The 119310-nt window shown below is 36.2% G+C and overlaps 2 protein-coding genes across 2 annotated transcripts; one reads left to right on the plus strand and one right to left on the minus strand.

The window, feature by feature from the left end:
* Window positions 1–32662: 32662 nt before the first annotated feature.
* Window positions 32663–93327, minus strand: LOC132267260 (protein ACTIVITY OF BC1 COMPLEX KINASE 8, chloroplastic). The gene is made up of 21 exons (XM_059768379.1): window positions 92701–93327; window positions 91348–91483; window positions 86377–86543; window positions 85021–85141; window positions 84780–84880; window positions 84353–84451; window positions 82255–82365; window positions 82083–82162; window positions 81874–81943; window positions 65591–65664; window positions 65410–65479; window positions 65127–65215; window positions 58911–59035; window positions 58339–58419; window positions 58195–58255; window positions 58028–58082; window positions 57837–57935; window positions 57635–57724; window positions 56899–56958; window positions 56677–56800; window positions 32663–33188 (listed from the first exon to the last, which is right to left on the minus strand). Exons 1-20 carry the CDS (start codon window positions 93166–93168, stop codon window positions 56684–56686), a joined length of 2274 nt encoding a protein of 757 aa, XP_059624362.1. The 5' UTR covers window positions 93169–93327; the 3' UTR covers window positions 32663–33188; window positions 56677–56683.
* On the plus strand, window positions 45428–46950 carry LOC132266262 (uncharacterized). Its single transcript, XM_059767117.1, has 3 exons — window positions 45428–45886; window positions 45952–46000; window positions 46433–46950. The coding sequence occupies exons 1-3, from the start codon at window positions 45428–45430 to the stop codon at window positions 46948–46950; spliced, it is 1026 nt and encodes a 341-aa protein (XP_059623100.1).
* Window positions 93328–119310: the final 25983 nt, after the last annotated feature.

A 119310-nucleotide genomic window follows, 5' to 3' on the forward strand; every position in this document is an offset into this window, starting at 1 on the left:
TATTTTTTTTTTTGTTTCATTGTAAAATTACTGTATTCTCCTACATCATATTTTATTTTATCCTCGTTAATTTCAAATTTGATTGGACAAATAAAAACTTTCTATTTTGTCCATCAAAATTCGACACCCTTACATTTGACATGTTATCTTATTTATATGCGTATATATTATGGACTGGTTGAACAACTTCGTTAATATGATTAAATTTTTTTATTAACCTAAAATTATCCATATTAAATTAATTATTACCGATCAATTAAATACAATAAGGGCATATAGTTGATAATATTTATGACAATAGTTTAGATGCAAATAACTTGATTGCCTTGAAGTACACTTAAGTATTTAAAATATGCGAAGAACAATAATGTTTAGTCATTTAAGGTGCTTATTTTAAAAAAATGTCTGTAAATGCTCATTTTAAACAAATAAAATTAGCCTTAATTATATCAATGAAAAATATTGGTCGGTACTCAAAAATTTAAGTTATTAAATAGTGTTCTGTACCCATCCATTTTACTTTCCATTCTAATTCGATGTGAGATAAGTTTCTCGTAACGCCCTCGTTGCGATCTGGTCACTCGAGATTAAGGATTGGGTTTGACTTTGATTCTAATTATAATGAGTGGATGGTGGTTCATTTACCTAAAAGATTAAACTATTAGGTGTGCTGCATATCCATTCATTTATACCCATTTCACTTTTCATCCGAATTTAATGTAGGATAAGTCTCCTATTGTAACAACTATCCACTAAATTATAAATGATAAATTACAAATATTGTCAATTTTGTTATAATTATATTAATAATACCTTTCTGTATGCAAAATCTCTTTTTTAAAAAATAAAAACAAAAAATAAAAAAATTAAGCAAATTGTATTAATAAAAAAGGATTACAAGAAAGGGCTTTTGCCCAAATAAAGCCTTGCTATTGATAACTGCCACACAATCGCAATGTGATCAAAATGGTGTACACGTTTAATTAATTCTATATTCATATTATAAGCAAATAAGTAACAATATTAACCAAAGATAAGTTGCCTAATTACACTAATGAAATTCATTAAACATGGGCACTCTCAAAGTTGTACTCTTGTGCATTGAGTACAATCACATGCCAATTTCTATTTCTAATTTGGTCTGATCAATTTGTTATATTTAAATATAGAAATAGGTGGATTGAAAAATTAAAGGGACAAAAAATAATATTGAATTATTAAATTAAAAACGAATATGATTTTAATTTTATTAATGGGTGTTCGCATTACAATTTTCTTCATTGCCACTCCGCGGTATCTGAATGGGTTTAGTAACAATAAAATGACCTGATGGAAAGCTTAGAAAGTCATATGTCAATGGCACATGATGATGGTTCTCATAGATACCCGTGACAAGCAATGAAAGGCAAAAGGGGCATGTTATGGACACGTGTCAGCCGAATAAAAATTAGGAGAAAACACCGAAATGTCAAGGACCTGCAATCAGTTGGTTTGTTTATAACATTGCTAGTAGTATCATTTTTTTATTTTATTTTTAACACAGTACTAGTATCAATTTATCTGTACAAAATATTACCCATTTTTAATCAATTCGAAAATAATTGATAATTCGTTGCTGATCAATTTTCAATAATTGATATTTCCTACTTGGTTCATTAAATATTTTTTTTAATATTTAAATAATAGATTATTTTGTTAAAAATCAGCTGAATCTTATTACGTATAAGCCTAATCTTATTACACACTACATTAGTATAACATGTTTTACGTATTAGCCTAATCTTATTACATACTAAATATAGTAATAATATCATTATTTTTTTTAACAAATGCCAAGTTTCATAAATATCTAAAATATACTGGTAAATCTATTTAAGAAAAAATTTTACTATTAAAAATATTTTTAAATATAAAAGTATATATCAAATTCGTAACTATAATGTAATAGATTCACTTTTAATTATACCAAAATACAATTAAAAAGAAGGATTAACAAACAACAGAGTATATGATAGTAATACATAGCCAAATCAGTAGCATTCAAACGCCTAATCATGTCGGGGGAAAATAGAAATTGAGATAATACAACTTTTTACTTCATGTTTTTTCACTAAAACTCAACTACACATACTCAAAATTGTCCTACATAAATATAGATCTTGTCCTTTGTTCATTCTTAAATTCAGTGGAATGCATTTTTGTGTAACTATTAGAGAATTTATAAGGATTAAATAAAGATATAACTTACGAGTTGTAACAATCTTCAATAATAATAAAAGCATATATAAAAATAAATAAATAGAGATGGAAAAATGAAGAGTTGTAACTCTTAAAATAAATAAATGTGTATATAAAAATAAAAAAATGTTAAGAAATAGTAAAATGGTCATACATTGTTATAATAGTACATAGATATAGATATGGATTTTATTGAATCATTAAAACATAGTATTATTTATGAATCATTATATGCTTTAACTCTATTTTTTTTATGTGAAAAAAAATAATAAAAAATGTTAAGAGATAAGTTACACTTTTATACTAGTAACATACATACATATATATACATTTCATTAATTAATAAGTGTTGTGGAAGGATATATATATATATATATATATATATATATATATATATAATTTAATTAACTAATGATTAATTATGAAAGGTATATATGATTTAATTAACTAATGATTAATTATGAAAGGCATACATATATATATATATATATATAATAGAATATAATATATGTTTATATATATATATATATATATATATATATATTATTTAAAGATGATTATTAGTTTATTATTTTATTTGGTAGTCATACTAGGAACATGATTATGATTTAATGCGTATAAATATACACATAAGACTTTAGGGTTAAAAGGTTTTCACGTTAGGAAATAAGAGAGAAAAGAAGAGAAGACTGACAAAGAAGAAGCCAGATTAGAAAAAGAGGACGCCAGAATTGAAAAAGATAATCAAAGCTCAAGACATCGGTTTCCGTTTCAAAACCTTCAGATGAGTTATTATCTACTTCTCCTCTCAGAACTCATAAGCCCATCACCTTGATTATCAAACTTACAGTTCATTTTTATTTTGTTGATTAAAATAATTTATTAATCAGATTATATGAGCAAGTTTATTCCTTGCAAAATTATAGATTTAAACATATGAATATATATATGTATTGTTATGATAATTTAATTTTTGTATGTGAAGTTATCTTGTAATTTTTAAAGGTTGATTCAATTATGTTTAGCATGATTAATCATTATAAATGGATTAAAATCAACTGATATACTTAATCTATAACCCAAGAGAGTTATTTAAGGTTTTTAGAATTTTTGGGAATTTTCTGGATTGTTTTATATTTTTTCTGGAATTATTAGAATATTCTTTATATTATTCTGGGCATTATTCTTTAAAAACTGTAAATATATATATATATATATATATATATATATATATATATATATATATATTGGCGTATCAACAATGGTGTATGATCTAGTGTGGCGCGGCACATTTTATTACTGTGCACACTCGGATCCAGCGACTAAGATGTGATGATGAAGGATGGATGATCTAGTGCATCGTGGCGTTGGATAGCTGGTGTGCTTGTGCATCTGGACCATTGACCTGGTCTGGTCAACAGATGAAGTGATCTAGTGCTTCATGGCTCACAATAATAGAGAGAAACATCCAATTAGAAGCTGCTAGCACACGCAGAGGCCCAATTAGGCGCGTGGACCCACCTGCCAAATAGTGGAAGAGCGTGCAGTAGATCTAGGAGCATGTTGGTGCGTGTGGGGTCCCAAAAAGGTCCTGTGAAGTCCGGTGATGTCCAAGAATTGATTTTAAGCTTGTTAGGGTTGAAATCAACCATTAGAGGATGTGCTCTTAGTGTTTTGAGAGCCACAGAGTATCACTACGGTATTTAATGTGCGTATATATAATTAATTAATAAATGGTGATGGAAGGAAGAGTGTGTGTGTGTGTGCACATATATATATATATATATATATTAAATAATATATGTGTGTATGCATAAATTATTTAAGATAATTAATATTATTATTCTTATTTGATATATCTTGATAGGCCGATTATTAAATTAATGATATGCATATAATATGCATGAGATGTCTATGTATGAATTAGCTTCTTGTTAAGTTTAAAATTGGTACATGGTTGAATTGTAGGTATGGATAAGTTGCCAAATGTTTAAATATATTGCCTACATATTTGATTGAATAAAATACATACATAGGAAGTATGGATGAATAACTAATTTAAAAGTATAAATATATATACTTGAGAATGCTTGGTTAAATTGTCAATATATAAATAAATATATTTATAATGACATGGTTGAATTGTCAATGTATAATTAAATTGTTATGTATTAGATGATTAAAATTTTATTTATGATTATTGTATATATAGGTTGGATTATGATTAGATATTCTTAAATTAGAATAATCTAGTACTTACAGGTTGGTGTATTATTTTATATATATTAATAAAATAATATTGGTGGAGACATAAACGATATGTTGAAGCCTAGATATTGACTGTGCGATTTAAATAATTAAAATTATTATTGGGTTTTGGATTAAATGTAATATTCCTTTAATATTAATTTATTGTTTAAACAATTAAATAATTGTTTAGGAAGGAATTAAGGGACTTCTTTTAAAAAGAAAATAAATTATGGATTGGTCTAGGTATGATTACTATTTAATCATTGTTTAATGGTTTTAAAAATTTAATAAATCTATTAATGAGTGAGATTGTTGTTTTATATATAATTATTTATATATATGTGTATCATCGTATATTAAAGTTTTTTGACCCTACGGATTTCTCCTAAGGGCAATTCGGTACTTCTAATGATAACAAACCATTAATGATGTTCAATGAACTAATGTTTTCAATGAAGTTCAATTCCAGATCAAAAGGAACATTATAAGGACAGGAAGGAAGTATCTAACTCACTGAAGCTAAAATAACACTGGAACATTCATCAAGATACAACCGGCTCAAGGAAGTGTATGTAACTTCAAAGATCATAAAAGCCTATCTATGGGGTAGACAGGTTGGTGAGTGACTTAGGAACTAAATGTAAAGAATCTATGAGATCATCTGAAGCTCCTTGTAAGATCATTCATCTCTCACACACTTCAGATTATCACACTTATGCTTATCAAAGTTCCAATCATTAACACTAAGTATCTAAACCTTGAGGCATCACACAGCAGCAATTAAATAGGTTAAGATTGAACTCAGCCGACTCAGTCAGCAATCCAGCCGACTGGATTAGGCCGAGACTCAACAAATTCAGGAAGGTAACTCAGTCGGCTCAATTAACAAATCAGCTGGCTCAGTTCACAACTGAGCCGACTCAGTTTGAAAATTCAATCGACTTAGTTAGGCCGAGGCTATGCATTTTGAACCCAGCCGACTCAATTCACAATTGAGTCGACTTAGTTGATGGTCAACTAGATTTGCATTGAAATCCTTTATATTTCAAACCGTGCTTTTCTTTATGCTTTTATAGTTTGACTCACATGGGTTCACTGACATATTGTGTGTCTTCTAGCTCTTGTCTTGATGTCAACAGCCATTTTATCTATTAAAGGATCATACACATGATTTCAAATCTTATCTTCCCTATGCACTGAACACTTCTGTCAAACAAGGAATCTCTGTCATGGGAAGCTTCTCTACCAAATGTGCCATGACAAGTCTTAATCAAGAAAAGGACTTTCAATGGCTAAGTCAATGGCTTACAATGGTTATGGTCTATGAAAGAGCTCTATAAATGTTATGAGAAGCAAGCTGCAAAAGACCAGTCTCTGAGCCTCATTTCCAACAAGTGATTCATATCATTTTACTGAGAAAGAAAGTTTGGCTACCCTCCACTCCTTAATCCTCAAAGCTAAACTTCAAATTCTTCTTTCACACATACTTCATTTAGAGAGAGTGAGCTTCATTTGTATCATTGGATTCTCTAGAAAGAGTGAACTGTAAACTGTGAGAGAAAGATTGTTGTAACACACTTATTCATTTCATTGTAAGATTAGGAGAATAAATTCTTTTAGTCTAATTACTGTAAGGGCTGGTTTGGCCCCTAAGACTTTGAGAGAGAGTCTCTCAGCAGGAAGAAACTGTTTCTTTCAAGGTTTGCTCTCCACCCGTAAGGAGGAGCCATATTGGATTTGGAAGTTTCAAGAGGGGTCTTGAGCCGAGGAGTAGGAGCTTCCAAACCTCGCTAAAATCGTTGTGTCTATGTTTGCAATATCTCTATCTCTCCCCTTTACATTACTGCTTACATTTATATGCTAATTTATCTGACTTGATTATGTTATCTCACTATTGCATATCAGCTTAAGTAGTTATTCTAAGAATACTTTTTCAAATCTTTAAACTTGCTTTAGTTAGACAAGGACTCTATTCACCCCCCCTCTAGAATCCATTCTTGGGCAACAAGTGGTATCAGAGCCTAAATTCTATCAATTCGACTTTACCGTCTTAGAATACGATCATGTCCAACATTGTATCATTGTCTTCCTTAGAAGGACAGTCCAACAATCGACCTCCCTTGTTTGATGGTAACGACTTTAATTATTGGAAAAATAGAATGAGAGTCTTTCTTGAAAATGTTGACATTGAAGTATGGAATGTCGTTGAATTCAGAAATAATGTTCCCACTAAAACAGTAGAAGGGAATGAAGTTCCCAAACCAAAATCCGAATGGGATGCAAATGACCATAGACTAGTTCAATGCAATTCCAAGACCAAAAACAATCTCTATTGCGCATTAAGTAAAGATGAGTATAACAAAATTTGTGATTGTGACACGGCCAAAGAAATTTGGGACAAACTCATTGTCACATATGAAGGAACTAGTCAAGTTAAGAATACCAAAATTCATAGACTTGTGCATCAATATGAACGCTTTAGCATGAATGAACATGAATCAATTAGTGAAATGTTTTCTCGTTTTACTAACATTATTAACCCCTTGAAGAGTCTTGGTAGGGTATATCCTTCTTTCGATCATGTTAGAAAGATCTTATGGGCACTTCCAAAAGGATGGAACTCGAAGGTTACCGCTATTCAAGAAGCCAAAGACATTGAGAAGCTACCTCTAGATGAGCTTTTTGGGTCTTTCCTTTCATATGAAATCACCATGAAAGACCAATCAGCAAAGGAAGCCATTCAGTCTAAAAATACTGCTCTCCAAGCCTCAACAAATGAAGAAATGACTAAAGATGCCGTTGAAGATGATGAAGAAATTGCCCTTGCCACTTTATCTTATAAAAGATATCTTCAAAGAAAGAAATACAATAAAAGAGGCAATCTCAGAAAGAATTCGTCATCATCATCATGTGACTCCTCTCAAAAAGAGCAATCCACATGCTTCCATTGTGGTAAACAAGGGCACTTCAAAGCTAACTGCTTTCTCTATAAAAAGGAGAAGGAAGAAAAATCTAAGAAAAAATCTATGAAAGCCTCGTGGGAAGATGATGATTCGCTCACTTCCGGAAGTGATGATGACCTTGGCACAAACAACCTAGCTAATCTTTGTCTTATGGCAAATGACGATGAGGTAAGCTCCACCACCAACTCTTCCTTTGATCAAGACATTTCCTTTAATGACTTACTTGATGAATATAATGGGCTACAAGATGCTTTTCAAGAACTCCATAAAAAACTAGGAAAAATGTTTTTGAAATGTGCTTCTTTCAAAAGAGAAAACTTTATGCTTTCAAATAATCTTAAAAAGGCTAGAAAAGAAAATGATTTTCTCAAAAAGGAAATTGAATCTATCTCTCTTAAGACACTAGTAAACTCATATTTGAAAATGATGCACTAAACTTAGTTATTGAAGACCAATTGAACATCATTACTAAATTCACTCAAGGCAAAGAAAATTTGAAAAAGATGCTTGGAAATCAACAAAGTGCATTTTTAAAAAATGGCTTAGGATACAACCCTCACTCCAAGGATGCTTGTCTACTAAAAAGAAGAAAGCCCTTGTTTGAGCATTTTGTCAAGAGTAGTACTCAAACATCACCTCACTATCATCATAAAAATGATAGATATCCAAAAAGGATGTGGAAGCCTTTTAGAACCAAACTTATTTGGGTTCCAAAAGGATCTTATGTTCGTCAAACTAACTCATATGGACCCAAGAACATTTGGGTACCAAAGGAAGATCACATTAATTTATTTTGTAGGTGGGGATAAAGTCTTTTCCTTTCTTCAAGGACAAATGGTTCCTCGATAGTCGTTGCTCTCATTACATGACCGATGATCGGTCCAAATTTTCAGCTCTTAGACCTCACAACGGGGGAAATGTTACATTTGGTGACAACTCCAAAGGAAAGGTAATCGGCATTGGAACCATATGTATATCTTCAACCTTATCCATTGATAATGTGCTCTTTGTTAAAGGTCTTAAACACAACTTGTTTAGCATTAGTCAACTATGTGACAAAGGCTTTAATGCGATATTTAAATCGGATAAATGCAATGTTGAAAAAGATAGAATTCAAATTTTTAATGCTCTTAGAAATGGAAACTTATACACTTTGCTTTTATGTGAATTGTATGATCAAAATGTTAAATGCTTTGTATCATCTAGTGATAATAATTGGCTTTGGCATAGAAGGCTTGGTCATACTAGCATGGACTCTATTTCAAAATTATCTAAGCTTGAGTTAGTCAAAGGCCTCCCAAAGACTAACTTTGTCAAAGATAAAACTTGTGGTGCTTGCCAAATAGGCAAACAAAACAAGTCTTCTTTCAAAAGAAAAAAGGATGTAACAACCTCTAGATCACTTGACTTAATTCATATGGACTTATTTGGTCTGGAAAGAACTGCTAGTCTTGGTGGAAAACGATATGCTTATGTCATTGTCGATGATTTCTCTAGATTCACTTGGGTATTTTTTCTTACACACGAAAATGAAACCTTCTCAATCTTTTCTAGATTTTGTAGAAGAGTGGAAAATAAAAAGGAATGTAAGATCAAATGCATTAGAAGTGATAGAGGAAGAGAATTTGATAATCAAGATGTTGAAAGGTTTTGTGATGAAAATGGATATGATCATAACCTTTCGGCACCTAGAACTCCTCAACAAAATGGTGTTGTTGAAAGAAAGAATAGGTCTCTTCAAGAAATGGCTAGGACTGTGCTTAATGAGCATTTGTCTCCTAGATCTCTTTGGGCCGAAGCCGTTAACACTTCATACTTTGTCATCAATAGGGTCATTGTTAGAAAAATTCTCAAAAAAACTCCCTATGAGCTTTGGAATAATAAGAAGCCCAACATTGCCTATTTTAAAGTCTTTGGATGTAAATGCTTTGTGCTTAACGATAAAGATAATTTAGGAAAGTTTGAACCAAAATTGGATGAAGGCATTTTTCTTGGTTACTCATCCAAAAGTCGAGCTTATAGAGTGTTCAACAAAAGAACACAAGTTGTGGTGGAGTCAATTCATGTAGTGTTTGATGAATCTGATTTTCCACGACCAATTATCCTATTGGATGATGATGATGAGAAGAATGACATAAACAAAAATGTTGACTACATTAATATTGAAAATCTCAAACTTGATGACCCTAAAAAGGGTGATGCAAGTGATAATCTCTCTATTGATGACTCTCCTAAGGAATGGAAGTTTGTCAATAATCATCCCATTAATCAAATAATTGGTGATCCATTAAAAGGGGTTGGCACAAGGTCACAACTTAAAAATCTTTGCAATTATGTAGCATTTGTTTCTCATCTTGAACCTAAGAACATTCATGAAGCTGAAAATGATGAGTCTTGGATTTTGGCTATGCAAGAAGAGCTTAATCAATTTGAAAGAAATAAAGTTTAGGTATTAGTGCCTAGACCTAAAGAAAAGACCGTCATAGGTACTAAATGGATCTTTAGGAACAAGAAAGATGAGTCGGGAAACATTGTAAGGAACAAGGCTAGACTTATTGCATAAGGATATAATTAAGAAGAAGGCATTGATTATGAAGAAACTTTCGCTCCCGTTGCTAGGCTTGAAGCTATTGGAATGCTCCTTGCTTTTGCATCGTTCAAGAATTTTAAGTTATTTCAAATGGATGTAAAGAGTACATTCTTAAATGGTTTTATAGATGAAGAAGTTTATGTAGAACAACCACCGGGCTTTGAAAGCTTTGGTTGGCCTGATCATGTGTTTAAATTGTCCAAAGCTCTTTATGGTTTAAAGCAAGCTCCAAGAGCTTGGTATGAAAGACTTAGCGATTTTCTTCTTTAAAATGGTTTTGATAGAGGAAAGATTGACAATACATTATTCACCAAAACCATTAAAAATAACTTGTTGATTGTTCAAATTTGTGTCGATGATATTATCTTTGGTTAAACTAATAGCGTTCTTTATGAAGAGTTTGCTTCAATCATGCAAAAAGTTTGAAATGAGCATGATGGGTGAACTCAACTTCTTCTTAGGGTTACAAATCAAACAAACACTTGATGGCATTTTCATTTGCCAATCCAAGTACGTTAAAGATTTGCTAAAGAAATTTGGCTTGGAGGACGCCAAACATGCCAAAACTCCAATGAGTTCTTCCTTAAAGATTGATAAGGATGAAAAAGGCATTGAAGTAGATATTAAAAGGTATAGAGGAATGATTGGCAGCCTCTTATACTTAATGGCAAGTAAGCCGGACATTGTGTTTTGTGTATGCTTATGTGCTAGATTTCAATATTGTCCTAAAGAATCTCATTTAAGTGCTATAAAACGTATTTTTAAATATTTGTGTGGTACTATTAATCTTGGTTTATGGTATCCTAGACACACTTCATTTGAGCTAGTTGGTTACTCGGATGCGGATTTTGCTGGATGCAAAATTGATAGGAAGAGTACCAGTGGAACCTGTCATCTTCTTAGTCAATCTCTTGTTTCTTGGTAAAGTAAAAAGCAAAATTTAGTAGCCTTATCAACAACAGAGGCTGAATAAGTAGCTGTAGGAAATTGTTGTGCTCAAACCCTCTACATTAAGCAATAACTTGAGGACTTTGGGCTTGTGTATGATCATGTTCCCATTAAGTGTGACAACACAAGTGCTATATGCATCTCCAAAAACCCTATTCAGCATTCAAAAACCAAACACATAGAAATTCGATACCATTTCCTTAGAGATCATGTATCTAAAGGCTATATCAAGCTCGAATTCATTCCTACCGATAGACAATTGGCTGATATATTCACAAAACCTCTCCATGAAGATAGGTTTTGCTCCCTTCGAAGAGAAATTGGGTTAACCAATGAGGATTCAGTAATCAAGACTTTGCCTTCTCTCAAATCAGTGCCCAAATCCAACTCAGTCGACTTAGTTATTAACTAAGCCGACTAAGTTTCAAACTAAGCCGACTCAGTTGAAAACTGAGTCGACTAAGTCTGGTTTTCAATTTGACCTGTCTTGGTCTAACTCAGCCGACTCGATTTTTAATTAAGCCAACTCAGCCGACTTTGTTTTGACGGGTCAAAACCCTTACTTGGAACAACTCTCTTCATTCATCTTTTTCATTCTCATCGTCCAAAGGGGGTTGTCACAAGAAGCGAATCCTCTCCTCTTCTCTCCATCACTTGGTAAGATTCCTTTCATTCTCATTCACTCTCATCGATCAATTGTTATTTCTGTTTTGTACAAGTTGTTTTAATTTCAATCATTTTCACACTCCCAAACCCTAGCCGTACCCATGTCTACCGGCAATACTCCTCGCCGAAACCTTAAACCATCTAAGCGTACCCATGACAATGAATCTGGTCTTCACAATCCTGTCCCGCAACAAACTATTGACGAGGAACCTCGTGGCATGCCCATTCCTTACAGTCATCTCTTCAGAGGGCCAAACTATAAGATCTCATTCGAAACTAATTTTGAAAATAGGAAGGTGGCCAAGGGCAAATGTCTAACGGAAGAAGTATGCGATGAATTCAATCTCAATATCTACAAATTATTCAAAGATATTGGGTTAGAGCAATTTGTGAGATTAGACATCCCCTATTATCCGCGTATTATGAAGGTGTTCCACACTCATCTGGAACAAGTTGGAAGAACAAAGAATGTTCGCACCTTTATGGGATTTGCCACACATACTTTTGTTGCAGAAGAACTTGGTGCTGCATTGGAAATTTTTCGAGGAGGGATTCAACATTACTACTGTCACAAATGGTATGAGGGGCCTGACTTTGACAAGCATGAGGCTGTGCGTCAAATTAGTTTTAACAAGACTCTCACCAACATCTTTTGCATCAAAGCCAACTAGCTCACTCTTGAAGCACGAGTGCTTCACAATATCATTACAAACAACTTTCTTCCTAAGTCCGGGAGTCACTCAACTGTCTCTCGAATGGAGGTGTTTCTCATGTGGTGTGTCCTAAACGGCAAGGTGTTCGACTTTGCTTATGGTATGCTCCATCACATGCTCAAATGCAAGGATAAACAATCCGGATTTCTCTATTATGCTATGCCGTTATCTCTTTTATTCACAAGATGGAATTATCCTTTCGAATTTGAAGAATCCGAATCGTTTGGGCCTAAAGACAAATTTAGTCCCACTCAACTGCGACTCATGGGGCTTGAACAGGATGAGCAGGGTACTTGGTTCTACCCTAGGCAGAAAGGTAGGAAGATGCCATTGCCAGGGGAGAAGAACTAATTGATGAGGACAGTGACGCTGACGAGCCTCGAGGTACTGATAATGAGGATAATCCTGCCCTTGTTACTGCTGCTACCCTATCTGATGCGCATTCCACACGAGATATCTTATTGGAGCAGGTCGACATCTCGTGTCACATGGAAACTAAGATGGATGCCCTCACCCACCGTGTGGACACATTGGCTCTTCGCTATGATGACATGCAAGCCAACCTTGCTGAGATTCGTAGCGCTTTGGACCTCCCTCCTTTTTGATGCTGCCAAAGGGGGAGAAATGAGTAGTTGATGTGTTAATCATGTAGAGGAAGTTTTATTGAAGTATCATGTCAGTCTTATGCTAGATCTAGCTTAGGATATTTTGAGGTTCCACAACTCCATAAAAGCTAGCTGTTTTGTCTCAATGTCAATCATGCACTAACTTCTACATTAAATATATTGACATTTCTTTTGGATATATATGTTACAATGTGCGTCACTTCAATTTGTCATGTTATGTGCCTTCTTTCAATATAGTCTATGTCTGTATAATGACAGGGGGAGATTGAAAATCTCTATAAATCTTATACTCAATATAATTTTCAGTCTACTTATTGAAAGCATATATTACAAAATTTAAATTAATGCATACTGATAGGGGGAACACCCTTTCTATGATTATAAAGAACACATCAATGATTTGTCATCATCAAAAAGGGGGAGATTGTTGACACTACGGATTTCTCCTAAGGGCAATTCGGTACTTTTGATGATAACAAACCATTAATGATGTTCAATGAACTAATGTTTTCATTGAAGTTCAATTCCAGATCAAAAGGAACATTATAAGGACATGAAGGAAGTATCCAACTCACTGAAGCTAAAATCACACTGGAACATTCATCAAGATACAACCGATTCAAGGAAGTATATGTAACTTCAAAGATCATAAAAGTCTATCTATGGGGTAGACAGGTTGGTGAGTGACTTAGGAACTAAATGTAAAGAATCTATGAGATCATCTGAAGCTCCTTGTAAGATCATTCATCTCTCACACACTTCAGATCATCACACTCATGCTTATCAAAGTTCCAATCATTAACACTAAGTATCTAAACCTTGAGGCATCACATAGCAGTAATTAAATAGGTTAAGATTGAACTCAGCTGACTCAGTCAGCAATCCAGCCGACTGGATTAGGCCGAGACTCAACAAATTCAGGAAGGTAACTCAGTCGACTCAATTAACAAATCAGCCGGCTCAGTTCACAACTGAGCCGACTCAGTTTGAAAATTCAATCGACTTAGTTAGGCCGAGGCTATGCATTTTAAAAATCTTAAATCTATCCAACTTAGCCGACTTGATTATTGACCAAGTCGACTTGTTCTTGAACCCAGCCGACTCAATTCACAATTGAGTCGACTTAGTTGATGGTCAACCAGATCTGCATTGAAATCCTTTATATTTCAACCCGTGTTTCTCTTTATGCTTTTATAGTTTAACTCACATGGGTTCACTGACATATTGTGTGTCTTCTAGCTCTTGTTTTGATGTCAACAACCATTTTATCTATTAAAGGATCATACACATGATTTCAAATCTTATCTGCCCTATGCACTGAACACTTCTGTCGAACAAGGAATCTCTGTCATGGGAAGCTTCTCTACCAAATGTGCCATGACAAGTCTTAATCAAGAAAAGGACTTTCAACGGCTAAGTCAAGGGCCTATAACGGTTATGGTCTATGAAAGAGCTCTATAAATGTTATGAGAAGCAAGCTGCAAAAGACAAGTCTCTGAGCCTCATTTTCAACAAGTGATTCATATCATCTTACTGAGAAAGAAAGTTTGGCTACCCTCCACTCTTTAACCCTCAAAGGTAAACTTCAGATTCTTCTTTCACACATACTTCATTTAGAGAGAGTGAGCTTCATTTGTATCATTGGATTCTCTAGAAAGAGTGAACTGTAAACTGTGAGAGAAAGATTGTTGTAACACACTTATTCATTTCATTGTAAGATTAGGAGAATAAATTCTCTTAGTTCAATTATTGTAAGGGCTGGTTTGGCCCCTAAGACTTTGAGAGAGAGTCTCTCAGCAGGAAGAAACTTTTTCTTTCAAGGTTTGCTCTCCACCCGTAAGGAGGAGCCATATTGGATTGGGAAGTCTCAAGAGGGGTCTTGAGTCGAGGAGTAGGAGCTTTCGAACCTCGCTAAAATCGCTGTGTCTATGTTTGCAATATCTCTATCTCTCCCCTTTACATTACTGCTTACATTTATATGCTGATTTATCTGACTTGATTCTGTTATCTCACTATTGCATATCAGCTTAAGTAGTTATTCTAAGAATACTTTTTCAAATCTTTAAACTTGCTTTAGTTGGACAAGGACTTTATTCACCCCCCCTCTAGAGTCCATTCTTGGGCAACAAAGTTAAAACTTTATTAAGATTGGTTTTGGTTAGAGATGATCCGTTTATTGGTTTTCAGAAGCTTGGTAAAGAGAGTTTGCTCGTGGGTTTGATCCATTTTATTTTTATTTTTCATGTTATAGAGGTTCAAGTTTCAGGGTTGAGGATCCGCAACTTGAGCACGCCACCAATCAAAAAACTAATATAGTAATGTACTAATATAGGTTGGATATGTTTGTAGTGTCTATATATTGGGGTCTAACTTGGTAATATTCAACCTCAAGCACCAATAACTCTACTCTAACTTGGATCTTCTAACTTCTAAGATATTTGTAATTTTAAAAGTAATAGTAGTTTGTGTGTGTGTGTATATATATATATATATATATATATATATATATATATATATATTTACATTCAACTTATATTTGTAATTTTAAAAGCAAACTTCTAGGATGACCTCTTTCTGTAACGCCCCATGCGTGCACACACACATGCTATGAAGATTAATTAGTTCGTTTTACCAAGAATTTGCATTTTTCACTGTCCTCATCTTTACTTTTGCCATTGGGCATTCTCTCAGTATATACAAGTGTTTGTACACATGATAAATCTGATTAGGATGAAATACATGTAGATTTTGTAATCAACTTCCATTTAAATCTAATTGATTATTTAAATCGAATCTAGGGCTTTGAAAGGTTAATTTTAATTAACTACAGACAATCTAGACTCTTTTGAAATTCCATGCATAATTGGGTGTTGAATCAATATTTACATTATATGAAATACCATGCATTATCATGTAAATCAACATAATAAATTATTGTCTGTAATACATAGGAATAGTGTTTCTTACTTTATTTTTACAAAATCCAATTTTAGTTTTTTTTTTTTCCTTTCTTTAAATATAAAATCCATGCCTTAATTTAATAGCTACTATTAAATTCCAAAATCATCTATACATGTGTGTTAAGGTTCATCGTTACAGCGGCTCGAGCCAGCCACCGGACTGAGTCTAAGGCTCATCAGTCATCACATGCCAGCTTTCTCTCACTCGTGTGTGTAGGGGGTGTGTGTATATATACATACATTCAGGTCTTATCTAATTGATTTTGTGGACATCCGATGAGTTCCGTACCACATCACTCCGTCTTTTTGTGCCTTGCCCCACCTGTACAGAGGGAGAAACTTTTAGGTCTACAACACTGTACAGGGTAGAAGAGAGAAACTTTTTGGGTTACAGCTGCTGTGCACGCGTCGCATTACCTTTGAAAATTTACCATTTTGCCCATCCTTTTCTTCTATTTTTTTAAACATTCAATTCGCTTCTGTACTTTTCTTTTTTCATAGTAAAATTAATGTATTATCCTACAATTAATATATTTTATTTGATCCTGTATTGTTTCTTTAATTTCAAATTTGATTACACAAATACATATTATATTAATGTATTATCCATATTAGATTAATTATTACTAATCAATTAAATACAATAAGGGCATACAGTCGATAATGCCAATAATTCAGATGCAAATAAATTGATTGCCTTGAAGTAAACTTAAGTATTTAAAATATGAGAAGAACAATAATGTTTAGTCATTTAAGGTGTTAAATGCTCATTTTAAACAAATAAAATTAGCCTTAATTATATCAATGAAAAATATTGGTCAATACTTAACCACTATACTAAAATATTATTAGTCTATTATAATAGGTGTGCACTTGCTAATTTATTAAAAAATTTAAGCTATTGAATAGTGTTATACCCATTTCAGTTTCCATTCGAATTCGATGTAGACAAGTCTCCCATTCTAACATTTTCCTTATTTCTCTCTCATCAGAGCTTGCAATACCTTCGTTGCGATCGGGTTATCCCGGATTAAGGATTTGGTCTGACTTTAATACCAATTGTAACGAGTGGATGCTTGCCAATTTACATAAAATTTTAAGTAGTGCTGCATACCCACTCATTTATACCTATTTTACTTTGCATCCGACTTCGATGTGGGACAAATCTCCCCTTGTAACAACTATCCACTAAATTATAAATGATAGATTACAAATATTGTCAATTTTGTTATAATTATACTAATAATACCTTTCTTTATGCGAAATCAATTTAGCAGCCAAAAAAAAGGTATTGTCCTAGACATTGATCATCTTTTCATGTGATGATATATATTTAATTTATTCATTGTACTCATAAATTGCATGCATTCAATTCTCAAATGATTTACACTATCAAATAATAAACCAACCTTATTTTTTGAGGAGTAGGTGTACATAAATTATTTTGTGCTCCTATTTCATTAACAATTTATAAACCCTTATAATCATGCAATTGTCATGATTATTGGTTGATTTAAACTCTCATAATCATGAAATAATAAGTTTTGATAACATGGTTTATAATTTCTTTCATTATCATTTATTTTCAAGACAACAATGTTAGATTAGAAGTTAAAGGTGGGAAGATTCGAAACCAAAATTTTAAAAATAACGATAAACAACCCAATCGCTGGGTTATGGAAGTTTTCACAATTTCTTTCATTCCAATTGATGACAATTGTGTAATCTAAACAAATAACTACTCATGCTATTTGATAACTGCCACACAATTGCAATGTGATAAAAATGGTGTATACGTTTAATTAATTTTAGATTTAAATTATAAGCAAATAAGTAAAAATAATAAAAATATTAATTTTGGTCAACAAATTGTGTTCTTGACCAAAAATAAGTTGCCTATTTACAGTATTGAAATTTATTAAACATGGGCACTCTTGGAGTTGTACTCTTGGAATTGTGTGATCAATTTGTTATTGTTAAATATAGAAATAGGTGGATTGAAAGTATTTGACATCTAAAAAAATTAAAGGAACAAAAAATAAAATTGAATTATTAAATTAAGAATTCATCAAATTGAAACGTGATAAATAACGAATATGATATTAATACAGTATTGGAGTTTTATTAATGGGTGTTTACATTGCAATTTTATTTATCTGAGTGGGTTTAGTAACAATAAAATGATTGGGATGGAATTTTAGAAAGTTGAATATCAATGGCACATGATGATGGCTCTCATGGACACACGTGGCAAGCAATGAAAGGAAAAAAGGGCATTATTATGGACACGTGTCCGCTGAATAAGAAGGAGAGAACACCGTAACTGTCAAGCGACCCGTTATCAGTTGGTTTGTTTATAACATTGGTAGTTGTATCAATTTATCTGTACAAAATATAAGTCTAATTTGAATCAATTTGAAAATAATTGATTATTTGCTGCTAATCAATTTGCAATAATTGATATTTCCTACTTGATTAAATAATAAATTTTATCCAAAGGAAGTTTATTCTTTTATATCTAACAGTTAAGATTTAATTCGTACATAAATTTCTTACACACCAATAAACAAATGAACAGTCCTACATATATATATTAGAAAAAAAAACATGTGCTTTGCACGTAGGTAAAAATATATGATTAGTATTTATAGCATAAAAAATATAGTAATATTATTATTTTTTGGTTACAAATGCCAAGTTTATGTAATTAATGGTTGTTGCTTTCTGATCATATCTTTAACAAGTTCAAGTATTTATATTAATTTATTAACGACGAGATCTATTATTGCTTTTTGCAAGTTTCATAAGCATAATGTACTGATAAATCTATTTAAGAATAAATTTTACTATTAAAAAAATCTTTAACTATAAAAGTATATATCAAATTCGTAACTATAATGTATTAGATTCACTTTTAACAATACCAAAATACAAACAGAAACAACCGCCAGCAAACAAGAAGAAGCAAATGAATCTCGGTCAGCAGCTGAACAAACAGTAGCTTCCAGTTCAACTAAAAGATGAAAAAGAAGCTAATCATTCATGGTAGAGTGACCTTGGAGACAAGAACCTGGAAGATTCCACTCAAGTGTGATTGGTGTATACATGCAAAATATGTCAAAATTCCTGACCAAAAAAACACTGTCCAATTTGTCATTTTCATACAAATAAGAGGGTTGAAACTTGAAAGTAAACCAGTTTCCTTGAGTTTATCACTGACAACACAAGAAAGCAAAGCTTAGTCCTTTAATATAATATAATAATACATAATATAATATATATTGACGTGACGCCGGCTTTGGCATCAAAAATTTCACCACCAAATGGGTAGTCCGACAAAAACTGCAATTTCATTTTTGTGAAACAAATATATATTACTTGGTCCTAATTTCTAAGGAAGAACAAAAATGCCTCGACACACCGATGAAGATGAATTTTGTCCTCGGGAGTGATGTAGCACACTAATAAAATGTGACATATATGATGTTAGGTATTCTTTTTTCTTTTTTCTTTTTTTTTTTTTTCTTTTTTTTTTTTTTTTGACTAAAATATAAAAAAAAATTAAAACTTCTTATTTTTTAAGAGGTGTGACCTTTATAACTAGTTGTGTCTATTGGTTAAAAGTGTAAAAATAGTTTATAAATATATGGTTATTATAATATATTATATACGTTTTTTACTTCTCTCATTCACATTTCTTTCTGTTTAAAACCTCTATTCATTCAACCAAAATATCATATATATATCTGAGTTTATGGGCAACATGACAACGGACTTGGTGATCATCACTCTAAACGTGCACATGGAGGGCATTAGAATTGTATCTTGGAACTCTTCATAATAGTCACAACCTGCACGCAGGAAGATTGTAAAGGCTTTAGGACAGCGCAATATTACGTGTCTCTCCATTAAACACGTTAGGAGTTTCTTACTCTTAACTACTTTAATATATGTTTGTTATTATTTTACTGACCTATTACTTTAATATATTATTTTATTGGGTAAAGTACACTGACACCTCCTGAGGTTTGGGGTTAGGCCATCCAGATGAAAGTTTGTCTATTTTTAGACAACGACACCCCTGGGGAAATTTATCATTCAAACAGAGCTTTAAAACATGTAAAAAGTTCACTTTACCCTTCGCTGTTTTATTAATTTTAATTATAAAATATCAAAATACTTAAATAACCAACTTACCCTTTTCATCTCTCTCTCTCTCTCTCTATATATATATATATATATATATATATATATATATATATATATATATATATATACAAACAACCATAATCACCACTACCCCCAACCCCCAACCTCCATAATCACCACCCACTAAAGAAGACACCGAAGAGGAGCTCTGCCACCGCCACCTCCTCAACCTCGCCAGAGTTTGGCCTCGGTTCGGGCGAACTCAACCTCTATGAATCCCTACTGTAACGGGAGAGATTGGTGATTTCAATGCCGGCTAGAGATTCCGACGCCAGCAAAGTTGTGTCCGATGGGTCAACGAACATACGGTTTCGGTGTAGTGGGATCGCCGACGTGAAGGTTGTTGGGATCACCTTCAGAATTTTTAACAGTGTTCTCGATGTTGAATCGTCGGTATAGAGATTCCGTTTAGCTCCCAAGATGACAGAACTGGGCACTTGCATGGAGATTGCTCTGGCTCGCCTCTTCCAAGATCTCCCACTGGTGAACCATTTTATGACTCAGGAGTAGAACTCAAATTTAGGGATTTTGTTTCACCCAACAAATTGGGGGGGATCATAGCCTCTAACGCTGGGGATATGTTGCTGGGCTGAGGTTACAGTGAAATTGACATCTTGTAGATAGTATTGTGTAAGTTCGTGAGATATATATATATATATATATATATATATATATATATGTATGTATGTATCTGTATATACATATGTGTGTGTGTGTGTGTAAAAAGAAAAATGGAAGGAGAAAGAAGTGGTTGGGTGGAATTAGTGCCGACTCAGTTGGTGTTGGGGCGGCGAGGAGGAAGAGAGAATGGAGACAAAAATGGGTGCGAGTCTAAGGATAGAAAAGTCATTTCAATAGTCAAATTAGTCAATATATAAGTCAAAGGGCAAAAATGTCAATTCATTACCATTGGGGTGTCTTTGATAGTTGTATCAAACTTAAGAGGGTATCTTTGTCCCAAAAAAGGGTAAGTTACATCTGTGTATCATTTTGGCAAACCTGAGGGGGTGTTTGTGTACTTTACCCTATTTTATTTATACTATATATTGTGTTAGGTTTACATTGTGATATGAATATAGAAGTGTTTTAGTTAAAATGCATTTTGATATAATTTTGTGGATAAACTTAGAATTGAGATTATATAAAAATATCCAAAATCCCTAACATATGAATCTTTCACTAGGAACAAGGGGTAACTTTGAATCCACAAAATTGAAAAAAATTTGCAAAATAATGTGAAATGTTATTAATCAAATGCTCAAATTTACTCTTGTTGTACATGTTTATTTATAATAGAAAAACCCTAATACTAATACTGTAATAAAATATAGGGTTAATTTAATTTTAAAAAAATCTTAAGAAACTTTAATTACTATAATGTAAACACTCAAAAATAACCACACCAAAAAATAGTTTAGGCAAAAGTAATTACAAATATGTCAATTTTCACTGTTCATGAATATATGGAGACCAAATTACCCCTAAGTACATTTTAAAATTTACAAAATAACCCTTGCTTTTATTTCCATCTCATATATTTACTTTACCGGCCAATCTAACAACCATTACTAAGGTTATTTCACGCCGGCGACAAAGATCAAATCGGTGAAGTTATGGAGACCCAATAATAACCTTCACACCGACAAAGATAGACCCAACAACGAGCTTTATTAATTACGGTGAGCTCCAACTGGTAAAGCTCCATTGATTTCAAAGAGCTATGAGTAAACAACAACAAAACTTTAGTGACGAAATTGAACGGTTTCAACATCCCAACCCGTGGAGTTACAACGAACAAACCAGCGAAGAGATACAACCATCCAACCAAATAGCTCCATTGAAGACCCATTTTGAGAATTGTTTGTTGTATATTTTACATTATTCAGTAAACGTTTTACATTACTGTAGTTACCGTTTTAGTTTGTTTAAGTACAAGTTTTACATTATTCAGTAAAGATTTTGCATTATTCGGTAAAAGTTTCACATGTAGTGAACGTTTAGTGAATGAGCTCTATTAATTTCGATGAGTTCCAAGCAAACAACGACCAAGAAGCAACAACTACCAAATTGGTGAAGCTACAGAGACTTAGCAGTGACCTTCACATTGGTGAAGACAAACCCAACAATGAGCTCTATTAATTCTGGTGAGCTCCAACCAACAAAGCTCTATTAATTCCGACAAGCTCTGATCAAACAATGACCAAACTTTAGTGATCAAATTGAACAGTTTCAACATCCCAACCTGTGGAGTTACAATGAGCAAACCAACGAAGAGGTATAGCCATCCAACCGCATAGCTCATTGAAGTCCTATTTTGAGAGTTACTTGCTGTATATTTTATATTATTTAGTAAAGGTTTTATGTTACTGCAATTACCATTTTATTTTATTTTCAAGTACAAGTTTTACATTATTTAGTAAAGGTTTTACATGCAGTGGACATTTTGTATGAGTACAGTGAATGGGCTCCATTGATTTCGACGAGTTCCAAGCAAACAACGACCAATAAGCGATAAAGACCAAATCAGTGAAGTTACAAAGACCCAGCAGTGACCTTCACGCCAGCAAAGACATACCCAACAGTGAGCTCCATTAATTTCGTTGAGCTCTGACTAGCAAAGCTCCATTGATTCCGACGCTCTGAGCAAATAACAACCAAACTTTAGTGATCAAATGGTTTCAACATTCCAACCCGTGGAGTTACAATGAACAAACTGGCGAAGAGGTGCAACCATCCAACCGGATAGCTCTATTGAAGACCCATTTTAAGAGTTGCTTGTTATATATTTTACATTATCATATACTCTAGTCCTAGTACCAATTGAATCCATTGACCTATCTCATTAATAACAAGATGACTCACTCGAGCCTTGGAATAACTAGATGTTGGAATATCTAAAGGTGGTGTGGGAATTCCAATAGGTTCATGAATGTTCTCTCCTAATTCTTCAACAACACCCTCAATAATATTTTCACCAACGTTCGCAACTATTCTCTCTTCCTCTTTGTTTTTAAGTTCATGATCAATTTTTCCTCCATCATCAACACTCGTTTCCTCCTCATCAAGTTAAATAAAAATTACCTTAAGCCTTGCATCATCAAGCACAATATTAATCGACTCCTTAACATATTTTGTGCATAGATTAAAAACTCGATAAGCCTGACTGTCTTGTGGTACTCTAAAAAATATCCTTCATCACTTTTAGAGTCAAATTTTCTCAAATTCTCCTTATCTCTAAGGAAATACCATTTACTTCCAAAGACTCTAAACTATTTGACATTGAACTTTTTGTTATATCACAATTCATACAAGTCTTTTTAGTACCAAGTCTAAGATAAACCCTAATTAGGACATGACACGCAATACATACAACTTTAAAGCAAAATAGGTAGAGAGAGAGAGAGAAAGATGTATGAATATATAAACTTATTTTGTGTGTGTGTGTGTGTTGGGGGGGCGGATTATGTGAGAGAGGGAAACGTCGTTCCTTCCTTATGATTGGGAATGTAAAATCGGGTGTCTACTATTTTTTTCATATATGTAAAAATAATTAAAGGAGTGTCGCGCCACATCCCTTCAATTGGTCTACAGTGTCATTGCAGAGAATTCCTGTCTTGTTTTCCACATCGTTATTTCTATTTCCTCCTTGGTTTCAACGAGAATTCGGATTTATTGGCAAAGAGGCGAAGAAATAGATTCATCATTCCACTCCAATTGATTCAGGAACGCAAGAAAAAACGAATACCCCGTTTATTTAACATCCGATCCAAATACATCTGTAAATGCACTACATAGGTTTATTGATTCATAATTCTAGTCCGGGGAGACGGGGGTGAGAGAGGGAAACGCCGTTCCTTCCTTATGATTGGGAATGTAAAAAGGGAAGGTAAAAATGGGGTGTCTACTATTTTTTCATATATTTAAAAATAATTAAAGGAGTGACGACATCCGGTCCAAATACCTCTGTAAATGTGCCACATAGGTTTATTGATTCATAATTCTAGTCCCTTAAAAAAAATGAAATTGCTTCATAGGTTGATTGATTTACAATTTTTGCCGTAACAATATTTCATTTGTAGGGAAATCAACCCACCCCACCATTGTTTCATATTTCTTTCCTACTTTAAATATTTCATTTGCAGGGCAATCACTTTCAACATTGCATGACATTGCATTGCATATCATATGAATAAATGTTTAACGGGTAGTAACTTTTGATTCATTTACTTCATTTTATGGAAATTCAAGATGCAGTAAATGGATCTCAATGTTGTTTTGCAGCACAATTAAAGAGCTTTTTGTTTGTCAATAGCAAGTCAGCAACACATGAAATTATAAGAGGGGTTGAGTGCAAAAAACTCCCTCATTATATACAAAAGATGCAAATACCTTCTTGTTGGATAAACCTCCTTATATTTTTCAATTTGTGCAAATAAAGACAAATTTACAATTGGAGAGTAATTGAGTAATGAAATGACTAAGTTATCCTTAGTTTATTAAAAAATAAAATAAAAGAAAGAGGCCAAATGCAAAATGACAAAACTACCCTAAGCTAACACAAGAAGATTATTACACCAAAAACGAAACACTCACAATGGAATCTTTGTTGTTCCAATGATGGCTGCCAGAATACAACCCGAATCTCTACGGCGTGTCACGGCTTCTCCTTCTCCATGCCCTCTTACTCCTCCGCCAACCAGTTCATGTGTGCTCGGGCTTCCACCGACGATTTCTCTTCTCCAGCTCGTGTCACATCGGGACGATCTCTCTTCAGCTCCGGAGTCACTCCCGCTATTATGGCGTCATCGAGTTCTTCATTTAAAAAAAAAAAAAAAACCCAAGTTTTGTTCTTTTTTTGTCTTTCTATTTTGGATCAAAAAGATCAGACCTGTTTTTTTTGGGAAGGTTGTCAGATGTGCGTATTGTAGTATATCAAGATTAACATACCAACATATACAATTGGTATGCTATTTTTTTTTCAGAACAAAAAAGGTAACTTGGGTTATGAATATATGTTAATTTTATTTGATTGACTTTTCTTTTATGATATTCTTCCACTTGTTTATTTAGTGGATAATTCTGATGGATTTGTAGTTGCAAAACCTTGGAAATCTTCAATACCCATCCGTCTGTTTAGTCACTTACGAGATCAATTAAGATTGTAACATCCAAACCCACAGTTGTAATATCAATTTTTCATTATGTTGGGTAGGAATTAGTTGTTGCAAATGTGATTTATTTTTTAAAAAAATTCTATACATGGGTATTTCTGCTACTATAAGGTTCGAATGTGGTTGCTCTGATTTAATTATTCATGAAGGATTAAAATAGAGCTCAAGATGAGAGAACGGAAGCCTCTCTTTTTAGAGAACAAGATGAGAGAGTGGGGAGGTAGTGGTGGTGGATGTGAGAACGGAAGCCTCTGTTTAGTTGTTGCAGGTGTGATTATTCTCCTATAATATATGCGGACTGCTATTCAGATATAAATGGATCTATTTGGGTGTGAGAGAAAGAGAGGGGTAGTGGTGGTGGATTGACTGTTGCGGCTGTGGCAGGCCAGCCCTGAGATTGAAAAAATCTTGAGAGGCTTTCGGCGAACTTTAAATGTGAGGGCCTCTATACATAAGTTTCACACGCGCAAAATATATATATATATATATATATATATATATATATAAGAGTACGAAATTTCCATTAAAGTAAATGTGATCGTCTTACATTTTGAGCTGCAAAATTTTCAATTAAAGTGCTCAAATCAACTTTCTCCAACACATCTTTTTCAATAGACAAGATAGCCAATCCATTCAATATCTCTTGTGTCATTGTCAATCGCAAGTAAGAATTGATTAACTTCAACTTTGAAAAGTTTCTTTCAGCAGATGCAACTGTAACTTAGATAGTCAATACTACTCTATATGCAATCCAAACATTTGGAAAACAATAACCTAGCTTTTTTATAAAATCAAATATTTCAATTGCCTTTTTTGTTTCTTTTAGAAAAGCTTCTCTTAAGACTTGTAGCTCTAAAAATAATTTAGTCCCATTAATATCAGAAACCATGTCATGTTTTAGAATATTTTCAAGGTTATGACATGAACACTTCAAACTATCAGTATTTAGAGACTTCAACCTCTGCAAATTAAACAAAAATCCAAAAGAGTCATCATATTGTTAAAATTGTTCAAATCTACTCTTTAGTGAAGAATGAGCTTGATCAACTATATATATAAAGTAATTAACTTTAAACGATTCTTCGGCCGATTGTGTCATCTCTTCATTAGTACTCTCGTCAAATTGTTTCTTTCTACAAATGACACGTCTTTCACGGAATAATGGTTCAACTTCCATTTCAATTGCAATCTCTTTAGCCTCAATCATAGCAGATTTAAATCCATTTTCTCTATAAGTTTCAAAAAAAGAAAAGAGTCCTTTTAAGAGATCTATAGCAACATCAATTTGCAAGTCCTCTATTTGCATGATTTTGCTTACTTTGTTAACAGCGTTCAATATATCAAACCAAATAACAATGCCAAGTAAGAACTCAAAATTCTCAATTTCATATATAGCTAAGCACTCAGCATCACTCTTTGTCTTGGGATCTTCATTAGTACTTGCTAAGAAAATTAAAGCATTTCTTATATCTGGAGCTTGAAATCTTATTGCTTTAACACTTTCTAGTTGACCTTCCCAACGTGTTTGTGATGGTGGCTTAAATGTAAAACCTTTAAAATTATCTGTGAGAACTTTCCATCGCTTTGTGGAAGATTAAAACAATGAATACATGTGTTGCACAACTCTAAAAAAAGATGATGCTATAAAATAAGAGTTTGCCATATCACAAAGTGCAAGATTTTGACTATGACAACCACACAGCATGTAGAATGCTTTAGGATTTATATCTACTAATCTTTTTTGTATACCTTTGTATTTTGTTAGGCGCTGAATGTTATACATTTTAGCCCCTTTATTTGCATGTTTTATTATCTTAATAATAATTTATTTGTGATTTTACATTGTTTTATTGTTTTTATTTATTTCAGGGCTTTATTTTAAAATCAATCAAGATCAGTGATTCTGAGCTTTAACAGATGACATTTCGTGGGACCGAGTAATGTTGAAGATCCAAGTCTAATTATACTTAGAAATAGTCCAAAAGAAGCCATAAGTTGATAAGAATGGAAAGAAGAAGAAAATGAAAAATCCTTCTCCAAGAAGGAAACTTTCGCCAAAGTTGGTAACTTGAACCCGTTTTGGTAATCTGGCTGTATCTCTCTCCTCGAGTGTCAAAACGGCTAAATTCTTGCTTATGTTGAAAGGAAATTCGAAGAGCTACAATTTTGTATTTCACGAGGATTCCCTAAAATAGTTATTTACCTTGTCAAAATTGGCCTAGAAGTCTGGACGAATTTTGGAGTCCTTATTTGACAGAATTTCTATGTATGTCTCCTATATGAAAAAAGGGAACTTTAGGGCTGCTCTTTTATTATTTAAAGGGGGTCCTCTACAACATTGAATCATCATACAGAGGAGCTTGAGACTGAGATTAGAGGAGAAGTATCCAGAAGAAAGAAGAGATCGATCCATGGTAGTGAAGATGTCTTCCTCAACCATAAAGAATTCCACTCCAGTCATGCTTGGCTAAACGCTTTGCTAGGGTTGTGATGTAGCGCTAACTTAGCCCACTGGTTTGATTGTATTTAATTATTGGAGAATAATTTTTATCATGCATGATTGTGTAATCTATAGGATTTTTAATTGACTTTTCAATAAGAATCGGTTTTAGAGTTTTAATTCAATTGCAAATATTTTAGACCTCGGATTGCTGTGGTTTTTGCAATCATTATGCATAACAAGAACTTGTCCTTTGTTAATCTTCAGAGGCGGGTATTTCAGGGTCCATAAGTTTGTCACAATTGCTTCAACGCAGAAGACACCAATAACCATTTATTTTGCACTTGTGAGTATGCTAAGCAAGTTTGGCAACAGGTTGTTCTTCGGTTCAATATTACTGATAGGAGTTTTCAGGAGCTCAATTTGTTTGTGGAATGGATAATTCAGAATACTCGGGGTAAGGGAATCAGATCTGAGTTGCTAAAGGGACTGTTTGTGGTTTATGTTTGGAAGATTTGGATGGAGAGGAACTCAGCTTTACATCGTGATATCAAAGTCTCATCTGCTGCTGCTGCAAATGACATTGTTTGGGAAGTTTTACAATTTTTTTCTCTTGGCCTTGCTGATTTTCTAGCCATTTTTAATGTGGTGTAATTTTCATTGTTGTTTATCAGTTTGTTTTTGTATTGGATTGGTTTCCAATTCATTCTCATTGTAAAGAGGGGTATGCCTCTCTATTGTACTTGTATTCTTATTTTCTTTTCTTTTTATAAAATCAACCCATTCAGGAAGAAAATATATATATATATATATATATATTTTTTTTTTTTTTCTATCTTGTCTTAGATATTTTAATCTTGTGATTGAACACAACTCATTCACTTTTTGTAGTTGTGAATGAGATGATTACACAATGGTATTTCTCTGAATATAATGTTAGAGATTTGATGGATTATGCCTAGAAAAGATAGACCATGCTACACCCTAGAGTAAAGTAGTTAGGTAGATGGTTTATACCAATCGAAGATAGTCCATGCTTAACTTTAAATTATATTATTTTCTAGCTGAATTAATATGTGCTTGTAGCCATGATTAATTTCCTATGCGTGTTATATGATATATCTCCAATAAATTGCTGCAATTGACTAGTGGTGCGACGTTAGTGGTGAAATCATACCTCTAGTTCTCTTTCTCTATTTTCTACATCCTATTTAATTATTGTTCTTTATTTTATTTTCTGCTTAGTTAATGTAGAATAAATCATCACAATTCGATTATCCTACTCTTAAGTTAATTTGGAATTTAATAAATCTGTTGACAAACTTATTTTACACAAGTCCCTTAGGTACGACACCCTTACAAGTAAACCCTATCTGCAAAGATTTGTGCACTTGTGAGTGGTACATATAAATCTGACAACATATTTCCCTTTCATATTAGAACCGTTATCATACCCTTGCCCTTTTAAATCACTAATATCAAGTTCAAGACCTTTCAAAGCATCTATAAGTTCATCAAAAAGCCTTTGCCCTGATGTATCATCCACCTTTAGAAATCCTAAAAAGCACTCTTCTACATTTATCGGACTTGCTGAAACATTAACACATCTTAATATAAGTAACATTTGCTCTTCATGACTTGCATCTGGAGTACAATCGAGAATAACTGAAAAGTATTTTGCTTCTTTAATCCTTTTAATGATTACACATTTGATTTCATTCGATATTTGAAGAATAAATTCATTTTGAATTTTGTGACTAAGATAATGGTAATGAATTTATCTATCTTGAATTCGATGAATGTGCTCTTTCATTATTGGATCAAATTCAGCAATCATTTCAATTATGCTTAAAAAGTTTTCATTATTTTCTTCATAAAGCTTCTTATTGTCCCCACGAAATGTCAAACTATTTTTACTAAGAGTTTTCATAACGGAAATTGTTCTCAATAATACTTGCCTCCAATGTTCTCTATCTTTGTTGATTTTTTCTTCCACAATTTTATAGATTGTTGCATTTTTTTTGTAATCTGATTTTTAATTCAATCCAATTCTGCATGTTAACAATGTGTTCACAACTAGTCTCGTGACTTTTAAGTTTGTCACAAAGATTTTTCCAGTCATTGACTCATTCATTTGCCAAATGAGTTTTTTATTCGTAACATTTAAACAACTTACAACAAAAACAATAGACTCTATTGAAAGAACTCGAATAGATTAGCCATCTCCTATCATGTTTTTCACCGTTTGACAAGCTAGTGTGGAAAGTAATATGTAGAATAAAAATGTCTATTTTTTGAATTTTTAGGAAAATTTTCAAGTTTAGCATATGTTGGAGGACCTCTTTCAACTAATAAATCTCACATTTTTTTTTTTTTTTTTATCAATATCTTTCCAATTTCTTGATTCATTAATGTTCAAAGGAAGATTATCATTCTCATTCATATATTCTTCATTTACTGAATCTTTAAGTTCATTCACATTTTCTTCATTTTGATTCTCATTCCTATCTTCATTCATTAAATCTCCATGTTCATTAAAATTTTCTTCATTCCTATGTTCTTCATTCACCAAATCTTCAACTAAACTCTCAGTTTGTGCATTGTTCCTAAAAAACTTATAAATAACACCTTTTTGAGATTCAATCAATTATTCTTCTATGTTTTTTTTTTTTTTTTTTTTTTTTCATACCCAGATTCAAATTTTCATGTAGACATAATTGTTAAAAATCTTGAAATCTTAGAAATTTAAATAACTGGAAACACAATCAACATAAAACTAAACTTTAAAAAAAAAAAATGTTTTGCTGAAAGAAAATATAGACTACCTTAATGGCTTAATGATATGTCTTCAAGTGAAGGATTGCTCATGAGATGACTAAATGATATGATTTACAAAAAACAAAAATACCTCATGAGATGTCTAAATAATATGTCTTCAAGTGAAGGATTGCTGAATTGGAAGTTTGGAACTCCTGTGTTACAAATTTACAACAAATTCATTGAGTTCACAGTTCACACTGAAGAATAAGATAAATTAAATCAAAATAATTTTTTGGTTTAAGAACTACTTGAATTAGAGTACTGTGAACTGAAGTCTAGAACAAAGGCAAGCCTAACCGCAATGGAGTATGTCACCATCTGAGCTCTTCTCTGACCAAATTTCACTAACAACCTGCGTAACAAAGGGGCCTAATATAACTTTTAGAGGCATCAAATGATCAAAATATGATGATGTTACGGGAGAAATCTGTCATTTTCTTGTTTGTTTCCTTTATATTTCAATGTTTCCTTAGAAATATTTATTTCCCCAAGTTCATTTGAGAGGAAAAATAAAAATAGATAGAGAAAAGGAAAAATCAGTTTATTTCTTTTTTAATTAATCCAATCTGATAATTTTATCAAGGAGAAACAGAGTTATGAGAGAGATGCGAGTGTGGTGGCCAAAAGTTTCCCCATGCTCCCTTTTTATTCTTCAGTAGCTGTTTGAATGCTTGTAAACATTAGAACAGAAAGATTACTTGGTAGTTGGTACCTTACAGCAGGTTGTGCTCGGCCACCATGCGATGCGAAGAATAAGACGATGACAGGGCCGGCCCTGATCCAAGGAGGTCGCCTAGGGCCTCATAATTTAAGGGGTATGGAGGTGCCCAGACTTTTAATATAATCCTTTCACTATTTTAGGAGACTGATATTATTTGAATTAGTAATTAATTACAATTGAGGTAAAATGATAATAGTAATTAGTTTCATAAGAGGAAATAAATCAATTTTATTTGATACAACTTTTTAAGATTTGGTTGATTAACTGTAAATGGAAGAATATCATTTTCATTGAAATCATATATGAAAACATTTTTTTTTAAAAGACAAAAAGTTAAGGAAGAATATAACAAGAAAAATTTTATTTATTTATTTATTATTCTTTTTGATAATCTTAATTTTCCATATCAATTAAATATGTCTTCATATTCTGCCCAAATATATATATATATATATATATATTTCTTGTTATATACTCTTCCTTAACTTGTTATCTCTAAAAAAAAATCATGTGGTAAAAAAAAAAAAAAAAATCTTGTTATATACTCTTCCTTAACTTGTGGTCTAAAAAAAAAAAACCATCATGTGGTAAAAAATTCTTGTTATATAACCATCATGTGGTGCTTTAGGATGTGGACTTGTTTAATTGATAGAAAAATAAGATTACAAAAAACAAAAAACAAAACAAAATAATAATAGTAATAAATTTTTTGTAATACTCTTCCTTTTAACTTTTTTTCTTTCAAAAAAATGTTGTCATGTGGTGCTAATTAAGTAGTAAATTTTTGAAGACGTGTTTAATTGATATATATATATATAAATATATCATATATGATTTCAATGGAACAGATATATTCATATATGATTTCAACGTGATTTCAATGGAACATATATATTCATCGTTGATCAACTAAATCTTAAACGGTTATATCAAACAAAACTGATTTTTTTTTTTCTTTTTATGAAACTGTCTATTATAGTAATTTTACTTCAATTGTAATTAATTACAAATTTAAATAATATCACTTCCCTAAAACAGTGCAAGGATGCAAGGATTATATTAGCCATAAGATTAAATCCTGCGACTACTGTATACACATATACTCTACACATATATAAAAGCAATATAATTTTAACAGCATTTTGGGAATTTTATCAAAAAATTAATCAAAATTGATGATTAGGGGGCAATTTGCTCCAACATTTGAAAATACAAGGATTTATATACACTTATTTTTTAATAGGGATGTTTCTTGCACATTTTATATATAGAGGGGTTTTTAGCACTTAAACCCTTATAAGAACAAGAAAAAAAAAAAAAACTTACGAGGGAAAGATACATTGAAAATAACCTAAATAATCATTTTCATTAAACAAATCCCAAAAAGTCCATCGGGGACAAAAAAAAAAAAAAAAAAGAATTTTTATAACGTTTACTATACACAGTTTATGGGGCCGTCTATCTCACCAAAGCCGGTTGGAACACCTTATATAACTGTAGTATGTTTACTAAAATACATCTTCACTAAGCCTGAAAGCAGTAACTAATGGTCTGCTTACCAAAAGTACAACCTCAAGAGACCAACCCGGTCAGGAACATTCTTGTAGGGAGCTCGAACTTGAACAAACGGTTCTTGACTGACCTAAATACATGTCCAACTTTGTGGATGGATTGCCATGATAAGTCCCTACCTTCTCTACAATAATGTGCCCAGATATTCGGTCTAAATATTCGCCAAAAAACCTGTGCTGGAAAACTCGATTGATATTGACTTCAAAAGAACTTTGCATCAAGCATTTCTCAAGCGTTTCTGCTTTTCCTATGGTTGGAATATTGACTTGCACCAATAACTGGCTGAATCACAACATTCACCCTGAAATGCGCCCAACAAAAGGATTAGTATAGGTATTGCACGTATATGAAGTCAGGAACTAAAAGATAAGCTAGACAATCTTTTAGTTACAGCAACAATCTCAAGCATAAAGCTAACCAAATAAATGCTCCATTATGCAGTTAAAATCATATGTAAATAGCATAATACGGTAAAATGTGCACAGCTGCACTTGTCCACACACCATCTTGAAAAAACTGCTTCCAAAGAGTTCAAACTTCACAAATCCAACACTGTTTATTGTCAGTTCCATTTATTCTTCTTTTATATAGAGCTTAAGGTTGTTCAAAATTAGATAGGTATCTCTTTTTTCATTATTTTACAACCGAATAAAATTTCTGTGGCATACGGGATGGCTGGCTGAAGGTCTAATGTCTACGGAAAGAGCACCTACAGTGTCTTGCTCTTTGCAAGTGACGCTAATGTATTCAATGACATTGAATAGAATCACATTATGTAACAAGGTTATGTGCTTCAGTGCTTTGAGGTTGTCACCTGGTAAGAGTCGGGATCAACTTATACCTGGTGCTAAAGGTAGTACTTAACTTTGTTGTGCCATTGATACCAATTTGATGTGGAAAAGTAGGATGACGCAAAAGCATACAAGTACAAAATGCACAAGATGATTTAATATAGCGGAAGTCATAATTCACTATATACAGTAAAGAAATTATATTAGATAGAGAATACACTACTGCAGCCAACACGAATACCTGAGCCATGAAACAATCCTAGTTTCCCTTCTCTCCCGGTATCATGTGTCCTGAAACAACCCAATTCTCTAATCGCTAGTATACTTCAGACTCTCTACAGAAACCCTCTTAACCCTCACAAATCCATTTACCTCACAAGTTGATTCTCAACTAACTGCCAATTGATTGCATGGACACCAAACAGAGTCATGCACTTGAGTTCCTTTTTTTTTTTGTTTTTCATTATAGAGAATTTCTGTTTCTCCAACAAAGCGTTGTGCAAACCCAACTGAAGCAATGGCGAGGCATCATAATTGGTTAATGTTATTTTACATGGAAAGCACAAATTCCTTACAAGATTCCAGATTTAGATTTTGTTATTTTCTTAAGCGTGCATAAGGTTGTATGAAAGGATGGTGTTGTTTATGGTGAATATTTCAAGTTTCGCAGAGAAAACAACTTGGCAGATTTAGTGTTTGATTGGACAAGGAGATTTTACGAATTTTATCTCAAATTCTTAAATTTAATGGGTTTTATTTTTTGGGTAGAGAAATGAATTATTAATTATGCTTGGAGCTTACAAAAGAATCAGTGATAGGAATTTCAGTAAACCCAAGGGAAAACGGGATCCTCCCCCACATTATGTGTCCCTAGATAATTTGTATAGAGACAAGAAATGCTAGAATTCGGGAATCTTTTTTCTTAATTGATACTCACACACACATTCCTCCACTGAGGCTCAAGCCCCTAACCTCCCTTTGAGAGCAGAGGTCTCGTACCGCTAGGCCACTGGCTTGTTGGTTAGAATCCAGGAATCTTGTTAACTTACTTGCAAGTAAGAGATTTTTTATCTGCCTGGGTTAGGTCCCATGATTGTTCCCCGTTGGGGTTTTCTAAGTAAATGTGTTAATGTGTTATTGCATGGTTTATTTAGTGGGAAAAACCGTAAAATAACAAACCAACCCATCCGCTATCCAGTTTTGGCAAAATACCACCCCCTCCTTTTTTTCCCCTTCAATGAACACCTTATTCTTTTTGAGATTGCTGCAATTACTCCTTCCATCATATAATGATGGACATTACATATAAGAAGCACAATATGACAATTTTTCCCTTGATCAATTTTAACCTATGTGGTAACAATTTAGTTTTTTACTGTTGCGACTAGAGAGAGAGAGAGAGAGAGATATAACACAGTGGATACATAATGTGTATTTCATACATATCAAACCCTAGTACAATGGCTTATATAGAGTACAGGTCTCAGCTAATTACACAATGACCCTACCAACTATACGTAATTACATAATGACCCAAAATATTCTAACACTCCCCCTCAAGCTGGAGAGTATATATCAAATAATCCCAGCTTGGAACAGATAGTCCTTAACCGATTATGACCCAATGCCTTGGTAAACATATCAGCTAACTGATCTTCAGACTTCACAAATGAAGTAAAGATGCTCCCACTTAATATTTTTCCTCGAATGAAGTAACAATCAACTTCAATATGTTTGGTCCTCTCATGAAACATAGGATTTGATGCAATGTGAACAGCTACTTGATTATCACAGAACAATGGAGTAGGAGTTTCAACTGTTAACCCAAGTTCTTTTAGAAAATGTTGTATCCAAGTCAACTCACTAGTTGTATGGGCCATTGCCCTGTACTCAGCTTCAGCACTAGATCGAGCTACCACCGTTTGCTTTTTACTTTTCCATGTAACAAGATTTCCTCCTACAAATGTACAGTAGCCTGTAGTAAATCGCCTGTCTGATGGAGAACCAACCCAGTCAGCATCTGAAAAACCTTCCACCCTGAGATGACCATTTGATTTATATAGTAACCCAAAACCTGGAGCTTGCTTGAGATATCGGATAATCCGAAGAACAGCAACCCAATGTGGCATTCTAGGAGCTCCCATGAACTGACTTACAACACTAACTGCATATGAAATATCAGGTCGAGTGATAGTGAGATAAATTAATTTCCCAACAAGGCGACGAAATCTGCCCAGGTCATTAAATAGATCACCCTCATCAAACACAAGTTTTGTATTTGAATCCATAGGAGCATCAACTGGACGACCACCCAACATTCCTGTTTCTTCTAACAAGTCCAACACATATTTGCGTTGAGATAAACTTATACCCTTCTTGGATCTAACAACTTCAATACCCAAGAAATACATAAGTTTACCCAAGTCTTTAGTATGGAATCGATTTTGCAGAAACAACTTCAACTTAGCAATGCCTTCAGAATCATCACCTGTGATCACAATATCATCTACATACACCACAAGAAAAATGAAGCCAGCTTTAGTGCGCTGGTGAAATACCGAATGATCGGTCTGACATCTGTTAAGACCAAATTCTAATGCCGCCTCAGAGAATTTTAAACCCGTGGAGATTGTTTCAATCCATACAGGGCTTTTTTAAGGCGACAAACAGTGTGACAATACTCCCCCTAAGCAACAAACCCGGGTGGTTGCTCCATATAAACTTCTTCAACTAAGTCACCATGCAAGAAAGCATTCTTGACATCTAATTGAAACAAAGGCCAGTGACAATTGGCAGCAATGGAAATAAGTACCCGAATAGAAGAAATCTTAGCAACAGGAGAAAAGGTCTCATCGTAGTCTATACTATAAGTCTGAGTGTACCTTTTTGCCACCAGACGACCCTTCAACCGCTCTCAATAGACCCATCGTGAAGGTATTTAATAGTATAGACCCACTTACAACCAACCGTTTTGGAGCTCGGAGGTAAGGGAACAAGATTCCAAGTCCGATTACGGTGCAGGGCATCCATTTCATCTACCATGGCATTATGCCAATCCGAATTAGAAAGAGCATCCTGCAAAGTCTTGGGAACAAACGTAGCAGACATTTTGGATAAAAAACAAGATAAAGAGGTGGAAATATTATGGTAGGAGACAAAGTTAGAAATGGGATGTGCAGTAACACACGACCGAATACCTTTATGGAGAGCAATGGGCAAATCATCAGGTAAAGGCGTCGGATCCGAAGACTCTGAAGGAGATGGAGGGAACGAAGTAGGCGGTCGAGGTCGTTAAGTATAAACCTGCAAGGGGACAACAGAGCGAGGAGGTGGGGAGGTAGGAAGCAGAGAGGAAACAGTTGGTATAGGTAGCGCTAGAGTAATATCGAGAGGGGTAGTAGAATCAGAAAAAAAATAGGAGAGACTCAGAAAAGGAGACATCAGCACTAGTGAAATAGCGCTGAAAATGAGGACTGTAGCAACGATAACCCTTCTGAGTGCGAGAATACCCAAGAAAAACACACTTAGTGGCACGGGGGTTGAATTTGTCAAGACCGGGCCCAAGGTTATGGACATAACACACACATCCAAAGACCCGAGGAGTAAGATTAAACGATGCGGAGTCGGGAAATAGAACAGAATGAGGAGACTGCCCTTTTAACACTGACGAAGGCATCCGATTAATAAGATGACAGGCTGTAAGAACAGCATCACTCCAAAAACGTTTGGGAACATGCATATGGAATAAAAGGGCACGACATACTTCGAGGAGATGACAATTTTTACGTTCAGCTACTCTATTTTGTTGAGGAGTATAAGTACAAGATGATTGATGAATGATGCCTTTAGCATGAAAATAAGTCTCAAACGGGTCCGAGAAATATTCTTTGGCATTGTCAGAACGTAAAACTTTAATGGAACATCCAAATTGAGTTTTGATTTCTTTGCGAAATATTTGAAAAATAGAGAATAACTCAGAACGATTTTTCATTAAAAACAACCAAGTCATACGAGAATGATCATCCACAAAAGTCACAAAATAACGAAATCCATTAAGAGAAATATGTTTTATTGGGCCCCATACATCTGAATGAATTAACTGAAAAGGACTAGCAATACGATTGGTAGCTCTCGGTTTGAAAGATACACGACAATGCTTACTAAACTGACATGCTTCACAAGGCATGGACTCAACACGACTAAGACTAAGACTGGGGACTTGACGCTGCAAAACTGATAAGGATGGGTGGCCGAGACGACAGTGCCACTGGAAAGGAGACAAAGATGATTGAAGAGCCATGGGAGTTGGCCCAATATCAAAGTAATACAAGCCACCTGCTTCATGTCCTGTACCAATCTTCTTCATCGTCTTGAGATCTTGAAAAATACAACACGAGGGATAAAATGTAACGGAGCAATTAAGAGATTTAGTAATTTGACTAATGGACATCAAATTAAAAGGGAATTGAGGAATAAATAATACAGAGGAAAGGGACATAGAGGACGTGAGTTGGGTGGTTCCCACACCCAAAACTTTAGTGGAGGAGCCATTAGCAAGAGTAACACTTTGTGATGAAGAAACAGACTGAAAATCAGATAAGAGATGAGAACTACCAGTCATGTGATCAGATGCGCCAGAGTCAAGAATCCAGGGACTCTAACGAGAGGATAAGAGACATGCAGGCACACTACCTGATTGGGCAAAGGAAACCATGGAAGATGATGTGGAAGGCCGTTGTTGAGACATAAACTAAGCATACTCATCGCGGGAAACTGTCATGGTGACCATAGCAGGCTCAACAGCCACTTGTGAAGCATTTGGTGTGGCAGAGAAAGAAGAATCCCCTTCATTAGAGGTTGATGTGCATAGGAAGGTGGTGGTGGTTTCCCATGAAGATCCCAACAGTAATTGACAGTGTGATTAGTAAGACCACAGTGAGTGCAGAGTTTTGAGTCTCTGCCTCTACCTCTGCCACGACCACGACCACGACCACGACCACGAGTAAACCGACCGCCACCGCCACGAGAAGGCTGATAACCACCCTGGTTCACAACTAATGCAGAATGTTCACTGCTAGGAGGAGCAGTGACACCACTTGAAGCACTCCCAGAAGTGCCACTAGATAAAGTAGCACGCTGGAGTCTGGAGAACATATCAGGAAGAGAGGGAAGTGTAAGGCTACCCAAAATCTGTGCACGAACTGATTCATATTCAGGTGACAACCACGTGAGAAACCGAACAGCATTAAAATCCTCACGTTGTTGTTGCATGCTCTTTACATCAGAGGTGATAGGCTGATACAAGTTCATTTCTTCACAAATTCCCATTGACTGGGAAAAGTATTCTGCAAGACTATGAGTACCTTGCCGGAGGTCAAAGAATTGTCTGCACACCTCATAAATTCTGGTGATATTACCAGTACCTGAATATAGCTGTTGGAGGCGATTCCATATCTCCTTGGCAGTATCCAAATACAACAAGTGGGAGCTGATATCTTGTTCAATACAATTCAGCATTAAGGAAATGATCTGAGCATCCCTTTGGTCCCATGAACTGAAATCTGCATCACTTTCTTTAGGCTTATCCGTAACCAAATGAGAGCCAAAGCCTTTGGCTTTCAGAAAAATAGCTACGGACTTGGCCCATAAAATATGGTTTTTGCCATTGAGCTTGACAGAAGTCATGGGAGGATTGAAAGAAGTAGAAGAAAACAGGTCGGAACCGACAGCAGCCATGGAGAAGGACAAACAGAGAAGAAAACCGAACCTGGGGAAAAAAAAACTGAATCCAGATCTGGGTAAACGGGTTGGATCTGGGCAAACGGGTTTGGATCTGGACAACGGGCCAAATCAAAACTAGTTCTCTGCTATTCCGGTTTTAATAATCCAAGGTTGGAATAACTTCACGCCTGCAGCCAAACACCACTCTTCTCCTTCACAATCAGCGCCAACAAGAACTAGATCTATGCCACCGACCATAAACTCCAATCACCCAAGGTTCGCAATGAAGAATCAAGGCTAGTACACACCCTAGCCCTTGCAGCGGTGACGACAGCAACCCAACACAATCGGCGATTTAACAACCAAGCAGAGAGGGTTCGCAATGATGCAACCTCTGCAACTTGTGACAACCAAGGCAGCCTCGGCCTACAAAACGAAGGGCTTCAAATTTGAGAACGATAGACAAAAAGCTTCAAACCTCCAACAACTTTAAACCTCCGATCGCCAAACCAGAACGACGGCCAAACCTGTCGCGAAGAACAGAATCAACTTCGATCTCGATTCTGATTTGTAGAAGAACACCACAGATGCAATCACGACCATAATCTTAGTTTTCCCATTGTTTCGTACCGCTCTGATACCATGTTGCGACTAGAGAGAAAGAGAGAGATAGATAACACAGTGGATACATAATGTGTATTTCATACATATCAAACCCTAGTACAGTGGCTTATATAGAGTACAGGTCTCAGCTAATTACACAATGACCCTACCAACTATATGTAATTACATAATGACCCAAAATATTCTAACACCAAGTAACTAAACTTAATACAACCAAAATATAACCAAGGCTTATATATATGCAACCGTGAAAAACATAAGGTTATAAGTTTCCATTCTCAGAGGGTATTTTGGATCTTCGATTCTAAAAATTAATCAAACATTTTGCATTTTTAACTAATGCGGATATTTTAGTAGTTTTGTGTCTTGAACTATGTTACCTGGACTCGGGCGCGGGTGTCGGACACAGGTGCGTGTCCAGAGGTCGGATCCATCCATCTATCGAATTATAGGACACGGGGACACGGAATAAAAGTGTCCAAAAGTTGGACACGGACACTTGGACACTTGTAGGAAAAGAAAAAAATGTACCCTTTTTTATGTTAGACCTCAGTTTTTTAATGAAAAATTGAATAAATATATAAATGTAAAGATAGCAGCGTGGAGCCTTCCAAGCTCTATTTTTTTGTGATGCAGGTTTTCTTTTTTTGCTCTGTTGTTGCACTTGTACCTGTTCTTACAGTTGTGGATGCAACTGCAATGTGCTCCTGTGTGGGCCTGTTTTAGTTTTGTTTTTCTGGGCTGCCTTTGGGCTAGGCCTTTCCTTGTACAGTTTCTTTTTTTTAATGAATGGATTTACTGTAAAAAAAAAAAAAAAAAAAAAAAAAAAGGTAATATAACTATTATAATAATATTACCTTATTTATAAAGTCAAACTATCAGGTCAAAAAATTTGCTCGAGATTGACCGATAGATATTACTTAAATAAAATAATACAGCTGTCCCAGTACAGTTGTAAATTGTTCATAGCTTAGATAGTGTTTTACAGCTGTAAAACATTATCCTTGTTAAAAGACCAAACTCTCCCATATTTTTACATCCAAATTGACAAGTGGCATGATCGTGACCGTTGAAGGGTATTAAAAGCATTAGTAAGAATGTGAAAACACGCTCGGCTGTTACAAAATTTTGTGCAAACCAAAGCGCGTACACTTCAGCCTTCTCTAACCTTCGAAAGACGCTACTTTTGAAGCAAACCGCCATTATTGTACCAGTAAGTTTTCTGATCTCATTAATGGCAACCTATTTAACAAATAAAGCATGAAGAAAGTTCGCAATCCTTCACAACTACCAACCCAAACATCTTTGTTTGAGTTTTCATCATCTATCAACCGTGTCCGGTAGACGCCATGAAGGATCCGACTCAGATCCAGTGTCCGTGTCCGTGTCGTGTCGTGTCGACATGGACACTTCGGCCTGAACAGGCGAGTCCAGGTAACACAGGTCTTGAACGGCATGTTGACAAATCGGTCTTATTTTCCAATTTGTAATAGATTAGGGGGGATTTGCGGTTTCAGGGGGGCAGGTTACCAAATGGGACAGTTGAGGGGGGTTTTTGCAGTTTTGAAGGCTGCTGTCAAGGAATGGAACAATGCTAAGGGCACAACTTCTGAACACATTCAAGCAGCCAGAGAAGAGTTACATTCAGTCCAAATGGAGATGGTACAAGGGCCAGAAACTCAAGACTGTATAGCTAGAGAGAGATGCTTCTGGTAAGCTGCAGACTGCTCTTGACCTTGAAGAAATTGTTTAGGCTCAGAAGTCAAGGATCAAATGGCTTCAAGAGCGGGGTAAGTGTACTGCATTTTTTCACAATGTGGTCAGCCAAAGGAGATGTTTAAATTCAATTACCCAATTGCAAAATTCCACAGGAGAAGTTCTGCAGATCCTAAAATTATCAGAGAATGGCTGGTCCAGTTTTATGCTGATTTGTATAAGAAACAAGGAGAGGTGAATTCTGAGCTTAGGCCTCCTAGGAAGGTTCTGAGTCAAGAAGATTGTCATAGTTTGGATTGTGTTATAACTGCAGATGAAACAAAAAATGTTGTCATGCACTTCCATCCTGATAAAGCCCGTGGTCCAGATGGATATCCAGCCAGATTTTTTCAGCATTATTGGAGAATTATTGGGCAAGATTTGATTAATTCTGTCTGCCATTTTTTCAATGCTGGTACTCTTCCTGAAGGTAATAATTCCACCTTCCTTACTCGTATTCCTAAGGCTAACAATGGAGACAAAATAGCAAATCATAGGCCTATAGCCCTGTGCAACCTTGTTTATAAAATTATCTCCAAGATTTTGGCAAATAAATTGAGTTGTGTTCTCCCCAATATTATTGGACCTGAGCAATCAACTTTTATCAAAAATAGAAGACTCTATGATAATATATTACTAGTTTCTGATCTAATCAAGGGATTTGGTAAGAAACATGGTGATCCAACTTATAGCCTTGAAGTTAGATTTGAAAAAAGCTTATGATTCAGTTGATTGGGAGTTTATCCAGAGAATGTTACAAGGGTATGGTTTCAGTGACAAATGGATCACTGCATGTATATCTTCTCCAAAATACTCAATCTTGTGTAATGGAGTTCCAGCTGGTTTTTTCTCTGCGTCCAGAGGCATCAGGCAAGGTTGCCCCTTATCTCCTCTCTTATTTTCTTTTGTAACAGAATACTTGAGTAATCTGATGGCTCATGCTATAGAGGAGGGTAAGATCAAGCTGTCCAAGGTTGTGTCCCAGGCAGATATGCAGATATCCCACACCTTTTATGCAGATGACCTTTTAATGGTGGTAAAAGTGTTAAGGACATTGTGTTTGTCCAATTCATGTTCTTGTGTTTGTCCAATTTCGTTGGTCAAGATTTCCCATGGAAGTCTATATGGCGCTCTAAAGCTCCTCTTAGAGTCGCATTCTTTGCTTGGAGTACCACCTGGGGAAAGATTTTGACGTTGGACAATTTGAGAAAGAGAGGCAACACCATTGTTAACTGGTGTTGTCTATGTAAATCAGACGGTGAGTCCGTCGATCACATTCTTATGCATTGTCCTGTGACGTACGATTGTTGGAATCTCATTTTCAGTATTTTTGGCGTTTATTGGGTAATGCCTAAGCACTCCATACAATTGATTAACGCATGGAAAAGATGCCCAGTCAAAGGTCATGCCGGTGATTTTTGGAGGATTGTTCCACACTGTGTTTGGTTATGTATATGGAGAGAGAAATAACAGAAATTTTGAAGGAAAGGAATCGTCTCTAACAAATTTAAAAATTCATATTCTTCGTTCTCTTTTTTGTTATGTAAGAGGAAGCACTTGCTCCTCGATTGATGATTTATTTGATCTATTGGACTCTATTGGTACTTAGATCTTTTTTGTGTTTTGTGTATTAGGGACGCGTTCCCCTTTTGAACGCTTTTCTAATATATTTTACTTACCAAAAAAAAAGTGTTAAGGCCATTGATGATGTGTTCAAAAAATTCAAGGATGCTATTGGTTTGCAGGTCAACAACGATAAGAGCTCAATTATTTTTTCCAAATCAATTAGAGGTAGAAGAAGGGTATCCAATATTTTGCAGTTTCAGACTGAAAATTGTCTTTTAAATATTTTGGGTTGCCTTTGTCTAATAATAATTTGAGAGCTGGTGGATTTAGGATGTTGTTGGGCAAGATTAATGAGAGGCTGGCTCATTGGAATACTATTAATTTGTCTATTGCAGGAAGGATTGAATTGCTAAGATCAATCTTATATTCTGATTTGTATCATTGGGTGTTTGGATTTTGTTGGAAATCATATCCATAAGTTGACTCAATGATTGTGGCAGATTTATTGGGTCTTCAATATAGGCTAATATTTAGGGATTTTATTTTTATTCTGATTTGATTTTATTCTCTTTATTCTGATTTGAATTTATTCTTTTTCCATATTTGTAATATTCCTCTTGTATATAATGATAGTCAGGCTCTCAAATTGAGTACGCCAATTTTACCAAGTTACTTTTTGGTATCAGAGCCTCAAACCTACGCATCCCCCCTCTCTATCTCGTCACAGCCCCTTCCCTTTTTCTTTTTTCCCTTTTCTTCACAGACCCTCTCTCTTTTTCAAGCCGCTGTTGCAACAGTCCTAGGGAGAACCAATCTCCTCTAGGTTTGACCCCTGTAGGGGTATTCCCTTACTTTTTCATGCACTAAGGGTCAGAAGACGTGTTTGTAATTTTTTGAGGCTGCCGGGATATTCGGCAACATTTTTGGATCAGACCGCCGTGTCTCCGGCTTCTTGGTTTGATCAAAATCAGGTTTATTTCTCCTTTATATGAAATTATTGGTAATCTGTTGAATTGTTCTATTTAATATTATGGCTGAATCAAGTAATAATAAAGAAACTCTCTTTTCTGCGCAGCACAAACCGGCTCAACGAGTTACTAGTGTGCTGTTGAATGGCCGTAATTTTGCATCCTGGGCTTGTTCCCTCCGGCTCTATGTTGGTGGAAAAGGCAAATCAAGGTGGATTTTGGATACTGAAAAGATGCCAGATATTAAAGATCCTAAATATGCTCAGTGGGATATGGACAATTGCACCATTTTAGGATGGATGTTTAATTCTATGGAGGAATGCATTTATAATATATTTATATTTTATGACTCTGTTAATGAATTGTGGACTGCTTTGAATCAAATGTATGCTCATTCTAGGAATGACGCTCGTATTTTTGAATTATACCAAGATATTGCTAAGGCCTCGCAGAAAGGCCTGAATTTGTCTATAGCTGATTCTTATGGGTATTTGAGATCTTGCTAGGAGGAACTAGCTCAATATGAGCCTCTCAGTGAATTTCCTTCCGAGGCAGCCTCTCTTCTTGTCAAACGTCTTGATCGTCAGCATACTTATCAGTTTTTGATGGGATTACGCCCAGAATTTGAACCACTAAAGTCTCAGATCTTGAATGCATCACCAATGCCATCCCTGTTGGAAGCTTTTGCTACTGTTGATGGTGAAGCACGCAGGCACCGTTTAATTCAGCCCTCACTTGTTCCTCCACCAGTGTCTGAGCCTGCTGGGGATAGTATGGCTTTTGCAGCCAACTTTGGATCACTAGCTTCTGGAGGTCAGATTATTTGTCACCATTGTGGAGGGGTTGGACATGTTAAGGCTCGTTGCTTCAAACTCATCCTGAACTGAAGCAAAAATTTTCTAGGAACCGTTTATCTGGAACTGGTTCTTCTCGTACTGCGGCTGTTGCAGAAACTCCTGTTACTACTAGTGGATCTACTGTATTTCCTGGACTGAGCCAGCTTCAGTCTCAGATTGGGCAGTGCTGGGACGGGGAATGAGGGGCTAGGGTGGGGATGGAAGTGAAATTTTAAACGGGGATGGGGGAGGGGATGGGGATGAAAAAATTTACCGAGTATGGGGATGGGGAATGAGATCCCCGCCCCGCCCATACTATCATCGCTATCTATGGCACATACTGCACAACAATATGAGACTGCTTCTACTGGTCATGCCTCCTCAGGGCCACCGAGTTCTTTATTCGGGGCTGAACTTAATGCTCTCCGACATCTACTAGCACAACATTCCTCCATTTCCACCTTTAACTTCACTCAAACAAGTTCCTCTCATTTGGCACATCAGGTTTCCACATTCTCTAGTGGGCCACCCTGGATCATTGATTCAGGAGCCGCTGATCACATGACTGGTATGGCATCTGATTTTTCTTCGTACAGTTTATGTTCTGGTAAGGATAAGGTTAGAGTGGTTGATGGCACCTTCACCTCCATTACAGGGGAGGGCACCGTTTCTGCCTTTCCTAATCTTACCTTATCATCTGTTCTTCATGTTCCAAAGTTTACCAATAACCTCCTTTCTGTCAGTCACATTACAAAAGGCTTGAATTGCAGTGTAACTCTCTTCCATCTCATTATGTGTTTCAGGACTTGGACATGGGAATACGATTGGAAGTGAACGTGAGGGCAATGGCTTGTATTTGCAAAACGCGAGGCCAACTTCTTATTATGTTGCAAATCAATCTAGTGTTAGAAATAGTAATGTCAATAAAGATTTGTTAATGCGATGGCATAATAGACTAGGTCATTTACCTCTTCTTGTTTTGAAGCACGTGCTTCCCCAGTTTGCTGTTGTTAAATCTTTTATGTTAAATTGTGAAACATGCGTTCTTGCCGAACAATGTCGTGTTTCTTATCCTACTAGTATTAATAAAAGTATAGCACTAAATCTACTACTTCGTTACTTGGTTTTCGTTACTTTGTTGTGTTTGTTGATGACTTTCGTTGATATACTTGGCTTTATCTTATAAAATCCAAAGATGAAGTTCATTCCATTTTTAAAACCTTCATAGGATGGTATGTACTCAGTTTGGTTATCCCCTCAAAATCCTTCGATCTGGTAATGCAGGCGAGTTTATGTATGGTGGTCTTGGCTCCTTTTTTGCTGATAACGGGATTGTCCATCAAACCTCTTTTGTCGATACACCAAAACAGAACGGTGTAGCTGAAAGAAAATACCATCATATTACGGAGGTGACCCGTTTGCTTCTAATTGGGATGGGAGTGCCTAAAAGTTATTGGGCTGATGCAACCTTAACAACTACATGCCTTATCAATCGCATGCCTTCTAAGGCTCTTGGTTATCAATCCCCCTTCTCTGTTTTACACCATGACATTGCCTTGTTTACTGTCCCTCCGAAAGTGATTGGTTGTGTTTGTTATGTTCACATTCATCATCGTAACGATAAAATGGACCCTAAGGCAATCCGATGTGTCTTTCTTGGACACTCCGCCACCCAGAAAGGGTATGGGTGTTATAACCCTACCACTCGTCATCGCTTTGTCTCTATGGATGTTACATTCTTTGAGTCTGTTCCTTTTTTTTCCACCACTCGGGATTCTGTACAGGGGGATGATAAGTGCTGAAATCTTACACATTTCAGCCCTAAACTCGAGTATTTTAGACCTTGCATCATCTTTATTTTCCCGTTTTAGTTCTAATTTGTGTTTTTGTCGATTTCAGGTCAATAAGGTTCAAATTGGCTAAAAAAGTTCATTAAAGCCTTTTTGGACCAGAGCAAAAGCATCGAGAAAATTCCAAAAAAAAGTTCAAAAAAATGTCCAAATAGGGGCTTACGATCGATCGCAAGTCCACATCATCGTTCGCAGTGGCCATGTCAGTAGATAAGGCAGATAGCTCAGTAGGATCGTTCGCACCACCACTTCATCATCACGATTGATCATAGGTAAGCCACAATCGATCGCAAATCCTAGTCAACACTGAGTCAACATGTGGATAAGCCTTATCATCAATGCTAGCAAGCTTACGATCGATCATAGGGAACTTACAATCGATCGCACCTGGTCACGATCGATCGTGAATTGCCTGGCAGCAGCTATTTTATTCCCGATTTCGCCCGCACTTCACCTACCAAATTGCATCATTTTTGGGCATATTTGTGACCTGTTTTAGGCTCCAAGGGTCTTATATAAAAGAGGGATTGAACCATTTGTAAAGGGACCTTTCATTTTATATTTTATTTTGTTAGGTTTCTCTCTAGAAAAGTTAGAGATTAGGGTTTTGGGAAAAAGAGGAGAGTAGAGGCACAAGAACACATCTCAAGATCTACACACTCTCTCTAGAAATCAACAAAGAAGAAGAGGAAGAAGATGAAGCCATGTTTGGAGATTGCCCTTGAGGGTTCCACACCCACCACTTCAATCGATCGCAAGTCCACATCATCGTTCGCAGTGGCCATGTCAGTAGATAAGGCAGATAGCTCAGTAGGATCGTTCGCACCACCACTTCATCATCACGATTGATCATAGGTAAGCCACAATCGATCGCAAATCCTAGTCAACACTGAGTCAACATGTGGATAAGCCTTATCATCAATGCCAGCAAGCTTACGATCGATCATAGGGAACTTACAATCGATCGCACCTGGTCACGATCGATCGTGAATTGCCTGGCAGCAGCTATTTTATTCCCGATTTCGCCCGCACTTCACCTACCAAATTGCATCATTTTTGGGCATATTTGTGACCTGTTTTAGGCTCCAAGGGTCTTATATAAAAGAGGGATTGAACCATTTGTAAAGGGACCTTTCATTTTATATTTTATTTTGTTAGGTTTCTCTCTAGAAAAGTTAGAGATTAGGGTTTTGGGAAAAAGAGGAGAGTAGAGGCACAAGAACACATCTCAAGATCTACACACTCTCTCTAGAAATCAACAAAGAAGAAGAGGAAGAAGATGAAGCCATGTTTGGAGATTGCCCTTGAGGGTTCCACACCCACCTCCTCCATTATTGGCTAGACTTCTCCTTGGGGTTTGGATGAGCCCCAAGCTTGTAATCTAAACCCTTGTCTTTCATCTTTTTGGGAATTTATATCTTGTGATTAGTGCTATAGCCTTATGTATAAAATGAATCTTGGGTTCTCCTTTGATTTCTATGGCTGTTGATTCTCTATGTGATTACATGCAGTCTTATGTGTGATTATTTGGGAATTGATCTTTACACTAGATACTTCTTGTGCTTGTAGTTAGTGATGGCTATGCATGGTTTTTATTGGATGGATTTGTCAATTAATTTGATGGATTATGCTTATGCTTAATGGATTGCACTACACCCTAGTTTACTTGTTGTTAGGTAGACAATCTATGCTTGAATTTGATATCCATGGCTTAATTTAATTGCATTTTCATTCAATTGCGCTTTAGACTAAATAACCAAACCAAACCCTCTCTTTTGCAATCTTGTGATTCACTAAAGTCGAGTTAGATTCCAACTACGTGTTTAATCCCTGCAGACAATTCCTACTCGCTATGCTATATTGTAGTAGTGGTTTTATAAATGTAAATTTGACTTTTAAAGCTTCCAAAACCACATTCATATTTTGACCTTGTGAAACGACCTCTCACAAAAGTGGTCTCGCCAAGAGGCCCTGTCAAATTTTGGCACCGTTGTAGGAGATTAACGGTTTTGTTGGAATTAAATTAGACAATAGTGTTCATTTGGTTGCTTCTTTATTTTTATTTTTTATTTCTTTCTCACTCTATCTTCTATGTCCAATTAGGTACTTGACTACAAGGACAGCGAGCTTTGGATTCCGACGTTGTTGCTTAGGACCTTTGTGAGCAATTCTTGAAACTCTTGTAGCTTAATTGTTCATTTATATATGCTTGCGAGATAGCCCTTGTCAAGGCTAATTACATTGTTATATTTTTGTCCAAGCATAGGTCCTTGTCGAGGCCATTTACTTAATTGTTATATGCATCGGTCCTTGTCGAGGCCATTATTTTCTTGCATTGAGATTTTGAATGTGAATGGAGCCATTTTTAGATCCATGTTTTGGGGATCAGTACACCCCTTCTCCTTATGACCCTCCATCATATTTTAATCCTTATGAAATTGAGTCCAATGCGTTACAAGCATCATCATCTTACTATGGACTTGATTACTCTTGTGATTCTCTTCATGACTACTACCCTCCCCCACCATTCTATGATGAACCAACTCCATCACCTTCTAAGTACTCGCCCGGATTTGAAGATAAAGTGTTAGCTCTACTTGATGCATTGAATGCACACACACAGATTCTTCCTTCGCATTCTCAAGCCATCGCTAAGCTAGAAGTTCAAGTTGAACAAATAGCAAATGAGCTATCTCGTATAGAGGAGGATGAGGCAAGTGAGCAATTGGCAAGTGCTCTTATCTTATATAGAGGAGGAAGTGGCAAGTCCGCCAAAGGCCAATCCAATAGAGCACAATATGATTTATGAGAACATTCCTTGTAATTTGGATCATGAAGTCATGGAGGCCACCTTAGAGAGTGAGAAGACAGTGATTCATGTAGAGGTAGAGAAAAGGAATGAAGAGAGTGAACTTACTAAAAATCCAATTGAGTCTTTGAAAGACAATGCCTTACCACTTAACAAAGGAAGTAATTCTTTTAATATACTTCAAGAGCATAAAAAATATGCAAGGCCGCCCATTATTTATTTCATTTTCAAGACCGTAGATGAGAGGAACGAAATCACATCTTCCATATATGTTCAAGTTATTCCTTGGGGAGATAAAGTTCATTGTTGTGAGAGAGGATCCAATGGCAAAAATTGACAAAAGAATAAATACAGATGTTCTATATCCGGTTTTTGATAGTTTTGACTAGAAAGTCGCCACAACGTCTTGCTAGAAACGTTAAAAACTAGTTTCATAGAGTTTTCCGACTCTATTTCTCCCTCATTTCTTTTTATTTTTCATTCTTGTATCGTCTAGATAGTTCAATTGCGCTCCATTGAAAATTTTCAAGCATTTAGTGCCTTTGCAAAATTTTGCCTTTAAAAAATTCTCAAAATTTTTTAAAAAATTCAGCATTTAGTGCCCAGGCAGCAGCAGGTGCGATCGATCGAAGCACTGTGCGATTGATTGCACCTGCACCCAGAATTTTTTTGGCCTGAATTTAGGCCTCTGCCCTATCGTTCGTAAGTTTTTACGATCGATCGCACCCGAGGTGCAATCGGTATGCCTGCGCAAGCAGAGTTGGCCATGAAAACATTCCAAGTACGATTGTTCGTACCTGGAGTGCGATCGATCGCACCACTGTGTGATCGGTCGCACTTGTGCATAGTTCGAAAAAAAAAAAAAAAACCTTTTCTTGTATTTTGCATTTCATTTTTACTTGCATTTTTACTACTTTATTTTTCTTCTCTCTTTTGCATCTTCCATTTTTACTGCATTTTTTTTTTCTTTATTTTTTTCTTGCATTTAGTTTCTTTGCATGCTTTCATAAAAAGAATAATATAAAAAAAAAAAAAAAAAATTCACCATTTTGCCCCTTATGTGTAGTCATGCATATTTTCATGCTTTATCTAGGGCTTAATCTCATCTCTCTCTATCATCTTGTTCTATATTGCCTTAGAATGTTTGATTTGCTTATCCTTATCCCATTTGATATGAGTTTGTTAGTGTGGTTATTCAAATAGGTTGTTGATTCCAAGTTTGGGGGAGAAGTCTTTCAAATTGGATTATTGCCGGGCTTCATAGGCTTTCGCCACCATGGTATACTCTTTCCATCTTTTCCATTGTTCTCATTACACATTGAAGACAATGTGCAATTTAAGTTTGGGGGTAAGATGGCTTTATTGCATTCTACTAAAGTTTTGAGCTTTAATTGCATAATTGAGATCTGAGATCCATTTTAACTATGATTTTCATCTTTTGAGGCCCATGTTCCATTGAATTGAAAATTTTCATGTCTTGAGAGTTCAATATTCCTTGTATGCCTTTGGATGCCATTTAGGAGCAAATTCTTCAAAAGTTTGATTTCATGCTTACTTTTGTGGTCCACATCATCTTGTTTGTGAGAAAGCTTTGAGGATTGATTCTAAAGTACTACATTTGCACATGTGCACACTAGCATTCATTTGTGGGATACATGCTTAGTTGATTATTGTTATTGTTATATCCCAATTGAGCTATTAGGCTTTAAAAGCTTTCATTCTTAACAAAATGACCTTGCATGCTAAATAACAAACCCTTTTACCAAGTAGCCGGGAATCTTGCCTCATTAAGCATTGAATTCTCGCGTCGAAAAGTGAAGGGCCCAAACAATCAAACATAAAAAAATTAAAAAATTTTTTTTTTTTTTAAAAAGTGAGCACTTCTCACCAAAGGTGAGGAGTCAGGAAATGATAAATGAGAGTTGTTTTGATTTGTAACCTAGTTAATTTGAGTTTGTAAGTCCTTGGAGGTGTCTTTACACCTAATACCCTAAAGCCGTCCGATTTGGGAGTCATTGACCTATCACTCGTTACATGAATCTTCTAGAAAGCTTAAAAGATCTTTACATTGCATCATACTCTTATCTTTGATCCCATTGAAAAAATAAATAAAAAAATAAAAAGAAAAAGAAAAAGAGAGAGAGTTAAAAATAAATTGAATAAAAGGTTTATTTTTAGTCTTGATGATTGGTGCTTGATTTGTGTGCTAGTTTGAGGCCGGTTATGCCTATTTCATTGATTTTCTAAAATAGAAACATATTTGATGCCGGTTCACTCAAAAGGATGCTAGAATTGAATTGATTTGATTTGCATGATTATCTTACTTAATATGTGGAAGACCATATTTGCATGCTTGTTGTTCGAATTTTGGAAATTGCTTAGAGATGGTTGAAAAATGGCATACTTGAGATAGTTTCCTTTTAATATTTGTTTGCAATGTTGGTGCCTATTAAGTGAGAAAAAACTTGATGTTTGTGGGTATCATTTTTGGAAACCCTCATAAGACTTCACTCGTCCACTAGGGGTAACCTAGGGTTCAAAAAGCTTGTTGCATATGCTAAATGTAACCGTTATCCCTACGAAAACGGTGTTATCCATTTATTGATTTATAGTTCGTAGTTGTATAGATGTTTCTTTCATTTTTTTATCGTAGTTCATCGCTAGAGACTATCAATATCTAAATTTGGGGGTGTGATAAGTGCTAATATATTGCACATTTCAGCCTTAATCTCGGGTATTTTATACCTTGCATCTATCTTTATTTTCCCGTTTTAGTTCTAATTTGTGTTTTTGCCGATTTCAGGTCAATAAAGTTCAAACGGGCTAAAAACAATTCATTAAAGCCTTTTTGGAGTCAAGCAAATGCATCGAGAAAAATCTAGAAAAAGTTCAGAAAAATGTCCAAATAGGGGCTTACGATCGATCGCAGATCCCTCATGATCGATCGCAAGTCCATGTCATCGTTCGCAGTGGCCACATCAGCAGATAAGGCAGATAGCTCAACAGGATCGTTCACACTGCCACCTCATCATCACGATCGATCATAGGTAAGCCACGATCGATCGCAAATCCTAGTCAGCATGTGGATAAGCCTTATCATCAATGCTAGCAAGCTTACGATCGATCACACCTGGTCAAGATCGATCCTGAATTTCCTGGCAGCAGCTATTTTATTCTCGGTTTCGCCCAAACTTCACCTACCAAATGACTACGGGATTGCATCATTTTTGGGCATATTTGTGACTTGTTTTGGGCTCCAAGGGTCTTGTATAAAAGGGGGATTGAACCATTTGTAAAGGGAGCTTTCATTTTATATTTTTTTTTGTTAGGTTTCTCTCTAAAAAAGTTAGAGATTAGGGTTTTGGGAAAAAGAGGAGAGTGGAGGCACAAGAACACATCTCAAGATCTACACACACTCTCTCACTAGAATTCAACAAAGAAGAAGAGGAAGGAGATGAAGCCATGTTTGGAGATTGCCCTTGAGGGTTCCATGACCACATCCACCTCCTCCATGATTGGCTAGACTTCTCCTTGGGGCTTAGTTGAGCCTCTAGCTTGTAATCTAAACCCTTGTCTTTTATCTTTTGGGGGATTTATATCTTGTGATTAGTGCTATAGCCTTGAGTATATAATGAATCTTGGGTTCTCCTTTGATTTCTATGGTTTAATTCTTCATATTGATTCTCTATGTGATTACATGTTGTCTTATGTGTGATTATTTGGGAATTGATCTCTACATTAGATACTTGTTGTACTTGTATTTAGTGATGGTTATGTATGATTTTTATTGGATGGATTTGTCAATTAATTTGATGGATTATGCTTATACTTGATGGATTGTACTACAACCTAGTTTACTTCTTGTTAGATAGACAATCTATGCTTGAATTTGATATCCATGGCTTATTATTGCAAATTCCATTATTCTCTAGATTGATGTGTGCTACAATTGTGACTAATTTGATGGATTATGCTTAGGCTTGATGGGTTGTGCTACACCTTAGTTTACTTGTTGATTAAGTAAACAATTCATGCTTGAATTTGATGATTCAATCTTAATATTGCAATTGGTAGTCGCATCTAGATTACAATGATGTTTTCCTCAATTAGTTGAAAGCATATGGTTTAGTGAATGAGCTTGGTGGTGATTCCAATGCCCTAAACCTCTCTTCCTATCATTCAAACCCTAGCACACTTTAGTTTAATTTAATTGCATTTTCATTCAATTGCACCTTAGACTAAATAACCAAACCAAACCAAACCCTCTCTTTTGCAATCTTATGATTCACTAAAGTCGAGTTAGATTCCAACTACGTGTTTAATCCCTGCAGACGATCCCTACTCGCTATGCTATATAGTAATAGTGGTTTTATAAATGTAAATATGACTTTTAAAGCTTCCAAAACCACATTCATATTTTGACCTTGTGAAACGACCTCTCACAAAAGTGGTCTCGCCAAGAGGCCCTGTCAAGGGAGACTACTATAAAGGTAGAGAATCCGTTGTCCATTCAGAGGGAATGCCCCCTTCCTTTGCCTATTCCCATTTAGGGGAATCTTCTTACTAGGGTGCCTATGTCTAGTCCTCCTAACACTAATGATTTGCAGCAAGGAAAGCAACAAATTGTCTACACTAGGGGGGCAAAACAAGTTATTGACTCACCCCAGGACCAAGAAATCTCCCTCGATCCAGGTAATTCCTTAGTTGACATTGATACTCCTGATTCTTTTCCCAATAGCATTCCTATTGATCTTGATATCCCTATTGCCTATCGTAAGGGTGTTCGTATTTGTACAAAACATTCCATATCTCAGTTTGTATCCTAAGATACCTTATCTCCAACATATCGTGCTTTCAGTTCGTGTATCTCCTCTGTATCTGTTCATTCTAATGTTTTAGATGCTCTCAGTCAAACTCCATGGAAGAAAGCTATGCTTGAAGAAATAAAGGCCCTTGAGAAAAATGGTACTTGAGATATTGTTCCATTACCTAGGGGTAAGAAACCAGTAAGCTGGCAATGGATCTATACAAAAAAGTATCATGCAGACAGAGCAATTGAGAGATATAAAGCTCGGTTAGTTGCAAAGGGCTTCACTCAGGCCTATGGAATTGATTATCTAGAAACATTTGCTCCAGTTGCCGAGATAAACTCTATACGTGATCTTCTTTCTTTGGCAGCTAATTTAAATTGGCCCTTACATCAGCTGGATGTAAAGAATGTTTTCCTTCATGGTGACTTGGAGGAAGAGGTGTATATGACTATGCCACCAGGGTCTAAGCTTGCGGTCAGAATTTAGTGTGCAAACTAAATAAAGACTTGTATTGGTTAAAGCAGTCCCCACGTGCTTGGTTTGAGAGGTTCAGCACTGCTGTGAAAGGAGTAGGGTACACACAAAGTCAGGCAGATCATACTCTCTTCATCATGAAGTACCAGGGTTGTACCACTGCCCTTATTGTATATGTTGATGATATTGTTATCAATGGAAATGATCCAAAAGAGATACGTCGAATGAAGTCATTCTTGGGGATAGAGTTCGAAGTTAAAGACCTCGGATCATTGAGATACTTTCTTGGCATTGAGGTTTCTTGGCATCGAGGTGTGCAGATCGAAGAAAGGGGTGTTCATTTTTCAACAAAAGTATGTGTTAGATTTGTTGGCTGAGAGAGACAGGCTTGAAGCTAGACCTATTGATATTCCCATTGAGTAGAACAATAGGCTTAATGATGTAGATGGCGACCCATTAGATAATGTGGAAAGATTTCAGCGATTGGTTGGGAGACTGATTTACTTATCTCTCACGCGCCCGGATATTGCCTACGCTATTAGTGTGATTAGTCAGTTTATGCATACTCCACGTACACCTCACCTTGAGGCAGCTCATCATGTTCTTCGCTACCTCAAGGGTTCACCTGGTAAGGGATATTGTTTGGCAGTCATGGCCACTTGCACGTTGAAGCCTATACTGATGCTAATTGGACAGGGTCTGTGACAGATTGACGATCTACTTCAGGATATTGCATATTTGTTGAAGGTAATCTTGTTTCATGGCGAAGCAAGAAATAGTCTGTAATAGCTAGATCTAGTGCAGAGGTTGAGTTCAGATCCATGGCATACGGAGTTTGTGAGTTGTTATGGCTACATACGATGTTGGGTGAGTTGGGTTATCTTGTTCGCGAGTCAATGAAGTTGTATTGTGACAAAAAGGCTACTATTAGCATTACCCACAATCCAGTTCAACATGACAGGACAAAGCACATTGAAGTTGATCGACACTTCATCAAGGAAAGGCTTCGTCGTGGGCTGATTTGTACTCCATACATCAACACACATGATCAGGTTGTTGATGTTTTGACTAAGGGTGTGAGTAAGACTTGCTTGCAAAATATGTTAGTCAAGCTGGGCATGATAGATATCTTTGCACCAGCTTAAGGGGGAGTGTTGTCAGGGGCTTATTTATTATTACTTATATAATGTTAGGCTTATGTGTACTTTTTGAAACTTGTTATTATAAATAGAATGTGGTGGAAAGATGAAAGTATTCTTTCATTCTTTCTCTCTTTCCCCATCTCTCTCTTTTTCTCTCAACCTCTTCCTTCTCTTTTTCTTCTTCTTTATCACTTTCTCTTGATTTGATTATATCTTAAAGCCAACACATTTGGTATATTTGGTGTGTCCAAGTTGTTCTTGATTGGGGTCCATGAGAAATGATTTACAGACTTGGCCCCAAGCACCCAATTCGACATGAAGTGTTCACTTTTAAATAACCATTTGTAAGCTACACTTCTCATATAGTTTTTTTTATCAACCTAGAGAGGCAAACAACTAAAAGAATGAGATTCATGAACTGTAGTGAAACAAAATTACTCACCATAAATTTAAGCAGTCCCCGTTATCAACCTCTCGCGTTGATCAAATTTTTTAACCTTGAAAATGCCAATGAGAACTTGAAAACTAAAATATGCACAGAACATGTACGCCAACGTAGCAGGCACCTAAAAAAGAAGACCATTTGAGTGAAGCATAGAATGTAAACTAAGGACAAAAGAGATATCAATGTCGCTATAAACACAAACCAATATGGAAGACTTACTTGAATTGAACTGAGATACAAAATTGTGGCTAGGTTTATTAGGCTTCCAGCTGCTACTGCCTGTTGATTAGTCCAATAGAAATTCAATAATAGGAAGAAAAAATATATATGTAAATATATGATATAATATCCACTCTAAGAAACATATATAAAAGAATTTGAAAGTCCTAAGATTTTGCATCTGAAAAGATCATCCCTAATAAATAATCTATTACTGAATTCATAAATTGTCAAATTATATGTAACAGCATGATATATGCAAACAATTTGCATAATGTGAAAATCATTATTATTAAGTGTACGGGAAAAGAAAAAAAAGAAAAAGAAAAGGGACTGCATCCATATAAGAGGCATTCTCTCGTGCATGTGCAGATGTGTCCTCTAGTGCACGCAAAAGCAGTTATGAAACCTTATTGTATCATTTGGTGAAATCTTATGTAAAATGGCCGACAATACAATTGAAAAATGTGCAATGAATACTTTGAATTTCGATTATCATGCGATACTATTCAGAATTTCCAGAAATTTTATTTTTTTCTAATAAAAGCATATTTATGAAAAGTATAGCATCCAATCTTGACAAACTCCTGTTATTGAAGCAACCTTGAACTTAAAAATCAAGAAAAAAAACTTAACATTTGTAAAGACAACAATTAGTAAGACATTTCATGAAAAGTTGATGTGAGCGAGATTTTCAGCTTTGACTAGATCATAAGCCAGCTTAAGCTAAACTCACACTGCCTATTGTTTTCTGAACAGTTGCAACACGTTGGAAAGCCCTTTCAGACTCCAAAGTTCGAACTCGAAGCTTCAAATCACCTTGCTCCTGTAGAACACAATTTAAATATGCTGTGAGACATTCATATCACATGATTAATAGAGGAGAACAATCATTTAAATTACTCGTACTGAAAACGATAGAAATTCCTGATAACTACCAATCTTTGGATAATTTCAGCGAGCTTTTCAACTCTATCAGCCTGTCTAAATAAGTTGTAGAATGCACGGGACTGCCGGTCCCATCTCTTCCTGAAATCCTGTAACATACAGTGCATTTAACTGTGAAAAATAAATAATATACTTATATTGTTTAAAACCACGTAAAATAGATAAGGTTAACGAAGTTTGCCTTTAAGATGACTTCAACACCAGCTTCACGAAACCTCAGCAATTCCAGTGCATAGCTATATGGTATGACACACATTAGAAATACAAAAAAAGAAAACATAACTAGCCCCAAATCTAAGAGGTTAAATGAGATATTCTTAAAAATGAAAAGCTTAAAAATACACTCACGGTTTAGCAATCTCAGTAATATCAAATCGAGGGTCAAGGCCCTTCCCAATGCCATCCAACACTGGAGATAATACCTTATGAGGTTGTTGCAAATAGTAATAGATATAGTCAGTTGGTTACAATAAATGAATCACAATACCATACCTGAAAATGCTCTAACAACAAAGGTGAATGTTGCAGGAAACCGGAAGGGTTGATCTGCTGCAATGGCCAACAAATCTTCCCCTGTAAAGGAAAATCAGTGGTTTGCTATAAGCAAATTAAAAAGAGCACCAGTTGTCATTACATACTAAGTTGTAAACTGCATTATCAACGGACTGAGACTGGTAAATTCAAATAAAGAAAGTTGATTATAATAATTAAAATATTCGGGGATAAACCTTGCATTCAAGTATATCAGAGTCAGTAAACCAAAATTTTGAAACTTCACAGGCTAGGCAACTTGAAGACAGCAAGTCTTGATACAAAAATATGCGGTACCAAATAGCCAGATGATAATTGAACCATGTCTAAACCCCGAATAAAGGCCTAAATCCCCTCATTTGATATCACACTGCCACAATATGGATTCTTGGGCACTTTCAAGGGAGACTAAGCATAATATTTTGGTAAAATACCAGTCCTTTAGTTAAATAAATTAAACACTTCACGAACTAAATTAAGTACATAGATCTACAGACTTATCATGAGATACAATGGCAATACAAGTAAACTACCTATTGCTGCTAACCGCTGCTTCTTTTTCTCTATTCTTTCGTCCTTGCTCAATGGCTTTTTAAATCCAAGTTCTGCCGTTGCCATCTCTCTCTCTTTCCTTTGTGCTGCAAGGCGCTCTTCAAAGCTGCAATTTTTTTCAATCTTTTCATCAGAAAGACATTAAATACAGAAGTTACTGAAAACTCTCACACCCATTTCTTTATTTCTTCATTAGAAAATTACATCAAAAGGTCTACCATTCCAATTTTAAAATAACTTTGCAGTCAAAATATAGACTTAGTCATACAGAAAAGGGTTACTGAAAGCAAAGTACCACGACTACGAGAAGGAAACATCAGAATCTCAGGCACGCTAATAGAAGCAATAACTTAGAAGCCCGGATGAATATACCAAAAGATGAGAATACTGATAGAGCACTAATAAGGATTATTGGAACTGTGGTAGTAAACCATCCTTCACTTAAAAGTATTGCAACCCACCAATTTCTTTTTACAATGCACAAGTTTTCAGATGACCTCTAGCCCAGCCTCCTAGAAATTAGAATTCCTTATATGCAATCTTAGACTTCTATTAATTGCACAAAAAAAATAATAAATAAATAAATCTCAAGTAGAGAACCTTTCTTTGTGGATAAATTAACTACATCCAACATAATATAAAATAATAATAGTAATAATAATAAAATAAAAGATAACCCAACATCGTAAGTGTTGGAAATCTTATCTATAAGTTGACTGAACAATTATGACAGATTTATTGGGTCTTCAATATAGGCTAATTTTTAGGGATTTTATTTTTATTCTGATTTTATTTGATTTTATTTTATTCTCTTTATTTTGATTTGATTTTATTCTCTTTTCCATATTTGTAATTTTCCGCTTGTATATAATGATAGTGAGGCTCTCAAATTGAGGACGCCAATTTTACCAAGTTACTTTTTGGTATCAGAGCCACAAACCTACGCCTCCCCCATCTCTCTCTCTTTCACCGCCTCATTTAATATCTCTCTCTATCTTGTTACAGCTCCTTCCCTATTTTTTTTTTTTTCACAGACCTTCTCTCTTTTTCTGGTCGCTGTTGCGACAGTCCTAGGGGGAGTCAATCTCCTCTAGGTTCGACCCCTGTAGGGGTATTCCCTTAGTCTTTTTCATGCACTAAGGGTCAGAAGACGTGTTTGTAATTTTTTGGGGCTGCCGGGATATTCGGCAGCATTTTCAGATCAGATCTCCGTGTTTCCGGCTTCTTGGTTTGATCAAAATCAGGTTTATTCCTCCTTTATTTGAAATTATTGGTAATCTGTTGAATTGATCTATTTAATATTATGGCTGAATCAAGTAATAATAAAGAAACTCTCTTTTCGGCGCAACACACACCGGCTCAACGAGTTACTAGTGTGCTGTTGAATGGCTGTAATTTTGCATCCTGGGCTCGTTCCCTCCGCCTCTATGTTGGTGGAAAAGGCAAATCAGGATGGATTTTGGGTACTGAAAAAAGGCCAGATATTAAAGATCCTAAATATGCTCAGTGGGATATGGACAATTGCACCATTTTAGGATGGATGTTTAATTCTATGGAGGAACGCATTTATAATATATTCATGTTTTATGACTCTGTTAATGACTTGTGCACTGCTTTGAATCAAATGTATACTCATTCTAGGAATGATGCTCGTATTTTTGAATTATATCAAGATATTGCTAAGGCCTCGCAGGAAGGCCTGAATTTGTCTGTAACTGATTATTTTGGGTATTTGAGATCTCGTTGGGAGGAACTAGCTCAATATGAGCCTCTCAGTGAATTTCCTTCTGAGGCAGCCTCTCTTCTTGTCAAACGTCTTGATCGTCAGCATACCTATCAGTTTTTGATGGGATTACGCCCAGAATTTGAACCACTAAAGTCTCAAATCTTGAATGTATCACCAATGTCATCCCTGTTGGAAGCCTTTGCTACTGTTGATGGTGAAGCATGCAGGCACCGTTTAATTCAACCCTCAATTGTTCCTGTACCAGTGTCTGAGCCTGCTGGGGATAGTATGGCTTTTGCAGCCAACTTTGGATCACGAGCTTCTGGAGGTCAGATTATTTGTCACCATTGTGGAGGGGTTGGACATGTTAAGGCTCGTTACTTCAAACTTCATCCTGAACTGAAGCAAAAATTTTCTAGGAACCGTTTATCTGGAACTGGTTCTTCTCGTACTGCGGCTGTTGCAGAAACTCCTGTTACTACTGGTGGATCTACTGCATTTCCTGGACTGAGCCAGCTTCAGTCTCAGATTGGGCAGATCCAGGACCAGCTTGGCTCCCTTGCTTCTAGAGTTTGTGCTCCTTCAACTGCTCCCACTGCAACTATTGCTACAGGTACTCCTACTGCATTTCATGTTAAGGCCAAGCAGCCCACTTGGGTTCTGGATTCTGGGGCCAATGATCACATGACTGGTGAGTTATCAGTTTTTTCTTCTAATGTCATACCTGTTACCCAATCTGTGTATCTTGCAGATGGCTCTACATCTTACATTCACAGTAAGGGTGATGTTTGTCTGTCTCCTAATATTACTCTTTCATCTGTCCTTCATGTACCTAAATTTGCCTTTAACCTTTTATCTGTTAGCCGGCTTGCAAAAAACCTCCAATGTGTAGTTATATTCTTACCAAATCACTGTTTGTTGCAGGACCTTTGTTCGAAGAGGATTTTTGGCAGGGGTTATGAGCGTGATGGGCTTTACTACTTTGGGGAACCACCAGGAACGAGTCTTCAAGCTTCTGTCCTACCTACTTCTAGTGTTTATGATGTTTCTTTTCGCACTTTTAGTCTGTGGCATGCACGTTTGGGGCATGTAAACTTTCAATATCTATGTCTATTGTTTCCTTCGTTAAATAAAGCATCTAAGGACCATAAGTTTCAATGTGAAGTTTGTGAGCTTTCTAAACATACTAGAACTAGCTATATTTCTCATATGAGTCGTGCTCCTAGTATGTTTGATCTTATTCATTATAATGTCTGGGGCCCTTCCCCAGTTACTGCTTTCTCTGGACATCGATATTATGTGACATTTATTGATAATTATTCTCGTTGTACTTCGGTTTATTTATTGAAAAAGAAATCTAATGTGTTTCTTTTATTTACCCAGTTTCTTCAAATGATCAAAACCCAGTATAACACTGTTGTCCGTAATATTCGTTCTGATAATGGACGAGAATATGTTTCGAATGAGTTCCGGTCTGAACTTAATAAAAAGGGGATTTTACATCAACTCACTTGCCCCTATACTCCTGAGCAAAATGGCGTGGCTGAACGCAAAAACCGTCATCTTATGTCTGTGGTCCGATGTCTTCTGAGTGGTATGCATGTGCCTAAATTCTATTGGCACATGGTTGTTCTTACAGCTGCTTTTCTGATTAATCGTACTCCCAGTCGAGTTTTGGGTGGTAAGGCACCACTTTAGATTCTCCAGCCTGATTATACATTGTTTCACCTTCTGCCTCGTGTTTTCGGCTGTACTTGTTTTGTTCATAACTGTAGTCGTTCTCGTCATAAACTTGATGATAAATCTATTAGGTGTATTTTCTTGGGATATTCTGCTATGTCAAAGGGCTATCGTTGTTATGATCCTGTGACCAAACATATATATCATTCTCTTGATGTGACATTTCATGAAACTGTTCCTTTTTATAGTACTAATTCAGTGGTACAGGATTCTCTCTCTTGTGATCTGGAGAAGGAGATTTCTCCTATTGCCCGTCCTGTTCCTCTCTTTGAAAATCACACTGTCCTGGAATCTCCTTCTCCATCCATGCAGGGTTCCCCTCCACCTTTGCAAGTCTACTCTCGTCGCCATCGCACTCAACCTCCCCTGCCAGAATCATCTTCAGAACCAGGTCCAGGTAACTCTCCTTCTCCTATTGCTCCTACAATTCCTGAGCGTACCTCCCGTTATCCTACCCGTGATCGTCATCCTCCTAATTGGTATAGTTTTTCTAGTAGCACTAACCACCCTATTTTTTAGTATGTCTCCTATGATGGTCTTTCAGGTGCATATAAATCCTTCCTGAGCAAGATTAGGACCGTTTCTATTCCTCGATCTGTGTCAGAGGCCCTACAGGATCCCAATTGGGTGTCTGCCATGACAACAGAAATGGATGCTTTACACCATAATAATACATGGGAACTTGTTGATTTACGTTCTGGGGAGAAAATGGTTGGCTGCCAATGGGTCTTTAATGTGAAGTACTTAGCCGATGGTTCTATTAATCGGTATAAGGCTCGGTTGGTGGCCAAAGGCTTTACTCAAATTCCGGGCAAAGACTTTAGTGCTACCTTTGCTCCTGTGGCTAAGTTGACGTCTGTGCGACTGCTTGTCTCCTTGTCTGCTGCCCATTCTTGGCCTCTGCATCAGTTAGATGTCAAGAATGCATTTCTTAATGGAGACTTACTTGAGACTATATATATGGATCCATCCCCTGGATTTCGGGCTGAGGGGGAGTATACTGGGAAAGTCTATAGGCTACGGAAGTCTCTTTATGGTCTGAAGCAATCTCCTAGAGCTTGGTTTAGTCGTTTCAGCGATGTTGTTTTATCCATGGGCTTTGTGTGCTGCCACTCAGACCATACTTGTTTTATTCGACATCGCTCTGATAGTCGTTGCATTATGTTATTGGTATATGTGGATGATATCATTATCATAGGTGATGATGCTTCAGGGATTGCTCAAGCGAAACTTCATCTTCAAAAGTCCTTTGATGTGAAGGACTTAGGTCCTCTTCGATATTTTCTTGGAATTGAGGTTGCTAGATCCCGTCGTGAAATTTCTTTATCTCAAAGGAAATATGTTTTGGATCTTCTTCAAGATACTGGCATGCTTGGGTGTCGACCCGCTTCCACTCCTATGGACCCCAATCTTAAACTCTCTGTTGAGTCAGGGGAATTACTTCCAGATCCATCCGTGTATCAACGTTTAGTAGGTCGTCTTATCTACTTGACTAACACAAGGCCCGATTTGACATTTGCTGTTAGTGTGATTAGTCAATTCATGCATGCCCCTCGCTCAGCTCATATGGATGCAGTCCACCATATTTTGAGGTACCTTAAGTCGTGCCCTGGTCTTGGTCTGTTCTATGCCTCAGGAAATCAGTCTGGACTCTCATGCTTTACTGATGCAGACTATGCTGGATGTAAGACAGATAGATGTTCTACCTCTGGCTTCTGTACTTTCTATGGTAATCATCTCATATCATGGAAAAGTAAGAAGCAGGCTGTTGTTTCTAGATTCTCTGCTGAAGCTGAATAGCTATGGCTCAAGGTACTTGTGAGCTCCTTTGGCTTCAATCAATTTTGGGAGAGTTGGGTCTTGTACAGAAAGGTTCTTCAAGGCTGTTTTGTGACAACAAATCAGCCATTATGCTTGCTTCTGATTCTGTTTTACATGAACGGTCGAAATATATTGAGGTAGACATTCACTTTATTCGAGAGAAGGTTCGATCAGGTATCATTAATCCTATTTTTGTTCCTTCTTCAGAACAGACTGCAGATGTATTCGCAAAGTCTGTTGGGCCTTCTCTTCTCCAGTCTTCCATAGTCAAGCTGGGCTTGGTCAACATATTTGCTCCAGCTTGAGGGGGAGTGTTGGAAATCTTATCTATAAGTTGACTCAACGATTATGACAGATTTATTGGGTCTTCAATATAGGCTAATTTTTAGGGATTTTATTTTTATTCTGATTTTATTTTATTTTATTTTATTCTCTTTATTTTGATTTGATTTTATTCTCTTTTCCATATTTGTAATTTTCCACTTGTATATAATGATAGTCAGGCTCTCAAATTGAGGACGCCAATTTTACCAAGTTACTTTCGTAAGAAATAATAATAAAATAAAAGATAGATGATAAGAAAACCAAACATCTGAAGCTCCAGTTATTGTCATCTGAAAGTAGCAATTTCAGAAGAACACAACCCCACTTTGTCCACATGCAAAGACCACCATTGCATTTTCCTTTTTAATCCTTTACCCTTGATTATCATATTATTTGATTGAACAACAGAAAAATAGGTTTTTTTCTGTCAAAGTCTCAAAAGCAGGAGTGAAAGGGTGATATCGTTGAACAAAGGAGGGAAAACGGAGGGGATATGACAATTTGTTGCTGGTGGCCAACCATCAGTTGAGCCACCACCACTTAAGATGAAAAGAAAGCCCGGGTTCAATTTCAACTAAGGCAGCACCTATTAAGAAAGAACTGTGCCGTTCGTCTGACAGCTGTCATATCTCCAGTGGGCACAAGCACACCCATTTGAATCATTGCTTGAAGAACCTGCATGAATGGTTGATTTGATATTATTAAGTAAACGACAACCGACCAAGTAAACCAGGAAGTGCATTAAGCTAAGATAACTGTAGCATTAGATAAAATTACAGGTAAGTGGTAACTGCAGGCCAACATATAGAAAGGAAGAAATTACAGGAAAGTAGCAACTGCAGGCCACCATATAGAAAGGAAGAAATTACCCTATCTGGATCCTTCTCATAAACTCCATAGAATGTTTCCAGCAAGCCCCCTCTGATGTTGGGACTTATACTGCAAGAGTTCAAGGCAGAGTTTTCATTTGCAAAGGAACACAACCACATATAATAAAAATCAAAAAGGGATTTAGTAGAAAGGATATGCAATCTGGAGACTCCAAAGCACCTTCCCATCATTCCAAAATCATAGAAGATCAGCCTTCCTCCATTAACATCATCCACAGCTATATTTCCAGGATGCTGCAGAAACAAAATTTAAATTCCCATTACTTCTGCAAGAATGATTTAATATTAAATGCAGTCACTATTTCAAATTTTCTCATACCAGTGTAAATATTTTCTTTAAAATGTGGTACAGGTTGAAACTCTAGAACCCTATTCTCTGTACAGCTTTGTTTTGTCTATAAACAACCTACTATATCAGAAAATACAATATACACACAGAGACAAAAGCTTAAGAGGTTTTTTATGCAAAATTGAGTGCATTCATCAATCATATTGCATTTGATTGGTGAGAGAAGAAATATAAAAAGAAGAAAAATGAGATAATTGTGTAAAAGCTAGAATGAGATCATCACTCATTCACATCTCTAGTATTTATAGATAAAAAGAGCACATACTCATATTACAAGAAAGGAAATTAAATCAAATCTAAATCAAATCACAGCATATTCTATGGCATATTCTATACAATATTCTATAGATAATCAAATCTTTGTTAATACGATAAGTCATTCCATAAATCGTGGCTATCATATCTGCTAACACTCCCCCTCAAGTTGGTGCGTGGATATCCAAAACGCCCAACTTGGACAATGCATTTTCAAACACAATCTTTAGACAAATGGAGTGCAAATCTAACTAGTGATGATTTTCTTTCAAATGAAGTGTCAATCAACAAATCAAAAATGTCTCCTCAGACAATAAACAATTAACAATGTCTCCTCTGACCGTAAACAACCAACAATGTCTCCTCAGACCGTAAACAACCAACAATATCTCCTCAAACCATTTCCCTTCATACACATGTTTAAAACATGTAAATGGAAGAATCAACAATGTCTCCTCAGACAATAAACAATTAACAATGTCTCCTCTGACCGTAAACAACCAACAATGTCTCCTCAGACCGTAAACAACCAACAATATCTCCTCAAACCATTTCCCTTCATACACATGTTTAAAACATGTAAATGGAAGAATCAACAATGTCTCCTCAGATCATTCCCCTTCGTACATATGTTTAAACAGTATAGATGAAAGAATCAATAATGTCTTCTCATACCATGCAAAGAAACAACTATGTCTCCTCAGACCATTTCTAATTATGTGGTGCCAAACTCGTAACGCCCTTATTGAGGTCGGACCACCCTGCCTACCCGACACCTACCAGATGGGCGATGTCACCTTTAGACCATTCCCGAATGAGTGGTGCCGAACTCATAATGCCCTCATTGCAGTCGGACCACCCTAGCTCTGATACCAAGTAGAAATACAATATAGTAGAAATACAATATAGAAGAAATAAAAGAGAAATATGTAAAAGGTATGAATGACATAACCACGCATTCACATATCTAGTATTTATAGATAAAAAAGAGCACATGTTCATTTTACAAGAAAGGAAATTAAATCAAATCTAAAACAAATCACAGCATATTCTATAGACAATCAAATTTTTGTTAAATACGGTATGTCATTCCATAAATATTCTATAGATAATCAAATCTTTGCTAAAACGGTATGTCATTCCATAAATCGTGCCTATCATATCTGCTAACAGTGAGTGTAATGTATGAGCATTGACATCTAAATTGTTGTAGAGTTGTATTGAAGAGTTCAACACCAACAAACAATAAAGACTGTAATGAACGATGACTATAGAGATCAAAATTGCTACTAAATAAGCATTTGTAAACGAGCAAAAATCTGTTTACAGAGCAAACTGTGTAAATGAAACTAGAGTGGAGAGTTTGGTGGTTTAGTCGTGTCAAGAGATAACTAGAGGTTCTGGGATATGTGAACTTTAAACTAGTGTAATATATAGTGAATTCTTTATTTCACTGGATTATGTCTCATTTGGGTTTTTCATGTAAAATTTGTGTTCCTTGTTCATGTTTTATAGTGCTTTAATTTACTTACCCCAACCCCCCTCCCCCTCCCCCTCCCCCTCCCCCTCTTTTTGTCATTGTTTTCTCTTCATATATGATGATATATGAATAAATCCATCATGCTAATCATAACAACCATTCAATCAAAAGGGTTTCTGTTTGCGAAAACAGTTATAGAGCTATGGAAGGTTGTGGAAGAGACGTATTCCTCGGTTGGTAATTTTGCAAAATTTTATGAACTCTAACAACACATTTCAAGATTCAAGTAGGAAAACCAAACTCTTGCTACATAATACCATACTCTACGTGGTAAATGGGAAGAGTTAGATCACTACCAAGACTACATACCTGTGTGCAGCTAATGTTAAAGCATTACGTGCTATGGTAGAAAGGAATCGAATCTATGAGCTATTGGGTAGTCTGCAGCCGAGATACGAGCATGCCAAGGTACAAGTATTAGACAGGTATCCAGCACCTACTAGTGTTAGAGAGGTGTTTTCATATATTCAAGCTAAGAAGAGTAGAATGAAGGCTATTTTTGCACCTGTATACACTAAGCCTGAGCCAGAAGTACCATTGTCTGAGAGGTTTGCTCTTGCCACACAACAATGGAACAAACCCAACCCTCTAAAAGGAGGGAGGCAGGATGACAAGGCAAGTTGAGGTGTGATCATTGTGGGCATACGTGCCACACTAGGGAAACATGCTAGAATATACACGGTCGCCCTACTCCAGCCCTTGCTCATGCGAATGCTAGGCTAAGGCCTGGTCCATTTAGGGGGTTATCTACAGCACATACTGCAAAGTCAGTCATGCCTCCTCAAAGCCACCAAGTTTTTTGTACAGGGCTGAACTTGATGCTCTTCGACATCTACTAGCTCAAAATGCCTCCATTGCCACCTCTAACTTTGCTCAGACAATTACCTCTCATTCGGCAAATCATGTTTCCATATTATCTACCTTGGATCATTGATTCAAGAGCCACTGATCACATGACTGGTATGGCATCTGGTTTTTCTTTGTATAATTTATATTCTGGTAAGGATAAGGTTAGAGTAGATGGCACCTTCAACGCCATTGCGAGGAAGGGCACTGTTTCTGCCTCTCCTAATCTTACCTTATCCTCTATTCTTCATGTCCCAAAGTTTACCAATAACATCCTTTATGTGAGTCAAATTACAAAAGGATTGAATTGTAGTATAACCTTTTTTCCATCTCAAAGTGTGTTCCAGGACTTGGACACGGGGAAGACAATTGGAAGTGGACATGAAGACAATGGCTTGTATTTGCTAAACACGAAGCCAACTTCTTATTATGTTGCAAATCAATCAGGTATTAGGACTAGTAATGTCAATAAAGATATGTTATTGCGATGGTATAATAAACTAGGTCATTAACCTCTTCCTATTTTGAAGCATATGTTTTCCCAGTTTGCTTCTGTTGAATCTTTTAAGTTAAATTGTGAAACATGTGTTCATGCCAAACAATGTTGTGTTTTTTATTCTACTAGTGTTAATAGAAGTAGAGCTCATTTGCAGCTTGTTCATTCTGATGTGTGGGGTCCTGAATCTACTACTTCGTTACTTGGTTTTCGCTACTTTTTTGTGTTTGTTGATGACTTTAGTCGTTATACTTGGCTTTATCTTATGAAAACCAAAGATGAAGTTCATTCCATTTTAAAAACCTTTCATAAGATGATATGTATTCAATTTGGTTGTCCCCTCAAAATCCTTCGATCTGATAATGGAGGAAAGTTTATGTGTGATGTTTCCAATTTTCTCCATTTTTCGTTTTTCTGAAATTTTTGTCGCTGCAGGGGCATTTTCGTCTTTTGCAGTTTTGCGTACCAGACACTACGGAGTGTGTCGGTTGTGTCGGTGAGTTGTTTGGGGCATTTCATTCAATTCAGGACTCTTTGAAACGCAAGGTTGGTCATTTCTGTATTTTTCCATTTTTCTGGCCGGACGGTCCCGTGTGGGACCCGCTACCAAAATGCTCACGGGGATTTTGTTTGGGTCAATTTCCATCATATTTATTTTATTTAATGTGTTGTACATGGTTATGATTTAATGTACATATTTATGTATCGTGTGTGGTGTAAAATGAAACTAAAAGAAAAAGGAAAAAAATAAAAAGAAAAGTGGTGGGACCCACCTTGCACATTTAAGAGAATTAGAGACCACATTTTCGTCTCATTTTCTCAATTCTCTCTCTCACTCCCGTAACCTTCTCTCTCACCCTCTCAAAGTCTCTTTTTCTTTTTCTTTTTCTTTTTCTTTTTCTTTTTACTTCAAAACTTCAAGTTTAGATTTCTCCTTCAATACTTAGTGTTTTTAAGTGATGTTTGCGGCAAATTCAAGCCCACGACAAGATCTACGAGTTGACCGGAGCCAATCTCCATTTGACCACCATTTGAAGGATCACAAAATCCTAGGGTTTCAGGTGAAAATTCGGGGTTTTGCATAAAATTGAGGTAGGGGTCTCTAACTCACATTTTCTTGTTCCTTTGTGAGTTAATTTCTAGTAATTGTTGTTAATTTGTCTAATTGATGATAATTTACCCTAGGATGATTTTGTTGTAATGTCTAAAGTTCATGATTCTATATATACATGTTGACTTGTATGAAAAGCATGCTTAGATGTTGATTTCCTATGTCTATTATGTTGTGAATTGTGCTAGAAATGAAGTATGTAATCATATATGTTTTTCCTTGAAATTTTTGGCAAAGAATGATTAATTATGTTATTTGAAAATATCCTGTTTCCATGGTATTGAAGACATGAGACATACATGCATGTCATGGGGCATGAAGGACGGAAAATGCTTTGAAATGAATAAAAAGGGGGTTTTGAGAAACCTATTTGAGAAAAGGATTTTTGGTGAAAAACCTGAACGCCAAGGGGGTACCGAGGGTTCGTAGCGTTAATGTAACCTAGAGAGAACTAGGGAGATCGCCCTAGCGTGGTTGAGCCAACTGGGCCCTAAATGACGCCATGAGGTTACCAAGGGTCAGGGACAGTAGCCAATCCTTCTCTCGTGTCGCCGAGGGGGTACCGAGGGACGGGTTACGTTAACGGTTTGAAAGGTGAAGTTTTTGAAGTGAATTGAAAATGGGGAGTGACATGCATAGCATTGCATTCATGGCATGGAAAGTTGTTAGTTTTGAACTTCGAATTGATGTTGTATTTTCCCGGCTTAGCATGATCCCATTCCCTGTTGTTCTATTCTTTATTTGGACTCACGGGGCTACAAGAGGTGTGCCTTAGGCACTACCTACTGAGCTTTACGCTCACCCTATCATTTAACATTTTTTAGGACCCGGGAAGGAAATAGTTGATACCGACCCCTCTCAAGCATGAGGAAGACTTGGAGTTTATCTTTTTGTACCTTTTGTATATTTACTATACCTTTGTAAAGGCACAAATCTTGTCAAGTGTATTGTTTCGCAAAACATGGTTATGTATTGTAATTTCAACCTTAATGGTATTTTGATGAGACTTTGAAACTATGTAAATATTTCGTGATGAATGGTGAATGAATTGTATTTTCAACCATTTTACGGTTGCCATTTAATTGTACTTTAGCCCATCTTGTTGCAATGAATTCGGAAATAGGTTTGTGAAACAGGTCTGGGTGAGTCTTGCATGAAGTGAGCATAGTCAGTGGCCATTCCAGTGAGTTTCAAGGTTCAGGGCCTTGTTTCGGCCGGCTGACCCTCACCATCAGCCGACCGAAACCCCAGATTCGGCCGACCGAACCCCCATCGTCAGCCGACTGATGCTTGGAACAGTGAAAGTCCCGAGAGCAACTTTTTACCCCATCGTTTCAGCCGACCTACCCTATAGATCAGCCAGCTGATCCTGCCTTGTCAGCCGGCCGATGAAAGGCTATCAGCCGGCTGGTCATTGTCTTTTGGCCTGTGATAGTTGATCCTTTCTTCAAAGTTGTTTATGGAATGATTTGGAACCTTGGATGGACCTTTATGGTAGATGTGGACTTAGAAGAATAGCGGTATGACCTAGTTGACCTCGGGTTCAGGCAAGGACCCAGGTAACGATCCGGATCCACGGGTTCGGGTCGTTACAAAATTGGTATCAGAGCGATGGTTCGAAAACCATTAGGACGACGGGTAGAGGCCAACGTAGGGTTACACGGGAAGTTGTTTGCATGGATTATGTGATTACTTGCTACGGTGCTTTATTACTTGAATAAGCATACGTAACTGCTTAAATGTTTATTTGCTTACGTGCTTATGCTAAAGTGTTTCATACATTGTTTTGCATGCTTAGTGTTAGTGCGGCATCATTTCATGTTGAGTTGTCCACGACGGACCTTAGTGTTATGTAATTGAACCGTTTCCTCATTTTTTTTTAGTACGATGTCACGGCGTGAGGAACTAAGGGAAGTTGGCCCTAAGCCAACAAGGGGTGACGTTGGCGAAAGTTCCAGCTCCAATCCAGCAGAGCCAATTGATGAGGACACACTTCTTAGGGATTTGATTGCCCCAAGAGTTGTTCCTACCAGGAGAGATAATGTTGAAGCACCTGTTGAGGAGGGTGAAGGTTCGGCGGAACTAGCATTGAACCGCTTGTTGCAGAATGCCTTGAGGGCAACAATTGCTACACTTCCGCAACCGGTACCTCAACCGGTAGTTCAAGTTGAGGAGACGCCAGCACAAAATCGTCTCAAGTTAATTTCTGGATTTTCCAAGTTGATACCAATGATGTTAGAAGGTGGTGCAGATCCTATGGTAGCGGACGACTACATAGATCAAGTTGAGACTCAGTTGACCTCTATGGATGTGGTGGACGATTACGTGAAAATCATCTTAGCCACCTTCAAGTTTTCTAAGGATGCCAAGCTTTGGTGGAAGTTTGTCACCAATCGGCATAAGGTGGAGGAAATGAGTTGGGATAAGTTTAAAGAGTTGTTCTACGAGAAGTATTTTCCGGTCACCAAGAGATGGGAATTAAAGGATCAGTTTATTGGTCTTATCCAAGGCAACATGTCGGTGACAGAGTATGAGAACAAGTTCACCTCACTCTCTCGCTTTGTCCCAGAGATGGTGAGTAATGAAGTTGACAAAGTTCGGAAGTTTGTTTGCGGGCTTGATTATAAGATGGGGCCGTTTATGACGGCACAGTATATCAAAGTTTATTCGGAAGCAGTGGAAAGAGCATTGATGCTGGAGGCGGAGGCCAAAGATAAAGATTCAAGAAGGGAGCAGTGGAAGCAAAAGAGGAATGTAGGACCATCTTCAAAGGGACCTTCGTGGAAAAGAAACAGGATGGTTCATCTTAGTTTTAGGGACAGCAGTCTACACGATCTGCTGCTACCACTCCCTTATCAGCTGGGTCAGATAAAGGAGGAGTTGTTTGCTATCCGTGTCAGCAACCTGGACATTACAAGTCCAGATGTCCTATGAACTCGACCACAGTTTCAGCGCCATCGAGAGCTTGTTGTGGGTGTGGCTAACAGGGCCATTTGATTCGAGACTATCCGAGTCAGGAAGCAGGCACCAATAATGGCAGAGGGTCGCGGTAGAGGCCTTCACAGTTGGCTACAGTTCAGTCAGGTTTCAGACCACCGCCACCACCACAGCCTGCCATGTCTTCTTAAGGTTCACGACCAGTTAGGAGGGATACTCCTACTGTGTCGGCGCAACAGTCTGGTGTTCAGGTTGGCAGTTCTTAGGCACAGGCACCGCAGGGACGTGTCTTTGCACTTGCACCGACTGATGCATCTTCTGGACCGTCAGTTCTCCGAGGTATCTTTCCAGTGTTTGGTTCTTGGGCCCGTGTTTTGTTCGACTCTGGTGCATCTTATTCATTCATTGCATCATCATTTTCACTTGCATCGGGGTTAGAGGTCAGTTTCATAGATCGGGTGTTATGTGTTGATACGCCAATTGGGGTTTCAGTGTCATTGAGCCGAGTTGTGCGGGATTGTTCCATTGTGATAGTCGGGCGGGCTTTTGTGTTTGACCTTATCCTCCTAGAGATGACTAGCTTTAACGTTATTCTCGAGATGGATTGGCTAGCTTTCTTTCGTGCCACAATCGACTGTTTCAGAGGTAGAGTCACTGTTTGTACTCCCGAGGGAGACTGTTTCTTTTTCATGGGAGATCGAAGTGATTCCCAACCTTCATCATTATATGAAATTTGTGGACGAAATCGTGGTGATTACTTCTTGGCTAGCCTTTTAGCCGAAGAAGATGATATTGTGGAAGCGGTTTATCAAGCGGTAGTTTGTGAATTCTTGGACGTTTTTCCGGAGGATTTGACAGAGTTGCCTCCACATCGAAAAGTGGAGTTCACTATTGATTTGATGCCAAGTACTGCGTCGATTTCTATGGCACTGTAACGTATGGCACCAGTTGAATTGGAAAATTTGAAGAGGCAGCTTGATGACTTGAGGATGAAAGGTTTCATCCAACCGAGAGTGTCATCGTGGGACGCACCGGTCTTGTTTGCTAAGAAGAAAGATGGTTCTTTGAGGTTGTACATTGATTACCGAAAGTTGAGTCATGCCACCATCAAGAACAAGTATCATTTGCCAAGGATAGATGATTTGTTTGATCAGTTGAGGGGAGCCAGTTGTTTCTCAAAGATTGACTTGAGGTCAGACTACTATCAGTTGCGGGTTAGGGATGAGGATATCCCGAAGATAGCGTTCCATACTCGATATGGACATTATGAGTTCCTTGTTATGCCTTTTAGATTGACTAATGCGCCAGCGGCATTCATAGACTTGATGAACCGTGTCTTTCACGATTACTTGAACCAGTTTGTGGTAGTTTTCTTGAATGACATTCTTGTGTACTCACGGACTCGGGAGGAGCACAAGATCCATTTGAGTATTGTGTTGCAAATTTTGCGGGAGCACCGATTGTATGCCAAATATGAGAAGTGTGAGTTTTGGCTACAAGAGGTGAAGTTTTTGGGGCATGTTGTTTCAGAAGGTGGAGCATCGGTTGATCCATCAAAGATTGAAGCAGTTTTGACTTGGGAACAACCCAAGAATGTGTTTGAGATCCAGAGTTTTCTTGGTCTAGCAGGTTACTATCGGAGATTTGTAAAAGATTTCTCACGTTTGGCAGCGCCTATGACCCGTTTGACCCGGAAGGGGATCAAGTTTATGTGGAACGAGGCCTGTGAGTCTTCCTTCCAGGAGTTGAAGACAAGGTTGACTACAGCTCCAGTGTTGGTGATACCTGAGCGTGGCTTGGGTAATGTGATCTATTGTGACGCTTCACATGATGGTTTGGGATGTGTATTGATGCAGGATGGTAGAGTAGTGGCTTATAGGTCTCGACAGTTGAAGACTCATGAGTATAACTACCCTACTCATGATTTGGAGTTGGCGGCAGTTGTTTTTGCTTTGAAGTGTTGGAGACACTATTTGTATGGTGAGAGATTCGAGGTGTTCTCGGATCACAAAAGTCTCAAGTACCTTTTCTCCCAAAAGGACTTGAACAATAGACAGAGGCGATGGGTTAAATTCTTAGAGGATTACAATTTTGACTTGCAGTATCATCCAGGCAAGGCAAATGTGGTAGCAGATGCCTTAAGCCGGAAATCTCGTGGGACTTTAGCTAGTTTAGCCATTCAGAAATGGAAAATGCTTGAAGATTTGGCAAAGATGGGATTACAGTGCTTTGATGAGGATGTTGGCAGTGAATCAGCGTTCTTGTTTAGTCTTGTGGCTCAGCCTACTCTTGTCGGAAGAGTGATTAAGTCACAGAGACGGGATCCGAATTTGGATGCCATTCACACTTTGATCTCCAGTAGTGAGACAGTGAAGGATTGGACCTTGCATGCAGATGGAGGTCTACAGTTCAGAGATTTGTTGGTTGTTCCCACAGTTTGTCGTGAGGACATTCTACGTGAGTTTCACATTTCCCGCTTTGCAGTTCATCGAGGTGGTACGAAAATGTATCACAATTTGAGACGTCAATATTGGTGGAACGGGATGAAGAAAGATGTTGCACAGTTTGTGGCTAAATGCCTTACCTGTCAACAGGTGAAGGCCGAGCATCAGAGACTAGCGGGATTGCTGCAACCATTGCCTGTAGCACAGTGGAAATGGGAGCAGATTGCTATGGATTTTGTGACAGGTCTTCCTAAGTCCCGGAGGGACAATGAAGCCATATAGGTCATCATTGACAGATTGACCAAGACGGCACACTTTTTGCCAATTAAGGCAACAGATGATGCAGAGGCGCTTGGTGTGCTTTATGTGAAAGAGATTGTAAGGTTACTTGGTGTGCTTTATGTGAAAGAGATTGTAAGGTTACTTGGTGTGCTTTATGTGAAAGAGATTGTAATGTTACATGGAGTTCTTGTAACCATTGTTTCGGATAGGGATGCCAAGTTCACTTCGAAGTTTTGGGAAGGACTTCAAGCAACGTTTGGCTCACCTTAGTATGGCATTCCATCCACAGACGGACGGCTAGTCAGAGCGTACCATCCAGATCTTGGAGGATATGCTTCGGGCATGTGTACTTGACTTGGGTGGTAGTTGGGAAGATCATCTACCGCTTATTGAGTTTGCCTACAACAACAGTTATCAAGCGAGCATCGAGATGGCTCCATTTGAGGCGTTGTATGGTAGACCTTGTAGGTCTCCTGTTTGTTGGACCGAGGTGGGCGAGACAGCCACCTTTAACCCGACATAGTACTCGAGACTACAGAGAAGATTAAGCTGATCAGACAGAGGTTGCTCACAGCTCAGAGCCGACAGAAGAGCTATGCTGATAGGCGGAGACGACCGCTATCTTTTGAAGTGGGAGACCGTGTTTTTCTACGGGTTTCTCCACGGAAGGGGTTGATGAGATTTGGGAAAAGTGGCAAGTTGTCATCACGATTCATTGGACCGTTTAAGATTTTGGATCGCGTAGGAGAGGTTGCCTATAGACTTGCTTTGCCACCGCAGATGGACAGGGTTCATAACGTATTTCATATATTGATGTTACGGAATAATAAACCAGATCCATCTCACGTTTTGGATTGGGTTGATGTGGATGTTGATGAGGATGTCTCCTATGAAGAGGGACCAGTTCAGATCCTTGACACACGACAGAAGGTGTTACGGGACAAGACGATACTGTTAATGAAAGTTGTTTGGAGACACCACGGAGTTGAGGAGGCTATTTGGGAGCTCAAGTAGGAGGTTCGCTCCAAGTACCCGGCGTTGTTTCTTCCCTAGGTATGCCTTGATTTCGGAGACGAAATCCTCTTAAGTTGAGGAGATTGATGTTTCCAATTTTCTCCATTTTTCGTTTTTCTAGAATTTTTGTCATTGCAGGGGCATTTTCGTCTTTTGCAATTTTGCGTACAGGACACTACAAAGTGTGTCGATTGTGTCGGTGAGTTGTTTGGGGCATTCCATTGAGTTCAGGACTCTTTGAAATGCAAGGTTGGTCATTTCTGCATTTTTCCGTTTTTCGGGCCGGACGATCCCGTGTGGGACCCGCTACCGGAACTGTTGCTCACGGGGATTTTGTTTGGGTCCATTTCCATCATATTTATTTTATTTAATGTGTTATACATGGTTATGATTTAATGTACATATTTATGTATGGGTGTGGTGTAAAATGAAACTAAAAGAAAAAGGAAAAAAATAAAAAGAAAAGTGGTGGGACCCACCTTGCACATTTAAGAGAATTAGAGACCACAGTTTGGTCTCATTTTCTCAATTCTCTCTCTCACTCCCATAACCTTCTCTCTCACCCTCTCAAAGTCTCTTTTTCTTTTTCTTTTTCTTTTTCTTTTTACTTCCAAACTAGTTTAGATTTCTCCTTCAATACTAGTGTTTTTAAGTGCCGTTTGCAGCAAATTCAAGCCCACGACGAGATCTACGAGTTGATCGGAGCCAATCTCCATTTGACCACCATTTGAAGGATCACAAAATCCTAGGGTTTGAGGTGAAAATTGGGGGTTTTGCATAAAAATGAGGTAGGGGTCTCTAAATCACATTTTCTTGTTCCTTTGTGAGTTAATTTCCAGTAATTGTTGCTAATTTGTCTAATTGATGATAATTTACCCTAGGATGATTTTGTTGTAATGTCTAAAGTTCATGATTCTATATATACATGTTGACTTGTATGAAAAGCATGCTTAGATGTTGATTTCCTATGTCTAGTATGTTGTGAATTGTGCTAGAAATGAAGTATGTAATCATATATGTTTTTCCTTGAAAATTTTGGCAAAGAATGATTAACTAATTATTTGAAAATATCTTGTTTCCACGGTATTGAAGGCATGAGACATACATGCATGTCATGGGGTATGAAGGACGGAAAATGCTTTGAAATGAATAAAAAGGGGGTTTTGGGAAACTTATTTGAGAAAAGAATTTTTGGTGAAAAACCCGGACACCAAGGGGGTACTGAAGGTCCATGGCGTTAATGTAGCCTAGAGAGAACTAGGGAGATCGTCCTAGCGTGGTTGAGCCAACTGGGCCCAAATGACGCCGTGGGATTACCAAGGGTCAGGGATAGTGGCCAATCCTTCCTCGTGTCGCCAAGGGGGTACCGAGGGACGGGTTACGTTAACGGTTTGAAAGGTGAAGTTTTTGAAGTGAATTGAAAATGGGGAGTGACATGCATAGCACTGCATTCATTGCATGGAAAGTTGTTAGTTTTGAACTTAGAATTGATGTTGTATTTTCCCGGCTTAGCATGATCCCATTCCCTGTTGTTCTATTCTTTGTTTGGACTCACGGGGCTACAAGAGGTGTGCCTTAGGCACTACCTACTGAGCTTTATGCTCACCCTATCATTTAACATTTTTCAGGACCCGAGAAGGAAATAGTTGATACCGACCCATCTCAAGCATGAGGAAGACTTGAAGTTTATTTTTTTGTACCTTTTGTATATTTGCCATACCTTTGTAAAGGCACAAATCTTGTAAAGTGTATTGTTTCGCAAAACATGGTTATGCATTGTAATTTCAACCTTAATGGTATTTTGATGACACTTTGAAACTATGTAAATATTTCGTGATGAATGGTGAATGAAGTGTATTTTCAACCATTTTACGGTTGCCATTTAATTGTAATTTAGCCCATCTTGTTGCCGTGAATTCAGAAATAGGTTTGTGAAACAGGTTTAGGTGAGTCTTGCATGAAGTGAGCATAGTCAGTGGCCATTCCGGTGAGTTTCAGGGTTCAAGACCTTGTTTCGGCCGGCTGACCCTCACCATCAGCCGACCAAACCCCCATCGTCAGCCGACCGATGCTTGGAACAGTGAAAGTCTCGAGAGCAACTTTTTACCCCATTGTTTCAACCGACCGACCCTGTAGGTCAGCCGGCTGATCCTGCCTTGTCAGCCGGCCGATGAAGGGCTATCAGCCGGCTGGTCATTGTCTTTTGGCCTGTGATAGTTGATCCTTTCTACAAAGTTGTTTATGGAATGATTTGGATCCTTGGATGGACCTGTATGGTAGATGTGGACTTAGAAGAATAGCGGTATGACCTAGTTGACCTCGGGTTCGGGCAAGGACCCGGTAACGGTCCGGATCCACGGGTTCGGGTCGTTACATTATGTATGGTGGTCTTGCCTGCTTTTTTGCTAATAACGGGATTGTCCATCAAACCTCCTATGCCGATACACCGCAACATAACGGTGTAGCTGAAAGAAAACACCATCATATTATGGAGGTGACCCCGTTCTCTTCTAATTGGGATGGTAGTGCCTAAAAGTTATTGGGTTGATGCAACCTTAACAGGCTTAACAACTACATACCTTATCAATCGCATGTTTTTAAGGTTCTTGGCTATCAATCCCCCTTCCCTGTCTTACACCATCACACTGCCTTGTTTACTGTCCCTCCAAAAGTGTTTGGTTGTGTTTGTTATGTTCACATTCATCATCCTAAGGACAAAATGGTCCCTAAGGCAATCCGATGTGTCTTTCTTGGATACTCCGCCACTCAAAAAGGGTATCGATATTATAACCCTACCACTCGTCGTCTGTTTGTCTCCATGGATGTTACATTCTTTGAGTTTGTTACTTTTTTTTTTCCACTACTTGGGATTCTGTACAAGGGGAGACTACTATACATGTAGAGAATCCGTCGTCCATTTAGAGGGAATGCCCCCTTCCTTTGCCTGTTCCCATTCAGGGCCTGAGGTGCCTATGTCTAGTCCTCCTAAGTAATGATTTACATCAGGGAAAGCAACCAATTGTCTACACTAGGAGGGCAAAACAAGTACTCACCCCAGGACCAAGAAGTCTCCCTCGATCTAGGTAATTCCTCAGTTGACATTGATACTCCTAAGTCTTTTCCCAATAGCATTCATGTTGATCTTGATGTTCCTATTGCCTATCGTAAGGGTGTTCGGAGTTGTCCAAAACATCCCATATCCGATGATGCCTTATCTCCAACATATCGTGCTTTCACTTCGTGTAGCTCCTCTATTTTTATTCTTTCTAGTGTTTCAGATGCTCTCAGTCAAACTCCATGGAAGGAAGCCATGCTTGAAGAGATGAAGGCCCTTGAGAAGAATGGTACTTGGGACATTGTTCCATTACCTAGGGGTAAAAAACCAGTATACTGAAAATGGGTCTACACAATAAAGTATCATGCACACGAAACAATTGAGAGATATAAAGCCCGGTTAGTTGCAAAGGGCTTCACTCAAACCTATGGGAATAATTATAGGGAAACATTTGCTCCAGTTGCCAAGATAAGCTCTATACATGTCCTCCTTTTTGGCAGCTAATTTGAATTGGCCTTTACATCAGTTGTATGTAAAGAATGCTTTCCTTTATGGTGACTTGGAGGAAGAGGTGTATATGACTATGCCACCAGGGTTTAAGTTTGTCAATGGTCAAAATTTAGTGTGCAAACAAAATAAAGCATTGTATGGGTTAAAGCAGTAGCCAAGTGCTTGGTTTGAGAGGTTCATCACTGCTGTGAAAAGAGTAGGATACATACAAAGTCAGGAAGATCATATTCTCTTCATCAAGAAGCATCAGGCTGCACCATTGCCCTTATTATATATGTTGATGTATTGTTATCACTAGAAATGATCCAAAAGAAATTCATTAAATGAAGTCATTCTTGGGGACAAAGTTCAAGGTTAAAGACCTCGGATCATTTGAGACACTTTCTTGGCATTGAGGTGTGCATATTGAAGAAAGGGGTGTTCATTTCTCAACGGAAGTATGTGTTAGATTTGTTGGCTGAAACAGGCAGGCTTGGAGCTAGACCTTGATATTCCCATTGAGCGGAACCATAGGCTTAATAATGTGGATGGAGACCCATTAGATGACGTGGGAAGAATTCAGCGATTGGTTGGGAGACTGATTTACCTATCTCTCACGCGCCCAGATATTGCTTACGTTGTTAGTGTGATTAGTCAGTTTATGCATGCTCCACATACAACTTACCTTAAGGCAGCTCATCATGTTCTTCACTACCTCAAGGTTCACTTGGTAAGGGGATATTGTTTGGCCGACATAGCCACTTGCGTGTTGAAGCCTATACTGATGCTGATTGGGCAGGATCTGTGATAGATCGGCGATCTACTTCAACATATTGCACATTTGTCGGAGATAATATTGTTTCATGGCGAAGCAAGAAATAGTATGTAGTAGCTAGATCTAGTGCAGAGGCTGAGTTCAGATCCATGGCACATGGAGCTTGTGAGTTGTTATGGCTACGAACTATGTTAGGTGAGTTGGGTTATCCTATTCCCGAGTCAATGAAGTTATATTGTGACAACAAGGCTGCTATTAGCATTGCCCACAATCCAGTCCAACATGACAGGACAAAGCACATTGAAGTCGATCGACACTTCATGAAGGAAAAGCTTCTTCTTGGGCTAATTTGTATTCCATACGTCGACACACATGATCACATGATTAGGTTGCAGATGTTTTAACTGAGGGTGTGAGCAAAACTTGCTTGTAAAATATGTTAGTCAAGTTGGGCATGATATATAAGGTTGGGTGCTTATGTGTAATTTCTTAAACTTGTTAGTATAAATAGAATGTGGTGGAAGGATGAAAGTATTCTCTCTATCTTTCCCCATCTCTCTCTCTCTTTTTCTCTCCTCCACTGTCTTCTCTTTTTCTTCTTCTTCTTATACTTTACTCTTGATTTGATTCTCTCTTAAAGTCAACAGACCTATGATTGAGCTACCTTTTCGGCAAATTGATTATTTTATTTCTTAGGGAGATATGTGTGAAAAAATATACTCACCAATGCAAGCTTATAAAACTTTCAAAACACAAGCCACTAAGAACACACAGAGGTATCATTTAATTTAAACCAATGCTTGTAGGACTACTGTAGCACTACAAAAAAGAAGGTCATAAGAAAACTCACAGGGTCAGCATGGAAGAAACCATGAGACAGAATCTGTTCCAGGTATGATTCAACAGCATAGCGACCCAACCTAGGAAGCATAAAACCAACATTAAGTCCATTTTTGGGTCAGAGGAAATGTAACACATATATCTCAAGTTCTAAATATAAGAACTGAAGTTGCATCACACATGACCCTACCAAGATAAAGAGCAGACCATTACATTTACCTTTGGCGATCGACACCTAACTGATCTAAAGCTTGTATCCTGTTTATTTTTATTCCTGGGACATACTCCATTGTCAAAACCTACAATAAAAAATAAGACCTAATGAAACAAAGGAGATTACACAAGAAATCTAAATATTCCCTAGGCATCTTTCATGATAACTAAAAGGTACCTGTGGTGTGGTGTATTCCCAATTTATTGATGGGACCTTCACATAATCCATGTCTTTGAAGTTACTAGCAAACAGTTCTGCATTAGCGGCTTCCTTGGTATAATCAATCTCCTGAAGATATAGTAGAATTTGTTAGCCGCCAATAAACAAAAAGCTGTCAACTACAGAATCATTACAGTCAATACAATAAACTGAAACTTGATAATAATTTGCATGTGAAACGATGTTTAAGATAATTCAGACCCATTTGTGCATTACTTAGAACCAACTTGCTTCATTCAACTGGATTTCTGTCCAAATTCTTCAAGATCGTGTCATTCACCCAGTGATCTTGCTATAAATTATTGGTGTTAGGAACCACACCGAGGAAAAAGCTAATATTTCAACCAGATACCACGAAAGCAAGAAAGTTACACCCCAGATTATACAAAAGAAAGTAACCCATTGGCTGGAATCCTATCAGTCCAACAGTAACCTGCCAATATATCCTAACTTCGGTAAGCATAAAAAAGGAGTCCAGCCATTGGTAGTCGAAGTAGATTATAACTCAGAGAAGCCACCAAACCAATTACCAAGTAATAGCAGTCATCTATACAAATTCATCTTTCCTTAAATTTTTCTGCCTATCTGTTTTATCTAATCGTAAAAATTTGTCCATGACTTTCACATATTTCTTCAACCTCGGCGAACATTATCTGCTCTTCCTCTGTCTTTGTTGTGCAATCAAAATGATCTCAACTAACTTCCTCCCATCTTCTCCTCACTTGGCGGCTGGCGCTACCTCAAGCTCCGACAAGCATAAAAACGTAGTCCATCCAAGATAGTCAGACTAGATCATAACTCAGAGAAGCCACAGACCAAGTTACCAAGTGATAGCAGTCAGAACATATCATAACTCAGAGAAGCCACAAACCAAGTTACCAAGTAATAGCAGTCATCTCACATAATTCTTCAACCTCGGCCAACATTTTCTGCTCTTCCTCCATCTTTGTTGTGCAACCAAAATTATCTCGCAACTAACTTCCTTCCGTCTTCTCCTCACTTGGCGCTACCTCAAGCTTCTTTCATGCTCATAACATTAGTCACGTTATTCATGTGAGGAGGACTGCTCTCACATTTCGCACACAGATTTGTGATTTAAGAACGGATACGTCCTAAATCCACAGATTCTCTTTTTCTTTTATCTATTTTTTTTTATATATAATTGAAATCCACAGGTTCAATTTATTCAATTTGCGGATTCTAAGTTAACTCAGTTAAAACACATGATATCAAGTGTCTCCAACTCCAAGTGAATTCACTTATGACATGCTTATTTCACTTCCAAGTGTGTCTCAGCCATTCGGCACAGTTCATGTAGGGTCCAATATTTTTTCGGTAGGCAAGGACACGCAGATTCCAACACCTGGGTTCCAACTTGGTGCTGGAATATGTTATATTCTATAAATATAGAAAGAGAAAGTGGCTAACAAAAGTGAGGATTGAAGGATTGAACTCGCAACCTGATCGAGAATGTGGCAGGTAACCTGCCACTAAGCTAATTGTTTGGTTGTGAAAAGGTTAGCTTATTATTATTTATCTATGATATCCAGTTAATGGAATCAATATAATAAATAAATATATTTGCAAATAAACTTAAATAAATAACCAAAATTCCACAAAAATTATTCCATAAAGTAATATGATCACATAAAATATAGGAGTGTTACGTATAAATGCCAAAATACAGGCTCTCTCAAGATGCTCCTCTTAAAAAAATATTAGACTTTGGCACTTCACTCCTGCTCCCGTTTTGTGTGACTTGGTGCACAACTATGAAATCTATCAGTTCGTCTCACAATTCATTAATCATGATATCCTCATTTAATTTACACTCAACATTGCAGACACACTGCTCCTTACAGCAGAACTTCTCTTCACTAAATAAAACATGCCAGCCTCACATCACTCTTATGTGCCTCAAATCCATTTAGAGTTATAACACTCAAAATACTAATAAGCTGAATAAGAAAACCAAAGACATCATAAATCTTAGAGGCATTTAACTAATGTCAACTCATGAGTATTGTTAGAATGTGGCATCAAGAGAATTCCTTGCCTGATATAAGACACTTGCACACTCATCATAGATAGCAACCCAATCCCTTTTTGCACCATCTGACTTTGGATCAACCTTCTGAAGATATTCTGCTATTACCTGGAATAACCAAATGACCAAAGAATTAACCACGTCAAACTCGCTAGCCCCGTAATGCTAAAAGAATTTCATAAAAATTCCCAGCAATTACACAGCAATGGTACATTAGTTCAAGAACCATAAATCCAATTAAAAAAAAAAAAAGAATTTTTGAACTGTGCACGCTAACACAATTTTGCCTGACAAAAGTAATAACAGAAAAAATGATTCAGCAAGTTGGATCGGAAAGAAGACAACAACATAATGACATGATAACTTGAAGATCTTAAACATAGTATAAGGATTGAATAAATGAACATGGAGAATTTCGTCATATCTGAAAACTAACCCTGAGGTTTTTTAGATCAATATCAAAAAGACCCTTGAGACCAGGCCTTTGTACTTTGACAACAACTTCCTGCCCCTTCAATTTTGCACGGTGGACCTGACCTGCAAAGAAAATAAAAAGCATTTCTCTAATATTTCATGTCTTATTGGATTAAGTAACAGACACCAAGAACACTTGAGAGATAATTCATTTATAATTGAAAAAGTTCTCGATGCAGGGCTCTAAAATGTATCAGTCATACCGAGACTAGCAGCAGCTATTGGTTCATAGTCAAACCGATCAAATATATCATCCAAAGGTGCTCCAAGCTCTTCTTCAACTATAGATACAGCAGTATCTGATGGGAATGGTGGTACTTGGTCCTGCACAGAAACAGCGAGAATTGTTGACTTAGTGAAACACCGTTATATATTGATTAACAAAATTGATGTTTCTTAAGGGTGGAAAATGAGAAAAATCTGTTTTAATTACCATCAAAGTGATGATCGCAAAACAATGTAAAAGTTGAAAATGAAGGCAAATTGGGTAGTAACGATAGGACAACGAAAAATCAATAAATAAAAAATTACACCCCAAATCATATTGGACCATTGACTTATATCTGTTCTTTGAGATGCCTTATTGTTCAATCCAAAAGCAAAGAAAGCAAAAGAACTAGCCCTGTTCTGGATTAAAAAATAAACAAATAAATCTTACCATCAAGCACTTTGAACAGTTTACACTTTCCCCCTCATGAATTGTTGAAACGAGATACTGATACTCACATGTACATAATAAAATGCAATTAAGATTATTATGTTCTAAAAACATATATGTTTACTGTCCTTGACTGCATATCGTATTCATCCGTAAATGACAAGCCATTCTTTTTGGGTAAAGAATGACAAGCCATTTTTTGCCGTTCAATGTTTATTTGCTTAGTTCTTTTGTATATATGTTAGATTTTACCCTCTAAATCCATGTTTCTTCTTTCACTTGCTAAGTTTTGTTTCATAATTGGAAAAAGGAAGTAGAGGAAAATAAAACTTTGCACATCCAATCTGCTACTCTATGGCGTTAACTATCGTATATACTCCGTCTAGAACTTAAACTCCAATAAATGATGATATGGTATTTGCATGATAATAAACAAATCTTTAGTGGGGAATGCTCCAGGCATGATGGTCTCTATTTAAGTTACTAAAGTATGAAGCATCACAAAGAGAAACAATACAACAGAGTTTGCAAGCTACTAAAGACATCCAGAGCTTAAAGACACCCAATACATTTTGCATTTTGAAAAGGTATAATAATTAACATATACAACTTGAAACACCCATTCCTTACAAAAAGACAGCATGCAAAACATGAATCAATGAAGAGGAGACAGGAGATTAAGAATATATGGACCAAGGAGCTATTTATAAGATAATCAACCTTTAAAGTTTGAAACACCGGTTTCTAACAAAAAAACAGCGTGCAAAACAAACCAAAAATATAAGGATGACATTTTCAGCTATATTTATTCAAGAAAAGAAGCTAGAAGGATACTCAAACACAGAAGCAAAAGATGGTTTAAATGATTCGAGAATGATATTTCCAATACAACAATTTTAACCTGAAGTTCCGACAACTGATCAACATATTCTTGAGCAAGAATGTCAACCCTTGTAGAGAATTGCTGGCCAATTTTGATGAACGTAGGACCTAATCTCAAAATACTTTCCTTTAACCACTTGGCAAGGGCTTTCCGCCTCTGCACTTTCTTCGCCTCCGTCATTCCACCTGTGAATTAACATCCTCTAAATCAGATATAAATACAATTAGGGTATCCACAGTGATAGCACTTCTATGAATCATTCTCTAAGAAAAGGGGGGAAAATATCCGAGATGTATGAGAAGCAATCAGTTATTGGAGACCAACAGTCCTAAAATATGTACAAAAGTAATAAAGTTGATAAATAATCCATGCAGCATTTGTCACATACGTCTGCCTATATAATTCACTTGAGTCATAACAGTGTCAAATGATAAATTCAAAGTATTTATTGTACACCAACAGTCTCAAAATATATGCAAAATACAAAGTAGATAAATAAATTCATAAAGCAAATGTCATCTATGCCTACTTATACAATTCGTCTGTCAAAACAGTGTCCAATGAAAAAATTAAACTGAAAAGGATGTGGATATAGTGATGCGGGCAAGAAAAATATGAAAATTTGCCAACACAGCATAGAGATTTTAAAAAAAAAAAAACAAAAAACTTATTATTTATAACAATAATATGGGATAGGAACAGATAGCCTTTGCAGCCAGTAAGAGAGATTTATGTCAAGCTTTTCTACTAGTATAATAACAGAAAACAATTACAATAATGCAAAGCGGAAAAGAGAAAAGGAACAAATTAGAAATTCCATATAATTTCACTTGTGTTTTGAGTCATGTAACAATGTTCAGTCAACTTTCGGCTTGAATTAGGACTTATTTTATGTTTATTATTTTGTTAGCATACTATTGTTGTAGTTTTATCCATGCTAGCTTAAGTTCCATTAGGTGAAAATAGTTTAGGAACTCATGTTGGTAGGAAAAGCAATTGAAATTAATTCAGATTGCTACAGTCCTTAATTGTTTCAGCTTTTCATTCCAAAGCCCTGATTTCACAACTCTAGCCCTTCCTCCTACATTTTTGGCCTCCACTTCAACATTTCAATCCCATAATTAGAGGGTTTCCATATATTACAACAATCAAAAGTCTGAAGTTCCGGCAACTTAAGACCATCAAAATGAAGCCAACTCTAGCCCTTTTGCAATACACAAAACTTACAACCTTTCTTCTACCATTTTAGAACTTAATTCACAAGTTTTCCACGACCTAAGCCTGCCATGAAGCATTTGTTGGCAGCAATGTTTACTTCTCAAGTTGTTGTCCTACACGCATTTGTATCAGATCAAATAGCTGAATGTTTATTTGAACTTGTCCAACCTTATAGGCTTCTGCAAAGTTTGGCTAATAATACTAAAAATAACTGAAACAATAACAAAGATAATAATCAGTCACATATGGAAAACAGTTATATTCCACAAATTAGAAATAACAAAAAATGATTAGGAAATCAATTTTTTTACCTTTCAGATTTTATTTGATTTTTTTATTTAACCTCCCTCATGGCTCATTGTTATAACAGCTTTTTCATAGGCGTAAAGTAGCTACATTTAGAAAAATTAACTGACAACATGGCCCTCTCTCAACACCAAGATCACTAAGTTCTGTTCTGAGGAATCGGTGAACCATCTGCTTTTGCATTGCCTGGTGGCTAGGGATGGTTGGGGCTTGTTTCTGGCCTTACTATGTTTTGCTTGTGTTATACTGTTATCTGCGGAGAGTATGCTCAGAGCTTGGAGAGTAAGCGTGGAGATTGGAGAGCATGTATAGTGGGGAGTCATGCCCGAGATGCTTGGAGGATTGCTCCTCTTTGCTTGTGGTGGCGTCTATGGGATGAGAGAAATAGGAGATCTTTTGAAGGGGAGGAAACTCCAATATAGGCACTCAAATTCTCTATCCTTAGTTGTTTATTTTTTTTTAGTTAATGGTTGAAACTCTGGAAGATATTTTGTGGATGGCTTGAGGGTATAGCTTTTAGTTAATGGTTGAAACTCAAATTCTCTATCCCCTTTTGAGCACCTTTTATACAATCATTACTTATCCAAAAAATATATATATTCGGTTTTGCTACCCGAACTTCCCCATCAGTCCATCAGCTTCTCACCAGCCACTTTCCAAAAGGAACATCTTATATTAGAGTCCTTCAGAAACTTGAGAAAAAAGTGTGCAGCCACATAATACAGAAAGAGCAAGAGAAACGACCAGCTTGCAATTGACCAACAAGATGCTAATCAGAAAAGAAAAAACTCCTAAACTAGAATCTAAGCTTTACAAACATTATAGAAGCCATGTTACATGGACTTGGGTACAGGTGTCAGACACGGATGTGTATCCATGAGTCGGATGTGTCAAATCTCCAAACAGAAGGATACATGGACATGGCTAAATATTCATTTTATTAATTATTTTATTTTATTTTCTAGAGTAAAGTAATATTTTTATCTAATATAATGTTCAATATAGGCATTTAACTCATTTTAAAGTAATACTATAATGTAGTTGAATGATTAGCTATGCTTTTTAAGTACACGTCCAACCAAAAGTGCCGGACACATATCCCATACCTATGTCCGAGGGATCTGTGTCCGACACGGGTACTTCACTACTTTTGAAAAGTCCATGTAACAGAGTTAATAGAAGTACACAAACTTTTAACATATGTAGAAATTCAAAACCAATTAGTCAGGTTTGAAGGCATATCCGACCAAAGGGTAAATTATCAAAGCAATCTGTTAGCTGTCAAACCAACCATTCAGGGGAAATGGCTCGAGCCAGATCAAGATCTTCACCACATTTTCTAGAGCCCTACCCTTTTTGGGCCAGTTTGGTTTACAAAATCTGACAAGTTCTAAGATGAATTAGTTTCCATTTCGTTCCTCGAAATTCTTAGCTTTGTGATCTTGGCTTCATAAAAGCAACAAAAAGAAAAAATATCAATGAAGCTCCACGATTTTTCCATCATACATGTTACCACGCCTGAATTCCCTTCATTCTCAACAGGATAGGAACAGGAAACAACCATGTTTACCTTTGTAATTGCTCTGGCGTGCAGACAGTTTTCTCCAACTAAGGTCCACCTAAAGCCAATGATGTATTCATGACACTGGTGATAAGCAATACTACCTTTTCCTCTAATAAGATGTAAACACTAATTCAAATGGTTATTTATAGTTGTCTTAAGTTTCACAAAGCAATATCACTATAATACCAAACTGACCGTGTTACTAAAATGCATTGCCAACTTTATTCTCATGGAATTAGTTGAATGGGACTCTTCCGAAAATTTGACGTACCAGTGTTTGACAAATCACACCTATGGGTAAGCGATATGTGTCCGAAGTGTTTGGTTGGGCATTCATGAAGTATGAGCATGGCTACAAACAAGGACACGACAAGACACAAACACTGATTCAAGAGATTCTTAAGAAATAAGATTCGGATACGGATATGAATTTGGCAAGGACGTGTCAATATAAATGCTTATATGTAATGCAGATATGCATCAAAATGAAGATATATAAGTATCTATATATAAATTTAAAAAATTGTTCGTATGGTATATAACATTCCCCTTTTTAAAAATTATCACAAACAAACCGAGAATTATATTAAGAAACTCTAAGTATTTGGAACTCTTGTTAAACCCACCCTTGGGGCACCAAAGCATGTCGGGAATAAAGGGGGGCATACTGGATGTAACCACTCCCTGGGGACTGCGCGACACAGGCTATTGCCCGATACAAAGTTGACAAGGATGATCACTTTTTGGTATTTTTCATTTCTTCAGACAATATGATGGGTCAATCATTTGCTACATTGGTTGAGGTTTGAAAGTCGTTCAGTAAGATGACGGTAGGTATGTTTGATTTTGGGAGGATTTATGGTGCAGTGACCAGCTGTTATCTTGCACATTTCCAAGTTTGTACAGCATTGCCGCCGACAAACATGCAAGCATAGTTGACTGTTATTGGCCTGATAGTAGTGGGATTACGTGGGACGTGAGCTTTCGGTATTCTTTTCAGGATTGGGAGATGGACGAGGTATGTATTCTTCTGGATATGTTGTATAAGCAGGAGGCAGTTGGCAGAGGTAGTGATGATATTAGGTGGATCCCCTCTTCTCATGGTCGATTTGAAGTACGATCCATGTTTCAATGCCTCTCCAACTTCGTTGGCATTGATTTTCCATGGAAGACCATATGGCGTTCTACTGCTCCACCTAGAGTGGCATTCTTTGTATGAACTGCTGTTTAGGGCAAGATCTTGACGATTGACAATTTGAGGAAGAGAGGCAACTGTATTGTTAATTGATGTTGCCTTTGCAAACAAGATGGTGAATCAGTGGATCATATCCTCCTGCATTGCCATGTGGCGTACAACTATTGGAACCTTATATTTGGCTTGTTTGGTATGTCTTGGGTGATGCCTCGATCTTCTAAGGGTCTGATTAACGCATGGAGGGGTTGTCGGGTGAGGAGTAGCGTGCGCAACTATTGGACGACAGTTTCGCATTCTGTTTGGTGGTGCATTTGTAAGGAGAGGAATTGCAGAATGTTCGAATGGAAGGAATTGTCCATGGTGACGCTGAAACTTCATATTATTCGCTCCATTTGTAGTTACGTGAAGAGGAGTTCCGATGACTTAGTTAATTTTTTGGATTCTTTGGGTCCTTAGATCCCAATTCCACTTTTGTTTAAGGGACGTGTTCCCCTTTTAAACGTTTTTTAATCGATTATTATTTTTTATCAAAAAAAAAAAGATTCGAAGTGTTAAAAGAACACACTATGAAATAAAAGAATGGTGTTCAAAGAATATTCCATGTTCGTGTGTCCTTTGATCAAGTGTTTCATTATCTGATGCTGAGACATATACCCAACGCAACACAAGTTCACAAGGCTGTAAAACATAACATATAAGTACTAACCTTTGTAAGAGAATTTCTGATTGTTGAACCAAACCTTAAAGATAAAAGTGAGAACAAATCCCCATATTTCCAAAGTCCTTTGTATTGTCGAATAAGTTTTGAATCTACTCCAACGACCCCCAGGGGCAACAGAGACCTGAAAAAGTTACACAGTATGGTACTTATCAAAAACAAAACAAAAAAAGTTACACAGTATGGCACTATGGCATATATATTTAATAACACATATAATCACATAAACACATCTACATGTATGTATTAACACAAACACAATCACTTAGTCATGTTCTTAAATGATTTGTTTATCTGTTCCCTTCTCTTCTTTTTCTTCTTTGTTTTTTTTCTTTTTTTGTGGTTGTTAATTTTGTTTTTGGGTGGGGGATGAGGATGTGGAGAAGACGACTATACACTTGTAGCCAATTGTCCCAGCGAATGGCATACAAGCAGCCTATTATCTCAACTAATCCGAATCCGACATTCACAGTAGAAAGGCCTTAATCCTGTTTAACCTTGTTCCCGAGTGTTTCCTTTCTTGCTGGCTATTAACTGTTGTTTATCATCTAAGGTCCCATCCATTACCCTAATGTGGATTCCATGTTGTCCCACAATTTCCACCAGCTTTATAATCTTTCCAATTAATTGAAGTTATCATTACTCTCAACTTGCCAAGCACGTATTTATGATAACGGGTTCCAGCATAAACTCATTATAAGCTTATGAAAATTTCTGCAAATCATAGTTACTTCAGTTGAATCTATATAACTACATGAAGTGTAAAAGCTCAAAGGCAACTCATAGTTTGGTAGTGTTCCTCCTCTAAATTCTTAGCATTAATTGATTGGCACAATAATCATTTTAAATTTACAATAGTGTCCAAGCTGTGGTACTTCATAAAGATGTTCTCAGCAGTGTATCTAGAATGAATCCCATCAATAATTCCACAAGCAACACCTCACTTCCACATCAACACCATCAGCTCAATTCCTTTCCAAATATGCTCTTACTCAGATACTTTTCTCTAAGACTCCAGCACAGACCTAGTTGTTATAGAAAAAGCAAAACATATGTAATTACATTTAAAGCCCAAATTACAATACCAATAAAACCCTTTTGCTATGTTTGGAGCACCAAATCCGAGTCTTGGATTTGGGATTGGAGGAAATTTAATTCAAAGCTAATACTAAATTTCCTTCAATTCCAAAATCCAAAGAACCGATTTGGTGCTCCCAAATTCAACATTTGTATATTCTCACATATTATTTGTTTTTCAACCAACTAATTAATTTCAACGACACAAGATATAAAATTAAGTAAACTCTAATTAAATAAACAAGCTCAAAAAGAGAAACTTACCTCAACCTGATCTTGTCCACGTTTCTTAAACCAAGCGTCCTCTTGACCAATCTCTTCAATAGTTTTCTTCCTCCCAACCTCCTCCGACTTCGATTCCACAACTCCACCATCAATTCCCAATGCAACGCCATTTCCATTAACGTACTTCACTAAGCTTCCATTGGTCGCCCCATTCTCACTCTCCACCACACCAACACTACCATTGGTATACCTCTCAACCGTCCCACTATAACCATTCCCACTCAATTCAACACCATTCACTTCACCGATCAGCTCACTCTGTCTCTCCTCAACCACAATTTCCTCTTTCTGGACAGCTCTGGTTCTGGTCCGAAGCGAGAGATCGAGTTTGGTGTGAGAGTTGATTCTCGAGACAGAGAATCCAGAGAGAGAAATTCGGAGTTTGCGATTGGTGTCCGGGCGGAGAAAGGCAAGTTCAGGTAAGGAAGAGAGAGAAACAGATGCCATTTTTGTGTAGTTTTTGAATAAATAAATCAAACCCTACACCTAAATTTCATGGCGCTTCCCAGAGAGAAAGGGGGTGGTTTATGTTGGTGGATGTTTGGAGGAGTTAAGGAGTGGAAGAGACTGACCGACTGAGTAGAGAGAGACAGACCAAGGGAGAGAGAGTGTTGAAGGAAAATAAATAAATAAAAGAAATAAACGGAAGTGGGTGGTGATGGGGATGCCACGTGGCGAAAAGGGCGATGAGTTTTTGAAGATTTCGGCCTTCTGATTGGTTGAGAGAAAGCTCGGGAGTTGTTCTGCGCCACAAAGCTGTTTGAAGCAGAACAACTCACATTTGAACAACTCACATTGGTGCGATGTGTTTGCTGCCTGAAGCTGTTCATTTTGAATTTTTTTTCTTTTTAATACTAAGTTTTAAGCTTACCTGTCAACGCACATTTGCAAATATGGTGAGTAACTAATGCTCCGCGTATATTTTGAAAAAATGCTAGCTTCCTCCCAAATCCCGACATCCTTTCGAGTCCTGTTACAGACATTAGCACCTTTAATTTTTAATCTAACACTTTTATTTTGACAAAAAAAAAAAAATTTGAAAATATAATATTTTCCCTGTTTTTTAATTAAAAAGTAAATATTATTACTAATTTAACCTTCTTCAGTTAAATTTATAAAAGTAAATATAATAAAAAAAAGTACTAAAAGTTTAAAACTCATTCTATTAAATAGATAGATCCCACCAACGGCTAATGACTTAGTGGTATCAAATCCTTACTTTCCAAAAGGAAATCAAGGGTTTAAATTTCAGTGGAAGCATGTCAGTGAGTACCAACTATAAAAAAATAAAATAAAATAGATCCCTGAAAATAAATAATTATTTTAAGACAGCGAGATTAATCTAATGCTGTGTTCGGTAGAAAAGAAAAAAAAAAATGAATGGAAAAGAGAGAAAAAGGGATAGATAAAACATCTCTAAGGAAGAGATTGTGTATTTTTTTTTTTTTTTTTTTTTTTTTGTTCTATTAGATAGAAGAGAAGAGCAGAAACTAATAATTTATTATCTTCGTTAAAAGAGAAGGAAAGACAAAGTTTTAATTATTTTTACCATTATATCTAATAATATTTATAATATTATAATCTATAGAGGATAGAATTATAATTAAAAATTTGTTTAATTTAGGATAGTATTTAATTTAAAACTTCTATAATAGTCCACTTGTCTTCCCTCCTTTCTTCCGCCCAAAAATAAGCAGATGAAAATTTGTAAAGGATGAAGGACGTGTCTTCCTTCTTAATTTCATTTCTTTCCTTGTATCAACTCTATCGAACAAAAGTTCGTTCATTCCTTCTTATTTTCTCTCCACACCCCTTCCTTCCTCCTACCGAATATAGCATAAAGGATTAATAACTGTAATTTGTTCATAGTTTGATTTTTTTTTTTTTTTTTTTTTTTTTTGGCTTTTGGCTTTTGGCTTTTGGCAAAATTACCACACAATTAATGAAGTCAATCACAAAAGTCGAAAAAATAAGCAGAGATTAATAACCATAAAACAGAGATGCCCCTAGAATCTCTCTCTGTGGTTTTACCACCAATAGTCAGTGTTATTTAGCTCTAGTGTTTTTAGAATTACCCAAAAATCCCCATTACATTGGTTTACGTTAATAAATATAATCATTCTCGTAGTGATCAATTCTAATTTGTTTTCATATAATTGTGAGATGAATTCGATTAAAATATATATTGCTTTTGAACATGTATGGTGTAATACCCCTAATTTTAAAAGGATAGTTTTAGTATTTATTTAACTGTTTTAATTGTAATTTTATTTAATTACTTGATTATTTGGCTATTTAATTACATGTTTAATTGAATTTGTAATTAAATTTTTTATTTGAATTAAATGATTAGTTGAAAATATATGCTTAAATGTTTTAATTGAAATGATTGATTTAATTGATGTGTTATTTATTTGTAATTAATTGTAGATTAAATAATTAAATGTTTATTTTGTTTTATTTTATTTTATTTTTAGTTTATGAATGTAGTTAGTAGTAATAAACCAACCAATTAGGCTCCATGAACTACTTGGATAGGAAGTTTAATGAGTACAGATAATTACCCATGGATAGTTGTATATGTATGTATGTATGTGTATATATATATATATAAGGAAAGTATTTATTAATTAATATTATGGTAATATCAGTATTAATGAATAATCTGATGTATAAGTATATATTTATATAGTAAGAATATACATAGATTATATACGTAACATATTTTAGTTATCTTTTTAATATTTTTATCTTTTTTTTTTTTTTTTATTAAGTTGACTTGGATTCGGAAAAGGAGTAGGGTTATTATTTAGCCTATAAATATATAACTATATGGTTGAAAATGGAGACTAGAAGTATATATCACGTAATATATTTTAGAGACAGAGAGAAAGAAAGAAGGAAGAGAAAGATGAAGAAGGAGGCTAGGGTTTGTATCAAATCCCTAAAGGTAAGTTCTTGTTCTACACTTCTCCCTTGGATCTGTGAACTATATATCTCTAGTATAATTTTAGGGTTGTTTAAAGAAACATTTAAAACTGGAATTATACTTTAATCGATCTAGAACATAGGTTTTATAAATTATGTTCATGGTTGTTCTTGTTGTGTGAATTGATAAATTCATGAATTAGATTTGATTTCTTTGTGGATTTTTACATGTTATAATGATGTAATTTCATGTTTATGTATTGATGAGACTTAGAAACATGCCTTAGAACCCTTAAACAGTAAAGAATGGATTTACAGTAGGATTTCTAAGCTGATTCAGGTAACATTGCTCGATCTGCTGTTACAATGCTCAAGCCTTGGAAGCAAAGCTCGAATCATAGGTAAAAAGCTCGAGCTATGGATGCAAAGCTCGAGCTATTGATGTAAAGCTCGAGCCATGGACAGAAAGCTTGAGCTATTGATGAAATGCTCGAGCCATGGATAGAAAGTTCGAACTATTAGGATGAAAGCTCAAGCTTTACCTGGGGAATTTTCGTAAATAGCGTTAAATTAATCTTAATTGATTTTGAGGAGTCCTAAATATTAAATAAGGACTAGGTATGAGTTTAAATAAATTTTAAACAGACTTGATTATAACGATGCATGCTACTGGAATGTTTTAAAGAATGAATGGATTTAATCTTTTTAATTTGTTCTAGCAATTGAGATTAAATTTTCAGCATGAATTGTAATTGGAGAATGTTTACTTAACTGTAAAATAAAATATCAGCATGTTTAAGATTCGGTTTGTGTAAGATACATGATGTAGGAAGCTTAAAGAAATTATAAGTCATTCTTAATTTGTGAAAGCATGATATTCTATTATTATGCTAATTTCTGGAATATTTGATGTATTATTTTAGTTACATCAATTATTGGATTGTGATGATGCAAGATTCTGTCACGACCCGTCGTAACATGCAGGAAGAGAAAGAGTTGTTGGAAAGGCACGGGTACGCCGGTACGGTACCGGCCCAAGAGTCTCCGACGGTTAAGTTAGTACAAGACTAGGAAGATAAATGGACTCTGTTAGGGATATTTTTTGCGTACCTTTTGAATTGGCTGACTACCCTTTGTATAGGATAGGTTATAGTATTTGATAAGGGAATTAATTTCCTTATTCTAGTGCAATACAGATCTGAAGAACTCATCCTTATCCATATCGCTTCATAATTGTAGCTTATTTGACTTCTTGGCTTCCATGTCTGTTAGAACACGTGTATTCGTGTTGGATTGTAGAGACCATATCATCAGTTGCCCCCCATTCTCATATTTGGATCTCAAACTAAGAGAATGTAAGGTGTTTGGTTCCCTGTAAGATTAGTAGAATATATATATATATATATATATATATATATATTTACTTTATATATTTATATTATTGGGGCTTTCATGGCAAATGCAGGGGACCTCTTCGTCAAAGGTAGCAAGGGCTTTTTTGTCAAAATGTAGCAAATGACCTCTTTGTCAAAAAGTTACAAGGGGCCCTTTTGTCAAAAAGTTACAAGGGGCCCTCTTGTCAAAAAGTTACAAAGAACCCCCTTGTCAAAGAGCTACAAGGAACCCCCTTGTCAAAAAGTTACAAAGAATCCCCTTGTTAAAAAGTTATAAGGGACCTCCTTGTCAAAAAGTTGCAAGGAACCCCCTTGTCAAAAAGTTACAAGGAACCCACTTTTCCTTTACAATGTAGGGGCCTCCTGTGTAGGCCTTGCACTGTTGCCACTTGTTTGTAATTGTCAAAAGAAAAATGCAGGGGACCCTGTTAAACAACGTATGCGCCTCCTATGTAGGCTTTGCATTGTTGCCACTTATTTGTAATTGCCAAGTAATGTAAGGGATCCCCTGTAGGGGACTCCATTTGGCGGGCAACTAGAGGAGGGGGCCTCGGGCCTCGCATTCTCAATTTCACAAGTGCCCATTTTTCAATGGCTACTTTTATAATTGTTGCAGTAGATTAAACTCTTCTCTGCCTATTTAAGTTGTTTGTTTAATTGTGTGAAGTTTCTTGTAAATTATTGGTTAGTTTTAAATGATTAATTGTTTTATTATTATTTTAATTTTAATTTAAAAAGGAGTTAGATTTGGATAGTAGTAGTGAACCAAATAAATGGGTCACATAGACTACTTGGATGGACCTTTATGGGTAGGGGTTATAACCCATGGGTATTGGAGGTGATTATTATTATTATTCTAATTAATAATGATAAGGAGGATTCAGTTTTATATATATATATATATATATATATATATATATATATATATATATATTTATATAACTATATTATATTTATAAATGTTTATATTTATATGTAAATACGTAATATCACATGGTAGTATTAGTATTACTATATAGTAGTATTATTTGTTTATCTTTTTCTTTATAAGCCGACCTGTTTTACGTATAGGATTAGGGTTATATCTTATTGCCTATATATATATATATATTTAAGTTTGTAGAGAAGGAGGCTAGGTTTACACGTGAGTTGTATTATACCTAGAGAAAGAGAAGTAATAAAGAGGAGATAAGAGAAACCGTGAGACAAGAGAGAGGGTTTGGGCCAAATAATTAGGCCAGACCAAGGAGGAAGGTTGAGGGCTGTTCGAGGGTTAGAATCAGAGCAGTAGGAGGCTTCAACGGCGGCCAAGGATTGCCGAAAAAACTAGGAAGAAGAAGTTAAAGTTTCAATCCGAAACCTAGAGGCAAGTTCTTATTCTTACTCTCTCCCTTAGATTCGTGTTCTATACATGCCTAGGTTAATTCCAAGATTTATTAGAAACTAAATTGACTAAATATGCATGCTTGAATTGAATTAAAACTGATTTTTATTATTGATGGTGTTCTTGATTAAATCTTAAATTTTTCTTGTTTATCAACTTGTTTTAATTCAATATTACCTTTATACAATTATTTGGGACTGTTTAGGACTTACTTCAAGACTTTAGAGACCATGACAGAGGAGAACGAAATGTTCCACAGTCGCCGGAGATGGAAAAGACAGCGTAGAACAAGAAGATAGCCGACTCCCTCTTTGAGGGAGGCGGCTCCCTTAGGAGGGAGCCGGCTCTAGTGTAAATGGAAGCGGCTCCTTTAGGAAGGAGTCGGCTCCATGCATGAGGGAGGCAGCTCCCTTTGTTAGGGAGGCGGCTCCTTTACTAGTTTTTTGGTTAAAGCGTGTTCGGGCTTGGTTTTTGGGATTACAGAAGGGTTTAAAACATACCTAGGCTGTAATGGATAGTTAGAATGATTTAAATTGGCATAATTATTTTCCTGAATGTATAATTTAAGTTATTTGTCATGGATATGAACAATATAATATTTTAAATAAATCTGTATATTGTTAATGAAGAATGAAATTTTGTATTATTAATCTAGCAATTTAAATGGATGTTAAATGATTTAAATCATGGATTATCAGTATAATGTAGTCATGTATTTATCTAATGTTGAGTATACTAATTTTTGGATCTAATTGATGTATTAATTTATTTTCTTCATCAATTAGTGGATGGAAGGAAGGAATTAATTGTTTAAAGATGACTTAGCAATTATTACGGATGTTAGATGATTTTAATCATGCGTTGGCAAAATAATATGGTCAAGTATTTGGTCTGATCTTATTATGCTTATTTCTGGATATTTAATATATTTAAATTATTGCATCAACTCTAGATTTATTTGATGTATTACTTTAGATGTTACATCATTTATGGATTTGTGGATTATATGCACTGGTATGAGACGGTGGCATATTAGGGATCGATTAGCTAAAAACTTTAAGTCCTACCTATTCATATAACGGAATGGATTAACTAAAATGTTAAATCCTACATATTTTTCATGTCAGGTCAACTGAATAAGCTGAATGACATACCGGATGTTTATTTTATGTTCTGGATTAGGATGGATTATATATATATAGTTATGAGTCATGATATGAGATTGAATCTCAGGATCATGGTTAGGGTGCGTATATTTCCTAGGATGGATAACTGGATATAGTAGACATCTGGGTGCCCTGGTAGGTCTAAGTACTCATGCCCACTTTATGTGCGATTTGTATCTTGTCTTCTATTTAGGTTGAGACCGACCTATAGTCCAGTGAGTGTCCTACAATGTGTATCTATATATGTATACGGACTACTAGCTATTGTTGGATTGACTAGGATGTATATGTGTATCGGGTCTCTGCTTGGATTGTAATAGAGTAAAACTTGTTTGTGGGCCTGACCCACCATTATTTTTTCAGCTGTTCATCAGTAGTAGAGGTTGTTCATGCTGAGCAGGGATCCGTCTACTTCACTCTTCCGGATTATCTACATAGGAGTTTCCTTTATGTTTCAATGTTCTGATGTAGACAGTTATTGCTGTCACTTGTTTAGTTGAGATTTTCTAGGGGTCCACATAGTATGGATTCCCGAGTTGTATTATTATTGGAGGATTGGATGTATCAGAATATTTTATTATTTATAAAAATTTATTCTGAGGATTTTATTAATGGATTATTATTTTAGTTTCTTTCAATAATTTATATATTCTCAGTTATCATATTTGTATTCTGTGTTCGATTATTACCTATTTGTTTTTTATATCCTCGGGTATTCGGGCGTGGGCCTGGCTAACCCGTATCCGGAAATCCGGGGGTATCACATGGAGGTCCGATGTGCTTCTCCCCATGAAAGGGTATGTGACAATCCTCCAGAAGGTTATACATGTTTCTTTGAGATGACTTTCGATGCTGGCTTACGGTTCCCCTTGCCTAAATTTGTTAGGGAGTTGCTCAGGTTCTTTAATTTAGCTCCCTCCCAGTTTTCTCTAAATGCTTGGAAGACAGTCGTGGGATGTATGATTTTGTGGCATTTGTGTGGTAATACTCCTTTAACATTGAAGGAGTTTCTTTACTGCTTTCAACCCAGGAAGAAAGCTGGTGATTGGCTCAATTTTGCCCATCCATCTGATGCCTTGGTAGGAAAGCTCCCCAATTACCCCTGAAAATGGAGATTGGCTTTCTTCTTTGTGTCAAGAAATGGTTGGGAGTTCGATGTGGGTGCCAGCCCCGAGGACAAGAGCCTTTCTGTGCCCTGATCATGGAGTGAACCGAATCTTGCCAGTAACTAAAAGTTTATTTTATTTATTCCCCTTAGATGACTTCTTTGACTTATTTAATACTTCTTATTTCAACACCTTTGACAATAGATCGTGACTTAACCGATGAAGAGCATGCTAATGTCGCAAGAGCCCGTGCGTACCCGTTGAAAGTGTGGGTTGAGATAATGAATCTGCAGACCATTGCCTCATTTGAACTTAGCAACAGGGTTGGTGCTTCATCCCTCACCGTAGAAGAAGGTATTTTGGGTTCGTCTCTTCAGCCAAATTGTGCAATCCTTTTACCGTCTATATTGATTGTGTTAGCTCCCTTGCAGCTGCATAATTGGCATTTGATCATGATGTGATTGAACAGCTTCGCAATAATGACAACATATCTCCACCGGCCAGGAAGTGAAAAAAGAGTGGTTCAAATCAAGTAACTCATCTGCCTGCTGAGACCTCTTCGTTATAGGAGGCATTACCTAACCCAAATCCTTTTTTGACAACCTTTAACGTTCCTACATAACCATTATTTCAGGACATGCTTAACAATAAGAACCCTTTCAGCGGATCTGTTGAACCCTCGCTTACCCCATCGCTTCCCCAAGGAGGACCTCACTGGGGCTATTCTGGCCAATTTTACAAGAGCCCCCTGGGTTGCTTCATCCAGGCGCCAATTAGTCCTCGTGATACTACCTTTGCTGCCTGCAGGATGGATGACTTTGTTCTAGTAGATGATGTCAATGATCTGGAATCATCTTCATTTGAGCAAACCTTGGATGTTGGCCTTCACGATCTGGGTTGGGTGAGAGTCCCTCCTTTGTTTATCATAGTATTATTATTATTTTATTTTTTATTTTTTAGCTCTCACTGCTACCTGTTGTTTACAGGTTGCCACATTCCTTACAAGTGTGTCGCATCGCACCATAGCTTCCAAAATATTGCTTAGCAAAAAGGAGAAAGAGTTTAATTCCACAGTATCTTTCCTTCATGCAGCGCACGACTCGAGTAAGAGCGAGGTTGCGAGAGAAAATGAGCACCGAGAGAAGGCAGAGGCGGCTAAAATGACCTTTACCAAAGAACTAGCAGACGTGCAAGCCGGCTATGACGCGCACATAGTGGACCTTAACGCCGATTTTTCCACCAAGCTTGCCCTTGAAGGGCCATCTACTATTGCTAAATTCAAAACTTCCCTAGAGTTTGAGTATTTGAAAGCAAAGAATTTCAAGATGGCTTTGAGTCTTTTCGAGCTGATGCTATTTCTGCCTATCCAAATGTAGATTTAAGTTGCTTTGAGCCTTTCCTAGCTAATTCAGATGATGTCATGGATGCTGAGGAAGAAGAGGACGATGAGAAGTAGCTTCTTGTTCCGGGCTTTATCTTTATGCAATTTCAATTCCATTTAGTGTTGTAATATTGAATATTGTCTTTTAATTATCAAACCAAACTCCCATTATATGGAGTAGTGTTATTGCTTTTATCCAATCTTTTTAAAGACATCTATTTTGTATGCCAAAATATGAAGAACTCTATTATGATTTTGTATCATTTTGTGACAGTGGCTATAGGTTTTATCTAGCTGGGCACTTATAGTACGGAGCACTGTTAGTATCTTTTATAGTACGTGGATATTGATTACGGGATTCATTCAACCCGGGTCCTTTTAGCACATGACACTTATTTATTATCCTTTATAATACGGGGACATTGAGTATGTGATTCATTCAGCCCGGGTCCTTATAATACAGGATACTTTTTATCATCCCTTGTAATACGGGGATATTGATTTACGGGATTCATTCAGCTCGGGTCCTTATAATACAGGACACTCATTATCATCCCTTGTAATATGGGGATATTGATTACGAGATTCATTCAGCTTAGGTCCTTATAATACAGTATACTTATTATCATCCCTTGTAATATGGGGATATTGATTACGGGATTCATTTAGCCCGGGTCTTATAATACAGGACACTTATTATCATCCCCTGTCATTCGGGGATATCACAAGTATAAAGATAACTGGCGAAGAGTTAATGCAATTGAAAGGAATTTTATTAAAGATCATCATTACCTCAAGGCTTATTGAAAATGAAAGACTAAGTCATAAATCGACACGAAACTAACATTAAACATCACGAGAAATAGAAACTAACATTAATATTGAATTATAACTTTACTGATAGTACTTCCTCAGGTGTTCTGCATTCCAAAGGTGGTCAAGTTGCCTTCCCCCAAATGTCTCTAGCCAATAAGTGCCTTGTCTTCTTGTATGGACAACCCTATAAGGACCTTCCCAATTGGGGGCAAGTTACTCTCGTTAGGCTCCTTAGTTGCCTGAGTCATTCTATGTAGAACAAGGCCACAGGGTTGGAACCTTCTTTTCCTTACATGAGAGTTATAATATCGAGACATTATTTGTTGATAGGCTGCAACTCTGATTTGAGCTTATTTTCTTCTCTTTTCAATTAAATCTAAGTTGACAGCTAGTTCTCTTTCATTCTGGAGTGGATCAGACATACCCCAACCCAATTTACACTATTTAATAAATTGAACAATTGGAATTTATCTAACCATCTGCATTAACCTCATTCATACGTAATGTCTTCCTACATCAGAGTGCCTACTTAACAGTTTATAATAAAAAAATAAACTATAAATCCATCTTGCAAGTTCTAAGAAAATTAAACCGTTAATTACAAGTCAAAATATTAAATTCTACTACAATATTTACATTTTATACAAAAGACATTCCATTGTTTTTTCCCCACTTACACCCCAGACTCAAGACCTGGCAGTAGCAATCCACCCTTGTTCCTGAAAAATTATAAATATGGTAGGAGTGAGCTTAAAGCCCAGTGAATGCAACACTACTACATCAGAGTAATATAAACAAATATTATCTGATAACTTCAATTAAACTTCATTAACAAATATAACTTCTAACTTTACAGGCAATAAAATATAGTACTCTCCTTCTACGCCAGAGTATGGACCTTATATAATATAGTACTCTCTTTCTTGGTCAGAGTATGGACTTTATTTAATATAGTACTCTCCTTCTAGACCAGAGTATGGACCTTATATAATATAATACTCCCCTTATTGGTAACGAGCCCTTTTCTAATACGTTTAGAAAACAGACTTTTTAATGCGAGAGGTCGCTTCGCAAGGTCAAAATATGAATGTGGTTTCGGAAGCCTTTCTAGTCAAATTTACATTTATAAAACCACTACTACAACTAATGAAGTATAGTGAGTAGGGATCGTCCGTAAGGATTATACGTGTTAGAATTTAACTTCAACTCTAATGTACCAATTGATTGCAAAGAGAGAAAGATTGGTTGATTCAATTAATTAAAATTCAATTAAAATAAAGTAAGTTGAGATAAGGATTTAAGAGATGAGAAGTGAGGTCTTGAGGTGTATTGGAATTGCCACCAAACTTGTTCACCAAACCACACACTTTCAACTAATTTGGGGAAAACCTTCTCGTGAACAAAATGCGACTACCAATTGCAATATTAAGCATGGACCATCAAATTAAAGAATGAATTGTCTACCTAACCGACAAATAAATTAAGTGTAGCACAACCCATTAATTCTAAGCATGACCCATCAAATTTGTAACAATTGTAGCACATATCAATCTAGAGAATCACGGAATTTGCAATAATAAGCTATGGAATATGAAATCAAGTAAGGATTGTCTACCTACCTACAAGCATGAATTAAATTGTAGAACAACCCATCAAGTGTAAGTATAATCCATCAAATTAATTTTCAAACCTATTCAATGAAAACCCATGCTTAGCCATCACTAAATCCTCAATTAATCACACATAGACATGCAACCAACATAGAGAATCTAGTGTAGAGATCAATTCCAAAAAAATCACACATAAGACAACATGTAATTAAAATAGAGAATTATAAGGAAGAATTAAATCAACAATCACAAGGCTAAGCACTAATCACAACAATATATATATAAATCCCCAAAAAAAGAAATACAAGGGTTTAGATTACATAAGACTTAGGGCTCATCCAAACCCCAAGTGTAGATCTAGCCAATCATGGAGGAGGTGAATGTGGTCATGAAACTCTCAAGGGCAAGCTCCAAGCATGGCTCCATCTTCTTTTTCCTCCTCTTCTTCTTCTTCTTTGAAGCTCTAGAGAGAGAGAGTATGTGGATCCAGAGATGTGTTCTTGAGATGTGCCTCCACTTCCCTCTTTTCTTATAACCTTAATTTCCAACTTTCTAGAGAGAGAAAGTAATGAAAATATAGAAATTACAATAAAATATTAATTGGGTCTTTACAAAATGGTTGAATCTCTCTTATATACAAGGCTTTGAGAGCCCAAAAATGTGAGAACTCGGCCCTAGAATCTTCTCTTTTAAGCACAACCCGAGTTGGTTCGAAATGAGATTCAGATATGCTTTTTAATAACTTTCGCGAATAGTTCGATCGATCAGAGATAAGTTCGATCGATCAGAGTTCGATCGATCTCACTTTTCTTTGATCAATTTCACGATTGATCTCACTTAGTAGCTTTTAGCATCAACCTCCTTTTTGCTCCAAATCAGTCTCATTTTGCTCCAAATTCTCACCAAGACTTAGTTTGACTCCAAAAAGGCCTTAAGAAACCATTATCAGCCTCCTAGTGGACGAGTGAAATCTCGTGAGGGTTTTCAGAAATGATACCCACAAACATTAAGCTCATTCTCACAAAAGAGGCACCAATATTGCAAACAAGTATTGGGAGAAAACTACCTTAAGTATGTAATTTTTCAACCATTTCCAAGCAATCTCCCAAAATCTTAACATCAAGCAAATAAGTATGGTCTTCCACACATCAAAAAAATGATCATGCAAATCAAAACAACTCTAGAATCCTTTTTGAGTGGACCAGCTTCAAATGTGTTGCTATATTAGCTAACTAAAAAAATGATCACATCCTTACCCTCAAACTAGCACAGATCATCAAGACAAAGAGTGGACCTTTTATGAAAGATTTATTGATCTAGGTGCGCTTATTCTTTGCACTCGATTTTTTTTTTTTTTACTATCCTAGAGGATCAAAGATGGAAGCATAGTGCAATGTAGTGATCTATTAAGCTTTTTAGTGATCTATGAGGTCGAGCGTTAGGTAAATGACTCCCAAACCGAACGGCTTTAGGGCATTAGGTGTTCAAACACCCCTAAGGACTTATAAGCTCAAATTAACTAGGTTACAAATCAAAACAACCTCCATCTAATCATTTCCCATTTCTCACATTTTGGGAGAAGTCCTCACTTTTTTATTTGCTTTTGCAACTTATTTATTTATTTATTTTTTTATCAAACAAGTTCAATTATTAACCTAGAGTTTGGGCTCTCCACCTTTCGGCGTGAGAAATTTAGTACTTGATGAGGCTAGAATCCTGGCTACTCAATGAAAAAGGTTTGTTATCCACTTTTATCAAGATGAAAGCTTTCAATGTACTACTAGCTCAATTGGGATATAACCAATTCAATAATTAACAAAGCATGTACCCCATAAATGAATGCTAGTGTGTGCCTGTGCTAGTGTAGAATCCTAGAGTAAATCTCAAAACAATCACAAAATTAGGACGATGTGGACCACAAGTGCAGCATGATATCAATATTTCGAAAAATTTACTCCTAAATGGCATCCAAAAAGCATATAAGGAGTATTGAACTCTCCAATCAAGCAATTTTTAAATTTTAAGCAATATAGTCCTCAAAAGATCAAAATCATAACTAACATTAATCTTAAATCTCAATCATACATTTAAAGTTCAACTTTAAGTAGAATGCAACAAGACACCTTACCCCCAAACTTAAATCGCACATTATCCTCAATGTGCAATGAGAACAATAGAAAAGATGAAAAGAGTATACCGTGGTGGCGAAAACATAAAGCCCGGCAATGATCCAATATGAAAAGGGTCTCCCCTAAACTTAGAGTCAACAACCTATTTGAATAACCACACTAGCAAATTCACATCAAATATCAAATGGGATAAGAATAATCAAATCATGCATTTAAGGCAATATAACACAAAATGAAAGAGAGATATGAGATCAAGCCCTAACTAAAGCATAAGGTATGCATGACTACACATAAGGGCACAATGGTGAAACAAATTTTTTGTATTTTTCATTTTATGAAAGCATGTATAGACAAAATGCAAGAAAAACAAAGAATATGATGCATGAACAAAATACAAAAAGAAAAATAAAGAAGGTAAAATGTAATGAAAGAATATGTACAATGCAAGAAATGAAAAACAAAAACTAAGAAAAGATGCAAGAACAAAGTAATGAAAAATAAAAAATAAAAACTCTCTCTTTTTCTTTTTTTTTCTTTTTTTTTTCTTTTTTTTTTGTAGAAAAGAAAAATGAAAAATGTAAAAGATATGCAACATAGGTGCTAAGTTTAACGTCTCTAGGAAGATAGAATACCACTTTGAAAAATCATCTTCTTCTTTTTTATTAATTTTATTTTATTTTATTTAAGACAAAACAAATAAGTATACAAAAAAAAAAAAAAAAAAAAAAAAAAAAGCAAGTAAATAAAAATGTAAAAAGTAAAAATGTAAGGAAACAAAGAATGCAAAGAATTTTTTTTTTTTACAAGAGAGAAGTAAGTAAATAAAATAAAAGAAAATAACAAAAGTAAATGAAAATGAAAATAAAATCAAATAAAAGTAGAAAGAAGAAAAAGTCAAAAAGTCAAAGGGGCAAAGCTGTGATCGATTCGACTTGGATCGATCATACCATGATCGTTCTCAATGCTCGCACGATGGAACAGAGGCATGAAATTTGCAGAGCTTTAAAAATTTTCGAAGTATAGAACTGAGATCGATTACAGGGATATCCGGATCGATCGAGTATTGCTTAGATCGATTTGAGAAAAAGTTCGAACGATACACAAAGACCTGAAATATGCAGAGAATTTTCGAATGATGGAACAACGAGATGAGATTATGCAGAGATGATGTTCGATTGATCGAAGGTGCTCTTGTGATCGATCGAACTGGCACCAAATGCCTCATTTTGAGGTGAAAGTGCAGAAAATCCTATGCTAAGCCCCAATGATGGTAACAAGAATGAAGATTGAAAAATGAATGGAAGAATGTACACAAGAACGAATAATAAAAAGAAATGAGGGAGGAATAAGAGTTTTGAAACTCTACGAATACTAGGGTTTAACATCTCTAACAAGACGTTGGTTCGACTCACTAGTCGAAAGTATCAAAAATAGGATATGAGACATCCTTATTGATCATCTTTTCAATTTTCTCATTTAATGCCTCACTTATGACAATGAAATCATCCTCCAAAAGAATAACTTGAAAAGAAATGAAAGAAATGATATTGTTCCTTTCATCCACGGTCTTGAAAACAAAATCAATCATGGTTGGCCTTGCCTCATTTTTGTGCTCTTGAAGTGTATTCAAAGAATCATTTTCTTTGTGAATTGGCAAGGCAATGTCTTTCAAAGACACATTTGGAATATCAAGAAACACATTCTCTTCATCCCTCTTCTTTTCCCCAAAATAACCATCTCCTCACCTTTCAAGTTAGCTAAGGAGTCCATTAGAGAGTTCACTTCATTTTTGGAGCTTTCAAGGTCAAAATCACAATTTTCATACATTTCCAAAAGGCACTTCTTAAGAGGGTTATTAGAGATAATAGAAGGAAGGCTCTCTTTTACGAGTTCCTCCTCCTCCTCTCTTACCTCTATAGTGGTCAACATCTTCTCACTCTCTAGAGTAGCAATGGTCGGGATAAAATCATGATCAAAACAAGGAAAGTCCTCATTAATCATGTTATGCTCTATTGGATTAGTCACTAACTCACTTGCTACTTCCTCCTCTATACAAGATAGAGTGCTAGGCATTAGTTCACTTGTTACTTCTTCCTCTTCACTCTCATCATCCTCATCTATATAAATTGAAGTTCTTGCCATTTTTTCATTTGCTTCTTCCTCCTCCTCTTGACGAGAAATAGTACTTGCAATTTGCTTAACTTAAGCTTCTAACTTGGCTAAGATTTGAGAATGTGAATTAATATCTTGAGTTTGTGAATTAAGCCCATCAAGTAAAGCTGACACTTTTTCTTCAAATCTGGGTGAGTACCTAGAAGGTGGTGAATTTGGTTCATCATAAAATGGTGAGGGAGGGTAGTAATCATAAGGAGGATCAAAAGAGTGATTAAGTCCATAATAAGATGATGCATGTTGAAAAGAATTGGACTCAATCTCATAAGGATTAAAATATGATGGAGGAGCATAAGGTGAAGGGATGTAATTTCCCCCAAAACTTGGATCAAAGAATTCCTCCATCCACATTCAAAATCCAAATGTAACAAATAATGGCCTCCACACGGGCCGATGTTTGGACAAAGATTTAAGAAATATAATGAGCCTCAATAAGGGCTATCACAAGCATGTAAAGAAGTGAAACAATTAAACTACGAGATTTTCAAGAAATGTTCACAAAGGTCCTTAAGCAACTTCAAATTCCAATGCTAGCTTCAAGCTCTAATGATTGCTATAAGATCCAATGTTTGCCTTCCTTGTACCCAAGTACCTAATTGAACAAATAATATCAAGAGTAAGAAAAGAATATACAATGGAAAATAAAATAAAAATAGAAGTAATCCAATAAACACTATTGTCTAGTTTAATTCCAACAAAATTTGACGAGCCCCTTTCCAATGCATTTAGAAAACGGACTTGTTAATGCGAGAGGTCGCTTCGCAAGGTCAAAATATGAATGTGATTTCGGAAGCCTTTCTAGTCAAATTTACATTTATAAAACCACTACTACAACTAATAAAGTATAGCGAGTAGGGATTGTCCGCAGGGATTATATGTGTTGGAATTTAATTTCAACTCTAATTCACCAATTGATTGCAAAGAGAGAGAGATTGGTTGATTAGATTAAAATTTAATTAATTAAAATGCAATTAAAATAAACTAAGTTGAGATAGGGATTTAAGAGATGAGAAGTGAGGTCTTGAGTTGTATTATAATTGCCACCAAGCTTGTTCACCAAACCACACACTTTCAACTAATTTGGGGAAAACCTTCTTATAAACAAAATGCGACTACCAATTGCAATATTAAGCGTGGACCATCAAATTAAAGAATAAATTGTCTACCTAATTGACAAATAAACTAAGTGTAGCACAACCCATCAATTCTAAGCATGACCCATCAAATTAGTAACAATTGTAGCACACATCAATCTAAAGAATCATGGAATTTACAATAATAAGCTATGGAATATCAAATCAAGTAAGGATTGTCTACCTACCTACAAGCATGAATTAAATTGTAGAACAACCCATCAAGTGTAAGTATAATTCATCAAATTAATTTTCAAACCCATTCAATGAAAACCCATGCTTAGCCATCATTAAATCCTTAATTAATCACACATAGACATGCAACCAACATAGAGAATCTAGTGTAGAGATTAATTCAAAAAAAATCACACATAAGACAACATGTAATTAAAATAGAGAATTATAAGGAAGAATTAAATCAACAATCACAAGGCTAAGCACTAATCACAACAATATATATATAAATCCCCAAAAATAGAAATACAAGGGTTTAGATTACACAAGACTTAGGGCTCATCCAAATCTTAAGTGTAGATCAAGCCAATCATGGTAGAGGTGGATGTGGTCATGAAACCCTCAAGGGCAAGCTCCAAACATGGCTCCATTTTCTTCTTCTTCCTCTTCTTCTTTTTCTTTGAAGCTCTAGAGACAGAGAGTATGTGGATCTAGAGATGTGCCTCCACTTCCTTCTTTTCTTCTAACCCTAATCTCTAACTTTCTTGAGAGAGAAAGTAATGAAAATATAGAAATTACAATGAAATATTAATTGGGTCTCTACAAAATGGTTGAATCCCTCTTATATACAAGGCTTTGAGAGCCCAAAAATGTGAGAACTCAGCCCTAGAATCTTTTTTTTCAAGCACAGCCCGAGTTGGTTTGAAATAAGATTCAGATATGCTTTTTAATAACTTTCGGGAACAGTTCGATCGATCAGAGATAAGTTCGATCGATCAGAGTTCAATCGATCTCACTTTTCTTCGATCGATCTCACGATCGATCTCACTTGGCAGCTTTCAGCATCAGCCTCCTTTTTGCTCCAAATCAGCCTCATTTTGCTCCAAATTCTCACTAAGATTTAGTTTGACTCCAAAAAGGCTTTAAGAAACTTTTTTTAGCTCGTTTTAACATTATTGACCTGAAATAGACAAAAACACAAATAAATACTAAAACGGGTAAATAAAGATAGATGAATGAACAAAAATACTCTCGTTTAGGGGGTTTAAATGAGCACTTTTCAGCGCTCATCATTTGGCCAGAGTATGGACCTTATATAATATATTACTCTCCTTCTAGGCCAGAGTATGGATCTTATATAATATATATAAGCATTTTCACATCAAAATAATATCTTTGATACTTCAACATACCTATTTAAGTATAAACTTCCAGTGAGTACACTCACCTTTGCTACTTTTCAAAATATTTATTTTTCCTTCGGCACTGTCAATGCGGTCCGTTTAATCTCCTTGCCTGAACAATATTATAACCATGTTATATTCCTTTCTAAATATAATTAAATAATAATTATCACCACTATATTAAATCCCACACTTTATACATAATTGTAACTACACTTTTTACCACAAATCTTTAATTACTAACTTCATCATTTCAATAAACTAATCACGGTATCAATTCACATAAAGCAGCCTTTGATTCAAGTCAAAAACTATAAATAAATGGTATCTATGCTGTAACAGTTAATTGAATTAAGTACTAAAAGATTAAATAACAAACTTTCAATATATAATTTAAATATACAACCTCTTACCTATCCTTGAATTCACTAACACTTTAGAGAGAAAAAATCCTTCTTTTTTTATACTCCTTTTCTTCTTACGCTTCCTTTTTCCTTTGTTCTCTCTCTTTTCTCCTTCTATGGCTGAAACACCCTCCTCTGTTTCTATTTATTTTCTTCTTCCTTTTCAATCTCAGTATATCTCTTGTTTAACACTATTTAACTCACATATGCATAGGTGTATTGTGTGTGAGGGGTGCTGGCCGCAACACACATGTGCACGTATACACACACCACCGCCTTATACTAAGCTTCTGGAAGGAGTTTTAACATTCCAATATTATCTTATTTGGTACACAAGCAGCAGTCCTCAAATTAATATCATATATATAACATACCCAATATAAGTAATAATTGTTTAAGTGTTTTGTTGATGTGCTGAAATAGAATATAGTTGTTAACATGAGATTCACATATAACCTCAGTGCTAGACACATGTAACATTAATTTAATTGGTAAAAACTTTCCAGGAAAGCTTTAATATATAATATATGATATTAATATAAAACTTCTTTATAAATTAATCCTTATATACTTTCAATATCACCTACACCCACTTAATTTTGCATTTACCAAATCCAACACTTTATAGTATCACACACACACTAACACCCACGCACCACCTGCTGTACAAATAAATAAATAATAATAATAATAATATTATCTTCAATTGGCTGTTATTAGTAAACTCAACACACACCAAAACTTCACAATACCCCCACTCTAGATATGCTACCAAATGTAAATGCACGTAAATATGTTCATATGTAAATCATATTTAATAAAATTAAATTATGCTCATGAAGAAAATTATGTATTGGGGTTTGACAATTCTTCCCCCTTGAATTAAGTTCGTCCTCGAAATTAAAATGCATGAAACATACCGAACAGGTGCGGATATTGTGTTCTCATAGTTTCCTCACTCTCCTAAGCTGCTTCTTCCACCGTATGACTCCTCTACAATACCTTTACCAGTGATATAATTTTATTCCATACCACTTGCTCCCAACGATAAAAAATCTGTACTGGTTTCTTTTTATAGGTCAAATCTTCCTTCAATTCTATCGGTTCTGCAACTAAAACATGAGATGGATCCGGTATATACTTTTGAAGCATGGATACATAGAAAACATCATGCAATTTGGATAATTCTTTTGGTAATTCCAACCGATACGCCACTGCTTCTATCTGTTCCAGAATTTTGTAAGGTCCAATATACCTGGGACTTAATTTACCCTTCTTTCCAAACCTCATAATACCTTTCCAAGGAGAAATACGAAGAAAAACAAAATTACCAACTTCAAACTCTAAATTTCTTCTTTTTCGCACCTCCACATAACTTTTCTGTCTATCCTGTGCTACTTTCATACGTTGCTGAATTACCTTTATTTTTTCTGTTGTAAGTTCAATCAATTTCGGACCCAATAACTTTTTTTCACCCACTTCACCTCAACACAATGGAATTCTACATTTTCTCCCATACAAAGCTTCATACGGTATTATCCCAATAGTAGGCTGATAACTATTGTTATGAGCAAATTCAATCAATGGTAAATAATCATCCCAACTACCTTTGAAATCTAGCACACAACCTCTCAACCTATCTTCCAAAATCTGAATAGTTCGTTCTGACTGCCCATCTATTTGTGGATGAAATGCTGTACTGAAATTTAAAGAAGTTTTCATGGCTTTATGCAAACTACACCAAAATCTAGAAGTGAATTTTGGATCTCTATCACAAACAATAGAAACTGGAGCACCATACAAACATATGATCTCATCAACATATAAACGAGCATACTCCTTTATAGAATAAATAGTTTTTATTGCCACAAAATGATCTTATTTTGTTAATCTATCAACTATATCCCAAATGGAGTCATGTCCCATTTTTTATCTTGGAAGTCCCATCACAAAATCCATTGTTACATGCTCCTATTTCCACTGTAGAACTGGCAACGGTTGCAATAACCCCGCTAGTTTCTGATGTTTAGCTTTTACCTATTAACATATCAAACATTTTGCTTGTAATGACCCAGGTTTTATTCAACCCGGTGCATTAGTGATGAACCGAAGATTGACCCGTTAACGGATCCAGATGCGGAAGCAAGAAACAAGACAATGGTCTCCCAAGGCACAAAACAACTCTAAGACCCTAAGATGACCTTCCATGAGGTCTTAAAACTCAATGAGAACTAATGTGGAAGCAAAAGATTAGAAAAATAACAATTAAGCCCCTAGGGGCAAAATAGTTATTTCAAAAATTATGGATTCGGGTGCCACCGAGCACACCGCTGAAAAGACAACAAAAAATCAACCAATATGGACTCAAGAATCACTTGATTTGGAGTCCGTATGGCAAAGATATGAAGTCTTGAAGCCAAAGGAAGGAAAACCCCATCTCGGTTCGAACCAAAAACTAACACTACTTCACTAAAACTTGAATATCTTGAGTTACAAGTATAATATAAAGCTAAAATTGGTACCATTGGAAAGCTTATTTCGACACGGTCAATTTAGACTCAAGAACGGACCAATTCAGAGTTAAAATGAAGGAGATACGGTGATCCGAAGTCGGAGATGCAGTGCTGAACCAAGACACACACACACACACACGTGAACAGTACCATGAGCGCTCATGCATGGGCTATGAGCTCTCGTATAGCGCATGCCCCAGGGCCAAAACCTACTGCCCCATTTACGAGCGCTCGTACCCCTTTGGAGCGCTCGTTCTGCTGTTGGCTGCACCTAAAATGCCAACTTGAAATGCAATTTTGAGGACTTTCTGGGCCTTTTTGAAAAAAACTCAAAAAAGAAAGCCCCCGCAAAATCATATTTTATAGCTGACCATTTAGATAGAAACAAAAAAAAACTACTATGAAATGTCTAGAATGTCCCTAGATCAAATTTGGCTCAAAACGGCAAAAATGCAACTTTGCACCATGCATGCGTTTGACCCCAAATGCAATTATAAGTTGAAACGAATATGCACGCACATGTAAATGGTGATTTTAAGTGTGCGGGAATGGTCCGTGACTCCCGGGAATGGCCGATACAAAATCCGACCCCCCGACGGCCAAAAAGGTGAAAATGAACTTGAAATAGTAATTTTGAAATCTAAAATTAACAAATGATTGGAAATTACCATTTGGCCCTTGGCCACACTTTCTACATGATTAATGAGACCCTAGGAAGGAATAAAAATGGAATTCCCACACCCGATGCACCCATGGTGAAACAATAACTTATGATTTTTCAATATTTCCATAATATCTCATGAAGTTAAAAGTTACACAGAATACAATATACATGTCATTGGCCTCCAGCCTCATCTCATACATGTCAAATACAATACAAAAGGTGTACTTATGTACACATTACATACATGGAATCAAATATACACATTTTAACATGAATGGCTATAAGTGGCATTTCAAGCCAACCTTTACAAGAATTAAAACCTTAAAATCTACGATTATTCAAGCAATGATGAACATCACGAACCAAGTTTTCGTACCTGATCAAAACCCCTAGTAACTTCGGGGTGAGTAAACAAGTTTACTCGTAAAGAATGAGCATGCATCGACTCGATTTCTTTTAGATTTTTAGACTAGCATGAAACAATTCAAAAGGGTTATGCCACCTAACGTCTATGTCAAAGGTTCGACTCAGGGAGCATCCTAAGCTACTCATGCAATTGAAATGAGATACATGGCATGCATGTATACCGGTTATAAGTGTACTACATGAAGATGAAAACATGTGAGGTAAGTATATAAAACACAGGTATACTAAACGAGATCGGAAACACACAAGGCAAGTATACAGGACACGAGTATACTAAATGGAATCTAGATACAAGAAGCAAGTGCAAGATTTCAAGTGTGCTAGATGAGATATAAACACACGAAGCAAGCATAATATCTTTGTAATTAATAAGGTGAGAAGTACTCCCTATAACATGACAAGGTTCTTAGATCCTTAAGAGCTAACATTGAGATCTAATAGTTTAGAGATTTTTGCATGTTGATATAAATCATTACATGTGGTCCATGCTAGCTATAATCTAAGTCAAGTTACATGTATAGGATAAAGTAACCCGAAACGAGATAACTAGGAAAATTGACAAGATTGAAACAATTCGATTAACACGACAAGGACAAGGTGTGAAATCAAGGCTAATGCATAATATCCATGCAATTAAACAAGAATGGGACATTCCACACAACACAACGAGTTTAATACACGAAATCAAGAACAAGACATAATATCTATGCAAGTAAACAAGATTGGAACATTCCAATTAACACGAAAAGGTTTATACATGAAATCAAGTACAAGGTATAATATCTATGCAAGTAAACAAGTTTGGAGCATTTCACATACACGAAAAGTTTAAATCCTCAAGGAATAGCAACTTGAAATTTAAAGAGTGAAATCAACCAATGTGGAAAACTCGGATATCGCCCGGATCAAACTGTACTCTTGAGATCACTTTAGGGCTACTAACCCATGGGTACCATTCCCCTAGTGCGCACTATAGTGTAGGGAGCTCTCTATCTCCCGTACTAGAACCAAGTCCTAGCCATGTCAATTCTTGATTGATATCCCAAGTTCCAAAATTAATAAGTTGTGCAAGTCAAGATTGTATCAAAATACAAGAAATGCATTTACCACGTTTCATGCACAACCAAGATTTTGGAGCACACAAGTCATGCCCTAGATTCTCAACTATGATGGCATGTGAAATGTCAAGAAATCATGGTATGCATCAACATAGACTACAACCAAGATATAAATAGCACATAGAAGATGTAAATCTACCACGAATATAAGATTAATGATTTGATTACTTGTTTAACAACTCATGCAGAATTAAATCATTACAATGCAAGGGTGCAAGTTCATTAACCACATTAATGAAGCCAAGATACAATAAGTCATGATACATGCTAAAAAGGTAAAAACCCCATGAAATCCAAGTCCAATTCATTAGAACACTAAGTAGAAATTAATTAACCTAATTAATTGATTTCTCTAGAAATCAAAGTTTTCTAAAAATTTTCAAAATAACATATGTGAATGTCCATTCCATGGTGATTGCAATTATCACATCAATTCATAAAAATGAGCAAGATATAAACATGTATAATTTAATTAATTTAAAATTAATTAAATCTCTACATTTCAAAGGTTGTTCAAATGATTTTAAATTAATATATATCAAGCACTAAGTCATGGTCATACCATACATCAAGTCTAAAATGGAATACAAGAAAAACACAATTTATTAGAATTTAAATTAATTTAAATCCATTAAATCTCTAGATTTGAAAACTCATTCAAATGACTCCAAATAATTATATAATACAGATCAAGTCAAGGCCATGCCATATATCAAGTCTAAAGTGAGTTGTATGCAAACTATGATTCTTTATTAATTTCATAAATTGATATAAAATATGCATACAACTTATATTTCATACAAGGGCAAGTAAAACAACTTGGAAAGTAAATTATAACACCCCCTACCTCACAAGAGGATTGTTCATCTTGAATCCAAGGCTAGCAAGCACAAAATGGTAAACCCTTCTAGGGTTATGAAGAGGAGGATGAGGGGAACAAAAAGTATTCCCAAGTTAAAGCTTGGAAATCAATGGAAAGCTCTCAAAAATCAAGGTCAAGGCTTAAGGCTTCAAGCTCCATCCATGGAGGCTAGGGTTTTTGGTGAGGAAGGAAATGAAATAATGAAATGAAGTGTGAGTGGAGGAATTAGAAATCCTCCACTCACCATGTGATCTTACACTATGGTCAACACACACAAGTCTTGGTCAATTGCACAAAAACCCTTATTTAAAACCATAATCCCAAAGTGGCCCAAAAGTAATTTGCAAGACTAAATTGTGAGCCTACACTTGTCACAAATCCAAGGCTCCATCCTAGGCTTAATCTCAAACCTACACTTGTCAACCATCTAAGCCAACAAGTGCACCAATCCTAGGTCAACAAGTGGTTTAATCCCCACCCTTCACATGTCATGATCCGAGGCATCAAAGTGTTTCTACATAAATGTTAACAAGTAGACCAATGAGAGTGTGACACTTGTCACACTTTTTCAGAAATTGCAAAAAGGTCCTTTTTAAAAATATCTTCCAAATTAAATTACAAAATGGTCCCTAAGATGAAAAATAATTACTTTCAGTAATTACACAAGTGACCAAAAAAAAAAAAAAAGAACTCCAAGGAAAGTGTGCATCCACGCCCCTAAGGAAGAAAGTGAAAAAATGGCATGCATTTCTAGGAAAGTAAAAATACACATGGCATGGAATTTAAATATCATGGATGCATGCAAAACTAGAATCAAATCCGAACACGAAAAGTGAGGTTGTGCCAACAATTTGACAAACGAGAAAAAGACGAAAGATGAATAGTGTCGAAAAAGTAAAAATGTGGAAATGACTCGGTCCTCAAAGGAAGTTGTCAATCCAAATAAAAGAACCTCGGAAACAATTTCCAAGCACTCGAGACGACACCAAATGACGAGAAACAGAACTCAGAAAAGAAAATTAAACGAAAAAAATTTATCCGTAAAATTTCAGAAAAAGGAAAGGGATAAAAATGACCGCGTCATTACATTGCTATACTCGTTAACATACAAATTCTGCAATTTCACACTTCATATTGTTCCACCAGTAGTATTCCTTCAAATCCATATACATTTTAGTACTTCCTGGATGCATAGCATATATAGAACTGTGAGCTTCATCTAAAATATCTTCTTCAAAGAAACATCACTTGGAACACAAATTTGACTTTTAAAATACAAAGTCCCACCATCCACAATTGTAAATTCAGTTTGCATACCTTCTTGAAATTCCTTTCTTTTTATTCAAGAATACATCATGACTTTGCAATTCCTTAATTCGATCAAGTAACAAAGGTCTCACCGTAACATGTGCAACTCTATAATATTTGCTACCCGTGCACACTATACGCAAGATAGTCTCACTAAAGACTTCATACTCAAAGCATCTGCTAGTACATTGGTTTTTCTAGGATGATGGTGAATATTACAATCATAATCTTTATTAACTTCATCCAGTGCCTTTGTCTCAAATTTAAGTCCTTATGTGTAAACAAATACTTTAAACTCTGATGATCAGTGAATATTTCACAAATCTCACCATACAGATTATGCCTCCACAAGTTCAAAGCAAAAACAGTAGCAGTTAACTCCAAATCATGTGTAGGATAATTCAATTCATGATTCTTCAATTATCTAGAGGCATATGCAATTACCTTGTCATTCTGCATCAAAACGCATCCTAGACCCTGATGTGAAGCATCAGTATAAATTACAAAACCTTCACCACTACACGGAATAGTTAACACCGGGGTTGACGTTAACTTTTTCTTCAATTCTTCAAAACTTCTTTGGCATTCCTCAGTCCACATAAACTTTACTTCTTTTTGGGTCAACTTCGTTAATGGCAATGCAATATTAGAAAACCCTTGAATGAACCTTCTGTAATAACTTGCCAATCCCAGGAAACTTATGATTTCAGTCACACT

The sequence above is a fragment of the Cornus florida genome, unplaced genomic scaffold (assembly GCF_030987335.1).
Source record: "Cornus florida cultivar Cherokee Brave unplaced genomic scaffold, ASM3098733v1 CherokeeBrave_3.0.0_Hap2_Chr07, whole genome shotgun sequence".
NCBI lineage: Eukaryota > Viridiplantae > Streptophyta > Magnoliopsida > Cornales > Cornaceae > Cornus > Cornus florida.

Excerpts from the sequence above, each read along its gene's own strand:
- LOC132266262 (XM_059767117.1), top strand. The coding sequence starts at position 45,428 with ATGGGGATGGGGAATGAGATCCCCGCCCCGCCCATACTATCATCGCTA. Across the intron at positions 45,887-45,951 it reads TTACCAATAACCTCCTTTCT|GACTTGGACATGGGAATACG; the intron begins GTCAGTCACATT and ends TATGTGTTTCAG. Across the intron at positions 46,001-46,432 it reads GAACGTGAGGGCAATGGCTT|GCGAGTTTATGTATGGTGGT; the intron begins GTATTTGCAAAA and ends CTGGTAATGCAG.
- LOC132267260 (XM_059768379.1), bottom strand. The coding sequence starts at position 93,168 with ATGGCATCTGTTTCTCTCTCTTCCTTACCTGAACTTGCCTTTCTCCGC. Across the intron at positions 58,420-58,910 it reads GCAGCGGTTAGCAGCAATAG|GGGAAGATTTGTTGGCCATT; the intron begins GTAGTTTACTTG and ends TTTCCTTTACAG. Across the intron at positions 58,083-58,194 it reads ATTACTGAGATTGCTAAACC|CTATGCACTGGAATTGCTGA; the intron begins GTGAGTGTATTT and ends CATACCATATAG.